This window comes from Watersipora subatra, chromosome 3 (genome assembly GCF_963576615.1).
Source record: "Watersipora subatra chromosome 3, tzWatSuba1.1, whole genome shotgun sequence".
Taxonomy (NCBI): Eukaryota; Metazoa; Bryozoa; class Gymnolaemata; order Cheilostomatida; family Watersiporidae; genus Watersipora; species Watersipora subatra.
The window spans coordinates 23402851-23547029 of record NC_088710.1 but is presented as its reverse complement, the minus strand read 5'-3'; the positions used below and the strand labels follow the sequence as shown (position 1 = coordinate 23547029).

Sequence of the window (144179 nt, the reverse complement as noted above, 5' to 3'; positions counted from 1 at the left end):
GGTGACCCGCTTTCGTTGAGAAAGAAAGTTTTCACCCATTTAATAGAATTTGAAATAAACTTTAGCTGTTTCAGCTTATATAACAGAGTTTGGTGATCAAGGGTATCAAAGGCTTTACTAAAATTAAGATAGACTCCAAGTACGGATTTCCCATCATTAAATGCTTTTAAAATTTGATTTGTGAATTGAGTAAGAGCTAGTGTAGTGTTTTTTATTTTTCCGAAATCCAAACTGGTTTTCATGAATCAAATTATTACTTTCTAAATATTGCATCATTTGTGTGTTCACGATCTTTTCCAGTATTTTGCATATGACAGGCAGTATGGAAATAGGCTGATAATTTGAACAAAGCTTTACTGAGCCTTTTTTTAAATAAAGGTTGTACTTTAGCTATTTTAAGAGCTTTTGGGATTTGGCCACTTTTTAAAGATTCATTAATTAATTCTGTCAAAGGATTGCAAATGGAGGAACAAGCAAGCTTTAATAGCTTTGCTGGAATATTATCTAAGCCGGTAGCTTTTTTTATATTTAAATCTTGCAAATATGCTTGCACCTTGGTGCTATCAACTTTTTTAAATTGAAACTCTGGACTTGACAGATTACTGTGCAATAGTATTTTTTCTTCTTGAAAGGTATTACCAAACGCTTTAGCTAAGTTGGGTCCAATATTTACAAAATAGCTGTTGAAATGGTCGGCAATATCTTTTTCATCTTCTAAAACCTGGTTTCGATAGTCAATAATTAATTTAGGCACCGGTGATGTTACAGTGCTTTTTCCTAATTCCTGATTAACAATATTCAATAAGTGTTTAGCATTAGAGGCAGCCTTAAGCTTCTCTTCAAAATATTTGGATTTAGAAAGCCGTAGAGCTGTTGTTAGGTTGTTTCTAATTTTTTTTGTATTTATTTATTAATTTCATGTTTAACGGAGAATTTAATGTTCTGCGATATAGATAATTTTTTTCTTTTTATCAAGTCTAAAACCTCTGTTGTAATCCAAGCTTTTCTCTTTTGGTGTTTCGCCTGTGACTGCGAGTTAAAAGATTTATTGGGTGCATGAGTATTACAAACATGTAACAAACTTTGTAAGAAGGTGTCATATTTTTCATCTAGTGTTAATTGGTTGTTTAACAAATGGTTCCAGTCAAGGTCTGCCAAATCTCTCAAAAACGAGTTCTCATAAAATTTTTTGTTATCCAGGAATGAAAAGCTTGCGCTGTCAAAAACATTCAAAAAACGTGAATGGCTATCAATGTTAATGAAAGTCGGTAGATGATCACTTAATGGTGTGTACAACGTGCCTGACACACTAATGTGGTTATGAAAATTAATGTTTATATGGTCCAGACACGTATTTATTCTTGTAGGAATATTTATCACGCTTACAAACGTATAGTTGGAAAGAATATTTAAATATTCTGAAGAGGTATGACTTTCTTCAAGAGTATTAATGTTGATATCTCCTACCATAATATGATTAGATGAAGGTGATATAGATTGAAGATAGTTGAACAGGTCATGCAAAAAGTCACCAATACTAGCACTGGGCTGCCTGTAAACTACCGTCATGGTAAGACCAGTCTGAAACATGCCACCAACCCCACCTCTGACAGTGAAAGTGACAGCCTTTGTTCCAGCCAACTCAACCGCAACACCAGCCACCCCACCAGCAATGCCACTGCGCAGGTAGACTCCGGCACCACCACTTCTTGTCTTACGTTGAACGCCTAAAAATATATAACCATCCAGGTGATAGAAAGATATTTCATGATCATATATAAAAGTTTCAGTAAGACATATTATATCAATTGGTTTACTAGTGCTGTACACAATAGATTCAAGATGAGAAAAATTCCTCGGCAAACTTCTAATATTAGCGTTCAAAATAGTCAAAGAGTTAGGTGAAAAAGTATCAAGTTTATCAAGATCATAATCAGTGCATGTTATGTACATATTCATAAATCTACATTTCTGTGCTTATATTATAAACCAAAATTTTTATTAGTTTCAGTTTGTCTAAGTCCTGTTCAGATGAAACTTTGATAGCATCGGAATCCGGAGTCTTCCTTAAGTAAATATTTTGCTTAAATGTCCATATAAACCTATAAATATGTTCCTTTTTAAAGTTTCTAGTTTTCCAGGAGAGTTCATTTTGTGATCGGCTAAGAACTTTGTTGATATAAATCTTTGTTTTATCTGAAAATCTAAGAGAAGACGTATCCTGAATGTTCTTGCAAAAATCGATGGAAAACTTGTCTCTTTTGCTGGTGTGTAGAAAACGAATTATCACTCATGATGTCTGGCGTATACGGTGCATGTTGTCAATGTCTAACATTGGGTTTATGTAGTCTAATTTGAGATTTTTTAGAATCTTTTTGAAGCCTTCAAGTAAATTCTCATCTTTAGAATGTGGAATTCCATTTAATTCAATGCATTTGCCACGAGATGCCTGCTCGCTAGCATCTACCTTCCCGCTTAAACTATCGAAAGAGTCAAGCTTTTTCTCCACATTGGCTTTAGATTGTTTTAACTCTTTAACTTCAGCTCTTAGGTCACTAATTTCTTTACCGAAGTATTCGAACGTGTCTTCAAACTCTGCTGTTTTGCGTTCAACCAATGTAGTTCTTACATTGAATTCACCGAGTTGAGAGATAATGATATCTAGCTTTGAATCCAGTTTCTTAAATTTCTCATCATCCTCGATAATCGCTGGTCATGCAGACGATTTACTTTCTTTCAGTGGCATGTTCTGTATATATTATCAGATCTCTTTAGTTGCTTCTTGATGAGAGATGTATACTTCTTTCAGTATGCTTGTGTTCATCAAAGCTATGTTGCTGAATAATTATCAGATTAGGAGAGAGCTTGTAAATACACAACCTTCTCATCCGACTGCTACAGCTGAGGTGTTAAGGTATTGCTGGTAACATGAGAGGTATCAGTCTTCTCAACTTGGTATCCTCATAGCATACATTATTTGTCAACCAATGGTGAAAGTTTGCAAACTTCAATGACTGTTCTACTGAGTGTCTTGAGCCAGTGCTGGTCCCGACAACCAATAACTTGTTGTGCTGCTTTCAACCTTGGTTTCAAAATTGCTGCTTTTTCTGTGACTTCTTCAGTGGGTACATAAAACACTTCAACCCCAGCAATATTTTTCCTAGCATATTTGTACAGTTGCTCAGCACTGAGCAGTCGTTCTTTCCCTGATTTAACTAACTGATCGAAGTGATGGGTGGCCAGTCTCTTGACTACCCTGCAATCACATTGCACGGACATTTTCCACGGGATGGGCAAATAAGCTCCAAGGTGCTGTAAGATTGAAATCAAGCTCATGGTGACATAAGTTGGCAAGGTTTTTGTAATTCTTGTATTGGGCTCCAGATCAATCACTGAAATAATTCACAGGGGGTCACTTGATTTAGGTTTTCTCTGATGAATCTGATGATCGTTTTTGGGAACTCACAAAATTGGCGACCGTAGTTTAATAATTCAGCACTTTAACCACGAAACAACAAAAGCTCATGCGAAGGCTTACTATTACTACATAGAGTAAAGATCTTTTCCATTTTAACACAAAAATGACGTACACTGCATTAATTTAAACTTTATGAGCTCTTTTAGCTCTATGAAATGCGATGCCTTTTGCAAGCTCGCCGTATTAGGGGTAATTTGTTTTCGGCAAATCAATAGCAACAATAGACTCTCTTGAAATTAAAATTTTCCAATTAACCTAATTGACTCTATGAAACACAATGCCTTTTTGCGCTTTTGTTAACTTCAATTTCTGGCTTTTAGTAAGGTTTTTTAGCTAAAATATGGTCAAGGTTAATACTTTTCATGCTGAAAATTGTATTATGCCGATTAGAGAGGCACTTAGATATTCTCACAGTTTAGTCAGACAGAAACACTACAATATCTAATTTTGCATATTGTCAGACCAGTATTGTGGTATTCAGAGTTTTGATGGATAGCTGCTGGTAGAACGGTAACTTTTTACACACACACTTCTATGCAAAGGATTGTTATTATTAGTTCAGTACATTCAGGGTTTTTATTTTGTTTTGTCAGTTTGTAATTATTGTATCATCACCAAATCAAATCTTATTGTAATCGTAGCAAACAGGCTCAATTTAGCTATTACTTGCTATTATTTCATTTTTACATCTAAACCGTTTCATTTTTTAAAATTTATTTGACTTACACGGAAAATTTTCCTTTTGATATGAGGAAATGTGAGTTTAAAAGTTATTTGTTTAGGTTTGAAAACCTTCACAGTAGTTTTGATTTTATTATCAAATTTTTTTATCTAACACTTCTCATGATATATAGTTTGAACGATAGAATGCCATATTGTGGTACAATGTATATGATAAATAAAAATCTATTTTCTAACCATATACTTTTTTATTACCCAAACAATGCCAAACAGCGCAGCTAGTCAACTAACATAATGATACCATTTATCTCATTCACAACCGACTAGCTTTCATGTGGTCTACCTTAAATGCCGATGATTTCTAATAGAAATGCAATAATTTAACTCACTACTACAAGAAACTGAATTGAGATATGTTATCCATTCAAATTTCAAAACAACCAGCTAAGTCTCTTCTTTTAAATGGTGCAGTATTCAGGTAAATACTTCATATTAATCACATGTCGAAATGTGTCTCAACGAAGGTGGTATTAGAAAATTTCCTGATTTTCTTAAACCTATATTTGCTGAAACAGAGTTAGAATTTCACAATAAAAATGTGTGGTGGATCATGTCCCTTTACGTTTAGCAAAGCCAAGCCGAGCCGAGCCGAGCCGAGCCCAACCCAAGCCAAGCCCGACCCAAGTCAAGCCCAAGCCCAAGCCCAAGCCCAAGCCCAAGCCCAAGCCCAAGCCCAAGCCCAAGCCCAAGCCCAAGCCCAAGCCCAGCCCAGCCCAGCCCAGCCCAGCCCAGCCCAGCCAAGCCAAGCCAAGCCAAGCCAAGCCAAACCCAAGCCAAGCCAGAGCCAAAGCCAGAGCCAGAGCCAGAGCCAGAGCCGTGTCGAGTCAAGACCGAGTCAAGACCGAGCCGAGCCGGGCCAAGCCATGCCGGGTCCTGCCAAGGAGAACTGAGGCGGAGCTTACTAGCTTTATAAGCTCGAACATTGGTGTAGAAGAGCAGAGCTGTTCTGAGCCTATTCATTGCCTGTTACTTGAGCATTATTGTACAAGTTACGAACTAAGCAGAAAAATATATGTATAAACTCATGCACCAAATCTTGTACTAGTGGAGGAAAACGACGGTCGCACAAAACCTTTACAAATGGTAAAAATATAAATAATTCAGCTGAAATTATTGTTTTACTACATACGAAACCAAGCTATAACTGATATTTTCATATAACAGTTAGTCTTGAATGAAATAAACCTTGAGCTTCAATTTTCAACTCTCCCTCGCGAGTATCATCTTTCAGATCAAAACATAGCAAATCTGCATGCCAATATAATTCAAACAAACTGTTACAAACATGTTTAAACAAACAAAGATATGTTTATCAACTCTGCTCATGACTTTTCATTCTTCATAGACAGTGTTGAAAATCAATATGATTTGATGGAAGGTGAATGATAACTTTAATCTGACTTCGACTGACTACATAAAAAGTGTATTCTAATTCGAGTATAACGATTCAAATCGGCAAAGTTATAAAGTGATAAAAACGTGGAACAATAAAAGCTAATGTTTGCTTCATGCAATATTTCCTTGTTTTACCACTTCAGAATCTGCATATTTTCTTCTTGAGTTAAAAGAAAGTTAATTGAGATAGAAATATTTTTATGTCGCCGTGAGGATTTCAAAATTAGTCAATTGGTTGCGAATGAGTTAATCCGCACCTGTTGATGAGTACAGATATCTCAGAAGCTTTACTTAAGCATGCATTAATCTATATATATAATTTGAAGTGCTTGTTAGTTGGTTTGTTTATCTATTGTGTGTCCAACGTTAGCAATAAAAATAGGCACGTTTGCAGCGCTTGCTAGAGTGTGAAACAAAAAAAATTTCAAACTAAAATTAAACTTTCAAAGACACTTAAACAGAACTTTTGCAGACAAACATGACAACCAAAGTGCCACGTGACCATCATGTTCCTCTAAGGAATAATTGTGAACATACTTCTAACACCTGCCAATCTTTAATGCTTTACTGTCAGTCTACTAGAAGAAAACTGCTTCAAGACTTCAACAAATGAATGCAAGTATATGTATATATAATAAAAAATTGTTTAAACGTGTAGCACCAACATAAATAAAGAATATCATTTTTTATAGGCTAGTAAATGTAGTATATGTTGATTTTATAGAAGTATTGGAGCAAAAAACCTTTTTTATTACTCATTTAACATTGAACATTGATCTTGCAAAATATACTTACAATTTTGAGCAAACTTTTGATATATATGTGACAAGGTTGTTTGTAGAAAGTGGCTATTAACAGTTTGATAAACCAAGCTTCATGAGTGGGAGACCTGATTGATGTGTATGCTTCAATACATAGTAAGTTAAAAAAATACCATCAGCAACCTTCTATGGCATATTGTCATTGTCACCCTATGTAATCTAATGTTAAATGTTTTACTAGTATTTTTAATAGTTACCAAAGAAATAGATAAAACAAAAATAGCATGTATTTCATTAAAATGTCGTAAACGCTTTCTAAATATTTATTAAAAATTAATGAAAGCTTTTTGATCACAGTTCTATTATACCGTTGCCCTCCCTCTCTCTCTAGAATATTAAAATGAAGTGCTATACTGCTTGTTATTTGCTTCCTTACTAATAGAAAAAAACAATGTATTGCAAAAATCGATGATCCAAAATGGTTTGTTTCCATAAAGAAAACTTATGTTTTTGCACGGTGTTTTAGTCTAGTGCTACCGCAATGCTAAATAGCTTTACCTCCAATTTTTTTTGTCTAAGCACCATCATTATTTAATTTAAAGGGTTGCTACTATAGATATTTGTCTTTAATATGATATGCGCATGTATATACGTATTTTTATTTGTTAGTTAATCTTACGCTTTTTAATCGCTCCACATAAGGTTGGTTTTATATTGGTATTACGTCATACCATTTAGTATTAATTTATTGTAGCTTTTCAAACTGTCTTTACGTTATCTTACTACTACTAGCAGCAAAGTAGAATGACAAGTAATTATGCAACATCAACTAGAACTCACACAGTGTCACTTTTTGGCAGCCAACCTTTTTTTGTATTTGGGAATGCCTAGTTTGCCAAAAGGTCTCTCAAAACAAATAGTATTGGTCTGATTTGGTTGTCAAAAAGATTTTAACGATATATGGTTAACTTATGCTGAATAAAGCAAGTAAAATCATAGCCAAAAAATAATCTCACTGTTGTGACTTAAAACATTTGTGGCACAAAGGCAATGGGTGAAATGAGTAATGCATCAGTAAAATGAATAAATATGAAGCCAGGTAAATGTGAGATACTGCAGTCTAAGGCATGACACCTTAGCAAAGTTTTCAGTAATAAAGGCAAGCCACCAAATATAAAATATTCTTGGCTGCTTTGGGTCTGGCCCATTTTCCAGGGACTCATGCACAATTATTTTTAGGAACTATAAAAACACTGTCATTCCTGCATCGCTGGCTTTACTATTATGGCTCGGCAACTCTACTAACTTGTCAGCAAGAGAGGAATCACAGAGTTGAAGCAAGGCTAAAAAGATAGCTTTATAAAGCCTAAAGGGGCGTTTCTCCTCTGCATCCATTTGTGAATGACATGACCTGAGTCAGAGATATATTTTTGATACAGATGTATGTAATTGGATGTAATATAAGAGTGTACCAACCCAGATGCCGGTTAGATCAAAGGGAGTTAATGCCTGTTTTAGTAGGACAAAGAAACTGTTAGAAATAATTTATTGAATCACTCGCAAAAGACTGCTGACTGTGTTCAATGCCATCCAGCGATTCTAGCTGTAGTTGAATGATCTAAGGTTTTAGCTGCTGAGAAGTCCGGCATCATTTTGCTGAATGTACTGCAATAAAAACCGATGATCTGGTAGACCGGTGGCTCACTTTTTTGACAATTAAAATATGAGCACCTGCCCACTGGCAAATTTCCTTCATTCTAGAGCAACAAACTCGATAGGAATATGGTGATGTAGGTTGATTAAGCGGACAGACCTTTGAGTACATCCAACAATGTAAATTGTATGAATTATGAAATGGCTGCCTTATTTTGCCAGGAAATGGTCATTAGACCACCGCCTAACAGAAAGAGCGAAAAGAAGACTGAAGTCTGGGTCACAGATTACAAGGGCTATGACTATGATAGCCGGAATTCTTGGTCAAACATTTGTTTTACAACTACCAGATAAATGAGTGGATCAAAACTCTCCAAGGCCAATTTAGCTTCTTTTGACGTGGCCTAGGTGGTAATTTAATATTTCGGAGAAACAAATTAGCAGAGCTGCAGCCAGCCGGCCAAAGACTAGAGGCAAAAATGTGTCAGACACTCTCCAATGGCAAAGATTTGACTCTGGGCTAGCCTGATCTAGGGTCCCAAGCTCTGGAAGCTGCACAGAAGTAAGGAATTCCTCCAGAGAAGACCAAATGTTAAATTGCAGAGCATAGCCAATACATAAGTAACTATACTTTTGTGGTTGATTTACCATTTTGTTATAATTAGTTTATATATATGTACATTACGCATAACAAATCTTAATTTTTTGTAATAGAGGAGTGTCCGCATTAAATAATATCTATGGGTTCTTATTTGATCTTTGCAATATTTTCACTTGACGATCTTATCACCGGAAAAAAAATCAATGTCGTATTATGATGGTTCAGTGTATGGTCATTTTTTTACATCTACTGTGATAGGTATCCAACATTTCTGCTAGCCTTTCAAAATTATAACTGATTTGAACTGCTGCCATCCACCATTCAGCCACTTATGATGAAGTGGGGGCATAAAATATGAACCCACCTCCTCATTTGCCCTCTTTTTAAAAAGTCTGGATCACATTGTAAAGAATCTGCAGAAAACATTTCTTCACTTGGAACCTGCCACGTGTACAAGTAATACATGTAAGATAACATATTTTATTTATCATATTGATGCATATTTGAGCATGCATTAAGAATACAATTATCTACCTACTTTTGATCTGGTCATTCTTGGTTTTTGCTGATCTCTTATAGTGTCCTTCCATTTGCACCATTCCGAAAGCTGCCTGGCTTTGCTGATGCCGGTAGTGACTTTCCTGGCGGGGTCAGTATTTCCTCTTTTTAGATCAGTGAGACCATGCTGTCTTGATCTCTTGGTTCTGGAAAAACAAACTAACTTTTTGCCAGCTGAATAGAGGGAATTTCTTGGCTAAACTTTTTAGCTTCTGACCAAGACCCTGGTTGACCAATTTCTCTCACACCCTTCCCTCATTATAGGCCTGTTAAGGCATTAATATGCACCATTTTATGCCACCAGCTTTATCCAATAACTATATCGATGAGCTCCATGAGCTAATGTAGGCATTTTCTTTTTATTTGTAAGACTTCTCTGCCTTTTCAACACAAATTAAAGTCACGTGCAACATTGGCTGCCTCTGCCGAGAAGTTATGGTTCGTCAGGTGCTAGCTGGATTTTCTCTGTAGTCAGTCTCTAGGGATCTGGCTAGTGAGCCAGCGCACTAGGAGGCTTGCTAGTCAAATACACGCATTGGGTCTATGAGTCTTTCTGGTTCCTAAAGCACATATGTTCTGTCCTAAAATAGGGCCTTGGCTATTGGCAGAAACTTATTGGTTGCTAGCACAGTCTCAGTTCCAACAGGTATTTGTTTTTTTCTTGCTGTACTCCTCTACAGGCCGAGTTGAGTAGTGTGATAATTCCTTGTTGGCTTTTTCAGGTTACACCGCAAATGAGCCGACCAGCTCATTTTTCTTCAATCTGCCAAAGTTTTCATTTATTTATTCAGGTGTTAATTTTGATAGGGGTGAACCTGCTCAATCAGTTGCATTTAGCCCAAAGCTTTGTCTTTTGTGCAGTATAACGACCATTGGTTCAAATGCCGGACAAGTGTGACTCTGTGGAAACACATCCTTTTTCTTTTTAAACCAGTACTAACGTGGTTCTTTTGGCAGCATGGTTCTAGCATTGGCTGGCTAAAACCAGCCTGCATGTAATAAATTATTAACCTTACATTGTTGCAGAGAGTTCATACCCCCAACATCAGAAAGTTGTATATTGTGATTTCGATCATGTAGCACTGGCATAGCAGTAGCTAATGACAATAATTGAGTTCATTAAAGTGGAAATTCGTTTTGGAATCTTCTGACATCATTGTAACACTTCGCCTAGTAATTTTAAAACAGTTCGTACAATTTTTAGGTGCACCCAGTTTCCATAGCCTTTTGGTTTCTGAGTTGTTCTGGCTAGCTGGAAATTGTTCTGTACAATGACTGGTGTTGACTCTTCCAGGCTCACCAATTAGGCTGGTTTTTATTGAACTTCACAGCATAATTGGAATTGTTGCTTTTTTACCCGTGGATGCTCCTTATTGTAGCATTTGCTTCAAAAGGTTTCACCTGATTAGCTTGAGAAGTGTAAACTTCATCACCTTCTTCTGGCAAACTTCTCAAGTCTCTTTGAGCCAATCTGGATATCTTTATATGTGGGCCTTTCTTTAGCTCTACTGTAGTAGATTATGCTCTATCTGACTCTTTCGAGCAGAGATGGTAAGTCTTCCACTAGCCTTCACTGGGTAAAGATGACTGGGTTTTAAACTGTACCAGGTATGTGGGAATAGGCGAGGCTTTCACCTCTGAGTTTGGCCCAAAACAGTGGCTTGCAGCTAATAGTTTTTTTCTCACAGTTTTTTATAGTTTGCCATCTCAACATAGTAACCATGGGCATAGCTTGTTGTTACTCTTTGTTCTTTGTAAGACTTATCTGTGCTTGGCAAATGACTCTGTGCAACCCTTCCAGTTGTTTTCCTTTGAATTTCTACTATATATTCATGTGTCGGGCAGATATTCGTGGGATCGGTTTGGCATTACGGCTGATCTGAAAGTCGTAGTTTTTGCCCTAGTATGAATGTGTTTTTCAAGTGTTCTGTGTTGAGCGTAGCTTGCCCCTATACACTTTCAATATCATGTAAGCAAAAGTTACAATATGTTTAGCCTCAGTTTGTTCAATGTGCCCTGAGCAAAATTTACAGTTTTGTATTATTACGCTCAAATATTATGTTTTCCTGGTAGTGATATAAGATGTGCAACCTTTCTACACATTAAGGTTAGCACAGCTCTGCCAGTACTTGGCTTCTAAACTATGTCTTCTGTGTGGATCTGTTCAGGCAAACACATGTGACAGAACCTATATTTACCTAGGGAGCCATTTACTACCAGTACAATGGCTTTCAGAAAGGACATCACATTTTGCTATTGAGTGTAGCGGTCTGTCATCACAAGGGTTCATATACTGACTTTAAGTGTTTTAGTATGAGGTCTGCTAGGTCTACTGTTTCTTTCTCATCAATTAGTAGAAATATAATATTAAGCAAAATGAGGATATTGCTATATTATTGATTAGATTAAAATAAAATAAATAAAAGCTTAGTTCTGACTTGTTAAGGCATGATGAGGTTAACATGTGCGATAGCATGACAGCTATTCAAGACTAACCTCACAGGAGTAGACAGACTCAAATTGTCGGCCTAGATTAATCTAAGTTTAACAAAGGACTCTTAATGTTAACTCTGAAAAAGTAAATGCAGATATTTTATTTAGTTTATTAAAATACTGTTTCCTTGTTATGGTACTATAAGTCTGATTTTTTTTTACTAGAAGCAGTATAAATTATTGGTAAAGGTAAGTTGGTTTTAAAAATATATTGTTTCAGTGTGCATCTATTTTACTTTGTCATCAATTGAACACAGTTTTGAATGGGCTAACAGGAAAGTTTTATCCTGGTTTGGTTTATCAACAAGTAACACAACCAGCTGAACAAACAGAAACCAAGTTGAAGTCAATGGTGGTTTATCAAAGATTTTGTGCATTAGAAGTTTTTGGTGATATTAGTATTTTTGTAAATAACAAAATTGATTTTTCCCCGTAACTACAGACAGCAATTAATTGTAGAGGTAAAAAGCACCTTGTAAATTAGTTTCATAACACCTCTGGGTAAAAATTTAGAATATGTAGTAAGGAGGCTTGACCCAGATCGAATGCGCTTATTTAGATTTTTGATGTGTGTATTCCATACCAGGTATTTGTCTAAATGAATTTTTAAAAATTTGATTGAAAATCCATCTTTGAAATCCAAACCCAATTCTGCTCCATTTATTTCAGGGGGCTCATATGTAAGGCGAGAACAGCTTACCAAAGAAAAATAAAAGAATGATCTATGGGTTTTGAAATTTTGAGCAATCTTCATATTTGGAGACTTCAGTTGTTCCAGCAAAAGCTATTAAACTTTAAAAATGAAGTATTCGTTTCATCCTTAATTTGTTATCGGAACTTCTCATTTACCAGGCAAATGTTTTACCACTTAAGCTACATATTTATACGTATATTTATAAATATTTATTTATTTATTCATAAAGAATTTTTGCTACCTTCTGTGAAAAGGGGGTTAAAGTATTTGCAAGTATTCACTTTTAAAACCAGCAATTTTCCATTTATGAAATAATATACTGTGTTCAATCCAGTCAATTTTTTCCGGAATTTCAAAAAGCTGAACAAATTTGTCCATTCTTTGTATTTAAATCTCAACAGTCTGAATTCAGTTTATGAACATGATCAGCACATGAATGATATTTCCTGATACCAAACCAATAAGTATGTAAAATATCACTTTTGGACAAATGAGAGTAGATGTGGATATTTATGTGCTTTACAAAAACTTCAGTGAAAATATGAAGTTCCAAGATTGGGTGAAATTTTTATGAGGTATTATTTTCTCTTTTTTGGAAAGAAAAGGGACTAATCTGTGTATGCTTTCATGCCAAAGTTGGCTATGTAGTTCAGTTAACGTTACAGCTTCTTTATTAATACAAAATATATATACTCCAGTTAGGTGGAAACTTGGCGGATTGCTGTTATCTTTTTTTTTGGAAAAACGGACTAATCTGTGCATGCTTACATGCCAAAGTTGGCTATGTAGGCCAATTAATGTTACAGGTTCTTTATCCATACAAAGTAGTTATACTCTCTTTGGCGGCTATAGCACCTTAACATTAATTATCCTTTAAACACCTAAACCAAAATGTGTGCAATTTCTAAACTTGGTCATTATTTAAAATTGTTAATTTCCTAATTTAATGGCATATGATACATGAAGTTGAGTTCAAATCCCAGTCAACTTTATTAAGGAAAACTAAAAATTCTGCAAGGTACTAAATAAAGCTCATGAAACATGATATTTGTTGTAAAACACTCAAAGGTAGTATATGTTAGTATAATCAGACTAGTAGCACCTTAACCAGTTTGGTAATACTTTACCTTATTCCAGAATGAGGAACAAGTTCTTTTTAGTAAGTATCATCTTGGTGGTAGACCTGCTAGGAACGTAGCATCTAGAATAAGGTACATTCTGATAATGACTCTGGCTAGGAAATATATAAGCGCTGGTCTTGTATTCTGCTTCATATATGTAATTACTTTGGTCACCTGCTAGATATGAGTTATACTCTGGCATATTATTAATGTGAATCTGATTTTTAATAAGCTTCACATTTAAAATATGCCAGAAGTTAATACTACTAACATATTAATACTTAAAAATAGAAGTATTAATATATTCTATAGTATAATGCAAGATATATAATATGTTGTATATATATTTACACACACATATATATATATATCTATATATATATATATAGATATATATATAGTATATATATACATGTATATATATATACATGTATATATATATATATATATATATATATATATATATATATATACATGTATATATACATATTATATATACATATTATTAATTATATATATATATACATGTATATATACATATATATATATATATATATGTATATATACATGTATATATATATATATAATTGTTTCTTCACCCCGGATACCCCGTATGGGTGGTAAATTCTGCTCCAACTCGGGTTTCCTACCAGAGACCTGGGAGTTTGAGCACTCGCCTCTAGATCTTAGCTGTTCCCAATAGCGCACTTTTCTGCAACTCACCTGAGTTGATTGTTGTTGGTATTTGGGCAAGCCACATTTTATGCGCCGGTGTTATTGCGCCCAGTGCCCCAATGACTACTGGCATTACAGTTGTTCTTACATTCCAGCATTTTTCAATTTCTTCTCCAAGAGGGAGATATTTTTCTACCTCTTCTTTTTCTTTGCTGGCTATATTGTAGTCATTGGGTACTGCTATATCTATTATAGTAGCCCTCTTGTTCTCCTTTTCTACCACCACTATTTCTGGTTGGTTTGCTAGGACATGCTTGTCAGTTTGGATGTAGAAGTCCCAGAGGATCTTAGCGCGGTCATTTTCATTCACCTTACCAGGAGCTTCCAACCAGTGTTGTGGTTTATTAAGGCCATACTCATCACATAGACTTCTATACACAATACCTGCGACATGATTATGCCGCTCAGTGTATGCGTTCCTTGCTAGCTGCCTGCATCCACTGATGATATGTTGGATGGTCTCAGCTGCATCTTTGCACAGTCTGCATCTAGGATCGTCTCTAGTGTGATAGATTTTCGTTTGAAGTTGCCTTGTTGGGAGCACTTGCTCCTGGGCTGCCATGATTAGCGACTCTGTATTGGTCGTTAGGTTTCCTTTGTTCAGCCACATATATGTCTGGTGAAGATCGCCAACCTTAGATATTTGTTGGTGGTAAGCACCATGAAAAGGTTTCGTGTGCCAGTCAATTTCCTCATCATCAGGGTGTAGGTCCGTTGTAAGAGCAGCCGATTGAAATTCAGCTAGCAACTTATCTGAGATGGCCATGGAGGCTGCATATGCTTTGATGCTTTGCTCCTCCTCTTTCACTGTCTGCTGTACACTTTTGAGTCCCCTACCGCCATCTTTCCTTCCAAGATACAATCTAGTAGTATCAGATTTTGGGTGGAGTGCTCCATGCATGGTCAGCAGTTTACGAGTTGCTATATCTGTTTCTTTGATGGCTTCCTCAGACCACTTTATTAATCCTGCTGGATATCTTATTACTGGCAGTTCGTAGGTATTTTTTGCCATGATTTGGTTCTTGGCATTGAGCTGGCTCCGTAAGACCTGCTGAAGGCGTTTGTTGTATTCGGTAATGTCTTTGTGATGTACCTCGGCTTCGTGGTTGATGTTGCTTTGCATAATCCCCAAGTACTTGTACCCTTATTCTATATCTTTGATGGTACCATTTGGCATTCTTAGGCCATCTGTGAAAAACAGATATAGATGATATATATAGATGTATTAATATATATATATATATATATATATATATATATATATATATACATGTATATATATATATGTGTGTGTGTGTAAATGTATACCCAATATATTATGAATCATGTATTATACTATTGAATATATTAATACTTCCATGCTTCTACACGGTAGCATATTGAGGATATACACTTGTACAGGTACACGCTTGACTGAAATGTTCGAAATTCTAGAAAAACATTGCTCTACATGTCATTTGAGATTTTAGGCAAATACATGACATGGGAAATTGTTGTTGACTCTTTCCCATCAAAGTATCTCAATGTTTGTAATTTCTAGTTTGTCTGGTCTGTCATTTGTGTGTCCAGTTATAGTGGTAAAGTTTTAGTACCAAAAAGTATGTTTGTACTAGATTTGATCGCTCTGCTAAAATTTGATGTACTTTTGGTTTTATGTTAAGACACATCCACTTACAGTACCAATCTGGCTTTCCGCATGTCTTAAGTGATCGATGATTGTGTCAAGTAAACGCTAAAGCTGGCTTTTATGCCCCCTAATTGTGCTGGTTGGGCCCGAATGCCAAGGTATTGTTCCTCTCTGCATTATCTTGTACAATTTGACTTATGGTTAACTGTTGGATTCATGGATACCTTTTTCACATTTTACTTTCATTCTTGGCTCCGGCCCTCGTTGTGTTAGAGAAAAAAATTTTGGATTGGGAAGTTTTGCCATTTTGCCTAGTCGAAACTTGTGCCTCTTCTTTTTCTTTCTTACCCCTTTCATCTTGAAATCATTTCAAGGCTCTACGGTGGCTTGAAGTCATATTTACTTTTCTGGGCAGGCACTTCAAGACTTCAATTCAAGACGGGCAATTATTATCTGGCCAATCTGCTAATGCTAATTATAATGCTAACAATCAAGCCTTTAGCTTAAGTTTGCTTCTCTCCATCACATGTTTATTATTCAGAGCCATGATACAGGGTGTAGAAGGGTGAATGCTCTCAGTCCTGCTGTTAGATCTGTATCTGCACCTGGAAGAAAGTTATGTGCAACTCCTCCAATCTTTTGAGTAACACCACATACCTTCATATGTTGGCTGACGCTTACTGAACATAAAGTGGTACGCCAGCTTGTCCAGCTAGTGCAGCTTTTGCCTGAACATAAGGTAGTTTGATGAACGGCCCAGTGGCTGACTGTGGTATATCGGAGTATGCATTCATCAGGTGGGAGACAACACACTCCATTAATTCTAGTCTCTGTTTAGTAGCAATGCTCTAAACGAGTCACCCAGTCATTGATTGTTGTGTTTCACTACTTTGTTTGTCTTAGGTGATATGGAATGATGCATGACTTTTCCACATGCCATAGTTTGTTTAGCTGAATCATCAATTGACTTTGGAACTATGCTCTTTGGCTCATGTTGACCTGCTCTCGCAAACCTTTGTATCAGATAATTTTTTCATCCAGGGCACTGGATACTACTAGCACTGTGGCTTCTAAAAGGGCCAAAGTACATTGCCATTGGGTGACGTAGTTGGTTAACTTTGGTATCTACTTATTAGCATTTAGGGTCAAAAGCACTAGCCCTACCAAATTAATTTCTACCTTTTGCCAAGGGCTTCCAGTGTACAGCCTCTTGTTTTCTTCAGCTGTATTTGTCCCACCATGCTTCGCAGTTCAGCACACCTCATAACTTTTGATCACATTCCTTCCAGTTGATATTGGTTCTGGCCAGTACCAAATTAGATGAAGGGAACTAGTCATTTTGCCCGCCCTGAATTTAGCCAAGGCATGTTTTTGGATATTGGTTGTTTCACAGAAAACCAGCGGGTAGACTACACAATATCTGGGCAGGTCTTGAGATGAAGTCATCGGTTCGAGCACTTCATTAGGCGACATTGGGACAATTTGCCAAATTTTGGACAATTGCTAGAGCTTCTGATTTCTCCAGCTCAATTTAATCTCTAGTCAGCTCTCTCCCTCAAAACAGAGCTTAGCACATGGTGCCGCCGACCCTCGGTCAGTGACCTGCTTTTGTGTCAGCTTTTTGCTAATGTCACCTCTGGTCTTTACCTGAGGTATTTCAAAGTCTTCTGGTGGTGTCAGCTAGCTTTGGGTAAACCTCTTGAGTGACCCTTTTAAAGGCAATGGAATGACTGAAATGGTCAATCTTCTTCAGAACAGCTATGGCCACCCCTTACACAGCGGTTGGGTTTCCCTAGCTGTTACACAACAAACATAGCTTTTCTCCATAAGCGCCTTTGGTGGGTTCACCATCGTTCAGCTCTATGAGCTTGTGCTGTAGTCAGTCTTTACAAATCTGTCAGATCAGTCCATGAAAATTCCTGTAGAATAACCTGGCTTAGTGTTCTATCATACATCAGAACAATGTCTGTACCTTTAACAATGGTGCCACCTGTTTTGACAGTTATTTTCTCCTGCACAACAAAAAAAGTTAGGCATGTTTGATTCAAATTAAGAACCATATGCAAAAATATGAACAGTTAATGGTGCTTTACAGTTTTAACCACGGCCAACAAAGTCATTGATGTGACACAAGACTTGCTTTCAACATGTGCCAGAGTTATGTTGAAGAAAGCCCTTTCTGCTCTGTCATGAACTTGAAACCACACTGTCTATAGCCCATAGCTGCATTTACTCATTCAGATCTGTGATCACATTTAGCCATTTGTGGTCAACACAGATGCCATTTCTAATAGATATACCCCTTTCTGACCCACACTATAGAAAAACTCTAAGCTCAATGAAAACTTTGCCAAAAATATACTGCTTTTGGTGTTCAACCCAGACCTCCTTTTTCAGTCAAAGCTGATGGGTAAGTTGACATATAAGCTGAGTTTCCCTCCTCCCTAGAATGAACTACTACAATTTGGCGGTCTAATCTAAGCATAATTGTTGGATTTGCACGTAAGTTTGTATCGTATTAGCAGTCAGGCCAAACAAGTATCTGGTCTTAGCTCTTTGAAGTTCTATTCTGCTGATGGCTCTCAGCAAGCATGAAACTATTACTTAGGAATGAAGTGTTTTATTTAAAGTTAAAGTCTGTTTTACTGATTTCATATATATTCATGTAAATATATATCTCCTAAAATGAAAGTTCATGTCCATCAATAATTACTAACTTGCTCTCTGGTTGGCTCTCCTTAAGGTCATCAATTCAGTCATATCCAGTTGTAGTGTATTTAATCAGCTATGTTTAATGCCTATGAGGCATCAAAATAGTTTCTATTCAATCAAATTCATTACATATTCAGCTTTTTACTTGAGCCTTTTTGTGAGATGAATTGCGAATGTCCCAGCTGTCCAACAGATGGCATTAGCAGTTTCTTTGAAGTGGCTAATGAGAAATTCAGCATAACCAGTAAAGTTGAGCTGCTTGTCTTTGAATTGGTATATCTAGTTGAAAACCAAATGCACTGTCACCAGCCAGTCCAAAACTTTAACCAGAAAGTATCTGAGTCCTTGAAAAAGTTAGAAATATGAACAATGGCTGCTTTATGTTTTCGAGAAACTCTGTGTTTGACTGGCAAAACTAGGTTCTCATATATAACTATTTTAAATCTTTCTGGTGGTACGTCTTCTAAAAAGTTAGGGGCTCCACCAGCACAAATCCAAGTCCTTAGTTTTTAGTTTTGTGAGGGCTAAATTTCCTGATTAGTCAAGCTTTGGGCCTACCCAATTCCCTTCCATGAAATCAAGGTCCCTACCCTTCCTGAACTAACCAAGATTTTGCCACTTTAGGCAGTCATTTTATGTTCGCCATTTTAGGTTTCCTCCTAGCTGTTACTTCTAAAACAAAATAAGAAGGTTTTTCTAAAGCACCAGTCAATGTAATGTACAAGCAAAATTAATCATCTCTTCACTACAACCAGTGTAAAGGAACTATATTCATACTAGTCACTGATATGATTCAATCGTAAATATAAGTGCTTTACGCATGTTCAACCATTCTATTTGTATTTGCTCCAAAAATAAGAGGTAGCAGTCATTTGTCAAATATTTTTAGAAAAGAAAAAAGATAAATAAGTGTCCAAATAAGCTTCATTATGGTTATGTGTTTAAAGCAAGGACTGCCTTACAGACAAAAGTTAATGTGTTAAACTCTGCCCTTTCCCCTCTTGACTGTCTGATGTCTTTATTGAAAGGCATGTTGAGGTCAAATTTCATAAGTCTATAGCTAGCAATGCTGATTTGGCAATTTTCACCATGCTTTGTTCACTCATTTTTAATGGTTTAGGTTACAACTTCGGAGAATTTTAACATACTTTATTCTGAAAACTAACATATTTATTTAAATAACTATGTTTATATACATTAGCTTTAATTTTATACAATGGTTTTTACCATGATAATGCAGTTCACTAATTACCCATGTTCAAATTGTTTAGATTTGTACAAAAATAATCAGATTGCTTGTGATGAAAATTCAACTAAAACATGTTAATTTTTTATTGTAGTGAGCGATCAAAGTAAATTAAAAATGAGATATAAAACAAAACTAGTTTTGAAAAACACTTTAGAGATACAAAAAAAAATTTGACATTTATATGAGGCGCAGTGGAACATGTTTTTCGGAATTATTTAGAAATGCAACAGCAATAATAAAGCCGTTGTTCGAGTAAAAACTCTTTCAAATAGATAGTTAGAAAATTTTGACATGGCAAATTCATTGTTAAAGGTAGCATGAACACTTTTTATGTGTACAGTAACAATCATGCCGCTTTACATCTTTCTGTTAGTTTGAATATTTGGTTTAATACAAATGTTGGTAAGGAGAGATTGCTTTATGATTTGTTGTTTTATTATATTTATAGAAAGCTGCCGTACAGCACAAATTAATAGTTTCTCTTACCTAAATAATGCACAGAGCTAAAATTATTCAATTAGAATTTTAGCCTAATAAAGAAACTGCAAAATAACATGATGCTCCTTCAATTCTGAAAATTTATGTACAAGTTCTACTATAAGTCTATGGTATATTGAATTTAAGGGTTCTTGTCATAATATAAACAGGACTTGCTTTGACTGTTTGGTCAGTTTTTCCTAAAAAAACGATGTAATAATTATATAAAATTTAAACAAAGAGCCAAATTTGTCTGAAGTTATACCTATTTACGTGATATAATATCATTAGCAACACTTAAGATCAATTGCTAAAATATGGCAACGGCAAAAAAATTATTTACCCAAAATCTATGATTCCTCTTTAAGTAAGTAATTGTTCAATATTGACTTGCTCCTCTCTACTTTAATATTTATAAAAATCCTCTAAACTATTTGTTCGAGTTTATAGCCCAACTTATTGTATAAGATGGTCAGTTATTTCTTTTTAAATTGTTCTAAAATGGAATATTGTTTGTTAATATAATTAGTATTATTTGCATTTAATAAAGTTAATATTTCTGTTTTCACCTTTGTTACAACCAACCAACTCTAACTAATTAATTTTGTTGAAAGTCAATTGAAATTGGGTGAATATTAATTGGAAAGTATTGATTCTTATGTTGTTATTTGCATGTAACAGTAGATTGTACATAAATTATAGTCCATTCACTTACTTTTTTATGATATCTAAATTTAACTACAGATCTACTGCTTAAATAATAAGTAAAAATTGCATGATTGCCAACTACGTATAAAAACTCAAATAGCAGTCATGGAAAAGCAATCGAAATATAATTCTATTCAACTATCAGTTATATTTTAGTCAGCACCTGACATATGACAACTCATTTCAACTTCTACTTGTATTTCAAAATGTCAATAAGAACTATAAGCTGTGAGCTCTACACCTAAATGTGTTACCAGCAATATATTTAAGGTTTTAAATTAGATAAAGGGGATAAGAGGTAACAATTTATTCATTGAAAACCCAATAATTTCTGACCAACGAGAAGGCTCAGTAGAAATCTGTTGCTGGCTATTGATAATAACAATAGGTTACTAGCATCTGTGCGTCTATAATATTTAATACAAAGAACCGAACAAGTATATTAATAGCTGCAATCAAAACCTGAACCATTATCCTTCGTAATGCGAGGCACGTAAAATAAATCTCAAAGAGTTAATAGAAAACGAATTAGGTCAATAGCGCTTTAGCTGAGCAAAGTGTGTTACACATAGTATGTAAGCAGTAGTCGCTAGTGAGTCCTAACAACCATCACCTACTGCGTATGTCAACTGTCCGGTGATAAACTAAGGTCAATTAATATGGACACTGATCACCTCCATCAACCCTGTTATATGAGTAAGTATATTTTACATATTTAACAAAGAGCTTTGCTTCTCGTGTTCAATTAGATATTAAAGCTAAATTGAGCGTTCATCCTTTTTCTGTTGTTGTTAATAATTTAGTCAATAACTTGTATAAGGAGCAACATAAAACAGACTATATTGTTCATATATCTTTACTGGTAACATAACTGATCAGAGTTTTGAGCAATAACAGCACAAAACAGTGCAAATGAATAGGCTTACTCACATGACAACTAAAGTGTCAAGCCCAGGTTTTGGGGAGTGCAGTCAGTGGTCGACCAAATGGCCCAATTGTGTCCTTTAGCTCCCTTTTGTGTTCACACCATAAATTTTGAAGTTCTTTTGGCAGTAGTTAGTTCTGGGTCAACACAGTGGTAATGCAACCACCTTTTGCCACTTCTTTGGTAAAATATTTTAAGAAAAGATTGATTGTTTGATTATTTGGTTAAAGTTCATAATCATTAAGAAGACTAACATTATGTGCTTTATGACCATATCCTGCCCTTGCTATTTATTATTGCCTAAAAGTGTAGAAGTGGAAAAATAAATTGATAATAATTGACAATGGAGAGAGTAAATGTAAAATCATTGCTGAAATATATTTTGGAGCATTCAAGTCTATACAACACTTAGACTATGCAAAGATGTACATGGTTATGTCTGCGATTTTAAGTTTAGCAGCTATATCTCTTTGTATTCATGTCTGTATAATATCAACCAGAAGTTGAACGTAAAAGCGGGAACATTTACATGTGTATGCTTGAAAGTCGTATTAAAGAAAACCGGATCACCTCAAGTTTGCTTAAAATATAGTTTCGGGCTAAATAGCAGAAAAATTGATATTTATTTATATAAGCTAGACAAAATTGCTCAGCTTTGTGTGGTTAATAGAATATTGAACTAATGAATCTGAGGAAATTGCCTGGCAAGCTAGATCTTTACTAAAATCTTTACAAAGCCAATACCTGCGTTTTGAGTCCGTCTAACCATTGTTATGCATAATTGGCTTTAGTTCAAGTTAATAACTCCTAGCCAGTGCTTTAAGCATGAGTATATTAACCAATGGAATGAATATTTGCCTGTTTGACTAATTTGTATACCTAGTGCTAAACCTATTTGCTTAACCTAGGGGTTAAGTTTGCTGCCTCTAGATCAAGAGGTTCTGAGATCAAATCCAGTGTCCGGTGCAAATTCGTTCCTGAATTTTATATCTATAACTGGACAGATTGTTTAATAAAAATACAAAAAATGATGTATACAGATAGTAAGGTAGAAAACTATTCATTTAAAGAAAGTATATGTTTGTCATATACGTATATATGTACATATATATAGATATAAAGATATATATATCTATATAGATATGTATATATATAGCCGAAAAAGCCGAATCAAAAGCCGAAACAGTACTATCTGTAGCATGAATATACATATATATATATATATAATATATATATATTATATATATATGTACATAGGCTATATACAATGTATATAAATACTAGCTGGGCCACCCGTCATTGCCCGTGTAATATAAGAATATTTGGACAGAAAATTGATTTGTATTTAACATATTACAACATTTGCCATTCTAACTTTCAAACTACATAGCATGAGCAAAGATTATTGTTGTATAAACAATGAGAAGAAGTGAGCAATTTGCTATTAGCCAGTTTAATAATGTGAGCCGCGTCATAGCATTTAGGTATCGCTCTGATATATTGACTTATATTGCTAAGCAAGCAATTCGACTTCCGCAGTCTAGTGGGCTAGACGTAAGACTGGTGAACGGCTTGGCCCGAGATTGAATTCCTCTTCCGTATGGAATATTTATTCCAAGATTTTAAGATCTACAACCGGATTTCCGACATACATACTTTGAGAAAAATATAGATATATATAAGGTATCCTCTTCTACACCCTGTTAATAATATACACAATTACATATGAGGCACATTGGTGTACAGGCTGTGTGTATTATACAGTTTTGTAAGCTACCTACATCCTAGATTTGTGTGTGCTGACCATTTTTATACCTCCTAACCTAAACATGAATATTATACATTTTGTAAATGTAGTTTTCGCCCCTAATGATACGCACCATAAATTTTCACTGTCGGAATGGCGCCAGTGAAACACACAACATAAGTAAAGTACTACCTGTATTAAATAACACGACAGATGCATTTTGGCAAAGAGCCAAAAGCTCTCAATGTCGCAATACTCGCTGTATTGTGTGAAGAATTTCATGACATTTAGCTACTTTGCTTGAATAGTGTAATTTCTAAAGGGTGATGGTTTGCAAATTAGTAACAGCTTTAACCAAGCTTTGAATATCAATAGAGTTCTATTAAATAAGTGTTGTTGCTACAAGTGCATCCTTAGGTCCAATATCTATGGCATTATTTTTGCACATCAGCAACACTTATAGCAGAACTCCATTTTCATTAAAGTTCTACTGTGTTAGTTTTGTTGTCATTTGATCATTAGTTTAGAGGTTTATTGACTAATATTTAAAATGGTTTACACTGTTCTAAATGCTTCAAAAACTAATACTTTAGTTTATCACACTTTCATAAAATTTGTCATAAATGAAAGGAAAATATGTCATTAGTTTAATATACAATACTTCAAACATGCTTTTGCTTTTTACCTAAAGTCGTGCAGTTTTATAAAGATGATAAATCTTTTGTTTGTATCTGCAAGATGCACTAAAGCAAACTGGTCACTTGCCAAGAAAATGTTTGATAGAATAGTTAAAAAGCAAAGGAGGTAAAAACACTATAGTTTCAACTTTGCAAATAATTGCGCTAGGGCTCCACCAACTAAATGAACAAAGGCTTTTCTGTTTTCAACCAGCTGAAACAAATGAAAGCTTTCTTTTACTTTAGAGAATTTCAATAGGTTACTGACGTAAATCTACGAATAGAATCTATTACAAAACACTAAGCTTGCATCTCAATTGCCCAAACCAATACTTGAACTATTATGTTTTTGATGTCTGTGCCCACCAAATCAGGGTTCAATTAACTGAATAAACAGCTTATGTTTGGTAGATAATTGTTAGACCAGCTGAACTAAGAGTTTTATACACACTGTGTAAGCATTAGATGCTGGAGGGTGCTGGCAATCAGCACTTGCCTACTATGTAAACCGTGTGACTTTACCCTACACAAAAATGATAAGTTTTATAAGGTAAGAATGGTGCTAGCATGAAATGCCTCCAAAATTATACAATTTAATGTGTAATTAGTTACTCAAGACTATTGCTTAACTTGATGAATGTGAGCAGTATAGCTGTGATTTTTGTTTCTGAAACCTTTGAAAAGCAGGACTGCATAATAAATGACACATTTTGCAATAAAAGATGAGCTAAACATCAAGCAATCAAATTAATTGAAAGCTTACTTTATTGTGATTAAGTAATTATGGCATGCAAAATAGCATACATCAAGTGAGAGAAATTTTCATGAATGTTACATGCATTTGGTATTTCCACATGCTTGCGCGCACACACATAGGCACAGTGTTTTATGTACAAATGCGTGCACACCCAGGCACCTGCCTGAACACACATGCAGTTATTAACAGAAATAACTAGTGAGTGAGCATGGATTTTCTGTTTTATTTTTCAGTGGTAATTAATTTGGAAAACACACGCTAGGCTCCTCTCAGGCTGTGATTATGCTTTTCGATTTCACATTTTTTTAAATAACAATATTCTGGCTGCAATCTATTTAAATATTGCGACATATTCTATTGATGCATTCCACATGATGACTCTTTCCACGCGGTTGGTTTTTTCTCCTTTTGGCTTGGTGGAGCAGAACTGCCCTCATTTGTTAGCCTGGTAAAACCTAAAAGGGAGATTTTTGGCCCAGACTGTCCAACCCAGAAGCACAAGCTGTCGGGTGCATTGATTTGCCGTCATAGCATGGCAAAGCCAAACGATGTTTTTTTGCTGGCTGCTTAGAGCTGAGACAAGTTGGGCAGTCAAATGTCTAATTGAGATATCAGTCCGCAAGTTTTCTTTGCAATAGGTTTCAATAAGCTAAATGGTAAATATTATTAATTTCTGACATTTGTTTTTGATAAAATTTCACAAATAACTGATTAACTTATTTGATTTGTGGTTTACATTTGATTGGGAGGCTGTTAGTTATTGTCTTTCATATACTTAGCTTGAATGAAAATTACTTGGATAGCTAATTCAAATTTTCTCATCATTGGAAAAAAATTTAATTAAAATCTTCTCCTAAACTTGCGCTGCATTATTTTGAGTTGTGATGAATACATTTTTTATTCGCTAAATAAAATTTCCTATAAATAAAATTTAGCTATTTAGCTACTATGATTCCCACAGTAGAGCTTAACAAAGCGCTTGCGCACTGCCAAGAGGGGCCTGATGGATTTAGTAGGGTTTGTACTAAATATTACTGATCATGATTGGTTAGTAAAAACTCCACCATATTTGAAGCCTATTAAAATGCCAACACTGACTCTCTGATATGCATGTTTTTCTACCCACATGTACAATTACGTATGAAACATATTCATTTGCAGACTGTGTACAATATACTTTGTTGCAAGTTGCAATCCAACTACACTTGCCGGTGAAGTAAATTATTATACACGCTGAGTTTAATCTTGAGTATCACAAACACGGTCTACTCTTATACATATTGCTCATAGTGATACATAATTTTAACATCTTTTTTATTGGAATTTCAATTGTGAAACAATGTGAGCCAAGCAGTACTTGTATTAAACAGTATTTACATGTACATTCAAGTTAGCAAGCCAACATCTATGCAAACAAAAATCAAAAACCTTTTACGAAAGCAAAAGTATTATATGAGGCATCCTCTTCTACACCCTGCCCATAAAGTACACAATGAAAGATGAGGCATATTAGTTTACAAACTGTGTGTATTATACATTCTTGTAAGCACATACTTCTTAGACTTGGAGTGCAGACCATATTTATACCTCCTAACCTAAACATTGATATTATACAATTTGTAAACACTTATAATGTGCACTGTTGGAATGTCACTAGTGAAATACACAACACAAGCAACGTACTACATGTATGAAATGACATGATAGATGCAATTTGACAGAGAGCCAAAAGCTTTACTCGCTGTATAATCTGAAGACTTTCATGACATCTAGCGATTGTGCTCGAATAGTCTAAGTTCTAAAGAGTGATTGTTTACAAAATAGAAACAGCTTTAACCAAGCTTTGAATATCAATAGAGCTCTACTAAATCAAAGTCACTGATATAAGTATATAATTAGGTCCAATATCCATAGAGTTCTATTATATTAGGGTTGTTGGTCCAATATTTATGGCGTTATTTTTGCACATCAGCAACTCTTGTAGCAGAACTCCAGTTTTATCACTAATCTACTGAGTTAGTTTTGTTGTCATTTGATCATTAGTTTTGAGGTCTATAATTGACTAATATTTGTTTGCACTCTTCTAAATGCCTCCAAATACACAACTATAGTTTATCACACATTCGTATAAAATACTTCATAAATGAAAGGGAAAAATTTCACTAGTTTAAAATACCATACTTTATACCATACACGCTATTGCGTTTTACCTAAAATTGAGCAGTTTTTTAAAGACGAGAAATCTTATGTTTTTATCTGAATGCGAGATGCACTAAAGCAAACTGGTCACTTGCCAATGAAATGCTCTAATGGAATAGTTAGAAAGCAATATGAGGTAAAAACATTATAGTTTCAACTTCGCGTCAATTATTTTTAACACAGCGAATTATCGCATGAAGGATCCACCAGTCACATCAGCAAAGGCTTTTCCGTTTTCAACCGGCTGAAGCAAATGAAAGCTTTCTTTTATTTAGAGAAATTCAATAGGTTACTAGTGTAAATCTATGAATAGGGTCTATTACAATAGACTGAGCCCGCATCTCAATGGATCAAATCAATACCTCAACTATTATGTTTTTGCAGGTTGAAGCTGGTGAATGTAGCTTCAAACGATTGAATAAACAACTTGAGTGATCAATAATTGTTTGACCCGTTGCACAGCGAGCTTTATACACATTCCTTAAGCATTACTTTCTAGAGGTTCCTGGCAACCAGCCCTGACTAGCACGCTAACTGTGTAGTTTCAATATAGGTATTTTATGTTTCATTTGGTAAGAATGTTGCTAGTATGAAATTCTTTAACACATTGGCCATCGTAAACATATAAAATTTCAAGAGGTTATTGACATAGATCTATGAATAGAGTCTATTGCAAAATACAGAGTCTCAATTGCGCGAAAGAATACCTGAACTATTATGTTTATTCAGTCAGTGGCCAGTAAATCCGGCTTCAAGTAACTAAATAAACAACTTGAATTTGGTCCATAATTATTGTTAGACCAGCTGAACTGAGAGCTTTATACAGCTTGTGTAAGCAATAGTTGCTAGATGTTGATAGCAATGAGCATTTGCCTAAGATGCTAAATGTGGGGCTTTACCCCACACAAAAGTAATAATATTACTTTTGTGTGGGGTAAAGCCCCACATTGAGCATACAGAACATATTATGTTTTGTATGGTAAGAATGCTGCTAGCATGAAACGGTATCCCTTTAAAACTATTTCATGTGTAAATATTTATCAAAGAACATTGCTTACTTTCATGAGTGTGAGCAGTATACTTGCTTGTGCACTGTCAAGCGAGGTATGATGGACTTAGTAGGTTTTGTACAAAATATTACTGATCATGATTGGTTAGTAAAAACTCCACCATCTTTGAAGCCTGTTAAAACTACGACACTGACTCTCTGATATAACAAATGTGTTAAAATTGTATCATTAATTATGGTAGCCAATAACCTTTTTGTAAGTGTTTCAAGTGTGTGTATTTCATTTTCAACCTGTGTAATGAGTATGATTACAATTAAATAAAGTTAGTATTTCTGTTTTGACCTCTTTTACAACCAACCACCTCTAACTAATTTATTTTCTTGAAAGTAAATTAAAATTGGGTGAATATTTATTTGAAAGTGTTGATTATTATGTTGTTATTGGCATGTAACAGTAGATTGTTCATAGGGGTAACCGGCGCACCACGGGCCTAAAATCAAAAGATTTCATTCCAACGCAGCAGTTTTTCAGACAAAGCCCTCAAACTTTGGTATATCATTCTTTGATTTGTGGGATGCACTATGAATCCACTAAAAACGCTGTCAAATGGTAACACAAGCCATGGGATACTTTCTCTGCAACTTCTACAAGTGGTCCACGGTACCCCAGCTCAAGGGTACCGTGGACGGCATCCCGGGGTACCGTGGACATAAACATCAAACTACTGCCATGAAAACACTTTAGACCATTTATTGCAATAATTTGGAAAAACTTACAATATGTATAATACGAAACCATGTAAAAACATATATTTCTAAAAATTTCTGTGATGGAGTATTCAAAATCTAAGAAACAGTTCTGACACAGTCTGGCAAAAAAATTGCTTATTAAAGCAGAAGGGACAAGTCAATATCAAAGCAAAATTGCTTGCACGGTCTTTGGGTATCAACAATAACAGAATGGTTTGAAAGCAACATCACACCGTCGTTTATGTCAGCCGACATAACTCTATGAATAGAGTATGTTATGTAAGACTAACCTTGCATCTCAATTGCCCAAACCAATACTTGAACTATTATGTTTTTGAAATCGGTGCCCACCAAATCAGGGTTCAATTAATTGAATAAACAACTTGTGTTTGGTCAATAATTGTTAGACCAGCTGAACTATGAACTTCTTACAGATTCCATAAGCAATAGATGTGGAGGGTCTAATCGCATGCCTAGTATGTAAACCGTGTGACTTTACCCTACACAAAAGTAAAATGTTTTATATGGTAAGAGTAGTGCTAGCATGAAATGCCCTCACTTTTATACTATTTAGTGTGTAAGTCTGTATCCAAGAGAAATGTTTACCTTGATGAGTGTAAGCAGTATTGCTGTGATCGTTGTCTCTGAAACCTTTCAAAAGCACAACTGCATAATGAATGACATATTTTGCAATAAAGGATGAGTTAAACATCAAGCAATCAACTTAATTGAAAGCAAACTTCATTGTGATTAAGTAATTACGGCATGCAGAACAACATACATCAAGTGAGAAAAATTTACATGAATGTTACATGCATTTGGTATTTCTACATGCTTGTGCACAGACATACATAGGCACAATTTTTCAAGTACACATGCGTGCACACCCAGCACCTGCCCGAACACACACGCAGTTATTAACAGAAATAACTAGTAGTGAGCATATATCTTCTGTTTTCTTTTTCAGTGGTAATTAATTTGGAAAACACACGCTAGGCTACTCTCATGCTGTGATTATGCCTTGTGATTTCACCTTTTTTAAAATAACAATATTCTGGCTGCAATCAATTTAAAGATCGCGACATATTCTATTGATGCATACCACATGACGACTCTTTCCACGTGGTTGGTTTTTCTCTTTTTGGCATTGTGGAGCAGAACTGCCTTCATTTTTTAGTCTGGTAAATCCTAAAAGGGAGATTTTTGGCCCAGACTATCTAACCCAGAAGCACAAGCTGTCGGGTGCATTGATTAGCCGTCTTAGCATGGCAAAGCCAATCCATGTTTTTTTGCTGGCTGCTTAGAGCTGAGACCAGTTAGGCCGTCCAATGTCTAATTGACATATCAGTCTGCAAGTTTTCTTTGCAATAGGTTTCAATAGGCTAAATGGTATATATTATTAATTTCATATATTTGTTTTTGATAGAATTTCACAAAGAACCGATAAACTCATTGAAGTTGTAGTTTACAATTGATTATGAGATTGTTAGTTATTATCTTTCATATACTTAGCTTGAATGAAAATTACTTGGATACATAATTCAAAATTCCCCATTATTGCAAAAAAAATTAATTAATATCTTCTCCTAAACTTGTGCTGCATTATTTTGAGTTGTGATGAATACATTTTTAGTCACTAAATAAAATTTCCTTTAGCTATTTAGCTATTATGAGTCCCGCAGTAGAGCTTGACAAAGCACTTGTGCACTGCCAAGAGGGGCATAACGGATTTAGTAGGTTTTGTACAAAATATTATTGATCATGATTGATTAGTAAAAACTCCACCATCTTTGAAGCCTATTGAAATGCCAACACTGACTCTTTGATATGCATGTTTTTCTACCCACATGTACAATTACGTACGGAGCATATTCATTTGCAGACTGTGTACAATATACTTTGTTGCAAGTTGCAATCCAACTACACTTGCCGGTGAAGTAAAGTCTTATACACACCGAGTTTAATCTTGAGTATCATGAACACGGTCTACTCTTGTACATATTGCGCATAGTGATACATAATTCTAACATCCTTTTTAGTGGAATTACATTTGTGAAACAATGTGAGCCAAGCAGTACTTGTATTAAACAGTATGTACATGTACATTTAAGTTAGCAAGCCAACATCTATGCAAACAAAAATAAAAAACCTTTTACGAAAGCAAAAGTATTATATGAGGCATCCTCTTCTACACCCTGCCCATAATGTACACAATGAAAGATGAGGCATATTGGTTTACAAACTGTGTGTATTATACATTCTTGTAAGCACATACTTCTTAGACTTGGAGTGCAGACCATATTTATACCTCCTAACCTAAACATTGATATTATACATTTTGTAAACACTTATAATGTGCAGTTAGAATGTCACTAGTGAAATACACAACACAAGCAACGTACTACATGTATGAAATGACATGATAGATGCAATTTGACAGAGAGCCAAAAGCTTTACTCGCTGTATTGTCTGAAGAATTTCAAGACATCTAGCGATTTTGCTCGAATAGTCTAAGTTCTAAAGAGTGATTGTTGGCAAAATAGAAACTGCTTTAACCAAGCTTTGAATATCAATAGAGATCTACTAAATCAGAGTCGCTGATATAAGTATATTCTTAGGTCCAATATTTATGGTGTTATTTTTGCACATCAACAACTCTTGTAGCAGAACTCCAGTTTTATCGTAAATCTACTAAGTTAGTTTTGTTGTCATTTGATCATTAGTTTTGAGGTCTATAATTGACTAATATTTGTTTGCACTCTTCTAAGTGCCTCCGAATACACAACTATAGTTTATCACACATTCGTAAAAAAATATTTCATAAATGAAAGGGAAAAATATCACTAGTTTAAAATACCATACTTCATACATGCTATTGCGTTTTACCTAAAATTGAGCAGTTTTTTTAAAGATGAAAAATCCTATATTTTCATCTGAATGCGAGATGCACTAAAGCAAACTGGTCACTTGCCAATGAAATGCTGTAATGGAATAGTTAGAAAACAATATGAGGTAAAAACATTATAGTTTCAACTTCGCGTCAATTATTTTTAACACAGCGATTTATCGCATGAGGGATCAACCAGTCACATCAAAAAAGGCTTTTCTATTCTCAACCGGCTGAAGCAAATGAAAGCTTTATTTTATTTAGAGAATTTCAATAGGTTGCTAGCGTAAATCTATGAATAGGGTCTATTACAATAGACTGAGTCTGCATCTCAATAGATCAAATCAATACCTCAACTATAATGCTTTTGCAGCCTGAAGCTGGTGAATGTTGCTTCAAAGGATTGAATAAACAATTTGAATGGTCAATAATTGTTTGACCCGCTGAACTGAGAGCTTTATACACATTGCCTAAACATTAGTTGCTAGAGGTTCCTGGCAACCAGCCCTGACTAGCGCGCTAACTGTGTAGTTTCAATTTATGTCAAGGTATTTTATGCTTCATATGGTAAGAATGTTGCTCGTATGAAATTCTTTCACATTTCAGCCAGCGTAAACGTAGAAAATTTCAATAGGTTATTGACATAAGTCTATGAATAGGGTCTATTACAAAATACTGAGTCTCAATTGCCCGAAAGAATACCTAAACTATTATGTTTATGCAATCAGTGGCCAGTAAATCAGGCTTCAATTAACTGAATAAACAACTTGAATTTGGTCAATATTTGTTGGACCACCTGAACTGAGAGCTTTATACAGCTCGTGTAAGCAATATTTGCTAGATGTTGATAGCAATGAGCATTTGCCTAGCATGCTGAATGTGGGGCTTTACCCCACACAAAAGTAATATGTTTTGTATGGTAAGAATGCTGCTAGCATGAAACGGCCTCCCTTTTAAACTATTTCATGTGTGAATATTTATCAAAGAACATTGCTAATCTTCCTGAGTGTTAGCAGTATAGCTGTGATTGTGGTTTCTAAAACATTTCAAAAGCAGAACTGCATAGTGAATGACAAGTCTTGCAATAAATGATGCGCTAAACTTCAAACTATCAAATTAATTGAAAGCCTACTTCATTGTAATTAGGTAATTACAGCATGTGGTATATACATCAAGTGAGAGAAATTCACATGAATGTTACATGCATTTGCTATAGACACATGCACACACCGACACACAAATGCGTGCACACGCGTGCGCGCACACGCACACACACACATCGATACATTATTTTGGGTACACACGCATACACACAAATGCGCCCACTCGCACACAGATGTGGCTAGTAACAGATTATGTTATCTCATTTATTTTCAGTAACTAATCTGTTATCTAATTTCTGCTTTCTTTTTCAGTGGTCATTAATTTGAAAAACACGCAATAGGCTACCCTCAGGCTGTGATTAGGCATTGTGATTTCACCTTTTTTTAAATGACCATATTCTGGCTACAGTCTATTTCCAAAAAATGTCACATATTTTATTGATGCACACCGCATGATGACTCTTTCCACCAGGTTGGTCCTTCCTCATTCCTTTTGGCTTGGTGGAGCAGAACTATCTTCATATTTTGGTTCGGTTAGACCTAAAAGGGAGGTTTGTTGCCCAGCCTGTCAAACTCAGCAGCTCAAGCTTGCTGTTGCATTAATCTGCCGTCAATTAGCATGGCAGAGCTAACCCATTTTCTTGATTACTGATTAGGGCTGAGACCAGATGGGCCATCATTTGTCTAATCAAGATATATCCGCCAGTGTTCTTCTCAATAGCTCTCAATAAGCTAAATTGTATATATTATTAGTTTCAGATATTCCATTTTTGGTAAAAGCTAACAAAGAACTGATAAACTCTATGGAGTTGTGAATTACATGTAAACTTTATTGCGAAACTTAGATTTTATCGTTTATATGCTTAGCTTGATATAATTACTTAGATAAAGAATTCAAAATTCTTCATTATTGTAAAAACTGTTAATTAATATCTCCTCTTAGCTTGTACTGCATTACTCAGAGTTTTATTGAATACATTTTTTAGATCTCTTAAATTTTTCTTTAGCTATTTAGCTACCATGATTCCCACAATAGAGCTTGACAAAGCGCTTGTGCACTGTCAAGCGAGGTATGATGGATTTAGTAGGTTTTGTACAAAATATTACTGATCGTGATTGGTTCGTAAAAACTCCACCATCTTTGAAGCCTGTTAAAACGCCGTCACTGACTCTCTGATATAACAAATGTATTAAAGTTGTATCTTAAATTATGGTAGCCAATAGCCTTTTTGTAAGTGTTTCAAGTGTGTGTATTTCATTTTCAACCTGTGTGATGAGTATGATTACACTTTAATAAAGTTAATATTTCTGGTTTGACCTTTTTTACAACCAACCAACTCTAACTAATTAATTTTCTTGAAATTAAAATAAAATTAGGTGAATATTAATTCGAAAGTGTTGATTATTATGTTGTTATTGGCATGTAACAGTAGATTGTTTATAGGGGTAACCGGCGCACCACGGGCCTAAAATCACAAGGTTTCATGCCCAAACGCAACAGTTTTCCAGATAAAGCCCTCAAACTTTGGTATATCATACTTTGATTTGTGGGATGCACTATGAATTCACTAAAAACACTGTCAAATGGTAACACAAGCGATGGGATACTTTCTCTGCAACTTCTACAAGTGGTCCACGGTACCCTGGCTCCAGGGTACTGTAGACCGCACCCCGGGGTACCGTGGACATAAACATCAAACTACTGCCACGAAAACGCTTTAGACCATTCATTGCAATAATTTGGAAAGCTTACAATATGTATAATACAAAACTTTGTAAAAACATATATTTCTAAAAATTTCGGTAATGGAGTATTCAAAATCTAAAAAATAGTTCTGACACAGTCTGGCAAAAAAAATTGCTTAGGGGACAAGTCAATATCAAAGGAAAATTGTTTGCACAGTCTTTGGGTATCACCAATAACAGAAGGGTTTGGAAGCAACATCACAACGTCGTTTAAGTCAGCTGACATAAATCTGTGAATAGAATCTGTTATGAAAGACTGAGCTTGCATCTCAATTGCCCAAACCAATACTTGAACTATTATGTTTTTGAAATCGGTGTCCACCAAATCAGGGTTCAATTACCTGGATAAACAACTTGTGTTTGATCGATAATTGTTAGACCAGCTGAACTAAAAGCTGTATACACATTGTGTAAGCATTAGATGCTGGAAGGTGCTGACAACCAGCACTTACCTAGTATGTAAACCGTGTGACTTTACCCTACACAAAATTGATACGGTTTATATTGTAAGAATGCTGCTAGCATGATTTGCCCTCACATTTATACTATTTCATGTGTAAATATTTATCAAAGAGGAATGTTTACCTTGAGGAGTGTAAGCAGTATAGATGTGATAGTTGTTTCTGTAACCTTTCAAAAGCAGGACTGCATAATAAATTACACATTTTGCAATAGAAGATGAGCTAAAAATCAAGAAATACATTTAATTGAGAGCTTACTTCATTGTGAATAAGTAATTACAGTATGCAGAGTAGCATACATCAAGTGAGAGAAATTTACATGAATACTACATCCCTTTGGTTTTTTCTGATGCTCGTGCACAGACACACATAGGCACAATGTTTTAAGTACACATGCGTGCACACCCAGGCACCCGCCAGAACATACATGCAGTTAGTAACAGAAACAACTAGTAATTGAGCATGGGACTTCTGCTTTCTGTTTCAGTAGTAAATAATTTGGAAAACAAATGTTAGACTATTCTCAGGCTGTGATTATGCCATGTGATTTTACTTTATTTTAAATAACAATATTCTGGCTGCAATCTAATTAAAAAAATGTGACATATTCTGTTGATGCACACCACATGACAACTCTTTCCACAGGGTTGGTTTTTTCTCCTTTTGGTTTGGTGGAGCACAACTGCCTTAATTTTTAAGCCTGGTGAAACCTAAACGTGAGATTCTTTTGCCCAGTCTGCCCAACCCACAAGCTCGAGCTGTCGGGTGCGTTGATTTGCCATCTTAGCAAGGCAGAGCCAACCCATGTTTTTGCTGGCTGGTTATAGCTGAGACCAGTTAGGCCGTCAAATGCCTAATTGAGATATCAGCCTGCAAGTTTTCTTTGCAATAGGTTTCAATAGGCTAAATTGTATATACTATTAATTTCAGATATTTGTTTTTGATATAAATTCACTTAAAAACTGATAAACTCACTTGAATTGTGGTTTACATTTGATTGGGAGATTGTTAGTTGTATCATTTATATACTTAGCTTGAGTGATAATTACTTGGATACATAATTCAATACTCCTCATCATTAGAAAGATATTTAATTAGTATGTTCTTCTTAACTTGTGCTGCATTATTTTGAGTTGTAGTGTATACATTTTTTTGTCTCTAAATAAACTTTCCTTTAGCTATTTAGCTATTATGAGTCCCACAGTAGAGCTTGACAAAGGACCTGCGCACTGCCAAGATGGGCATGATGAATTTAGTAGGTTTGGTACAAAATATTACTGATCATGATTGGTTAGTAAAATCTCCACCACCTTTGGAGCTTATTAAAATGTGGAACACTGACTCTCTGACATGCATGTTTTTCTACCCACATGTACAATTACGTATGAAGCATATTTATTTGCAGACTGTGTACAATATACTTAGTTGCAAGTTGCAATCCAACTACACTTACCGGTGAAGTAAAGTCTTATACACGCTGAGTTTAATCTTGAGTATCATGAACACGATCTACTCTTTTACATATTGCGCATAGTGATACATAAGTTAACATTTTTCGTTGAACGACATTTGTGAAACAATGTGAGCCAAGCAGTACTTGTATTAAACAATATGTACTTGTACATTCAAGTTAGCAGGCCAACATCCATGCAAACAAAAATCAAAAACCTTTTACAAAAGCAAAAATCTTACATGAGGCATCCTCTTCTAAACCCCGCCCATAATGTACACAATTACATATGAGGCATATTGGCTTACAGACTGTGTGTATTAAACATTTTTGTAAGCTACAAACTTCCTAGACTTGTGAGTGCAGACCATATTTATACCTCCTAACCTTATCATGGATTTTATACATTTTGTAAACACTTATAATATGCACTGTTGGAATGTCACTAGTGAAATACACAACACAAGCAACGTACTACATGCATGAAATGACATGATAGATGCATTTTGAGAGAGAGCCGAAAGCTTTACTTGCTGTATTGTCTGAAGACTTTCATGACCTTTAGCAACTTTGCTCGAATAGTCAAATTTCTAAAGAGTGATTGTTTGCAAATTAAAGACAATTTTAACCAAGCCTTGAATATCAGTAGAGTTCTAATAAATGAGAGTTGTTGCTACGAGTTTATCCACAGGTCCAATATCTATGGAGTGATTTTTGCATATCAGCAACACTTGTAGTTGAACTCCATTTTCATTACAAATCTACTAAGTTAGTTTCATTGTCATTTGGTCATTAGTTTTGAGGTCTATAATTGACTAATATTTGTTTGCACTCTTCTAAATGCCTCCAAATACCCCGCTATAATTTATCACACATTCCTTAAAAATATTTCATAAATGAAAGGGAAAAATATCATTAGTTTAATATACAATACTTCATACATGCTATTGCGTTTTACTTAATGTCGAGCAGTTGTTAAAAGATGATAAATCATATGTTTGTATCTGAATGCAAGATGCACTAAAGCAAACTGGTCACTTGCTAATGAAATGCTGTAATCAAATAGTTAGAAAGCATTATGAGGTAAAAACATTATAGTTTCAACTTCGCATCAACTATTTTCAACAAAACGAATAATGGCACGAGGTATCCACTAATCCCATCAACAAAGGTTTTTCCGTTTTCAACCGGCTGAACCAAATGAAAGCTTTTCTTACTGTATAGATTATCAATAGGTTACTGGCATAAATCTATGAATAGGGTCTATTACATTAGACTGAGCCTTCATCTTAATAGATCAGATCAATACCTCAACAATAATGCTTTTTCAGCCTGAAGCTGGTGAATGTAGTTTCAAACGATTGAATAAACACTTTGAATGGTGAATAATTGTTTGACCCGCTGAACTGAGAGCTTTATACACGTTGCGTAAACATTAGTTGCTAGAGGTTCCTGGCAACCAGCCCTGACAAGCACGCTAACAGTCTAATTTCAATTTATGTCAAGGTATTTTATGCTTCATATGGTTAGAATGTTGCTAGTATGAAATTCTTTCAAATTTCAGCCATGGTAAACATAGAGAATTTCAATAGGTTATTGACACAAACTATTAAAAAACAGAACTGCATAGTAAATGACCAATTTTTGCAATAAAAGATGCGCTAAACTTCAAACTATTAAATTAATTGAAAGCCTACTTCATTGTGATTAGGTAATTACAGCATGCGGTATATACATCAAGTGAGAGAAATTCACATGAATGTTACATGCATTCGGTGATGGAGTATTCAAAATCTAAAAAATAGTTCTGACACAGTCTGGCAAGAAAAATTGCTTAGGGGACAAGTCAATATCAAAGGAAAATTGTTTGCACAGTCTTTGGGTATCACCAATAACAGAAGGGTTTGGAAGCAACATCACAACGTCGTTTAAGTCAGCTGACATAAATCTGTGAATAGAATCTGTTATGAAAGACTGAGCTTGCATCTCAATTGCCCAAACCAATACTTGAACTATTATGTTTTTGAAATCGGTGTCCACCAAATCAGGGTTCAATTACCTGAATAAACAACTTGTGTTTGATCGATAATTGTTAGACCAGCTGAACTAAAAGCTGTATACACATTGTGTAAGCATTAGATGCTGGAGGGTGCTGACAACCAGCACTTACCTAGTATGTAAACCGTGTGACTTTACCCAACACAAAATTGAATTGGTTTATATGGTAAGAATGGTGCTAACATGAAACACCCTCACATTTATACTACTTCATGTGTAAATATGTATCAAAGAGGAATGTTTACCTTGAGGAGTGTAAGCAGTATAGATGTGATTTTTGTTTCTGTAACCTTTCAAAAGCCGGACTGCATAATAAATTACACATTTTGCAATAAAAGATGAGCTGAAAATCTAGAAATACATTTAATTGAGAGGATACTTCATTGTGAATAAGTAATTACAGTATGGGAACCGCATACTTCGAGTAAGATAAATTCACATGAATGTTACCTGCATTTGGTATTTCCACATGCTTGCGCACAGACACACATAGGCACATTTTTTTAAGTACACATGCGTGCACACCGAGGCACCTGCCTGAACTCACACGCAGTTATTAACAGAAACAACTAGTAAGTGAACATGGATCTTCTGTTTTCCTTTTCAGTAGTAGTTAATTTTGAAAACACACACAAAGCTACTCTCAGGCTCTGATTATGCAATGTGATTTTACCTTTTTTAAATAACAAAATTCTGGCTGCAATCTATTTAAAAAATGTGACATATTCTGTTGATGCACACCACATGACGACTCCTTCCGCGGGGTTGGTTTTTTCTCCTTTTGGCTTGGTGGAGCCGAACTGCCTTCATTTTTTAGCCTGTTAAAACCTGAAAGAAAGATTTTTTTGGCCAGTCTGCCCAACTCAGAAGCTCAAGCTGTCTGGTGCATTGATTTGCCGTTTTAGCATGGCAGAGACATCCCATGTTTTTTGTTGGCTGGTTAGAACTGAAACCAGTTGGGCTGTGAAACGTCTAATTGAGTTATCAGTCTGCAAGTTTCCTTTGCAATAGCTTTCAATAGACTAAATCGTATATATTATTAATTTCAGATATTCGTTTTTGATAGAAATTTACAAAGAACTGAGAAACTTTTTTGAGTTGTGGATTACATGTACATTTGATGGAGAGATTGTTAGTTCATATCTTTTATATACTTAGCTTGATTGAAAATTATTTGGATACATAATTCAAAATTCCTCATTATTGTAAAAAAAATTAATTTATATCTCCTCCCAAACTCGTGCTGCATTATTTTGAGTTTTAATGAATACATTTTTTATTCTCTAAATAAAATTTCCTTTAGCTATTTAGCTACTATGAGTCCCACCATAGAGCTTGGCAAAGGACCTGCGCACTACCAAACAAGGCATTATGTTTTTAGTAGATTTTGTACAAAATATTGCTGATCATGATTGGTTAGTAAAAACACTCTCATCTTTAAAGCCTATTAAATTGCCGACACTGACTCTCTGATATAACAAATGTATTAAAAATTGTATCTTAAGTTGTGGTAGCCGATAACCTTTTTTCAAGTGCTTCAAGTGTGTGTATTTCATTTTCAACCTGTGTGATGAGTATGATTACAATTTAATAAAGTTTATATTTATATTTTGACCTTTTTTACAACCACCCAACTCTAACTAATTATTTTTCTTGAAAGTAACTTAAAATTGAATGAATGTTAATTCAAAAGTATTGATTATTATGTTGTTATTGGCATGTAGCAGAAGATTGTACATGTATTATAGTCCAGTTACTTACGTTTTTGGTGTCTAAATTTAATCACACAGGTAAACTGCTTAAAAAGAAAAAAAATATGGTGGTTGATAACTATAAAAATTCAATAACAGTAATGGAAAAGCAACCACAAAAGAATTCCATGCAACAACAAGTTCTATTTTAGCGAACAACTGACAACTCATTTCGACTTATGCTTGTATTTAAAAATATCGATAAGAAGTATCAGCTTTAAGCTCGACACCTAAATGTGTTAGCAGCAATATACTTAAGCTACTAAAGTAGATAAAAGGGGTTAAGATGTAACAATTTATTCATTGAAAGCCCTATAATTTCTGACCGACTTGAAGGCTCAGTAACGAACTGCCGCTGGCTATTCATAATAACAATAGGTTGCTAGCGTCTGTGCGTCTATAATATTTATTACAAAGAACCAAACAAGTATATTAATAGCTGCAATCAAAGCCTGGACCATTATCCTTCATAATGCAAGGCATGTAAAATAAGTCTCAAAGAGTTAACAAAAACAAATTAGGTCATTAGCGCTTTACCTGAACAAAGTGTGTTACACATAGTATGTAAGCAGTAGTTGCTAGTGAGTCCTAACAACCATCACCTGCTGTGTATGTCAACTGTCTGGTTATAAACTAAGGTCAATTAATATGGACACTGATCCCCACCATCAACCCTGTTATATGAGTAAGTATATTTTACATATTTAACAAAGAGCGTTGCTTCTTGTGTTCAATTTGGTATACAAACTAAACTGAGTGTTCATCCTTTTTCTGTTGTTGTTAATAATTTAGTCAATAACTTGTATAAGGAGCAACATAAAACAGACTACAAGGTGTTGATGAATATTGTTCATATATCTTTACTGGTAACATGAACTGATCAGAGTTTTGAGCAATAACAGCAGCAAAACTGAGCAAATGAATAGGCCTACTCACATGACAACTAAAGCGTCAAGCCCAGGTTTTGGGGAGTGCAGTCAGTTGTTGAGCAAATTGCCCAGTTGTGTCCTTTAGCTCCCTTTTGTGTTCACAGCATAAATTTTGAAGCTCTTTTGGCAGTAGTTAGTTCTGGGTCAACGCAGTTGTAATGCAACACCTTTTGCCACTTCTTCAGTAAAATATTTTCAGAAAAGATTGATTGTTTGATTATTTGGTTAAAAGTTCATAATCATTAAGAAGACTAAACTTATGTTTTTCATGAACATCTCCTGACCTTGCTATTTATTACTGCCTAAAAGTGTAGAAGTGGAAAAATAAATCGGTAATAATTGACAATGGATAGTGTAAATGTAAAATCATTGCTGAAATATATTTTTGGAGCATTCAAGTCTATACAACACTTCGACTATGCAAATATGTACATGGTTATGTCTGCGATTTTAAGTTTAGCAGCTATATCTTTTGTATTCATGTCTGTATAATATAACCAGAAGTAGAACTTAGAAGCGGAACATATACATGTACATGTATACTTTAAAGTCGTATTAGAGAAAACCGGATCACCTCAAGGCTGCTTAAAATATAGTTTCGGGCTAAATAGCAGAGAAGTTGATATTTATATATGTAAGCTAGATAAATGCCCAGCTTTGTGTGGATAATAGAATATTGAACTAATGAATCTGAATAAATTACCTGGAAAGCTAGATCTTTACTAAAATCTTTACAAAGCCAATTCCCGTGTTTTGAGTCCATCTAACCATTATTATGCATAGTTGTCTATGGTGCTAGTTACTAACTCCAAGCCAGTGCTTTAAGCACGAGTATATTAAACTACATGTATGTAATGAGTATTTGCCCATTTGAATTATTTGTATAAACCTATTTGCTTAACCTAGTGGTTAAGTTTGTTGCCTCTAGATCAAGAGGTCCTGAGATCAAATCAGGTGTCCGGTGCATATTCTTTCCTGAATTTAATCGCCATAACTGGACAGATTGTTTAATAAAAATACAAAAATGATGTATACAGATAGTAAGGTAGAAAACTATTTATTTAGAGAAAGTATATGTTTGTCATATACATATATATGTACATATATATAGGTATACAGATATATATATATATCTATATAGATATGTATATATATAGCCGAAAAAGCCGAATCAGTACTGTCTGTAGCATGAGCATACATATAAATATAAACATATATATATATATATATATATATATATATATATCTTGTGCCTGCTAACTGTAATGGAGTTGAGTGTACATGCAGACATGATGGCGGTGAATATGTACACTAACATAAACACATGTACATACTCACACGCTAGGTATCAATAATACACATAGTAATACACATGAATGAAATATGTTGTTGGAAAGTGCAATAACATGCACTTCTTTGCACATGCATTGTTAGAATGCAGTAGAATGCGTGTAAAAACATTCAGTACTAGAACATAGTGTGCAAAGAGCTAAATGGTGCAGCCAAGATATGCAGTGTAAACTGATTGATTGCATTTATCAATTTTGCTTCATTAGCTTTTTACTTTTAGCCATAGCTTTATTAAATTACCAAAACATGATTGTTGGTGAATAATTAATACTAGCTTTTAAATGGTTGGCAAACACTTGGCAGCAGCCAGCAGCATTTTAGCAAAGATTACACTGGCACCAACCAGCATATTAATTAACCAGACATAGTTTTTAAGACTAGGTTACATGTAAATAGAGCTCACTTTAGTTTAAAGCTCAATTATATATCCAACTGCGTTTATTAAAATGTGTTATGATAGGCCAAATGTTTAAAACTTCCCCTCTCAAGCAGTATTTTTAAAGCTAAAGCTTGTGTTGGTTGTTAACCCTTCCACAGCAATTCATAAAGAACTGCAATTCTATGCAGAAAAATTCAACCTATTTATATTTAGTGCATAAATAAAGCTATGTGAAGTTACGATCGCTGCGAAGCTAAAACGATCTCCTACAATGCCTCTTACTCTTACAAAACTAGTACTTGCACAACTATCAGGGTCAGTGCTGCTACTTTAATTATCTGTGTAATTACTAAAATCTGAATATAAACCGGCTATAACATCAACAACATGAGTAATTTGCTATTTTCTAACCCAGGAGGTACTTACAGAAGCCATTATAACACTAAATAGTTCTAATGTCAGAAAGGACAAATGTTGTTTTTTAATAGAAAACTTCCCAAAAAAAATTTATGGTAATTTAGGTTAATTTTACATAGAAGTATTTGGATAACACTGCCAATACCATTAAGTTTTTTAAGATCACTAGTTATGTTGTCAACGAATAATAATATTACGCTACTACGCGAAGGCTGGAGAAGTTGCTAAAATGGGTCTACGGCAGTCGGCTATAGATTACGGATAAATGCGTCTATGGCAGTCGGCTATAGATTACAGATAAATGCGTCCAGGGCAGTCGGCTATAGATTACAGATAAAGGCGTCTACAGCAAAAAAAGGGTTAAATTGTCTTGTGATTGATTTTGGGTCGTCGACAAACCAAAAGTTTCCTTAAAGGTAATTACCTAAATGGAGTTTAGCGTGTCGAAGCTTATGGCTAGAAGAAACAAAGTGATTTGATATGAATGCTAACATTAATATTGTTCTCACTTGTGTTTTATTAGAACAGAAGTCGTCTTGTGCTCTGTGTAGTTGTTTTGTTTTTTGCCAGCAAGTGTTCTTTGCAACTAATAGATCTAAAAAGTGATTGCTCTGATTTTAATTCTAATCATATAATTAGGCTTTTACACATGAGCATGTAAAAAAATAATGTTTTGACGTGAATTGGTAAAGGCAAAGTGTTCAAATCAGTTGTGGAACAATTCACAGATACTGTTAACTGATGTGAAGTTGTCTCAACCTTTGAAATTGAAGTAATATATTTACAGCTGTGATAAGGTAAAATTGACCATTAGGATTACTGTTAAATCTATATACACATTTATCAAAGTATTTATCGATGTAGATTCAAGTGTCATTCCGGAAGAAGCTATTAAAATATGATATAGAAATCTTGCACTATAATGGATTTAAACTCATGACAAAAACCCCGAACGCATCAACAAGTTTCTCATCCGGTTGCTCTACCACTGAGCTAGAACGGCATAGACATAAAATATGTTTTCATATATCGCACACACCATGCGCGTGCTAAATATTTTAGCTTTGCGTTCACGAGCTACAATGCTCCTGTTCAGAAATATTTTGGAACCTAAATATATGCAACGCAACACTCCATCGTTTTTTTTTTTCGTTAGGGCCATGGTATCGAATATACTTCATCTCAAACTTGAAATTTGGCGACTTATGTACAGATTATGTACAATGGAATCTCGGTTCTTGAACTCTTCAGCTCTCAACCAACTCAGTCTGTGATTAATTGTTTTGAGATTTGTTCATCTCGGATATCGAACATAAATTTGGTTTTCGACCAAACCGGAACATGCGCATTAAAATTGGAACAGCCCCAGAACAGCAAGAAAACATTTGTTAACAAACGAAGAAGCATTTTACGCTTCATAAATTTTTTACAAAAAATGAGGAACCACCTGGGACAAAGTTTATTTTATCGAAGAGGTTTTCTTCAAATTATCTACCAGTCGTAGCTACCTTAAAATGTTTTGGAAGGATTCTCTTACAAAGATGCGAAGTAAACGCTGAATTGCTGTTAACATTTTCTTGTTCCAATGATTTTGTATGTAACTGATCTGTTGAATTTTTTGCTGTTTCCTTATTAACTTTTGCAATTTTTGTTATTGTATCTTGACTTTTGTCGTTTCAGATAATTTAAGAGCAAAACATACAAAATGTTTACTTTTGTTTTCCTTTCCTATAATCTTAAATAGAAAACCTCTTATTAAAATTAGAAAAAATCTACACTATACATACTCGTTTTTTATTAGTAGTATACATTATACAATACAGTTTATGGCATTAAATATAAAATACTTTACCAAAATTCTTTTCTTGATTTGGAATGGATTAAAATTTACAGCTCTGTTGTCATGGAAAAGATGTTTAAGATATGGAACAACTCGGTTTTTGAACAACTATCTGGAATTGAGTATGTTTAAAAACTGAGGTTCCACTCTACGTTATTAAATATATACATATACATTGCTGAAAGTAATGGAACTTTAAATTTTCAGTGGTTTAAAATTCTTTACAGCTGTTTTATTTATTTTTAATTTAGTTGTCCTGCACATAGCTATTTCTTCATGATATGAAGTTTGAAAGTTACAGTTGTTTGACAAAGTTTAAAAACCTTTACAGCTGCTTCCACACAACTAACAACTACACAAAACACTTCTCTCATGGGATGTAGTTTGAAAGTTAAAATGGGAAATGCTGTCATATGTTAAAAAAAACAATCTTCTGTCTCAATACTTTTTTATTACTTGGGCCACGTTGGGTAGCACAGCTAATAGTGTTATATAACAAATTACGCGCTTGCACTGCGGGGTTAGCTCTTGCTAAAATTTGTAACTGTAAACTATAACCTACATTGGAAATTAAATTGATGAATATATGCTATTATATATATATATAGACTATAAAATTATACTAACTTAAAACTAGCTAATTTAAGCTACGTCATCAATCAGTGGGAGCGAGACAAGTTTTTATAGAACCCTGTATTTTCATATGACATCTTCAATATTCATCTCTGTAATCAAGCTATTTTATCAATGTGTTTATGTTTGATAGCATCTCTGTTTGCACACTTGTATGTTTTATTTGAATAATGAATAGTTTTCTTAATCTTGTATATTTTAGTGTATCTAGCTGTTTTAGCAATTTGCTATAGCAAAATTATTTCCAAAAAGTTTAATTTTGCAATAAAATAAATGGCATAGCAACATGAGGATGGTAATGTTAGTAGCCATTTTATTTTAATTAGCAAAATTTAGTTTTATATATGTTATTGATTTGAGGCAGCTTTCAGAAAATTTGTAGGTAAACTGAAAAACATATCAGTGTATGTCTGTTTAGTCATAACACAACATCTACAAATGGTAAGCCATAATCAATGGATATATGTAAATCTATTTGTTCTTTTACTTATTTAAGTTATCTTTAGCAATTTAGAAAATGCATAGCTTACTATCTCCAGCACATCAATATGATCTCTCACACAAAAAACATAGCCAAAATGCCAGTTTTTTTTCAAATGAGTAAGGGAAAAGAAGGATATACTGTATGGGCATAGAGGATGCATAGGCCACCATTATTATTATGAATTGTGTATTCTATTTTTCTATCGCTTGAATAATATTTTCTAATTAATAAGTAGGTCACTGCTGCTATCTTAGTTTCTGTCAAAGTGAATTGACAAGAGTGGAGGTAAGTTGGCTTTCATTAGTAACATTTTCTAAATTTACGTAATATTTTTTCAGATTTAACATGCAGTAAATGAATGATGACTCAAATTTATCTTCTTAATGTAAATAAACATATTTTAGCAGATTTAAAATCAATTTTAAAGTAAATCTGTAAATAAATTGAGAGTTATGGCATTTTGCCAAATTTATAAGCTGGGATACATGGGGCATTTAAGATGATAATAGTTTTGCCAGTGGTCCCAACTATCCTACTGCAATGCAAGCACATAAAATGATAAATAGGTTAACTGCTTTTAGACAATGTCACAAATTTAGAAAAAAAGCAATGTGAAAAATGATGTTTCGATGGGTGCTACAGATAAGGTAATAAATGAAAAGCAGTCAGTAATATGTGTAGCTAAAAATCATGAGATTTGACCTTATGTGCAAGTACCCTCAAGTGGTAGCCCATGAATTCTTCAAGCTTACCCCTGTATCTTTTTTCAAGGGTAAATGGACTTTTGACTTCACAATTATTTGAATGCAGTTAGGGTACATAAGTAAAAATATGTTCACAGATACACTTAACCCAGATTCACAAGCATACAAAATTACTTGTATAAACAAAACAATTCAAAACTACATTGGTTATTTTACAATAGAGGATTTTAGTGCTTTGCTGGCCCAAATATTCTACTTTTCCCCTATCTCAGTGATCATGTTTTATGTAATCAAAATTAATTTTGAACATAGCTAGTAAAGTATAGTTGCTGTAGAAATTATTAGTTACCATTCAACTCTAGCAACTTACAATTACCAGTAATGTCTACTACTTTAACGACCAAGGATTAATGCAGCTTAGCTAAGTGCGATAACACTTATGCTATAAAGTGACTAGCTAATTTGCAAACATCAATGGGTTTTGTAGTAAAGATGATGGTTGAGCAGACACATAAAATGCAAGTTCCTAGATATATTTAAATAGCTTGTAATAACAAAGTAACTAAACTTTTCACTATATGAATGTAAACAAGTAAAACATGCACTGTTCCTAACCATCAAGCACACTAACACACACAGTAAGCTTTGGTAATGACAAGCAATAATTGATTTTGGTTAAATTCTAGATATGCATGACCAGATAATTATTTTTGGTTCCCTGACTGTTAGACTGAGACAAACCTTTTTTGCTGGTTCAGGTTTCTGGCTAGGTCGAAGGTCAGTTCGGTTTACTTGTATTACGGCTAGGTGAGGCCTTTCCGAGTCTTTGCCTGTTTAGACAGGCCAACCCGCTCTCCTGGCTTCCGCACATCCAACCGATTGTCACGCCTTTCATTGGCTTTTGGCTCGGCCGCAGAATTGGCCTAAACATTCCTTATTTGCTCAGTCAGTTAAATAACATTGTCTAATCTAGTGTGCTTCAGAGATGTATTTATTTTCAATATTTCATTTGTACCCTTGCATCAGTATTAAGGCATATCAGTATCATCGTGTAAAAAGCTTTGATGGATAGCTGCTTCCACAAAATCAAACATTTATATATGCACACTTCTATGTACTCGTTGTTAATATTGTTTCAACATGTTTAAGAGTTTTAGTTTGTCTTTTTTCTGTTGGCATTAGTCAATCAGTATATAATCATTTTTCATAGTAATCATTGTAGTAAAAAAGACGATGTCTAATCATTAGTTACTAAATGGTTTACATTTAAACACCTTTGATGTTGCTTTATTTTTTCTCTAAAGTTACTGGAATTGCGCAAAAGACTTCAAAATATGTTTTAGAGCATTCATATTTTATTTTCATATAATGAACTTTGTGTACAGCAAACAAATCCTTCAGATATTACACATTACGCAAACTTTTCATAGTTGATATATGTACTGGATTGGAGCTGATATGGTTAGGTTAGCAACAGTCTTTATATTTGTGACACTGTACTCTGTAAGCAATAAAGCAAGAAGAGTAATAAAAGTTAGTTATAACAATCTATAAATGAAAACATACAAACATTCATACTAAAACTGGCAATAACTTATCATCTCGATTATCAAAAGAAACTAAACTGTCATGATTACACGACAATCAGGAGAAAAATTAAACTGTTTTACAGAATGTGTTTACTTACAATAAAGTTCCCAATTGCTCTCGCACCAGTATGTTAGAAGAGTCGAAGTTTATAATACAGTCATGCTGGTTAAAAGTAAAATATAACGCTGTGCAGCACAACTTGCTTGCTGTATGTCTTACATTCAGCTGCCATACCGTAATTAACGCAAAGCTTGCTATGGCTAACACCCAAAGGCTAAAATATTTTAAAATATTGCTATATTCTTGGTAACAAGTGAAATAAAGATAAACCCGTAATAGAAATGCCTATTATATACAAATACACCGGAGGGCTAGACTTTACCAAGATATAGCAAAAACCCAGGTAGCAAGATGCCGGTTGCATGCCGCTTGACCCGACCTGAATCAATGGAAATAAAGCCCATGTCAGACATGTCAGTCAAATATGCAATAAACAGGAGCTTGTCCAGTCTAGTTCGAGAAAAAAAGGGTTAATCACATGCAAACGTTAGGGATAACTACACATCAGTACTTGACGTTTGGACTTATACGCTTAGCTAACGATACTTCTATGACTCATCTATGGGAACCACTAAGGCTGTCTTGTGTACACCTTTCGTTATTGTCACACTACTCGCTCCTTTGTACTCATTTACTTTCTCGACAACTCTGAAATTCTTATAAGTCCACTCTGCCTTCCTCGCCCTTCCATCTCGTCCACGAAAAGCGGTCTTCACCTGAGCCACATAATACATTACTCTAAGTGAGTTGCTATCTGCAACCACTACCGCATCTCCTTCCCTGAAGTCTCTACAACCCTTCTGCCATTTAGGCTGAAAGACCATTGTAGGAACATGCAAATCACTCCAATGCTTCCAAAAAGTCTGAGGCACATGTTATATAAGGTGAAGGGTTTGCTTTGTAGTCTGAGATTGTTCTATGAGCTTGTGCTTCTTTTTAATGGGCAGTAAAGGCTTTGAATCTTCATTCAACCATTGCTTGGCCCACTTGTTACTGCTGAACCAGGCCTCAACGTCGTCATCCGCTTTTCGCTTCTTTTTACATCGACTTTCTCCATATTTTAGTAATGAGCGAGCAAATCCCACATCAGACTTCTCATAGTAACCTTCAACTTCAATCACAGACTCTGTTCCACAACTCTTTACTGACCGAGCTGCATTTTCAGCTTTGGTAGCCTTTGCCTGCTGCTTGGCTTTTAAAGCTTCCTTCCGCCGCTTTTTCTGATAGACTAACTGACTTCATTTTGCAAGTTTAGTCGTCTTCTTGTTAGTGAGCTTAACACCACTGACTTTACTTTTTTACAAGTGATCTTTCCCATTTTTTACAAGCTGTTATGGATGATCTTTCGAATAGCATATAAGAAACAGTAGGCGCAAACCTGAAGAAGCTCTGCACTCTATTTCCTCTACCACTAACTACACCAAGCAAAGTGTTGCGAATGGTCTTTTCCCTGAGCAAATGATGTGAACCCTGGAGACACATACCAAACTCACCTTCCATAATGCTTAAATTAGTTCCTGCTTTAGCAACCGCTCTCTTACAATGGAATCCAAAATAATAATTTCCTAGTAAAATGTCTACTGTCTCAATTTCTTGTCTCGATAGTGCCAGTGAGTTGTAATAGGGGAATAGCCTTTGTATAATTCGCGAGTCTAACTTAGACATATCTCCAGTTATGTCGTTCATGCCGAAGGCGATTATTTTCACAATCTCTCCATTCGAACTGAGTAAAGATACTTCATACTTGCATGTCTGGTATTGGCTTTCAATATTTCCCATGGATGTAACTTCCAACGTCATGTTAAAGAGCCGCCTTGCCTTCAATTTTTTTGCAGCTTTATGAGTTATATAAAACGTGTTGGACCCACCATAAAAAATAGAGAAGTTTTGCAAGGTGATTCTCCAGGGGCTTCAACGGTCATAATAGGTAGCAAAGCTACACTACTGTCTTGATTTGAATGGTAGCCTCTTGTGGTGGCAGATTTTGTCTTGTCACGCTTGTTTTTTTCTGGATTCGTAGAGCAAATTAGTTCATGATGCTCATTTCCACAAAATCTACATACATCTGTCTTTTTACATTGACCATGCAAATGACTGCTAAGGCAAGCAAGACAATGTTTGTTTTTCTAAGATTTTTAATTTTCTTTTCTAAAGGAATGATCAAAAATATTCTACAATCTTCGGTTTTATGTTTCACCCCATTTCTAGTGTGAATAACACAATTGCTAGGTTGCGATGCATAATCGCTTGATCCAGCATCAGTACTTGAGTAAAACACTGTCTTCCTAACATTACCATCTGCTTTTTGAGTTGATTGTCGCTCAGCTAAACGCATAGCCACAGATCTTTCTTGTTCTAGAAAGGACATGAAACTTGAGAATGGATGAACCTGATCCTCAATAGAAAGTTTACTGTAAGTGTGCATCCGTTGCTTTCTTGTTTGAATTGGAAGAAAATCAGTCATGTTGTCTATGTGGGCAATTTTAATAGCCTTCAACTGCCTTACTTCTCCCAATTGGCTATAACACCGCTCAATTTCATTCACAAACTGTACAAGTCCTCTAAAATCATCATCTTTTACTCTAGGGAGCTTGTTTAGTTCACTTTAGACTGACTGTACTGATAAGCTTACGTTACAGTAAACACTCTCCAAACGTTCCCACATCCGAGCATAAACATTGAGCTGTGTGACTATTATACCTCGAACACATTCCAATGGTCTACCTCTCAAACTTTCTTTAAGGGCCCAAACTCTCTCTTCATCACTTGAATACTCCTGCTGTCCGTATTTCTTCCAAATAGCTCTGAACTCCGCCCACTTTTTCCTATCACCATCAAAAATAAAGGGCAACGTTTTTTAAACCTAGTTCTGTAAGAATTCGAACCAGAGGTTGGGTCTACGTTGCTAGTAAGGGTGGTGTTATGAGCATGCTCATGAGCGTCGTCAGAGTATGCAGCCACTATTGACGTGTCAAGACGTGTACTGTTACTGGTCGGCATTAATGTAGACACTCTAGTATTCCAAGATTCGCGTGAACGGGCGTCACTAGTATTGGAATAATATTGATTGGAAGAAGCAGAAAGAGGTATGGACAAAACAGTTTCAGAATTTGTAGGGTCAGTCATAAGGGAATTGCCATTAGGTTTGTCGAAGGTGTTTGTTTGGTTTGGTATGTCATTAGAAAAGGGCTGAATTACTGGCATCCTACTAGCCTTTACAATACTATGCTGCAATCTAGTCACCCTAATCTCTATTTCATTAACTAGAGAGACAGAAAAAGAAAATTTAGATAATTGAGCTAACACAAATTTGCTATTTGCAAAAAAGCTGTCTCTTTTTGTAGCATCAGCTTCAAAATCATTTAACACAAAAGTATTTGACTCAATAGCGCTAATTAGCTCACTCACATAGGTGTCAATATTTTTCATCAGCTGAGCTCCTTGGTTCATCGATGTGTCTTTTTCGGAACTCCCTCACTTTATCTGTGATAGATGTATAGACCTCATCTGTCTCCTCTAAGTATTCATCTAAGTCCTTGCCTTCCCCGTCTTATGCTTGTCATATGTAGTATCAGTGTTGACCAGCTCTGTATACATTACATGTTGGGCCGACAACTCTGTCCATTGTTCATTGAGATGATCTACCAACTTATTTGTACTGATATGATCTTCATCTCTGATAGAGTTTTTTATCTTCTTTACTGAAGAAGTAATGTCAGCTTTGCTCTGAGATCTTGCCTTCTTCAATGACTTAATTTCTTCTTCTAAGCCAGGCTCCATGTCTGCCAAACTTTACTAGTACTGTACTGGATTGGAGCTGATATGGTTAGGTTAGCAACAGTCTTTATATTTGTGACACTGTACTCTGTAAGCAATAAAGCAAGAAGAGTAATAAAAGTTAGTTATAACAATCTAGAAATGAAAACATACAAACATTCATGCTAAAACTGGCAATAACTTATCATCTTGATTATCAAAAGAAACTAAACTGTCATGATTACACCGCAATCAGGAGAAAAAATAAACTGTTTTACAGTATGTGTTTACTTACAATAAAGTTCCCAATTGCTCTCACACCAATATATTAGAAGAGTTGAAGTTTATAATACAGTCATGCTGGTTAAAAGTAAAATATAACGCTGTGCAGCACAACTTGCTTGCTGTATGTCTTACATTCAACTGCCATACCGTAATTAACGCAAAGCTTGCTACGGCTAACACCCACAAGCTAAAAGATTATAAAAATATTGCTATATTCTTGGTAACAAGTGAAATAAAGATAAACCCACAATTGAAATGTCTATTATATACTAATACAATATACCTGCAGAGAATAACAGCACCCTAAAGATAGGCAATGCCCTAACTGTCTATTTTCTAGGTGGTGAAATATCAAAGTCAAATATATAAATGAAACGAAAGAAGTGAGAAACACTTCATTATAATTATTTAGACTAAGTTACTCAAGTACTTTAATAATCATTCAATATATTCATTAAGGTCAGTAGCTTTAAATTCCTGAACACTACACACATCAGGTGATGAATGTTATACAGCACTAGTCAATTATCAACCATTGATCTTTCATCTTCTAATTGTTTTAACAGCACTTCCACTACCCATACAGTAACTTTATGACAGAACTTAGCTTAGAAACTCTTTTCTGAAAGAAGGAAAATGGACAAAGATTTTGGTCAGAAAACTGGAGCTTCTTGTAGCAAGACTAATGCCCTCAGTGAAAAAGGGACAAAGAGTATTTATTATGAGAAGCATGCGGATATCAGGAAACCTGGTGAGTAGAGTAGTTGCTTTTTACTGTTTTTTAAAGAAATGAAAACAGAAACCTAGAGTATGTGTTTATCATTTAACACATTAGAAAGTTAAATCAAATGACTGACATACTAATTTGAAATTACAAATAATTAAATATTGCTAGAATTACCAGAAGAGTTAAATGGTCAAATGCAATCTCAGTTTATTATTTTATCAATGAGTAGTTCGTAAATGGATGTCTATTGTTAGTATATAATGGGTGTTTCTTTTATGAAAGCTAGGCTAGATTTTCATAATTTGATCAAGTTAGCTCAACTCAATGTTCACCTCATCTTATAAAAATATAGAGTGCTCCTTCAGGATACGATTACCCGATTTACAATTTTTTCACCTTTCAAAGTGAAACATGATGATTTTTTCACATTACCATACAAATTTTGTTTCATCATACAAATGCAACATAATTTTTGCGTTCAATTTTGGCAGTCGGTGTGCTTATCGTGTACATCAAAATATCAAATTCACCGAAATGCTGTTCGACGTAAATATTTTCACAATGCTTGAAAGAGACACGAAGACCGATTTCTCTCAGTTCAGCAATTCTCGTGTGTAAAACGGTAATATGTTGTCTTCAAAGCCAGTAGCAAAGTTGAATATGCGTATTTCTTCAAAGAGGTCAGTGATCAGGCAACATCTTTTAATCTTCTCAAAAAAGTTCGCTTCATTACGAAAACAACATTGGGTGGGTAGGTGTGCGTGCGTGTGTGCTTGCGTGCGGGTTTAGTAATCAAAATTTATTTGAGGTGAATTCAAAGTTTATGTTATACGCGCGTCTGTCTTAAAGGCAGGAACTCTCTATGGTGCATTATAATGTTAAATTTTATTGCAGATCATAACCGCTACATACTTTAAATACAATAAGGTTACTGGAGGTAACTATAGTTACTAAGGTTAACATACTATTTTTTTTACTAATTTTCAATATATACAGTACATATATAATATTTGGAGGATTTTTACCAGGGATGTTTGCATTATATAATTACTGTGGTTTCTATAATCCTACATATCATATTTCACCATATGATACCAACCCTGAAATGGATCAAAATCGCATCCTGTGGGTGCACTGCACTCTCCATTAAAAGTTTCCTAAAAATATTGTTAGGCGATAAAAACATAGTCGAGTGACTTTTAATTGAATTGCGATTATTCATGAAATATGTTCAAGGATTGAGCTCATTTGCCAATTAAGTCTCTGAAATCAAAATTTTCCAAGTAAATTGGCAAATTAGAAATTTATCTGTTCTCATCCGAACACAAAACAACGTCAATTTACAAAAAAATCAATTAACCCACTGATTCTGGCAACCGGTTAATTAAGCCATTCTTGCACCTGGTTGTCAGTATATGTTGTGGACTCTCCTGTTTTCACTTAGTAGTGTGGAGCATAGAATATTTTGACTAGCTCTTAATATTTCCTTCATTAGAATTGAGTCCAGCTATGCAAAATTAACTGTCATTACAGCCCTGATTATACTTAATAAATCTATCTACCAGACAAGGTTTTTCACTGGTACCAACGGAGCTAAGATGTGTTCAATATGATCTGCCAATTCAATTTTGCATTATCTTTAACATAATTATTTTGTTATTTAATTTTTCCAAACAAAAAGAGGCTCATCTCAACAAAAAGTTATCACTAAAAACATTCATCCAAGTTGTAGCCATTCATATAGTTTCAGCTCATATAATAGAAAAAATTACTGTACTGCAGTCAATTTAAACACTGTATGTATCGTATCTGTATATTCCTTTTCATCTTTGGTCCTAGAATATGTAGCTCCCACTAGTTGTATACACAGGTTGGTAGTGATCACCACTCTGGTCTTGTAAGTTCTTCGGCAAAGGTCAAAAATACAAATGATTTGTTGGTACATGAATTCCTCTGTTGTAACATACCATGTTGTACATTCGATGTTCCATCAGCCTTTCATGTGGTTTGAGGCTCCCCGCATCAGGATACTTGGGAATTACAAAATATTAAACGTTCATTACACTCTGATAACTGTTTGAATGTTGCTTGGAAGTGATATGACATCTAGTGAAATTAGCGGAAACAAACATTTAATTAGCTACCAAACTTATTATGGAAGCGTCAGTACTTTTAATATGTCACTTTTAATGGACTTTGTTTTATAAGGTCTGCAACCTCTTGCTCTTCTGCAACACACTAAAGTTCAGTCTGAGAAACATAATGCCACAAATCATAATTGCTGCAGCACACATTCATGTCTCTCTTTCCTCATGCTTCCCAGATTCCACACTGACACCTCTGCTCTACTGGTGAAGTCAAATAAACATTCTGTAATCAATACAATGAATGTGATGAGTACATGTCATTTATATAGATATGTCGTTCTATAAGTTTAACTACAAAGTAAAAAAAATTTTAACAAAAGCATGCCAAGCCCACATTTTGAAGCTTTTTGGGTGGGAGTTGAAGGTTAGTATTGATCAATCTATTTTCCTCACTTTTTACCAGTGAAAAGTAAACATAAATTCTAATCAGGAATCTGATTTACTAGCCAAAACTGCTATAGAAAATTTGATGCAAATAATATTATAGCGAGGTGAGACATTCAAAAATTTATGAAACAATGATTGGTGATAGCAAAAAGGTATAATTTTGTTAATTAGTGAATGTATCCATGACTAGTAAAGTTATTACTTTTAGTTTAGTGTATATATACAATAGACTCAAAGTTCAAGGTAGACTTACCGCCATTCTCCTAGCTTCCTCTGCAGCATAATTCTGCTGATGCCTGTCAGCTGTAACTATAGGCTGTCTGCCCCAATCTTTAACAACCTGATGCTCGGGAAAGTCTGAGTCTTTTTCGCTGAAAACTTGAAACATTGTAAAAATTATGTTGTTCGTCAATTAATCATGTCGATTCAACGTGCGTGATTCAGTAAATTGATACATTTCCTAACGATGAAAATCTTCAAAATCACAGACAACGAGTTTGCTAGCAATAACATTTATTATGACCTTGAAATTTTTATGCTGGTGATTGGCTAAAAAAGATCGTATATTTTAATGACTTTTTTGGTGCAATCACATCTTTAAACATATTTTATTTATAATTGCTTTTTTTATCATTTTCAGCAACCAAACTGGGCTACAGACACTCTGGGGAGCCGGAATGGAATGGTGAGCTTACAGACCTCGTGTGTAAACATAGAAATGATGAGCAAGAAATTAAAACAGATATTGGAGAGCATCATATAACTCACCTAACAATTGATGGAGATTGCCACCTGTCACTAGTTGAAATTACCCCTCATGTGACGCATTTACGTTTGCAAAACACTTCTGCAGTAGGAAGGTAGGATCTGGGAGTTGTGCAATAAAAGGTATTTATACATTTTGGTATAGCTTATTCTCACAGTGTTTTCACAGGTTTAAATGGCTGTTTGGAATGTATTTTAGTCTGGAAACATTCACCAGCCTCAAGAAGTTAGAACTTTGCCGGATTGACCTCTCGCTAGAATGGCCAGGCTTGCTTGCAAATTCTCTTGATGAGCTTCGTGTGATTGACTGCAATATGAAAACTCTTCCCAGCTGGTAATTCAGTTAATTTGTTTAATATGATTCCACTACAATGCATTAGTTACGGAATAATGGTTACAATATAACAGAATAAATATACATACAGAATAGCATACATAATAAATAGTTACAGAAACATTGCATTATTATATTTTAAGAATGTTTTTTTACTAAAAGTTTGAAATTAGTCAGATGCTACCAGAAGGTTGTGGCATATGTGAGCTTACCTTATCATAGGTAATCCTTGCTACAATAAGAACTGTGCTTTTCAGTTTGTCTGTCTGAAGTCACACCAAGAGTGTTAGAGAAAGTATTGGACTGAACATGATATGATCTCTATTTAAACTTCATAAATGATAGCCTTATTTGTAGACCTAATTAATATACCTAAATATATTACCTAATATTATTATATTATATATATACCTAATATTACCTAAATCAATTGTTCTCTAGATTCTTTATTCACATTATAATAATGTTGCATTAGAATTGTTAACTAAATAGTAATTACCATATTACAAATTTTTACTAGTTGTTTGACCAAAGATCTAACGGTTCGTAAGTTGCTTAAATGAGATTTTTAACTGGAAACAAAGTCGCTCTCGATTTAGTTATAACGTAATTTTTAACTCTGGTATGTAAATGCATGTAATTAATTTATGGAACAGCTATGCTCACAATTAAAGATTGAAAAATATTGTTTGATTGTGATTCATGTTTTTTCAAGTGACTGACAGCAAAAATATTGTTAATATATAGGATGGTGTGCAAAAATGGAATCTGAAGGTTGTTAATTCACATCAAAACTTGTGTGCGCTTCAAAAGTTGTTTGAACAGCACTTAGCTTTTTCACAATTTAGGAACTCACCAGCTTCACGTAATTTTATCGTGTAAAACAGGGAACATGATGCAGTTTGTGGAAACACCATGAATAAAAAATAGTCTCACTATTGATACCTGCACTAAAAAGGTAGTGTTCTTACATATTCTATAACAAACAAATAGATTGGATGATTTGTATATTTTCTAATTGCGGAATGAAAATACAGAAACAGTTTGTCGTCATTTTAACACCTCACACCAATGTCACTGATTTGAACTGGCTAGACTGTGATATGATAGAAATAACATGGAAGTATTTGTTTATAATATAATATATAGATGAATAGGTGACTAGAACTAAATATTTTAACAGAGGTTGAAACAATAAATATTTTATATTTTCGAATGTAATGAATGTAGCGTAGCGACTGCAATAGAGTTTCTTAAAAAGTGATCCATTGCATAAAGCAGATCGGATGACAAATCTATCAGTCAAGTCTTCACTTGGTGCAGCAGCCAATTGCTCTGAGGTGTTTTATGAGAAAATATACCAGAAATCAAGTCTGTATAGTAGAGTGAATAGATGATTTATTGAACTACTTTTCAATATATTCCTATTATTTATATCATCTGATTTCAGGTTTGAAAAGCTAAAAAGGCTAAAGGCATTGAGGATATCATGCTCTGAAGAACATTATAGATCCCTTCAATCTATTCCTGAGGTAGTGATCAAACTCACTTCATTGGAAGTACTTGGTTTGTCTAACAATGGCGTGAGACAAATCCCAGACAGGTATCGAATACATATGAAATTTGCTTCAATATTTGATACGCTTACCCTATCAATGCCTTACCGCATTTGACTGTTGCAAATTTAGCTACATCCAAAATATTCATACAATGTATTTTGATATTTCACCTCATAATGATAATGGCTGGTTATATATTATAATAAAGTTTATCAGTAGAGCTGCCCTGATTTTGGTATCGGAAACGGTAACTTACTGAGTTATCAAGTGAACTATATTGTTATTACTGTTACGTGGAATGTTGTCAAAGCTTGAGAGAATCTTTTTTTTCTTCAGACCATTAGATGAACCGAGACAAATTATTGTATGCTTTTGCCTAATTTTGCTTGTAAAGTTATTCAATATTGTTTTAGATTCAGTTATTCTTTATTGTCTCAGAATAAGTAAGCATCCGATTGTGAGGAGTTCTTTGGTACCCTAGGACACCTATGTATTCGCGTCACCTAACGTTCGCATTTTCGCGGAGTCATCCTCTCGCGAAAACTTCATGAGCAAAACTAAACTATCATAACAAGCGAGCAAAAACGTGAAGTTAAGTGGCTTTAATCATTGATATCCACAATAAAATAGTCATAATAAAAATGCAGGTAATTGTCGTGTGTGGTTGGAATCAATGGGAAATTTCTGGTAAACTCATAGCTAATACACCGACTGAGCAGCATAGCGAAGCAAATTAAGATGATATCAGTTTAGTCACCGAATTTGTAACTGATGAAAATGAAAGTCTGGTAGGTGAAGTCATAAAATTGAATAATAATTTTTGTAGTGATGAATTTTATTACCAACCAAAAACAATAACAACCCTCATCAGATCCAACCACGTTATACGTTTTGGTTGTTATCTATTTTCTTCTTCTTGGGACTTGAGTGTGAAAGAAATGTGAAATTCACGGCAGAAGGGACCTAGACCAGTATCGTATAGTTTCACATTCAACATGTGAAACTATACGGCTCTGACCTAGACGTCATTGATAGTCCAAGATACACTTGGCAGCAAGTGATCAAATTGAATTATCGATCTCACCCACTCATTTCAATCTGCGGTTTACAAATACGAGCTAGTCCCTAATTGATTTTTTTTCTTATTAGCAAACTGGACCTGAGGAATGTAATCTGTGTTTTCCACTGCATTTATTTTCACATCACTATATTTTCGCACTCATCAGAGCCACGAAATTAAGTTGCAGCGAACTTTTACTCTGTGTGCTACTCACAAAACTAATTACTAGCAAAATAAAAGTGTCCTCGGGTAAGTAATTCATGTGCAAAATATTTTAGCATGGGTGATCGTTAGTTTTAATATAATGAGAGCTGTGTCAAGTGAGCTGTCGCCTCACTAAACAATTTAAAAAGAAGGTTTGCATCGCACAGGGAAGAAACCTGAATATTTAGATTCCGGCTAAACATGATACCATCTGCACCACTCAAACACCTTCCCACATCTAAGAAAACTTGTATAAATACTTATTACATGTAACAATATCTTAGGTACTGGTACTGTCAGTGTACTAGCATTAATATACTTCTGATACATCACTTTTATTTTATGGTTCACATGCCAATTTAATTCAGATTCCTTTAGTAATCAGAGATAACTTCATCAGAATAATTCAGCATCCTTCAGTGCTAAAACACAGTTTTAAATTAAGGCAAAATGTTGGAAACCTTTTATGGTTATAACTTTTTGGTAGACATTTGTAGCACGTTTTTATGATATTTTAAATAGAAAGTTGATGATAAAGAGTTGATAGGTTAAAGAAAGGATCTTATTGTATAGCTGTGTATTACTGCTGTGTTTAGAGCAAACTTGTACCTTTCAGCAAATTTAATACAACTAAGGCTAAAGATCCGGGCCGTATCCTCCTATACTGTAGCTACTGCCATAGCAGTACCATTTTTTGAGGCTCAAAATTCAAGAATTCATGTCATTTGTGCTTGATTTTAACACTTTGGCCAGGGAAATGATCAAAATGTCGTTTATCGGTTGCTTGGGGAAACGACACTCATGTCGCTTTCGGTAGACATTTATAAAGCTGCCATCTCATAACGTTAAACAAAGGATATGAATGTTAGTAAGTTTTAAATATCATCAACAAGATATTAGCCGATAAATTCAGATATGAAACGATTATCCGAAAGGCGTTGCTTAGTGCTAAAGAAATCGTGCCTCCTTGAAAAGAATAAATGCAGGAAATACCAGTCAACATCAGCTCGACTCTCAAAACAGTAAAATAAAACATTATTTGAACCGTCGATCGTAAGTGATTTTTGGTGTGATTAGAATAACAATAATTCAGGTGATAGAAGTGATGTAAACTTTTTAAACTTTTATTATACTTGAAATATACAGAAAAAAACGATCGTTATGGTAGCTCGCATGGCAACGTTATAGCGTCGGTCTCTACCAAAAGGAATGCTTCCAAGCATTTCGTACAGAGACAATTGTACATGGTCGTATTTTTTGTAGTAGTAGATATGTAAATGAATATTTATGTACAAAAGATTGTGTTCATAGAAATAAATTTAAGTTTGAGCTATGCATGTAACATGCATAGCTCAAACTTGTATCTTCTACTACTTGCTCAGTATTATAGACTATAGTATAAGTGCATTATTTTTAACATGGTGCTCTATTAATTTTACTTTTTAACTTTGCAATATTATTTAATAGAATTATTTCATAGGAGACTACTCCTCTCCTACACCATTCAGCATTGTACCCAGTGATAATTCTACCTCATGTTAGCTGTGGCCAACCCCTTTAGCAGTTCTTATTTACATTATATTTTTAATAAGCGTTGTTAAAGACAATCTCAATAAACAGTTTTATATTGGGGGTTCTTTTATATTTTGTGACGATTCTGACGACTCGACGATAGGGATATTTAAAAAGTGACAGACGAGATGACCATTTATCAATGTAGGTGATGAGGTGACGATGATTTTGTAAGTAGGATTACTAAAGGTGGGCTGCACATAACAAATTTTTCGTTGGTTCTGAGTTCTGGCCGAAATCATGAAAAACGCAGAATTAATCGGTTAAAATTCACAGAATTATTTAAGCTGTGCCTGCTCACAGAGTTTGTCGATGAAACGCTTTTAATTGATTAAAAAAATTATTAGCGAATACGATTCCACCAGCTTTAGCAATTACTATGGTCCAAGACATGTTTCGCGACACACAATAAAAATACGAAAGCATTTCAACATAGAACACACGATGTAACTGTTTAAGTCGTGCTATTGTTTGTTAGCGAGCACGACTCTAGCAAATTTTAAGATATATGTAGTCCGAGAACATAATGTGACACAAAAGAAAATATTACAGCAAGTTACCATAGTAAATACGATGCAACTGACTGGCTTGCGCTAGAGATGTCAACATGTTCTACCACAAAGCTTTTGCTGCTAAAAAGGAAATACAATTAAAAAATAAACAAATCGTAGCTATAGCGTCCAAACAATAAATACATTCAATAACGCAATCTAAGCAGTTGCATCGTGTGTACTATGTTGAATTGCACTTATACTTTTATTGTGTGTCATTATACGTTTCTTGGACTATACTAATTGCAAAAGCTGCTGGTATCATGCTTGCTAGCACGATTCCAGCAGCGCAGAATAATTCTGCGTGTTTCAATCATTTCGTGATTTTGGTTAGAACCAACGAAAATTTTGTTACATGTAGCCGTACCTTTACTAACTTATTATTTGTTCATAAATCACAATGGTGAACCGAAACTTCACTAGTTTTGATTTGAAGCATCTAGCTCAGCATTTTTAGACTGCCAAGCAATTAAAGCGATGAAATGGCACGACATTGACAGCAAATCCGTTTCCAAGTCTGTGACTGACAGTGATTATTGAAGACAATCTCGGTCTATTTTCAGTACAAGAAATATAGCCATAAAAACTTAAGACGGCTGTTACTCTTCGCGGAGTAATCAGCAACGCTCCCAAACATCACTAATATGTTTGTAAAGGTCGCTGGTTGAGCCATGCTTTTGGGTTAGCGGAAGTTTAAACTGAGCGAGTTTCATATTTTCAACGCAACCCAGTGCCACCAGAATAGATATTTGTATTAACATAGTGAATGTGAAAAAAGAGGTTGTTTTTGTTACCAACTTGAAAAAGGTGACAGTGATTTTAAAAGTGACGACAGTGATTTTAAAAGTGACTATTCTGACGACAGCTTTGTGTGGTAGGACCCTCTATATTTAGAAAACTGGATTATAATGTCAAATTTGCTGTTAGAACATTAGGAGCCCCATCAGGAGCCAAGTGTGCTAGATTTGCACCAGTTTAACTAGTTATACTAAAAGAATTTCTGGGGGGAAACCCCCGAACACCTCTCTCCCCCACCGAGAGGGCGCTAGGCACTTCTCTTGGACTCTTGCTGCAGTATCATTTTCAAACAGGTGGATACTGCCCTGCTAAAGATATGAACATTTCATGAGAGAAAAATCGGTTTAATATAATTCATTTGCAGCTTGGGCTCTCTGAAATCGCTGAAAAAGTTGGATCTCAATAGAAATCCTATTGAAGTGCTTCCTGAGTCTATCACTGCATTGGGTTCATTACAAGAGCTGAACCTGTCGCGTTGCAAGATAAGCCAACTCCCAGAGAGGTAAATATACACATAGTTTGTATGAACTCATTCTATGAACAACTTTTACTACTTATTGATGAGCAGCCATGTTAACTTGTTGGTGATTAAATATTGAAGTTTATAAGTGGGTGACTTTACCTTAAAACTGTTAAAATATGATTAAAGTGTAGTAATTATCAACGAAATTTATGAAGTTTTATTTTTTTTGTCATGAGCACATTTCTTAATCTAAAATATTGTATTATTACTATTATTAATCTTAAGTATTAGTATTGTTATTGCTGTATTATTGGGATTACTTAAACCTCAAGTAGTCTAAACCAATTTTAACCTGCACTGAGTTTTCATCGAAGCCGCTGTTAGTGATTAAAGATGGACTTCTCTAAACTTATCAAACTGTAACTGGCAGCCACATGAGAGTGCTAAATTTTTTTAACAAGGTTTAATTCTTGTTAGTTAATAATATTAAATATATTAATGCTCACCGTAAAACTTTATGATAGCAATTTACAGACCAAAATTTGTTTACTTTCCTACAGCAGTGGTCCAACCTTTTTCTAAATTTCTGACAGCAATATTTAAAGTTCTTCCAAACCTATCACACAACTGAGTTCTTTATACATACTAAAGATAGAGTGGACCAACATTACTCATTATTATTAATAATGAAATTGTTTGCCAACCTTCAAGGAAGCTAGAAAATTGATAGGGATAGGAAATGGTAAAAGAATTTGATGATAGAGTTCATTCAAACTACAATTTTGATGGATTAATAAATCTGAACACTTAATGTGAATTTTTCTGTTAGAATTCTGGCAAACTCTAAGCACGCTGTTATCTCTATATGTTGTCTGTTTTCGAAACAGCAAAAAAATTACATTTTATGCCCAGTGCATGCTGAAATTAAAATCTTTTTGAACTATTCACTTTTCAAATTACTTGAATGTTAGTTGGGAGGACTAATAATACCTTGTCATTCATTCAAAAAATAATGTGTAAATAACTGGACAATTATTTTAAACATTTCCATGTAGGCGCTAAACAATAATTTTCTGTATTGTATTTACATATACTGATATATAATACATATACTTTTATATGTAGAATATATTTACTTTCAGCTGACCTGAAAAAACAAAAATTTCATTATCAAAACACAGCTGTCTGTCAGCTAGAACACTTTTAGCTTGAAGGTAAATTATATCACACTACGCTTATGTTACATGTGTTTATCCAATAATTTTCAAAAGTTGACCGGAAAGAATTTAATGGTGGTTCTTCAACTTTTCAAATGTTTGTTGGCCTTTTTTCAGTTAAAGAAATTATTTGTGCTATTTCATTCTGTATGTATTATCTGTGAAATCATATAAAACAATATTTTTATTTCACTCCAAACTAATGATGTGCAGTAGCTTCTGTACATATTAAAGTCAATGCATAGTATGTCGGAGTGCCCTGTATAATCTTATGTTATCTTATCATCTCATGAAGTAAATGCACCATACAGCTTCACTAATGTTTAATTTTTAATACCGCCTAAATTTAGTCAAGCAACCGTAATAAAATATGAATCAGATTTAATTTACAAATGTCGAATGGAAATAGGATTTCGGTTGGCACAGAGTATGATTTCAATTTTAGTTCACTTAAAACTAGTATTTTTGTGATAGTTCAAACCATAGAAATGCTGAAGCTCAGTTCTTAACTAAATTTTCAGCACCCATATTTAATAATGACTCTACTTGTATACTGTTAGATCACTGAGTACTCTTGTCTCAACATTTGAATAAATCATATTAAACTGGTAGATACATGGTATTTTACACAAAATATTGTTTTAAAATTGAATTTTCTAAGCTTCAAGAAGTATCACAGTATTTAAAATAGAAAAAATAATGTAAAAAACTGTCAGAAAATTATAGTATGAAAGAGCAACAAAAAATATATAAGTTCTATTATTTCAAATGTTGTGTAGCTTATTCTAGAGTAACTTATAATATGCCTTTCTACTGCCTCTATCAGAGAGATACTTATTTACCTCTAAATCTCCATTTATTTTGTTATATGCTTTCAATGGTTCTTTTAGCTAATGTGTGATAATTTTTGAACATACATTAAAGTTATTTATGAAGAAATTTACATGAACCAACAAAAATATAAATATTACTGTGTATTTCCTAAAACTTACGTAACTCAATGTGATGATTTTAACACCTTGTGTTCAAGTAGCTTATTTGTATCAGTGACTACTGTACCTCAGGAGTTTTTGGGACTTAAACCTTTGATTTATTTGTACTCATATCTCTCCTGAGTTTAGCAAATTTAATAAAATTAAGGCTAAGGATATGAACATTTAATGTAAGAAAAATCTGTTTAATATAATTCATTTGCAGCTTGGGCTCTCTGACATCGCTGAAAAAGTTGGATCTATCTAGTAATCCTATTGAAGTGCTCCCTGAGTCTATCACTGCATTGAGTTCAATAGAAGAGCTGGACCTGACATATTGCAAGATAAGCCAACTCCCAGAGAGGTAAATATACACATAGTTTGTACGAACTGCAATGAAGTTTTTATGAGCAGCCATGATAAATTTGCTGCTGATTAAATATTGACTATTAAAAGTTGGTTACTTTACCCTAAAAATGTATTAAAATAGAATCAAAGTGTAGGAATTATCCAAAACTTTCATGAAGTTTTATTATTTTTCTAATACGCACCTTTCTTAATCTAACATAGTAGATTACAATTACTATTATCAATCTAAAGTATTATTATTGTTATTGCTGTATTATTCAGATTACTTAAACCTTGAGTAGTCTGAGCCAATTTTAACCCGCATCGAGTCTTGACCAAAACCGCTGTTATTTATTAAATATGGACTTCTCTAAACTGATTAGACTATAACTGGCAGCCACATAAAAGTGCTAAATTTTATTTCAAAGATTTAATTTTGGTTAGTTATGAACATTAAATATGTTACTGCTCACCATAAAACTTTCTGATAGCAACAGACCAAAAGATGTTTACTTTCCTACAGCGGTGGTCCAACCTTTTTCTAAACTTCTGACAGCAATATTTAATCTCCTTCCAAACCTATCACACAGCTGAGTTCTCTCTATACACTAAAGATGGAGTGGACCAACAGAACCTATTAATATTATTAATGAAATTGTGGGCCAACTTTTAAGGAAGTTAAAAAAATGATAAGGATAGGAAATGAGAGAAAATTTGATTAAAAAGCTTATTAAAACTACAATTTCAATGGTTGTATAAATATGAACGATAATTGTGAAATTACCTGTTAGAATTCTGGAAAAATCTAAGCACGCTGATATCTCTATATGCTGTTGGTTTTCAAAACCGCTAGATACTCAACACTTTATGACCAGTGCATGCTGAAATTGAAATCTTGTTGAACTATTTACTTTTTTAAATTTCTTGAATGTTGGATGGGAGGGCTGATAATACCTTGCAATTCATGCAAAAAATTATATGTAAATAAATAGATACTTATTTTAAACATTTTAATGGAGGAGCTAATCAATAATTGCCTGTATTGTATTTACATATACTAATACATAATACATATACCTTTATATGTTGAATGTATTTACTTTTGGCTGACCTGAAAAAAACAAAAAACTCGTTATCAAAAATACAGCTGCGTGTCAGTTAGCACCCTTTTAGCTTAAATGTAAATTATGACACACTACGCGTACGTTACATGTATTTATTCAATGATTTTCAAAATATGAACGAATGGAATTTAAACGTGGTTCTTAGCTTTTCAAATGTTTTTTGGCTATTCTTCAGTTCAAAACACTATTTGTGCTACTTTGCTTTGTAAATATTATCTTTTAAATCATATAAAACAGTATTTTTATTTCACTCCAAACTAATGATGTGCAGTAGCCTATGTAAGCATTGAAATCAATGCATAGTATTTTGGACTGCACTGTATAATCCTATGTTATCTTATCATCTCATGAAGTAAATGCACCATACAGTTTCACTAATGTTTAATTTTTACCACCACCTAAATTTAGTCAAGCAATCATAATAAAATATGGATCACTTTTAATATAAATGTTGAAAGGAGTTAGGACATCGGTCAAGACAGTATATGATTTCATTTGTAGTTCACTTAAAACTATGGTTTTTGTGATAGTTCAAACCATAGAAATGTTGAAGTTCAGATCTTAACTAAAATTTCAGCAACCATATTTAATAATGACTCTACTTGTATACTGTTAGATCACTGAATACTCTTGTCTCATCATTTGAATTTGACCAATAAATCATATTAAACTGGTAGATGCATGTTATTTTACATACAATACTATTTTGAAATTTAACTTTTTAAGCATTGAGAAGTATCAAAGTGTTTAAAATGAAAATAATAATGTAAGAAATGGTAAGAAAAATATTGTATGAAAGACCAACAAATGATGTCTAAGCTCTAGTAGTTCATATGTTGTGTATTTTATCCTAGAGTATATCGTAACATGCCTTTATTATGCCTCTACACAGAGAGATACTGATTTACCTCTACATATCCATGCATTTATTGTATACTTTCAATGGGTCCTTTAGCTTATGCATGATGATTTTTAATCGTATCTTTCCTGAGTTTCCAATATTTGTAATCAATTGAAGATTCCCATATAGTAGTGAACAAGTAATTGTGTTCTTCACACCAGTAATAAAGTTTTTGGATACATAGATTATTATATGATGTATTCAATATATCATATTTGTAATATAAAAACACAAAGATAGGATTTGGGCTGTTTTTTGGCAGTAACACAACCTGTTTTACAAATTGGAATGGTTAATTATTACGTTGCTAAACAAAACTAATAATAAATGTAAGTATATTGTGGAGAGTTTTGCCAAATAAAAAAAATGTGGACCAAAAATAAATGGGTATTAAGCTCAATATTTTTCATACAATTCACAAACTTTGCATTCTAAAGATGGTCATCAAGACTCACTATATTATTATGAAAGGGTTCTGGCACTTGTCTATATCTATATTTAAGACAACACAGCTTGACTTCTTCTACAGGTATTCAACTGCGAACTTGAACGAGTTCGTTGATCCATTCTTTAAAATGAATTGACTTCAAATAATGGAGTTAATAAATAGTAGTTGTTTATTTATGGGATCTTACATATCTAACTGACTCTACTACCTACTCTGTCTTCATCTAAAATGTAGGCTTCCTTATACTGTAAATGATAAAGGCGGCAAATGCCAGCCGAGATTCGCACTAGCCGACCGGTGTAGCCAGTGCGGTTGATATGATGATTTGGTATTTGATATGATTTGACTGGTACTGATGTTTTGGTGACTCAGCAGATATTAGAGAGGCCTAAAATAAGTATCATAACATTTACTGAATATTAATTAACAAATAGGAAGCCTATTTAAAACACTAAAAGAACTGCTTGTACCAAAATCCTTGACAGCTGTGCTAAATATTTGTTAAGCGAAAATGATGGTTGATACCTTATTATATAGAAGAAATTTGGCACAATATTACTTAGGTTTTAAACTGTATGTAAAAGTAAGCTCTATTGATTGAAATTTATTGCAGTAAAACAAATTCTTGTTCTCAATACATAAAATACAATCTTTGTAACTTTTCTGTGTATGTATTTTTAGAAAACCTTAATTTGCTTTAGTTTATTGGATCGTAAACTTTGTTTAACTTTTGCGTGTCAAAAACTAATATAGCTTTTTGGTTGAGAATGTTGTATATAAACTATTACATTGTTTATATAAAAAATATTTGACAAATAAGTTGAATGTTACATTTGCTAATACAAAAAACCTTGCTACATAATATTTAGGCTACTGTTTGACACATGTATACAAATAAATTATACTGATTAAAAACAGTGGCAATAAATTAAACTCTTTGCCTCAATGCATGAGAGTTAATCCTTGTAAGTTTTCTATTGATCTATTTCTACTAAAAAATTACAGCCAAAACCAACCCAAAAACAGAAAAGGGAAAATATTTAGCCTGTGACAAATTTGAAGTTTGGTTGAGTGAAATACATTCTAAAACTTGGCTTCAAGTGTTTATTTACTAAGCTAAAGTCATTTAAGCTACATGTATATTCAACGTGTATGTTATATGTCTATCTCAAAGATAGAAGCTTTCTGCTGCATGTAGTGTGTGTAGTACATTGTAATGTTTCAATTTATTACAGATCCTAACCACTGAATACACTAAATTTACTGTAGGTAACTATAATTATTAAGGTTACCGCATTGCTTGTTGCTTATTTTAATATGTACAGAACAAATATAAAAAATTGATGATTTTTACTCGGGTGTTTTTGCATTCAATAATTACATATGCTATAGGTTGCTATACCGCTCTATGCGACCTTGTCGCCTTACAGTGCCAACACAAAACAAATTAAAAACATGATACGAAACAAAACTTTATACAAAACCATTTTTCATTGTTATCGAAGCAAACCAGACATTATTTGGCTAATAATAGTTAACTAATTCACAGTTACATTTAATTTTTAAACACTTTTACACTTGTTTCATTTTTTCTTTTAATTTGTCTCAACTGCACGGAACACTTTGTTCATGATATGAAAATTAAAAGTTACAATGATAACTATTTTTGTGTGTTAACCTACGTAAGATAACTTTTCTGTGCAGAGACTTTTTTGACTTTTTGAGCAACATCGGTCATTCACCTAGGCGTGAATGACCCGAAAATCAAACAAAAGGCTTTTTCGTGAACAAGAACAAATTATTTTGGACTATATTGCTCTTATAGAGGAACCAACTTGTTGCGAGCCCAAAAGCTTTAAAAACTTTTAGAGGACTATAAAGCTTAATTTGGATATACAAAAGAAAGACGTCTTATTTGACAAGTACAGAGCTTACTCATTTAGTCCTAAATTAAAAAAGAACTACATACAAGCTAAAAATAAAGTTTCATCAGCTATCAAAGAAGCAAAAGCTGATTAGTATTCTCATGAAATACGAAAAAATTTAGGACCCCCCAGAAAGCTTTGAAATATAATAAATAATCATTGTGGACGAAACCAAGATAAAACCCAAGAATTTACTGAGCTTTTAGACTCTAACTCTAAAGATATAACTGATGACAAACAAATAGCTGCATAAATTAACATTTATTTTATAGAAATTTGAACCAGACTTGTGTAAGCTTGTTCTAATACAAATATAAAGCATCAAGTGTCAAGGATAAATACATTCCAAGATTAATTTCGTAGACGTTCATGAGTGTATTGTTCAGAGCATTATTGCAAATCTAAATGAACACAAAGAATAAGGCATAAATGGAATGTAACATGGCATTAAACAATGGCATAAAACAATGTGTTTTCCTACAAAAATGAAATGTGCTAAAGTTTTACCCATATTTAAAACCGGAGGGAATAAGCTGTTATCTATCAACTACTAGCTGTGATACCCGGCGTTGCCCGGGTAATAAAAAAGTCTTTGGACAGAAAATTGATGTGTATTTAACATTAATTTAACAACATTTGCCACTCTAACCTTCAAACTACATATCATGAGAAAAGTGTTTTGTGTAATTGAAATGAATTAAGAGAGAAAATAAAAACGACTGTAAAGGTTTTTAAACTTTTTCTAGATGCATCCTCATCTACATGTAGATCAAACCCTGCACTTTACACGGTGTTTGCAATTGTTGACCTTGCAAAACCAGATGGTTGATTAGTGCAGGTGTTACCCTGCCGGTCTACTAATGTGAATGTCACAAATTGGAGTATCGTCAAAAGTTGTTTTGATCTTAACCTTATCCTGGGATACAGAGAGACAATGAACTGGTAGAGGCAATTATTTTTTTATAATAAAAATCTTGTTCTGCTTTCTCGTAGATGCCTACAATATCTGTTATTAGTTTTACTTTATAGAATAGACTTCGCTGTTTAGCAGCAATTGGCAAATCTTTGTGAATGTACATTGAAGGTCTACGCTCCCAATCAACTTATTGTAAAAGTACCTCAATCATGGTCTATAAAACCAGTGAAGTTATTGAGAAAATTTTTTGCTGCAAACCAATAATACTGCAGTTGTGGGACAGCTTACCAATTAAAAACTAAAGTTCCATCGATTGTTTTTTTTACTACCAAAACAGAGAGTTTGGCCGTACCTGTATTTTACTGTTCTTATAAAACAAAATCTTTACTTTCCTGGAATAGACGATTTATCTCATAAGAGTCTACTGTATACTTAAATGTCTAGTATTTTGTAAAAATACTTTCCTTAAAGTTTTGAGTTTATAGTGGTTTCAAATAGAAGTTAGGCGTGCCGGTAACACCTATGGAAAGCATATTAACTCAAAGGCATTTCTATTTTAAGTCTTAATTATCTCTATTGACCCTTTCACACTTAGTGGTCATTTCACCTGAGTAATCTTACCACATAACTGTCAGAAGCAACATTGTCATTTTTAGATGCTGAGTCTTTATAATCCATAAACTGGAGTAAATAAATTTCTACATTCGGCATATAAATTATTATGATCCTTAGGTCAAACCTCTAATGTTTGCCTACTTGTCATTGTTAGTTTTCATAAATTTGCAACGTGAGTTTGTGAAAGAGTTTTTTATTTATTTGAGTCGATTGAGTTAGCAATGCAAGAATATGTGTATATGTGGAATAGCAAAGCTTATTAGCTGCTATTAAACTAATACAATAATTTCATGATTAAAACAGGAATATTTGTCAAAACATTAGCACTTTTGTTCTTGTTCGGTTTATGTAAATTTATCACTATTTTTTATGATGTGATAATAGTCAGAAAACTTCGGTAAAAATTTAAAAATTTGTAATGTGAGTTGGTGAAAGTTTTTAATTATTTGAGTTGATTGAGTTAGCAACATAGAAATATGTGTATATGTGGAATAGCAAAGCTTATTGGTTGCTATTAAACTAATACAATAATTTCATGATCAAAACAGGAATATTTGTCAAAACCTTAGCACTTTTGTTCTTTTTCTGTTTATGTAAATCTATCAAGATTTTTCATGATGTTGATAATAGTGAGAGAGCTTCGGTGAAAATTTAAGCACTGTGACAAACAATCAAACTGTAAATATATTACTCACATGTTTTCTTTTTGAAAACCTTTGGGGTTTTATAAAGCAATGTTGAGACTTTCTGAATTATCAAATAGAACGTATCATTTTTTTTGTTATACAGAATGTTTTCATAGCTTGAGATAAAGATCATGTTTTGTTCAGACTATTAAAGGAACTAACAGCAAGTATTTACATAACAACTAATTAAAACTACTTATTTTAGGCTTTGGTATAATTTTGTCTGTAAAGTTTATCAATAGGGTCATTGGATGCAGTTATTCTTTTATTATCTCAGAATAAATGGGTAAACGATTGTGAGGAGTTATTTGCAGAGTATTTCTTGTGCAAAATTTTTTAGCATAGGTGATCTTTAGCTGTAATATAATAAGAGGTGTTTCGGTCGCCTGGCTAAAAGCTTTAGGAAGAAGGTTTGCCCCGCACAGGAATCAAATCTGAATATTTAGATTCCAGCTAAGCATGATAACATCTGCAACACTCCACTGCCTTTCCATATATACGACTATTTGTAGGAATTGTTATTATCCATGACAACCTGTCAAGGTACAAGGGACTGCCGGTGTAATAAGATTTATAATTCTCCAACATCACTTTGTTTTCATGGTTCACAAGCTAATATAATTCAGCATTTGTTAGTGCTCAAACACAATGAGCAAGTAAAGCATGTCTAAAACCTTGTAAGGTTATTACTTTTTGGTAGACATTTGTAGCTCATTTATATGATGTTTTAAATAGAAAAATTAATTAAGAATTGATAGACTTAAAAATGTTTCTTACTGCATTGTGAGAAACCAAAGATAAGGATGTGAACATTTCGTGAGAGATAAATCTGTTTATTATATTTTATTTGCAGCTTGGGCTCTCTGACATTGCTGAGAGAGTTGGCTATTTCTATGAATCCAATTGAGGTGCTCCCTGAGCCTATCACTGCATTGAGTTTACTAGAAGAGCTGAACCCGTCACATTGCTACATAAGGCAACTCCCAGAGAGGTAAATATACACATAGTTTGTATGAACTCCTTCCAAGAACAACTTTTACTACCTATTGATGAGCAGTCATATTAAATTGCTAGTTATTCATCATTGAGTTTTATAAGCTGTTGACTTTACCTGAAAACTGTTAAAATAGAATTAAAGAGCACTTTGATAACACTTTGACAACAAAAACCAATTAATGTCAAAGTGATGATCAAATAAAGTTGGTGTTCAATAAAATAATTGAGCTGTATTTTTAGTTCTTGTCTTATAGTAGCCTTCCAATAGTTCAGAATAACTAAATTTCTTTTTCATTAATTTACACCTAATTCATCCCAAGTTAAAGCATAAACATAGAGTGCACAAACTTAAATATCACAGTAATTTTATAGTAGGTGGAGTGGCTAGCTACCCTGATAATTTGATAGAATGTGATTAATTAGATATTATGCATTTCTGAGCTCTAAATTAAACTCCTATTTTTGGCTTTGGGTTGACATGAATTATCAGTTGAAACAGATTTGTGTCAATTAAATTCACTTATATTATCTTATTTAGTTTTATACAACTTCAAAAGCTAAAGGTTCTGAGGATCACTTGCTATTCCAAACCTTCAGACAACATGTTTCCAAATATATTCAATTTTTCTGGCCATCAAACTGTTCCTGAGGTGATCACCAAATTGAATTCATTAGAAGAACTTGATTTGTCCAACGATCAGATCAATGAACTCCCTGACAGGTGAGAAATAACAGTTACTCTCCGGTTTTGTGGTAGCTGTTTCCTTGTATCAATGTTATTATGTTTATTTAAGTACAAAGACTTAACATACATTTATATAAAATACGTTACACTTCTCACAATCCAGATTCTCAATTCTTTACTGGTTTGTTATGAAGACCTTTGCCATGTTTTAATACTGTTTTTTATTGGTGGTAACTAGAATAAGCCATTAAATTTTAATACTACAATTTTACGGCAAAATGCTCTGACAAGATTAAAACATTTGGTCGTTTTTGTGGAATTGAAATACAGTTAGTCATTTTTTTCTAAATTTTTAATTTTCTCTATGTAACTTTTTAAAATTGGATGTTGCAAAATTTTTTAAACTGATTTTCAACCAGATAAGTTTAATGTTTAATCCAGTAAAATAATTTATTCCTTAAGAGAAGTCCAAAAGGTTTCATGCGTTGTTTCTGAAGGTAACACTGCTATTCGTTATCAAACTCTAGTTGGTGGTGTAAAGTAAGAATAAAATATCATATCCTTGTTTATGAAGAGTAAATCTACTCTAAATGCATTTAATTTTGCAACTACATTTATAGCCTGAAACATAATTAATGACATTTCCTTACACACTTCAACTTGTCACTATACTGTTTAAAGTGGTGTGATAGTTAGTAGAAGTCTGGTGTCAAGTTGTGTAAATTTCAATTTCATTTATAATTGAACTCATATATTGTAATCATGTTTTCTATTATTGGATAATTGGACTTTTTGCACTCTGCTGGGAATCTGAATCAATGTGTGTTTCAAAATTAACCTGAGTTAACAAAATGATTTTACTTTGTGTTGGTTTTCAGCTCTTTATAAAATTGAATTACATAATTGTTGTTACAAACGTTCCCTTTTAATGGTAATTCCCTGAGCTGCTAAAAGTGTCCAAGTTTCCGGATCTTTTAAATTTCTTCAAAAATAAGAAATGAAAAGATGATGGTCATCAAAACTGTTCATGTTTAATTATTATGTTCCTAAAAAAGCTTGTAATAAATGTAAGTTTATTGTAAAGAGTTTTGGCTGACAAAAAAAATTGTGGATCAAACAAAAGCAGTGTAAATTGTCTAATTTATAAAGCATGGTATCTTTTGACGTCTCAGAAGATTTCCAGGTATTTTAGAACATTGCTTAAATAATAAAATCATTTTAGTTTCCTTGTTGCCAGCTATTTATAGATTGCATACAAAATGATATTTGGAGAATTTTGAATTTTTGAATTTCTTGACTACATAAAAATTAGTTACCGACATTAAAAATGTCAATGTTCTGAAAACTAAAACACTTTGCATGATGTTAACTTGCTTTAAACCACCTCTTCACGAGTCTGACATATCAGAAGTGAGGCAGCAAAACCTTTTGTTTTTATTGAAAATATTATCAAAGAAAATATAAAAGTCAAAGTGGTAAAGGATATTTTCACCTTTTGCTGACCTGGAATAAATCAATGATAAAATTGCCAGAACCATTACCATTGTCGGCTAGAGCTCTTTTAACTTCAAACACTTTCTATCATATTTTACTTATACTACTGTACTTCATAAAATGATAAGATGATTACCTATTTTACTCTAAAATAATATGCCTTAACCAAATCGCCTGCAGTTTGTACTGTTCATCATCACTGTAGAGTAAAATAAAAAGATTCTATGCATTTACAACCAATAATATTTATATATAGAATAACACAAAAATTTTGTTTCAAGTTTTAAAAAAATAACCAGGAAAAATTCAAAAAATGGTGTAATAACCTTTATGTTCCTTACAGTTTATTATTGGAAAATCATGAAGTAATTACATATACATGTATGTAGTATATGTAACTTTATGTTGGTATGAAATAGGTATAAAAATATTGAACTTGATGTCCATTTTAAAGTCAACAACATAAAATAGGGCTGAAATTATATTATTGACAACATTTAGGCAATGTAAGTGATATTAAAAAGTTAACATTAGTAAAACTGTGTTGGGGCATTTACAGTGGTGTGCATAAACTTGGAATCACATTGTTTTGTTCACTCTATATCGAATGGATCTTCCATTTGCTTTCTATTTTCCCGCCAATTATGATGCCATGCCAGATATTATATATCAATCTGATCAGCAGAAGATGTGCTTTCAAACAAAGCATTGATTAATTTAACACAATCATTTCTGAGTGATTTATATTAATCCTTGGCATCACATCATCACTCCTGAAGAGCCCAGAAAGTTGGTAAACAGCATGCCTCGACGGTGTCAGATGGTGATCAAGAACAAGGGCTGGCCAATAAAATACTAATGCTCAGCTCAAGACACCTTACCAGTCCTTCTGAAGACCAACAATAACCCAACCGCCCTTTTCAGGGCCACCAATTTGTATAAAAGAGTTTGTTTGTATCCTATATTTTCAATTTTCACTAACAACATTCATAGCCTGCAATAACTCTGCCTTTCGGTAGATCCACCCCCAGCGATAAAAATCTGAGAATATTTTCGAATATTGGGCATAATCTTGTTCTTCAGAATTTTCCCTTTCAAATGATATATACTGTACATGAGGGTGAAAATTATTAATCTTATCAATACGTTTTGTCAAATGAGTAGTACTGCTTTTTCCTGTATATGCGGATGACCGTTTCCAGAATTTATTTAACAATAAACAAAGCAAACCATCTAACATAGAATATTTACCAAAATAACTTTTGTTTGCAGTGATCATCAGGTGAAAAGTACCACACAGTTATATTCACAATGGTCCACAAGCATTGACAACAAATTTTATGTTAGTTACACAGTTCTTTCATTATTAAATAAAGGTTCAGATTTGATAAAATGATTTGAATATCACTTTAACATAAGTCCATTCTGAAGCTGTTGTTGAATATATCATTATCAATTTATTGTATAAATATAGATTATGCTATTTATTATCCAACAAATTTCCTACACTCCACTTTAAAAGAAGATTCAACTTTAAAAGAAAGCATAAAACACAGAAAATAGAAACATATGAAGGAATCATATGGGGCTGAAAAATTTAAAATATTTTTGAAGTTGAATACTGTTAAAATTTACTGTGATGATAGCTCACTCTACCAGTATTTGTAAGGTGGGAATCGAAATTGAATATGAAAGCTTTCATTAATCCTTAACAAAAATTTGAATTTTTTTTTATGTCGTGATAAAACTTTATTAGCTACAGTTTCCCACTAGTTGTGTGCAAAAAACTAATGTCATACTTTATGGAGTTCCTATCTGGAAGATGTATCATGTTAAAACTACTGAGTTAATAGGAAGCCTATTCATAACACTAGAAGAGCTGACTTTACTAAAATTTTGGACAGCAGTTCTAACAAATGTTAAGCAAAAATGATTGTTGATACCTTAGCACATACAAAATCTGACACTGTAATAATTAAGTTTTGAACTATGTATAAAAGTTAAATCTATTGATTGAAATTTATAACAATAAAACAAACTATTGCTCTCAATACATAAAATTTAATCCTTGTAACTTTTATGTTGCTTTTTTCTAGAAAACTTTCATTTGTATTTGTTTATTGACTCATCAAGTTGAGTTGACTCATCAGGGAGTTACGTTGGGTGCATTGTCAGGGCAGGCTGAAAAATTTGTGCTCTCTCTGTTGCTTTTTTAATTTTGAAATAATTCTGAAAAGCAATGAGTATTAAGTCAAAAAAGAGGGGAAAACCATCTTCTGAAACTAATAAAGAAGGGCAGATAGACGTACTGGACAGTCAGAATTCTGAAGAAAAAGCAAGTGAAGTATCGAAACCCAATCAGCTGCCATACATGTGGTCCAGGATCAAATCTCTTCACAAGAAAATCGAACATGCCGAAAAGACTAAAACTACCTGCAACATTATCGGTAAACCTGAAACCCCACACAGACAGTAATAAATTGTACTGCTGCCAGTTATGAGGTTTTCAGACATAGTTTCGTGGTTCACCTATCATCTACATGTAACTATAAAGTGGAATCGATCAAGGAGAATGTAGACCATTCTGGTCTAGTAGTGCACTCGAGTGTTTCGGCCTTGTATACTGTAAATTTGTACAACACTATGAGTAAAGTACTTATGAACAAGCTTACAAATCTTGACATCTTTGTTGCCCACTATGAACAGATATTTACCACCTTCACAGAAGATCAATAGAAGGCTCTTAATGTGCAAATAAAAACAAAGTGCATTGATGAGCTTTCAACGCTGTCTTCATCTAATTCTCCATCATATATTCAATCAGTACTTTTGGGTCTGTCTACAATTAATCATGAAGCCTCAACAAGTGCTTCATACACTGCCTCCGAAAAAAACTACGGAAACATGTAACAACTGCTCAAAATTGAGTACTCCGGTAGAATTCTTAATTACCAGAGTTGCGGCTTTGAAAACAAAACTTTTACAAGTTACTATCAACGTCTATTTCTACAGAAATTCTTAAGGATGAATTCATCAGCTATTCATCATGGTCATCAAATCAGTTTGATAACAAACTTTTAGCTATGCAAAAATCATTATCTGTTGAGCTCAAGGAACAACATAGTTCTTATGCTGAGACAACAAAGCGAAATATTTCTTTTCAAGATCAACCACTAAGAAAACATTCAGCTAATGCTACGGTGTGTACAAACCCAGAAATTAAATTGTTCAACAAACAAAATATGCGGTCTACTTCAAATCTTACCATAATGGATTTTGATCGGTGTATTCCAACAACAGCTGTCAAGCAACCAGCTCAATAGAAGACCGCTTTCGTTGGAAACAGCAACATTGTTGTTGCAATTTGACCAAACTCTTCTCTCCATAAATCATTTAATCAAGACACGGTACAGAAAGCTATAAACAGTCATTACGGGCCAGCCATCATTGAACTTATTACTCGTTACAACTTCAAATCAAACAATCTTAGAACTATGATTCAGTTTTGATCCCGGGACATCGCTAAAGGAGTTACAGATTGCTGGAAATCTGATCTGTTTGATGGATCATCTTGCAGACTGTCCATCGATCCAGATTCTTTTCAAGAGAATGTAGTTATTGGTAAAGTGTCCAACTCGATGCAGATGACAACAAAATACATCAAGATATCAAAGATACTGACACTGATGCCTTCGTAGAAAGATTGTTCAAAAATGATAAAATATTGAGGTCCTTGAAGATTAAATTCTCGTCCTCCCTATTTTACCAGAATGCCATCTCATATAGAATAAGTATACCATCAACTCATTGTTTATGTCATGCTGAACCTCTTAAATGGTTGATCTCTCTAAAGGATGTTCCATTGCCCATTTACATGTAAATATAAGAGGTTTATCTTCCAAGATGGATTAAGTTAAGTATTTGATATTTAAGTATAAATTTAATGTTATTTTTTGTTCCGAGACATTTCTTGGAGCTAGACATGGTAATGATTACTTTAAAATTTCTGGTTACAATATGATAAGAAATGATACGTAGGAAATATAACCAGGGTGGTGGCTTGTTATGCTATATTCACCACTTCATTTATTTCAAGCGTTTGGATTTTGCTATTAACGAATTTGCTGCTGGTAGTCTTTCCATTAAAGTCATTCCAGTGATTTCGAGACCTTACATAGTGCCTTTTGTTTATAGACCTCCAAAGTCTACAGTAGATTGGATAAAAAAATTTTCAGATTTTGTGAAAGAGTGTTACAGCAACACTGAAGAAATTTTGGTATTTGGTGATTTCAATAATAATTTGTTGAACACAAAAGAAAGTTCCAATTGGAAAAGAAAAATATGTAATCCACTGTCTTTAAAACAGCTGATTGGCAAACCCACAAGAGTAACTGAAAACTCATCGACATTAATACATCATGTGTATACAATTTTTTCTTGTCATGCCAAGTTTTCTGGAGTACTTTAATTGTCTATGAGTCATCATAATTTAGTATTTATTGTAGGAAAAATTGGTGTTGCACATAAATCATTTCTTTGGAAAACCACTTATAAAGATTACTCCAAATTCATTTCTGACAATATTTTAAATAAGTTTTCTTTCATCAGCTGGAATGATATTTTGATTAAAAAGAACACTAATGACATGATTAACCTATTTAATCAAAGGTTTTCTATGGCTGTCAATGAGTTAGCACCTCTTAAAACTACATAAGTCAAGTCAGAATCTTTACCTATCTGGCTTGACAAAGAACTACAGCAAAATATAAAGTTGAGAGAAAAACTGAAAAACTGCAAAGATTGGACTGCTTAACAAAAAACAGCGCAATTTCGTCACAAATCTCATTAAAATGAAAATTTATCAACAAACTTTTTAAAAAGTCAAACCTTGGTGATATGTGTAAGCTTTGGCAAGCTTTGAATGTGAAAAATAAGAAACCTCAGAGCTGTGACACTTGTTTGTCAGCTTCAGAACTTAACTCACATTTTGTATCTACCGCAAGTAAACTTTCAAATTCAACTTTACCGTCATCTAATCCTTATTTGTTTTGTCAAAACACTCATTTATTCAAAAATGATATTTTACATCCTAATCAATGTAGTTTCAGAAAAAGTCATTCATGCACTGATGTTGTTCATAAACTAATCTCAGAATGTTTGGATTTAAAAACCAGAAGTGAGAAGATTTGCTTGATGTTTTTGGATTTCAGCAAAGTTTTAGACTGTGTCAATCACAAAATATTATATCATAAACTAGAAATTGCTGGTTTTAAAAATAAATCGTTGCAAATAATTCAATCCTATATTTACAAAAAGGGCCAAAAGGTTGTCATGAATGACAAGGAATCATTGACACAAGAAATAGATGTTGGTGTTCCGCAGTGGTCACTTATTGCGCAAGTATTATTTTAAATATATGTAAATAATCTTCGTAGACTTATTCCAAAATACTTTGCCTACGCTGATGATACTCTTTTTGTAAGTTATCAAAAAGATGTGCAACTTCTTGAGGTAAACTGCAATCTCATCATGCAAATTCTCAGCAACTGGTTTACCTCAAATCATATGACAATCAATTTACAAAAATCACACTTTCTTCTTTATAATACTGATGAAAACCTTCGAAACTTTACTCTTAAGTTTAACAGCCAATCCATCACTTGTAGACATAACACAAAATTGCTAGGATTTGTTTTGATAGATCGACTCTCTTGGAACAATTTTGTCGACAATATTTGTAGTAAGATCACGAAGTCATTGACTCTGCTCCAGTTTTGCAGGCCATACATGAACTCAAAATCCGCTATTGCATTTATTATCAGTGTATATTTTGCCATAATATTTACGGTATCCATATTTATTATAATCTAGCTCCAAGATATGTCACTAAGGATTTATTTTTGTTGCGAAAAAGAGCATTTCGACTCATTGCAAATTTGCATCATAATCCTGCATATATTATTCCAACTAATGATCTTTCCAAATCTCTGCATCTTCTTACTCTGCCTATGCTAAATATTTATTTTACTTCAATTCAATGTTTCAAGATTTTTATGGTTTGTGTCCTCGTTTTTACATGACTATTACATGTTCTCAACTCATTTCAACTTATGTGATGTGAACAAATTGCATACAACCACTAACAATCCTTTTGAAAATTTCATTGTCAGCTGCTTTAACAATCTTCAACCAAATATCCGTTCTCTTAGCAGAGAAAGGCATTTTAAACACTATTTGTCAGACTATTTATTCAATTTTATTGGCTAACTTGTGCTTTTTTCCCCTTTTTTGTTTTGGTTTTACTATTGTTGTATTGCCTAATTTGAAAAACATTTCTATTTGTGCAATGAAATTATTGCCATTAAAGAAATTTATATATATCAACTTTGTTTAAATATAAAATGGCAAAACTAATATAGATTTTTGGTTCAAATTTTTTTATAAATTACAACATCAATTATATTTCACAAAAGTTTATCATTGACAATTTTTTTTACATAAGTTATAACATAGCACCTGGCAATTAATCTTTGTAGTTTTTTTTATTCATTTCTAGAAAACCTTTATTTGAATTAGTTTATGGAATGAACAATAAAAGGCATAAATGGAATTCCCGCAAAATTAGTGAAAGCTCATTCTCATGATCTATCAAATTATTTGGCTTGCATATTCAACATGAGCATAAAACAACGCGCTTTTACAAACAAAAAATGAAATGCGCTAAAGTTTTGCCCATATTTAAAAACGGAGGCAATAAGCTGTTATCTAACAACTATAGACCTGTTTTTATTCTGCCGGTTTTTTCGCAAGTTTCTGAGCATCTCAATAACCAACAAATGCGTAATTACGCAATTAAAGAAATAAATATTACAAAAACTCAAATTGGATTTCAGATTTTGTTTCAGTAGTACTCATTGACTTCTCAAAGTCTTTTGATACGATAGATCTCTCTATTTTGAATAATAAACTTGATCAAATATATTTTTCTAATTCAAGTTTAGAACTAATTTAAAATTATCTTTCAAATCGTATTCAAATTGTTATAATAACACAGAAAATATCTTAACCTCTATTAATTACATGTGGCATAACAGGAGGATCCATCATTGAACCAACATGACTTTTTTATGTATAATTGATCATGTAAAAAGTACTGATACAGTTAAAACTAGTTTATTTGCCAATAATACAAAATCATTTTATACCGCTAAAAATTTGAATCAGGATAGAGCAATAGTTAACAAAAAATTTAATCTGATAATAAAATAGTGTTACTAAAACAAACTAACGTTGAATGTTGACAAGAAAAAACTTCATAGTTATTCATAATTCACAAATTAAATTTTAATTTACAAAAAAAAACATTTCGAACTGGACAATTCATACAAACGACGAACAGTATAACATTTTTAGCTGTTGCAATGGATAGTGCCCTGAACTGGTCACAACACATGGAACTACTGAAAAAACAACTATGACAAAGCTCAGGGCTCATTTACCAGGTCTCATTGATTTTTACAGAAATGCCTCTTTTACTTTTATATAATACTCTAACTAATAGTATATTAGTCTATTGCTTGGAATCATGGCGAAATTCTCTGATGAGCTACTTAAAGAAAATTTTGATCATCCAGAATCGATTGCTTAGAATAACGTATCCTGAAAACTCTTATTTTCCAACAACTCATTTGTTAAAAATTTTTCATGTTTTGCCTACACAACAACTATATCAACTAAGAATATGTCTTTTAGCCTTCACACAATTTAAATATCAATTAATTTGTCAACACATTACAACACTCGTCATTCCTTATTTGTTTTATCTTTTTCACCCTCTTCTACTGGTTGCCATAGACAGGTCACCTATTGTGCGTCATAGCATGGAGTTCCTTGCCAATTCACTTGTGGAAAATGATAGTCATGACAATTTTAGGTCTGTTTTGAAGCGGTACATGCTGGACTCTCTGGAATAGATTGGTTCTGACTTAGTTTGCTTAGACACACGCGTTTTCTTTATTAACAATTTCATCTGTAAACGCAGGCTCTGCACCTCGAATTGCCCTGCTACTGTGCATATTGGCCTTCATTGCACCTTAATTTTTCTATCATTTTTATTTTATTTATTTAATGTAAATAAAACAAACTGCAAAATATTACCGGGTAAACATGAGCGTTATTTAAAGCAACAGATAAATCTGATGAGAAAGAGAATCTTCATATAAGGATATTTTTATATAATATTTTTTATATGTCCTATCGTACAAATAATCTACAAAATATAACTAAACGAAAACAGGTGATTTTTGAAAATAGCTCATATGGTTTTAAAAATTTGCAAAAGTTTTTTGAAATATTATGCGCGCTAACTTGAATTACTTTATTTTGCACTTTTGTACTTAAAGACATTATCAACAGATGTGTAGTAAAGTTTTTGCAATTATCGCACCAGTTCAAATAAGTTAATATTTAGTGCTAGGCAATGAAAAATAAACAAATATTTTATATTTTCTCACATTATTATCCGAGCTATCTTTAAAGATGTGATTGCGTCAAAGTTGAGTTGATTTTAAAAGAAAGTATTTATTTTGTTTATCAGAAGATATGTTGTTTGTTGTGTTAGGTAATCTCATTGTCCAGATATCTGAAGATTAAAACCGAAAAAACTGATTGCGGTGAAAACGCTCAGGCTAAAAAACATGCCCAGACTTGTCCAAATGATGTCTCCATCTCTCAAATTTGCATCAGTTAATGCAATAAAAGTCTAGTCCTACGGGTCTCTATTGGCATAAATTTTATTATTTATTTGCTCAAGTTGGCTAGAATAAAATTTCAAATCCAGCTACAGATACATTATTATGAATGTTTCAAACGCCTCAAATAAGGGAAATTAAAAACTTGCCATATTAACTTCCTTTAATTGCTGTGTAAACATTTGAGTACTGACTACCAATTCTACCAGTCTAAGGTATTTAGGTCATCGAGTTAGCTTATTTCATTACGGGCTTTGTATCAGCTAAGTTCTCAGTTGTTACACGCACACCGGAAACTAGCTACTAAATAAAATAGGCACGCCGCCGCCATCCTTGGAAGAAATATATGTTCAAATGTGTGGCGAAACCAACTACATCTCAAAAAGTCATTTATAGTCAACGTTATGTAGTCATTAATTCTGGCAAATGGTTAATAAAACCATTATTGCACCCGGTTGGCGGTTTGTGGACTAAGCTGCTTTCATAATTTTTTGCGCAATGACTTTTTTATTACTTGGGCAACGCCGGATACAGGTACAGCTTATGGTGTAAAATAGCAACTACAAGTACAAGCTTACTAAGTACAGCTTAGGGTGTAAAATTTTGAAAAAGTACTTAACCAAAGATTTTTTGCCTTGGATCGGATTAAAATTTGCATAATTTTATTTTAATGGGAAAAAATATTTCAGATCTTGAACAACTCGGTTTTTGAACTACCTCCTGGAACTGATTATGTTCAAGAACCGAGGTTCCAATATACGTTATCAAAAGATATAGGTCGCTGAAAGTTAGGAAATTTTAAATTTACATTGGTTTGAACACCTTTACAGTTGTTTTATTTTCTCTCTTAACTTATTTCAACTCCACAAAACCCTTCTCGCATGATATGTTGTTTGAAAGTTAGAATGGTAAATGTTGTTATATGTTAAATACAAATAAATTTTCTGTGCAAAGACGTTTTTTTGCTACCCGAGCAATGCCGGGTAGCACAGCTAGTGGTAACTATTTTTGAGTGTTAACCTAAGATAACTTTTCTGTGCAAGGACTATTTTATTATTCGAGCAACATCGGTCATTCACCTAGGTTTGAATGATACAAAAATGAAACAAAAGGTTTTTTCGTAAACAATAACCAAATATTTTTGACCAAATTGCTCCTATAGAGGAACCGACTTGTTGCAAGCCCAAAAGCTTTAAAAACCTTTGAAGGACTAAAAAACTTTATTCGGATATACAAAAGAAAAACGTCTTATTAGACAAGTACAGAGCTTAATCATTTAGTCCTAAATTAAAAAAGAACTATGTAAAAGCAAAAAATAAAGTTTAATCCCATATCAAAGAAGCAAAAGATGATTACTATTCTCATGAAATACAAAAAATTAATGACCCTTGAAATTTAATAAATAATCATTGTTGACGAAACCAAGGTAAAACCCAAAAATTTACTGAGCTTTTAGACTCTAACTCTAAAGATATAACTGGTGACAAACAAATAGCTGCATAATTTAACACTCATTTTACAGAAATATGAACCAGACTTGCGTAAGCTTTTTCTAATAAAAATATAAAGCATAAGGTGTCAGGGATAAATAAATTTCAATATTAATTTTGTAGCCGTTCATGAGTGTATTGTTCAGAGAGTTATTGTGGCTCTATATGAACACAAAGCAGAAGGCATGAATCGAATTTCCTTAAAATTAGTGAAAGCCTGTTCACATGGGCTATCAAAATTATTTGGCCTACATATTCAACATGAGCATAAAACAATGTGTTTTCCCACAAAAATGAAAAGTGCTAAAGTTTTACCCATATTTAAAACCGAAGGGAATAAGCTGTTATTTAACAACTACTAGCTGTACTACCCGGAGTTGCCCGGGTAATAAAAAGTCTTTGGACAGAAAATTGATTTTTATTTAACATATAACAACATTTGCCACTCTAACTTATAAATTACATATCGTGAAAGAATTTTGTGAAATTGAAATAAATTAAGAGAGAAAATAAAAACAACTGTAAAATTTTTCAAACTTTTTTCAAACAGCTGTAATTTTCAAACTTCATATCATGAGAATAAGGTTTTTAAACCAATGTTAATTTAAAAGTTCATAATTTTGTCAACGTATAGCTTTTAATAACCTACAGTAGAACCTGTTCTAGCGGAACTGTTTTGGCGTTGCTAACCGAGTTTTTCGAGATCAAAAACAATTTTTTCCAATGAAATAAAATTATGTAGATTTTATTTTGTTTCCAGATCAAAAGAACCTGGGTAAATTTGGAATATACTTCAGTAAAGTATTACTTTCAACATTGTATACCATAAGCTGTACTGTATACTGCATAATACAAATAGAAACGGGTATATACAGATTGTGTTTAATTTTAATAAATGTTTTATATTTATTATAACGGAAAAAGAAAGCAAAAGTAAACATTTCATATGTTTGACTTTTAAAACATCCGAAGCATTAAAGGTTAAAATACAATACTAAAATCATAGAAATAGATAATTAAACATCAAAAAACGCAACAGAGAATTACATCAAAAAAATGAAGCAAAAACAAAATATAAACAGCAAAGGCCTGTTTACTTTCCATCTTTAAAGGAGACTCATCCTCTAAACCAATTTAAGGTAACTCGACTGGAACTGCTTTCTCCCTAGCAAATTTATTTGGTGGAGGAGGCGTCATTCCACATGGTTTTCCTTTGTCCTAAAAAACTTATGACGCATAAAATGCTAATCCATTTCCAAGCGTTTCTGGAGCTTTGCTAATTGCAATGCGCATGCTCCAGTTTAGCCAAGATTCGAGTTTATGTTCAAGCTCCAAAGCAAACAAGGTTCAAAATCTTTGGGGAAAAACCTAAGGCTAAAATAATTAGCGCGCATGCTGTATATTTTATATGAAAACTTATCTGATCACTATGGCGTTCTAGCTCAGTGGTTGAGCATTCGCATAAAACACTCGCCGATGCGAAAATTGTCGTGAGTCCAAATCCATCGGAATGAGGAATATCAAGACCTTAAGATCTATAGCCGGAAAACCGACAGGTATACGATACACAACACACGGATATACTTTGAGAATTATATATATATAGAAAGATATATTTATGTTTTCCTATCTATCAATTTTCATTCGATGTTCCATTGGTTAGTCCTGGCGGTTGTATGATCAATTATTTGGGTACATTATACATGTAACAGGAACCATAGCCACCACTACAGCAACAAAAAAATTGTTATTGTTATTGATGTAATTGAGTCAATATTAATACTGTTTTGTGAACACTGATCACTTATTATTATCGGTTAATAAATACCAATTAACGTCAAAGTGATAATCAAATAGAGGTGGTGTTCAATAAAAGGATTGATCTGTATGTTTCAATTATTGTCTTATAATGGCCTTCCAATAGTTTAAAGTAATTAAATTTATCTTTCATTCCTTTACACTTAATCTATCCGAAGTTAAAGCACAACATAAAGTGTAGAACCTTGAATGTAGCAGTAATTTGTATAGTTAGTGAAGCGGCTAACTACCCTGAAATTTGATAGAACGTGGTTAATTAGATATTATGCAATTCTCAGCTCTAAATTAAACTCCTGTTTTTGGCTTTGGGTTGGCATGGATGATCAGTTGAAACAGGTTTCTGTTATTTAAATTTACTCATGTTTTTCTATTTTAGTTTTATACAACTTCAAAAGCTAAAGGTTCTGAGGATCACTGGCGTTTCTAAGCTATCAATACCTCATGGCCTTCAAACTTTTCCTGAGGTGGTGACCAAATTGACGTCATTAGAAGAACTTGATTTGTCCAATCACCAGATCAATGAACTCCCTGACAGGTGACAAATAACAGCTGCTCTCCGGTTCCATGGTAGCTTTTTCCTTGTTTCAAAGGGATGATTTATATTTAAGTTCAAAAGTTTAACATAAGATTATATAAAATACATTACACTTCACCCAATTCAGATTCACAACAATTCATTACTGGTTTGTTAGGAAGAATTTTGCCATGTTTAATACTGTTTCTTATTGGTGGTAACTAGAGTAAGCCACTAAATTAAAACTTAAAGTTTAAAGTTAATTTTAGTTTAAAGTAGGAATAAAGTATTATACCCTTGTTCATGAAGAGAAAATCCACTAAAACTGCATATAACTTTGCAATTAAATTTATAGCCTAAAACATAATTAATGACATTTCCTTACACACTTCAACTTGCCACTATATTGTTTAGAGTGCTGTCATGGTTTGTTGGAGTTTAGTATCTAGTTGTATGGATTTCAGTTTCATGTATAATTGAACTTATATATTGTAATTATGTTCTCTATTATTGGATAATTTGACCTTTTGCGCTTTGCTGGGTATCTGAATCGATTTTTTTTTTCAAAGTTAGCCTGAAATAACAAAGATATTTTACTTTGTGTTGGTTTTCAGCCCTTTATAAATTTGAAATACATAAACGTTGCTACAAATGTGCCCTTTTAATTTTAATTCCCTGAACTGCTAAAAGTGTCCAAGTTTCCAGTTCTTTTAAATCTGTTCAAAAATCAGAAATGACAAGATGCTGGTCAAAACTGTTCATGTTTAATTATTATGTTCCTGAAAAAAAAATTGTAATAAATGTAAGCTTATTGTAAAGAGTTTTGTCTAATAAAAAAAATTGTGGATCGAATAGAAACCGTGTAAATTGTCTCATTTAGTGAGCATTCTCTGATAACCAGATTTCATGTTTAATGGTATCTTTGGATGTCTCAGAAGATTTTCAAGTATTTTAGAACATTGCTTAAATAGTAAAATAATTTTAGTTTCTTTGTTGCCAGCAATTTATAGATTGCACACAAAATGATATTCTAAGATTTTTGAAATTTTCGACTACATGAAAAATGGTTAGTGACATTAAAAATGGTTCTCTGTCAATGGCGATGTTCGAAAAACTAAAATAATTTGCATCATTTATCTTTCAATTATTATAATTATATTAATAATTAAAAGATTAAATAATTATACAATCTTTCAACTATTATCATATAAATAAAAAATTATAACATAGTACCTGGCAATTAATCTTTGTAGCTTTTTTGATTCATTTCTAGAAAACCTTCATTCGCATTAGTTTATTGAATGAACGATAAAAGACATAAATGGAATTCCCAAGACCTCAGTGAAAGCTCATTCGCATGAGCTATCAAAATATTTGGCCTACGTATTCAACATAAGCATAAAACCATGTGTTTTTCCACCAAAAATGATATGTGCTAAGGTTTTGCCCATATTTAAAACAGAAACAATAAGCTGTTATCTAATAAATATAGACCTGTTTTTATTGTGTCAGTTTTTTTACAAGTTTCTGAGCAACTCATTTACCAACAAATGCATAATTACGCAATTAAAGAAATAAATATTACAAAAACTCAAATTGGATTTCAGAAAGGGAAAGGAACTCACAAAGCATCAATAGAGTTTACAATTGATGCTCTTGCTGCTTTAAACAATATTCTTTTTGTTTCAGTTGTACTCATTGACTTCTCAAAGTCTTTTGATACGATAGATCTCTCTATTTTGAATAATAAACTTGATCAAATATATTTTTCTAATTCAAGTTTAGAACTAATTTAAAATTATCTTTCAAATTGTATTCAAATTGTTATAATAACACAGAAAATATCCTAACCTCTATTAATTAATTGTGGAGTATCTCTAGGATCCATTGTTGAACCAATATGATTTTTGTTATATATTATTATATAACATATAAACATATAATATTGTCATATTATTATTTTTATATTAATAATTGAAATATGAATTAATTATATAATAATAATCTTAAAATTATTATCATATAATTAAAAAAATATAGCATCATACCTGGCAGTTAATCTTTGTACCTTTTTTGATTCATTTCTAGAAAACCTTCATTCGCATTAGTTTATTGAATGAACAATAAAAGGCATAAATGGAATTCCCAAGACCTTAGTGAAAGCTCATTCGCATGAGCTATCAAAATATTTGGCCTATGTATTCAACATAAGCATAAAACCATGTGTTTTTTCACAAAAAATGATATGTGCTAAGGTTTTGCCCATATTTAAAACAGAAACAATAAGCTGTTATCTAATAAATATAGACCTGTTTTTATTGTGTCAGTTTTTTTATAAGTTTCTGAGCAACTCATTTACCAACAAATGCATAATTACACTATTAAAGAAGTATATATTACAAAAACTCTGTTATATATATTTGATGATGTAAAGAGTACTGATAAATTTAAAACTATGTTTTGCCGATAATACAAAGTTATTTTTTACCGCTAAAAACTTGAATAAATATAGAGCAATAATTTACAAAGAGTTAAATGTGATAAAAAATTAGTGTGACCAAAACAAACTAAAATTGAATGTTGACAGGAAAAAATTCTTAACTATTCATAATCCACAAAGTAAATTCCGATTTTCAAAAACATTTCGAACTGGACAAATCATACAAATGACGAATATTATAACATTTTTAGCCGCTATAGTTGATAGTGCCCTAAACTGGTCAAGACACATGGAACTATTGAGAAAACAAATACGACAAAGCTAGGGCTAATTTACCAGGTCTCGTTGATTTTTACAGAAATGCCTCTTTTACTTTTATATAATACTCTAATTAATAGTAAATTAGTCTATTACTTGAAATCATGGCCAAATGCTCTGATGAGCTACTTAAACAAAGTGTTGGTTATCTAAATTTGATTGCTTAGAATAACATATCAGAAAACTCTTATTTTTCATCAACTCATTTGTTAAATAATCTCATGTTTTGTCTACACAACAACTATATCAACTAAGAATATGTATTTTAGCCTTTACACAATTTAAATATCAACTAATTTGTCAACATATTACAACGCTCGTCCTTCCTTACTTGCTTTATTTGCTTTATTCAACCACAACTCCACATCTAGAAATATTTGTAGAAATAGTTATTACACATATTTTATCGTTTGAGTGGGTGAGTCCCAAAAATAATTTTAGTTACGTTCCATTATTCATTTATTCGTTCAAAATAATGTTAATCAATTGAAATGTGGAAGAATGCACCACAGATATATCTAAAAAGGTTGATCATATTTCAAAAGAAACTATTGCGTATAATTAACCTTAAGCCTTTCGGGTTTCCAACAAAAGACCTATTTGTCAATTTAGATATCTTAACTGTAAATAAACTTTATAAGCATATATTAGTCATTCAAGCTCATAAATTGTTTCACACTAGTAGCTTTGTATCACTATCACATTACCGTACTCGTCATCAATTACTATCACTTCCTGTTCCCAAACATCTAACATCTGCTGGTCAAAGATCCTATAATTTTGCTACACCTGTGCTGTGGAATAAGCTGCCGATTGTTTTAAGGCAAAAAAATAAAATCGTTAGAAAAAATTAAGGTTGAGCTGAGGCTCTATCTTCACTCTGTCGGATGATCGTTGTTATCTTGCTTTGTGCTGCTGACTCGGGCTCGCGTACTGCTGGCTTTGACATTTCGCAATAGGCCCCATCATCATATTTTTGGATTATCTCTTTTTTACACACCTGACTATATGTTTTCTACTCTTTATCATTATAACCTAAAACTGTGTATATGTTTTGTCTGCTTGATGAAATAAACACGCACGCACGCACGCACACACACACACGCACACACATATTACAGCTCTTACGTCTACTTACGTTACAGTCTACTAGCTTTAATATATTTCTGAGACATCACTTATGTTGCATGGTTCACATGCTAATTTTAAACAGCTTTCTTTAGTGCTCAAACACATGTAAAAATTAAAGCAAAATGCTGAAAACCTTTGATAGTTTAGCAAGTGGTAGCAATACCATACCATGAAAATACCATATCGCTATGTATAATGAAAATATGGCAATTTTCACTGGAAGTCATTCACACACATTTTAGGGATAAACTTGATGGAATTTTTTTAATCAAGCATGGATCATAAATGGATTGCATCCATGAGATTATTTCAATAGAAATGACAACAAACAAATTGCAGAAATACTGTGAAGAAGTACTAACCATTGCCACAGATGCATTACTTGAGAAATTCACATCAACATCTTCTGCTAAGTAGCAGACATACTCATAAGCACTTGCTGTGGCAGCTGTCGCTGTTTGGCGTGATGTTAGAGGCTTCTAATTTTTTTTAGATATATACACTAAATTTGAACAACCTAGCAGCACTGTGCTTGACAATATTGCTTTGAATTCAATCATTGAAAAGCATCATTCAACATTGAAAAATAAAACTTTAAATGACTGGGCGGTGTGAACAGTGTGGGCACAGCATCTGGTTTCAGTCAAACATTTTGACCTGTTCTGTCAAAACATGGATCATTGAAATGTTTGTTGCAGATAAGTGCCCAAGGACCAAGCTTATTCACTCTTCAGCGGTTGTGATGCCACTGTAAATAACAAGAGTTCTCAGTTATTTTGTTTGAAAATCTTAAAATTAAAATAAAACTGTAGTAGTTAGATAGCAACAGTAGTAATAACAATAGTATTATTACTTTTATCTCCTTACTGCTAGCTACATTTATATCCATGTACAACAATAAATAATATTATAGGCACCGCAAACATGTTTTTCAAATATTTATTCAGAAATAACGTGATGGTTCGTAGTTCCCAAATATTAATATAATAAAAATTTCAAATTTAACTAATCAAACAACTTTCATTCTGAAGAAAGAAAATTTTCACTCACGTGCTAATAAATTTAACTAATCACCGACAACATACAGTCAACCTCGTCCACTCAGTAGTGACACTGACCGACTCTCACTCACTTAGTGACTAGTGTAGTAGAACCAACTAGTGGCAGTACTAACTAGTAGTAGCAAACTAGTAGTAGCCGTAGACTTTCGCAATAGTGATAGAACTAGTAGTACAAGTGACTAGAGTTGCCCCGATTCTAATATCGGAATCGGTATCGGTGCCGATATGGGTGTTAAGTATCTGAATCGGTATCGGCCGATCTTGTTTTAAAATATCGGAAACTTCAGATACTTTTTACATATCAACTATTTAACAGAAAACCGTATTTTAGCCTGCTACTTTTAATAAAAATAAATTATCAGCTGCAAGTTCCTTACTTTTACCTAATGAATTCCGGGCCTGTCACGCAATCTATTTCATGTCTATAGCCTAATAAACATCCACACAGCTGAGCAATCTTTTGGCTTTAGTCAGGACGTAATCACAAAGTGCGGTATTTTTCAATTACAGCGATATGATTTGTTGCAGCCAATCACGAACAAAAGAACAAAGAGAGAAACAAGAATGCGGTGTAATATTTCTATTTACTTGCATTGCGAAAGTAATTTGAGCAGTCGATGCAAAAAGTTATTTGTCTCTCTCTTGATCCTGACGATATGATGTATCGGTTGTATTGCATAAAATAAACTCTGTGGCTTATTGGTGTTCAGCCTGTTCTCCATAATCTGCAGCAAGCGAGTCCTTTTTTAGTACGACTAGCTAAGCTACATCGATAGTGATAGAAGATAGAGACGTCTCATCGAGATAATTGAATCACTAACGGTAATTAAAGACGCATTTATTTGCTCTAGACTTGTACCGGTGCAGCAGTTCATTCAACAGTAGAAGAGAGACTTCATTATCACAGAGAAAGCTGTGCTACTAACAGTAATTACCATCATTATTAACATACATTGAGAAACATGAACTGTTTTGTTATTAGATGCACGGTGTGTCAGTATGTGAATATATATACATGTATATCTTTTTTCATAAATACAAACAAATGAATACATCAATATTTAAATTTTCTTTACATAATATTTATATTTGCATAATAAAATTACCAATAATCTATGCAACACCAAAGAATCTGAATCGGATTATTTTTCAATAAGAATCGGTATATCGAATCGGTATTTGAATCGGCTGGTGAAATTAGAATCGGGGCATCTCTACAAGTGACTCACTTGTGAAATTTCATGCCCTTTCCTTTGTAAGTCCATTCTTGCAGTTTTTGCTGTTCATGGAATAGCAATAGCACTGTGCACCTACATGTACACCTTTCTGTCTCCTACATAAATTAGCAGTAGCAATCTCAGTAGGCTGTTCATTTGATTTAGCAGTGTATTCGTGATCTTTCATAGCTGCTAAATCTTAAACTAGATTTATTTCTCACATTGAACACAATGAAATTTACTCAAACGCTAACTTAACATGGCGTCGATCGGATTTCCGTACTCGCGAATGACCTTTGCCATTTCACGGCTTTTGAGTTCAATGTCGGCAATATTAGTCAATGCAAGGTCAAAAACTAGTCCCATGAACTAACAGGACAGACGGAGGTCGAAATATTTCGATGTCAGTCATGTGGAGAGGGCAACTCCAATCGAAATAATTTGATGTCACTCTTAAAAGTGTTAATAAATATTTAGTATTTAGTGCCTCATAGAGTGATTAAGTTTTAGTCATTAACTATTAGTCTACCAAGTTTTATTGAGACTAATTACTAGCTGCATTAGTAGCTGTATTTCTTATTGTAAGAATTCATTTTTTGCAAATTAGACAATCGCTTTTGTTTTTGTTTTTTTTGTTTAAATTTACCAAGAACTTTCTTGATATCATGGAGGGCAGACAACTTCTGTAAAAAATTAGGTTCAGTGATAAACTGTCAAAGTAGAAATATTTTATTTATATGTTTTCTCTGTAAAGATTTTTGTCTTTTTCTAATGCAATGTTGAAACTTACTGAATTATCAAGTAAACTGTACTGTTATTCTTGTTGCATGGAATGTTGTCATAACTTAAACCATAACTGTCAGGTACAACTTTTATCATATTTTCTATTGAAACCAGACACGCTGATTTCGATTTTGTACACAAAATAAATATTGGTCCACTAACCTTCAAAGTCATGAAGACTTTTCTAAAATGCTTCAATATCCGTCTCGAAAACTACACGATCGGCATAATAAGCTCTGCCCATAAATATTTGACGTAGCCTAGCTTTTTAGGAACAAAAGTTAGAGATGTTTAGTCCGATTTAGAATGATAGAGATGGGTGTCTTAAAACCCATTATTATCTAAATTCTGCCTATAAAATAATTTCAGTCATTTTTTTGAAAGGTAGATAAGCTATTTAAAATTAAAGCAAACACATAATTTTAAGAATGTTTTATATGATTGATAATGCATGATACTATGTTATTTGAATGAGAAAACAAAATTTTAGCAGATATTTCTACTAGTTTAGCATGTTCAAAGTTGAAAATATATTTTGGTGCATTTACCTTGGGACATCACTTATTCTCAATTCAGCCGTTTCCGGTAACTTAATCCTTAGTGAGATGACGTCAATTGCATTTGAATTATTTTGTTTAGTCACAATCAGTTAGTTACAATGAGTAGCGTCTTTTTGCTAGTAGCAAATCTGACACTAGAAATCGTGGCATAACTTCTTTTAGAGTGACTGTATCTGTCTCAAGATTTAGCAAAATTGTGGCTGACTAAGGCAAAGCGTGCGAATTTAAATTTTCACGGACTACCTGCTAGTGCGGTCGTGTGCATTAGGCACTTCCATGAGAGCCATCTTTATTCTGAAAATTTGGGACAACCACAAGATTAAGGGTAAAAAAGAGAGAAGTTCCCTTCCCTAATGGTGCTTTACCATACAGCAAGAGGGCATCATCGAACAGGAAAACCTCAACTGTAAGTAGTTTATAAATAATTGTAAATAAATATGAATAATTAATATAGTAGCTTTATAATATAAATTAATAAATATAATAATTAAAAATATTTAGTTCTGTACATGCGTACAATGCAATGATTTAATATGACTGGGTGACAATGAGACTCACAGGCTGAGTTTCATACGCTTGATTTTAACCGGATTCACTTGAATTGACTTGGCTAACTTAGTAAAAGTTAGTCAGGGAATATAAATCTTTGTTTGATCTGGATTGTCAAAAATGCCCTAATTGTTCGTAAAATACATGACTAATATAATCATAAAATTTTGGAATGCATTACTATTTTCATATTTATGCTACCATTACTAATATAGGCTCTAAAGATCGCTTGAAATGATTAGCCTATACTTATAACCAGGTATAACTATTTAACTATGTGTAGTGTTAGTGTGTGTGTTGGTGATGATTGTAGATAGCGGTTGTGGTGATATTGTTTGTGGTAGTCGTGGTGACACTGTAGGTAATGGTTTAGAAGCAATTCAAACATATTAACTTTAGTGGTATTTATTTGTATTTTCTGATAGGATGTATGGCATTGGACCAAAAATCGGGCCAAAAATCTGACTAGAGCATGTGTGCGCAAAGATCAAAAAGAGTTGCTCCCTTGGATAAAGAAAATAAAGAACCATGTGTGGTATTCTGCGATTCAATGTAAAGGTGATGCTGAGCTATTGGTTGAGATGGTACTTAGCATAAGATACCATGTTGCTAATATTCATATGAGCTTTCCAGGACACGAAAGTTCTACCACTGCTCTCATGAACCAATTGATCCGTGAGGGATGAAAAAATATTTATTTGCACCCAATGTTGGCATGAAAGCTGTATGTTGAATCTAATTATATATTCAGAAATAACAAAGCACAAGAAAATGTGTAATATAATTTTTATATATCACTTACATGTAATATGCTAGAATATGTAGTCATTTATTGCATAATACTAAACAGAGATTGTACAAATGGTAAATATTCTGCTGCTGGTTGACATTTGAACAAACAGAAACTTTGCAGATTTATGATATATTGAAAAATAATAACGAATAATTTGATATGTTTACAGAGAAATGGAAGATAAGGTGAAATTGTTAATTTCAGTAAGTGCAGGGCACAAAGTCTGAAGCTGGGCAAGCGAGACTGCTAAACACATGCATCTGTTGAACCATGCTCAACACACTGGTGCTTTAGAAAACCTCCACAGCCTCATATAAAATTATGCACCAAAGCGAATAGACTTTGATCCCCAAGGATATTTTACGAGAATCAAACTAGCAGTGAAAGATCACGACACAAATGTGGGAAGAGAAGTTCTAACTGTTAAGCGGTATCTACAATAAAATTAGATATGGATTATATTACTTTTCAGCAGAGATACAACTTTTACAGTTTAAACAACATCAAGATAAATTTAGGAAGAAATTATATTAACACAATTGATAACTGGCATTAAATTTTAATTATTATAAATTATTTACTAAAGATAGCGATGGGAAACTGAAGATTACAGTATATTACTCTAAAGAAGCTAAAGGCTTTTGCCCAAGAAATGTATATGCTGGGAAGACGTTTGAATTTCGAATAGAGCTTTTAAAGATTATCTGTGAGAAATCAAAGGGATCAACTCCAAAATTACCTGCAGTAATTCATACCTAAACTGCAATGTATTAAAAGAACATTTTTGCGTCAAAATTTTGGTTCAATTAGTCACTGTCACATAGTCTGCAGAACAATGCGTGAACATACAGGCACCAAGCAGTCTTAAAATACTCAAATACTGTACTGTGCGACATTCTGAAATACATGTACATGTAAGTATGATGATGGTGTAACACACACAAAATTTCAACCAGTTTGTTATATGTTTAATTGCTCTATATGTAGATAATAGTTATATTGCGAATAAATATAAATATATGAATGGCAGAACAGAGCAGCTCCACTTTCAAAATATCTTACAAAACCAAATAGTAGAGCAGCAATAGAAATGCACAGGTCAAAATTCACATGAGAGTTGTACCCAATCCTTAGTTTTATATGAGGTATCGTTTTGATAAAATTAATATAACAAGCTATTCATATTATAGATATTATGCTGTTCTTTGTATAACACGATTTAGATTTATGTAACATAAGCTGTTAAAAGTGGTGTTTTATGTCATGACGCAATTAAAATGATTGAAATATATTTAATCATCAAACTATACATTATGTTTGTATTATTTTATTAAAATCACTTATTCGCTGTACAAGACATGAACATCAGCTAAGTAAAGGTGCTGTCAGATTCAGTTAGCATATTTCTAAAAACTATATTTTTCTCAATTCACAACTGAACTTACATTAATTTTTTTTATTCATAATAAAAAGCTTCACTTCATCTGCATCAATCTGATCACCATCTTCTGATTCTAAATTTTTGAAGCCTGCATAACTCCCATTTAGATCAGGCAACATTATGTAGGGAAGAACACATGAAGTAATAACTTTTCGGTTTTTTCTTCCAACGTACCCGTAGATGAGAGAGGAGTAGTTGTTTTAACAGTGAGTCGTTTAACCTTCGTAATGTGAACGTAATAAAAAGAAGGATAGCAATAAATTATAGTTGAAATTTTGAATGATGATCATAAAATATGTTCTATATGTGCACTTGTTTCCGGTTTGACGCAATTGCGGGGGAAGAGTGGTCTTCTTCGCAGATAAAAATGAATCGACTCAAACGCTATGCTTTGCATGATTGGATGATTGATTGAGAATCAGTGTTCCTAGTGGCGAGTACATTCACACACATTTTTGCAATGGCGTATTTATCCGATTTTTTGCAAAATATGCAGTTGAAAAAAGTCTCTGTACTCAGTTATATCTGAATGCACAAGCATTTTTTGTTGTTAAAATATTATTCTGAGTATGATATTTATCTGTTGCAAGAAATAATTTATATTTTGTTAAATGTTGTAAGTTTCACAAAACAAATAGAGTAATAGTTGGTCTTCATCAGTAAACTTTGTTCAGTTTCCCTTTAAAATTGCTCGTAGCTTTTTACACAATGTTTAATAGGCTGCACGCCAAGAAAAATGAGCTCAAAAAAGCGTAGTTTAATCACAAGCTAGCGTTGTTTTCCGAGCTCATTTTTAAATACGTAGTATTAAACAGCTTATCTTCTGTTTAAAACAAAGATTGAAATTTATTTGAAGGCTGAATTTAGATAATATTAGGTTTTAAGACACTCATCTCTATCATTCTAAATCGGACTAAACATCCCTAACTTCCGTTCCTAAAAAGCTAGGCTACGTCAAATATTTATGGGCAGAGCTTGTTATGCCGATTGTGTTGTTTTCAACACCGGTGTTAAAACGCTGTAGAAACCTCTTCATTACTCTGAAAGTTAGTGGACAAATTTTTATTTGGAGTACAAAATCAGAATCAGAGTGTTTGATTTACCTAGAAAATGGAATAAAGGTTTTACGTGACAGTTTTGGTTTCGTGACAGTTTTGGTTTAAGAAAGAAAAGTTTTTGTTCAGACTATTAGAGGAACCAAGACAATTTAATGTTAATGTTAATGATATAAACAAGAGAAACATTTGTTTAATATAATTCGTTTGCAGCTTGGGCTCTCTGAAATCGCTGAAAAAGTTGAATCTCTTTGGTAATCCTTTTGAAGTGCTTCCTGAATCTATCACTTCATTGAGTTCACTAGAAGAGCTGGACCTGTCAAGGTGCAAGATAAGCCAACTCCCAGAAAGGTAAATATACACATAGTTTGTATGACCGCCTTCTATGAACAACTTTTACTACTTATTGATGAGCAGCCATGATAAAGTTGCTGGTGATTAAATATTGAATATTATAAGTGGTTACTTTGCCCTAAAACTGTGTTAAAATAGAATTAAAGTTTAGTAATTATCAACAAGTTTTATGAAGATTTATTATTTTTCTCATGAGCACCTTTCTTAATCTAACGCATTATATTATTACTATTATTAACCTAAAGTATTATTATTGTTATTGCTGTATTATTCACATAACTTAAACCTTAAGTAGTCTGAACCAATTTTAATCTGCACTGGGTTGTCATCAAAATCACTGTTAGTGGTTAAAGATGGACTTCTCTAAACTCATCAAACTGTAACTCGTAGCCACAAAAAAGCGCAAAATTTTATTTTGATGATTTAATTATTTGTTAGTTAATAATATTAAATATGTTAATGCTCACTATAAAACCTTCTGATAGCAGCAGATCAAAATATGTTTACTTTCCTACAGCAGTGATCCAACCTTTTTCTAAATTTCTGACAGCAATATTTAAAGTTCTTCCAAACCTATCCCACAGCTGAGTTCTTTATACATACTAAAATAGAGTGGACCAACATAAAATAAATATACAATTATCTTAAACATTTTCATAGAGGAGCTAAGCAATAATTGCTTGTATTGTATTGACATATATATAATATGAAATACAAATACAAATACCTTCATATGTAGAAGATATTTATTTTCGACTGACCTGAATAAACAAAAACTTCATTCTCAAAAACAGCTGTCTGTCAGCAAGAAGGCATTTAGCTCGAAAGTAAATTATATCACACTACGCTTATGTTACATGTATTTATCCAATGATTTTCAAAAGATGGCCGGATGGAATTTAAACGTGGTTCTTCAACTTTTCAAATGTTTTTTCGTTCATTTCTCGGTTCAAGAAACGATTTAAGCTACTTTACTCTGTAGATATTATCTGTGAAATCATATAAAACAAAATTTTTATTTCACTCTAAACTAATGATGTGCAGTAGCCTCTGTAAGCATTGCAGTCAATGCATAGTATGTTGGAGTGCATCACATAATCTCATGTTATCTTATCATCTCATGAAGTAAATGCACCATACAGTTTCACTAATCTTTGCTTTTTAATACCATCTATATTTAGTCATGCAGCCATAATAAAGTATGAATCATTTTTATTATATATGTTGAATGTAAATAGGATCTTGGTCAGCACAGAGTATGATTTCAATTGTAGTTCACTTAAAACTACTGTTTTTGTGATAAGTCAGACCATAGAAATGTTGAAGCCCAGTTCTTAACTAAAGTTTCAGCAGCCATATTTAATAATGACTCTACTTGTATACTGCTAGATCACTGAATACTCTTGTCTCATCATTTGAATTTGACCAATAAATCATATTAAACTGGTATATACATGTTATTTTACGTACAAAATTCATTTAAAATTTACTGTTTAACCCTTAAGATGTATCACAGTATTCAAAATTAAAATAATAATGTAAAAACTGCCAGAAAGACATAGTATGAACAACCGACGAATCATGTATAAGCTCTAGTAGTTCAGATGTTGCTTAGCTTATGCTAGAGTATATTATAAGATGCCTATCCATCATCTTAATCAGTTAGATACTTATTTACTTCTACATATCCATGCATTTTCTTAAATAATACTGTTAACTGTTAGTGTTGCTGTTAACACTAACTGATTAACCTAACTGTTATTAGTGTTGTTGTTCCTTTTTTAATTACGTGACTAGCTGGAATACATCTTAAGACTTTGTTGAAGGTCCGTTGGACTTCAGGTTCAACAACTGCCAGCTGGTTTTTTGGGTGTGGTTGTAATTTCTCAACTGGATAAGTACCATTTAGTTAGCTTTGTATGAGTGTTCTCCACCTTTTGTTGATGTTGTGTTTTTTGATCTGTAGAAATGTTTCTATGTGCAAAGCAAACATTAGCTGCAAAACATGGTAAGATGTAGTGGCCTCTTTTGTTACTTGTAATATAACTGCAGATACCATACCAGTCTATCCGGTGTTTCAAGCCTACCACCATCTTTGCCACATTTTCTGTGATGAAGTCCTTAATGATCCGATTTGCCCTATCCTAACTGTTTTCTTGTATTGTGTAAACATCCATGTTTTTTATTCCCACTTGAAAATTTTGACCGATGGTATTTCGATTTTTGATCTCTCGAGGCTTGGGGTTGCACAGAAAGACATTGTAGGTTCTTACTCATTATGGCTGTTCTGACCTACATCAATCTTTTGCCTAAGAGACCGGGAAGCCATGCTTTCAAGGTAGTCAATTCCTTTTAAAGTGAGTGAGCACAAAGTTGTCCCAGCCTGTAATCCTTCCTTCTAGTTGAGCCTAGTTTTTAACTTCTAGCCAACGCAGCGGGAACAGATTTTTTCGACACGGCCAATCCTTCATGTTCCGACCAGTTTGTTAGCTCAAACTGTTCCAACAGGGCTCGCTTTAGAGAAAGTTTATGTCAGCCAACATAGTTCATTTTTTTATTTTTAGCTGCTACCTTATCTAGTAAGACATGCGTTCAAAGTTTTGATGTTGACATGGTTTGGCGCTGTGGTAGCGTTAGTATTAATGACAGCATGTTTAACTGATTTTGACAGTTTTTGTTTCCGACTGTGCTATTTTACATAGCACTAAAATCTAGATCTAAACTTGAGAGATACTCACGCTCATTTGAATCCATCATTACAGAATGTCTGATACTAAAGTGCATTTAATTTTAGGGATCGCTTAGCCCACCTGATACAATAGAAATATTTTCTTCCGAGTTTGCTTATGTTGTGCTTTATTTATACATTCGTTTTTATTTATGGCCATTTGCTAGCTATTTTGAAAACCATTTTTTTCAATGTGACCACATTAAAAAAAATCGCCCACATGAGTTTTTTTTCTGGTGAATCCTTCTCCAGTCTTTTACCGTTCTGCTGTGTTACACTATGACACGCTCACTCTTTATATCTATCAGTTTAGCAAGCTTTGGATTATGTGGCACAAGCTTTTCAACTGATTCATGCTGAAGTGAATCAGCTTAGAAGCCTGCTTGTTTAGACTAATTAGTCAAAGAGTTTTCCCTCTTCAGCTTGTTTATTGTTGGAGTTGTGTAACTCTCAACCTTTCCTTTTTGAAGGCTTTCTCACTTTACGCTTATGGGTTCGGTGTAAAGTCAATAAGATTTTAAATTTCGAATTTGAACGAAAACATATATTTGAGTACTTTACACTGTGCATATAGCAACAAAATGCCAAATGCTGACATATATAGCTAAAAATAAAACGTTTTTATATAAAAGACTATGATGGCATGAAATGCGTCAAAACATAAACTTTGCTAAATACAGCTAAGTACATGTATATGCAATGAGCACCATAGCCTAATAATACGTACTATCTTTCAGACACTTTGAATCACAAATGAATCTTAATAGCAGACTCACAATGAGATGGTTAATTTTAGGCATGGCTCATAGGAATGTGAAATATCAATGACGGTAAATATAAGTAAAACGGCAAAAATTGCATGGATTGTGTATATGATACTGTTTGAGATTGTTCTGTCACATGGTTATAAAAATATAATCATTGCTAAATAAAAGCTTGAATGGCAATGATTATTAGGCCTGTCCCATTCATTGCAACACAAATTTTTCATTCAAAACGAATCGTTTTTTTCTCTGATAGATTCTGGTATCTTACATCTTTTTAGCTATGTTGAGCCGACAGCTGGTATCCGTAGAGAGTCACTGATTGGGTGCGGTATTATTGCTGCTATGTTTTCATCTTTATAAGCAAGTTTCTGTTTAGCAGCCCTCCATATCAAAATTCGATCGCAATGAACCCTCACCATATAGTTTAATTCCTTCCAGTGCTGGTACCCCTATACTGGTGCACTATACAAAGATAAAAGTAATAAGTGCACCAGCTAACTTGACACCAAGACCCCTTGTATTCGAATGACACAATAATAGGTATGGCATAACGAATGACGTGACGTAACCACGTGGTAATAAACACAGAGACAGCAATCAATCAGACAGCAATATTTGTACACAGAAATGAGTAATAATATTACATGTACTATACAAGGGTAAATGATATAGGCTTATAAAATAATACATGCACGCATAGGTTACTATATATACTTAGACTACACCTCCCCCTGATCTCCAAGAGCAATTAAAACCAGCTACATAAAAGTCTGGAGGTTTCATAGCCCTAGCTGGTCTAGTGGCATTATTAGCTGCAGTTGAATAATTGTTGTGACTGTCTTTAGCAACAGGTGGAGTTTCAACGTTTACTAAACCCTCAGTTGACTCGTTAGTATTAGTATTAGCTATGTCTAACTCAAAGTCAAAAGTAGCTGGCTGTCTATCAACTCTAACAAAATCTTATGTCTCCTATATGGCGAGTCATGTCATCCACTTTAACCGCTGTGTTGGAGACCAAGGAAGTTACCTTGCCAGTTTTCCACACTGATGTGCACTTGGCATTACCTGGTTTTACATATACCTGGTCGCCCACTTTGTAAGGGTTGCAACTAATATCCCGTTTAGCCGATATTTTGGTAGTTTCTTGTTTCTGAGGATAGTAACTAAACAATCTCCTAAATGGCCCAACACCATCGGCATTTGGAGAATTGTTGTACCAATATAGCATGTCATTGACAGTACCACCGGAGCGGGCAAGCATGTGCCTAATAGTATGATGATTGCATTATATCACTATATTGTCAGACGTTCTATAAGCACAGCTGTAGATATGATTTACATCCCATTTGTCACAAAGAGGCTTGAATGATCTATAGCAAGGTCCATTATCTGACAATATTTTCACTGGAGGTCCGTGTTCACAAAATTTGCGGCCTAACTGTTCTATGACAGTGGGAGAAGTTTCGTTTCTTAACTTTCTCCGAATCGCAAACCTGCTTGGTTTATAGTCAATAACAGCCAAGTACGGGATTTCCCGGTAGTGTGTTATGTCAGTTGCTAAACGACCCAATTAGCTGGTGCGGGATCAACTCGTTTGCACGCATGACAGTGCTTCACTACTTCTTCAATGTCTTTATTTTTTACAGTAGGCCCTCACACTTCTGGGGCTAGATACCATGTACGATCAACAGGGTATGATCTTCATGTAGATCATGCAGTTTCACTTTTATACTGTCAGAAGTTGTTACATTGACAGCACATACTCGTTTCTCCAACCGTTTGCGGGGAACTCTAGTCAGTTCATCAGTTTTATTGTCTTCAGACTTTATGAGAGTTATTGGTAAGACCAACGAGTACTCACTGATTAGATCATTTAGTAAATTGATACGTCGTAAGAAGCAACAGCTAATTACTATTGCCATGAAATACTAAAAAATAATGACCCCAGAAAGCTTTGAAATTTAATAAATAATCATTGTTGATGAAACCAAGGTAAAACCCAAAAAATTACTGAGGTTTTAAACTCTAATTCCAAAGATATAACTGATGACAAACAAATAGCTACATCATTTAACACTTTTTTTACAGAAATATGAACCAGACTTGTGTAAGCTTTTTCTAATACAAATATAAAGCATCAATTGTCAGGGATAAATACATTCCAAGATTAATTTTGTAGACGTTCATGAGTGTATTGTTCAGAGCATTATTGCGAATCTAAATGAACACAAAGCAGAAGGCATGGATGGAATTTCTGTCAAATTAGTCAAAGTTTGTTCACATGAGGTATCAAAATATATGGCCTAGGTATTCAACATGAGCATAAAACAATGTGTTTTCCCAAAAAAATGAAATGTGCTAAAGTTTTACCCATGTTTAAAACCGGAGGGAATAAGCTGTTATCTAACAACTACTAGCTGTGTTACCCGGAGTTGTCAGGGTAATAAAAAAAGTATTTGAAAAGAAAATTGATTTGTATTTAATATATAAAAACATTTGCAACTCTAACTTTTAAAATACTTAACATGAGAAAAGGGCTTTGTGTAATTGAAACAACTTAAGAGAGAAAATAAAAAACAACTGTAAAAGTTTTCGAACTTTTTCAAACAGGTTTAGTTTTCAAACTTCATATCATGAGGAAAAGGTTTTCAAACCACTGTATATTTAAAAGTTCATAACTTTTTGCAACGAATAGCCTTTAATGACTTACAGTTGAACCTATATTCTAGCAGCACTGTTCTAGCGTTGCTAACCAAGTTCTTCGAGATCTGAAACAATTTTTCCCAACAAAATAAAATCATGTAGATTTTAAGCCGTTCCAAGATCAGAAAAACTTGGGTAAATTTGAAGTATACTTCGGTGAAGTATTTTTTTAAACATTTTATACCATAAGCTGTACTATATACTGCATAATATAATCAGAAACGGGTATATATAGATTGTGTTAAATTTTAATAAAATGTTTTATGTTTTGATGATGGAAAAAGAAAGCAAAAGTAAACATTTTGTATGTTTGGCTTTTAAAACATCCAAAGCGTTAAAGGTTAAAATACAATACTAAAAATTATAAAAATAGATAATGAAACAACAAAAAAGGCAACAGAGAATTACATCAAAAATCAAAGCAAAAAGAAAATATAAACAGCAAAGGCCTGTTTGCTTTACATCTTTAAATGGTACTCATTCTCCAAAACAATTTACGGTAACTCAACTGGAACCGTTGTCCCCTAGCAAATTTATTTGGTAGATGAGGCGTCGTTCCACATAGTTTCTCCATTTTCATAAATAATTTATGACACGTAAAATGCTAATCCTTTTCCAAATTTTCCCTTAGATTTTCTTATTGCAATGCGCATGCTCCAGTTTAGTCGATAACTGAATTTATTTTCAAGCTCCAAAGCAAACAAATTTCAAAATCTTTGGTGGAAAACCAAAGGCTAAAATAATTAGTGTGCATGCCGTATATTTTATATGAAAACGTATCTGATCACTATGATGTTCTAGCTCAGTGGTTGAGCATCTGGATAAAACACCCGTTGATGCGAAAATTGTCGTGAGTCAAAATCCATCAGAATGCACAATATCAAGATTTTAAGATCTATAGCCGGAAAATCGGCAGATGTACGATACGCGACAACACACGGACATACTTCGAGAAATATATATATAAAAATATATATTTCTATTTTTTCTCTCTATCGATTTCCATTCGATGTTTTGTTGGTTAGTTCTGTTGGCTGTACAATCAATCTTTTTGGGTACACTATCACAATTATCAGCTCTATATTGAACAACTGTTTTTTGCTTTGGGTTGGCATGGATGATCAGTTGAAACAGATTTCTATCATTAAAATTTAATCATGTTTTCCTATTTTAGTTTTATACAACTTCAGAAGCTAAAGGTTATGAGGATCACTGGCTATTTCGAGCTTTCGAAGATTTCAAGCGACACGTTTGGTAACTTCAAATTGCATGGCCTTCAAACTTTTCCTGAGGTGGTGACCAAACTGACTTCATTAGAAGAACTTGATTTGTCCAGCAACGGGATCAATGAACTCCCTGACAGGTGACAAATAACAGCTGCTCTCTAGTGCCATAGTAGTTGTTTTCTTGTATCAATGTAATGATTTCTATTTAAGTTCAAATGTTTAAAAGGCATTTATATAAAAGACATTACATTTCACACAGTTCAGATTCACAAAAATTGTTTACTGGTTTGTTATGAAGGTATTTGCCATGTTTAATACTGTTTCTTATTGGTGGTAACTAGAATAAGGCAATAAATTTAAACTTGATGTTTAGAGTTAAATTTAGTTTAAAGTAAGAATAAAATATCATATCCTTGTTTATGTAGAGAAAATCTAGTAAAACTGCATTTAATTTTGCTATTTAATTTATAGCCTGAAACATAATTAATGCCATTTCCTTACACACTTCAACTTGTCACTACACTGTTTAGAGTGATGTGATAGTTTGTAGAAGTCTGGTGTCAAGTTGTGTGAATTTCAATTTCTTGTATAAATGAACTTATATATTGTAATTATGTTTTCTATTATTGTGGAGTTTGTCTTTTTGCGCTCTGCTGGGTATCTGAATCGATTTGTTTTTTCAAAATTAGCCTGAAATAACAAAAAAGATTTTTGTGTTGGTTTTCAGCCCTGTATAAATTTGAAATACATAAACCTTGCTTTAAACTTTCCCTTTTAATTTTACTTCTCTGAACTGCTATAAGTTTTAAATCTTTTCAAAATCAGAAATGAAAAGATGATGGTCATCAAAACTGTTCATGTTTAATTATTATGTTCCTGAAAGAAAACCTTGTTATAAATGTATGTTTATTGTAAAGAGTTTTTTCTAATAAAGAAAAATTGTGGATTGAGTAGAAACCGTGTAAATTGTCTCATTTAGTGAGCATTCTCTGATACCCGAATTTCATGTTTTATGGTATTTTTGGACGTCTTAGAAGATTTCCAGGTATTTTAGAACATTGCTTAAATAGTAAAATCATTTTAGTTTCCTTGTTGCCAGCTATTTATAGATCGCAAACAAGATGATATTCAGAGATTTTTGATTTTTTTGACTACATGAAAATTAGTTACCGACATTAAAAATGGTTCTCTGTCAATGTCGATGTTCTGAAAACTAAAATAATTTGCATGTTAACTTGCTTTACACGTCTTCAAGAGTCTGACATACCAGAAGTGAGGCAGCAAAACTTTTTATATTTAATGAAAATATTATCGAAGAAAAGATAAAAATAAAAGTGACAAAAGATATTTTCACCTTTTGTTGACCTGTAATAAATCAATGATAAAATTGCCAAAACAATGACTATTGTCAGCTAGAGCTCTTCTAACTTCAAACACTTTCTATCATATATTACTTATACTATATGTAATTACTTCATGATTCTCCATTGAATAACGATAAGGAATCAAAATACTATTACACAACTTTTTGACGTTTTCTTTGTTTTTTTTAAAGAAACTTGAAAAAAATCCTTGTGTTATTCTATAGGTAAATATTATTTGTTGTAAATGCATAGAAATCAATGTGTTTAATTTACTTTACAGTGATGGTCAACAGTAAAAATTGCAAGCAATCAGGTTAAGGCATATTTTGTTTGAGTAAAATGGATAATCATCTTATCATTTTATGAAGTAAATGCCCCAACACAGTTTTACTAATGTTAACTTTTTATTATCACATACATTTTTAAATGTAGTTAATCTAATTCCAGCCGTATTTTATATTGTTGACTTTAAAATGGATATCAAGCTCAATATTTTTATACCTATTACATACCAACATAAACTTACATATACTACATACATTAAGGAGAAAATTATGAATCTTATCAATAAGTTTGGTCAAATAAGTAGCACCGCTTTGTCCTGTATATGTGGATGACTGTTTCCAGAATTTATCTAACCATAAACAATGCAAACATATAACATAGAAGATTCACCAAAATAATTTTTCTTTCCAGTGATCATCAGGTGAAAAGTACCAAACAGTTATATTCACAATGGTCCACATGCATTGACAACAACTTTTATGTTACATCAAACCTATTTTTTCATTATTGAATGAAGGTTCAGATTTGATAAAATGATTTGAATATTACTTTAGCATGAGTTCATTAAGAAGCTGTCGTTAAATATATCATTATCAATATAGTTTACATAATTTATATAATTTACAACATAATTTATCATTCACAAAGAATTATCTTTGAGCAATCTATTTACATAAATTATAACATAGTCTCTGGCAATTAATCTTTGTAGCTTTTTAGATTCATTTCTAGAAAAACTTCTTTTGCATTAGTTTATTGAATGAACAATAAAAGGCATAAATGCAATTCCCGCGAAATTAGTGAAAGATCGTTTGCATGAGCTATCAAAATATTTGGCTTACATATCCAACATAAACATAAAACAATGTGTTTTCCCACAACAAGTGAAATGTGCTAAAGTTTTACCCATATTTAATAATGGAGACCAAAAGCTGTTATCTAATAACTATCGACCTGTTTCTATTCTGCCGATTTTTCGCAAGTTTTTGAGCATCTCATTAACCAACAAATGCATAATTACATTATTAAAAACTAAATATTACCAAAACTCAAATTGAATTTCAGAAAGGGAAATGAACTCACAAAGCATTGATAGAGTTTACAATTGATGCTCTTGCTGCTTTAAACAATATTCCTATTGTTTCAGTTGTACTCATTGACTTCTAAGAGGCTTTTGATAACATAGATCTTTTATTAAATAATTAAGTTTTTCTTTCATTCCTTTACACTTAATCCGTCCGAAGTTAAAGCATAACATAAAGTGTAAACATTTGAATATAGCAGTAATTTCTGTAGTTAGTGGAGCAGCTAGCTATCCTTAAAGTGATAGAACATGGTCAACTAGGTATTATGCAATTCTGAGCTCCAAATTAAACTCCTGGTTTTGGCTTTGGGCTGGAATGAAGGATCAGTTGAATCAGATTTTTGTCAATTAAACTCCCTTATATCATGTCATTTTAGTTTTATACAACTTCAAAAGCTAAAGGTTCTGGGGATCACTGGCTGTTCCCAGCTCTCGGACGACATGTTTTCATATAGCTTCTTATTTCATGGCCTTCAAACTTTTCCTGAGGTGGTGACCAAACTGACTTCATTAGAAGAACTTGATTTGTCTGGCAACCGGATCAAGGAACTCCCTGACAGGTGACAAATAACGGCTGCTCTATGGTGTCGTGGTAGCTGTTTCCTTGTATCAATGTGATGATGTATATTTAAGTTGAAAGGTTTACAAGACATTTATATAAAATACATTACACTTCACACAGTTCAGATTCACAACAATTCTTTACTGGTTTGTTATGAAGGCTTTTGCCATGTTTTAATACTGTTTCTTATTGGTGGTAATTAAACTAAGCCATTAAATTTTAACTCTTCAATTTTACGACAAATTTCTCTGGCAAGATCAAAACATGATTTGGTTGTTTTTGTGTAATTGAAATACAGTTTGCCAGTTATTTTTTTAAATTTCTAAATTTTACTACGTAACTTTTATAAATTTGATGTTTCAAAGTTTTTTAACTGGTTTTTAACCAGATAAAATTAAGGTTTAATTCAGTAAAATAATTTATTCCTTAAGAGAAGTCCAAATGGTTTCATGTGTTGTTTCTGAAGGTAACATTACTATTTGTTATCAAAGTCTAGTTGGTAGTGTAAAGTAAGAATAAAATATCATATCCTTGTTTATGAAAAGTAAATCTACTCTAAATGCATTTAATTTTGCAAATAAATTTATAGCCTGAAACATAATTAATGACATTTCCGTACACAGTTCAACTTGTCACTGTACTGTTTAGAGTGAGCGATAGTTTGTAAAAGTCGGGTATCAAGTTGTGTGAATTTCAATTTCATCTGTCATTGAACTTATATATTGTATTTATGTTTTCTATTATTGGAGACTTGGACTTTTTGTACTCTGCTGGGTATCTGAATTGATGTGTGTTTCAAAACTTCTTTTGTGTTAGTTTGCAGCCCTTTATAAATTTGAATTACATAAACGTTGCTACAAATGTGCCCTTTTAATTGCAATTCCCTGAACTGCTAAAAGTGTCCAAGTTTGCGATTCTTTTAAATCTCTTTTAAAATCAGAAATGACAAGATCTTGTTCATTAAAACTGTTCATGTTTAATTATTATGATCCTGAAAAAAAAACTTGTAATAAAGGTAAGTTTATTGTGAGGAGTTTTGTCTAATAAATAAAAGTTGTGGATCGAATAGAAACCGTGTAAATTGTCTCATTTATGAAGCATGGTATCTTTTGACGTCTCAGAAGATTTCCAGGTATTTTAGAAAATTGCTTAAATAGTAAAATAATTTTAGTTTCCTTGTTGCCAGCTATTTATAGATCGCATACAAGATGATATGCAGAGATTGTTGAATTTATCGACTACATGAAAATTAGTTAGCGACATTAAAAATGGTTCTTTGTCAATGTAGATGTTCTGAAAACTAAAATAATTTGCGTAATTTATCTTTCAATTATTATTACTATAATAATAATTGAAAGATAAAATAATTATATAATAATAATCTTTCAATTATTATTATATAAATAAAAAATTATAACATAGTACCTGGTAATTAATCTTTGTAGCTTTTTTGATTCATTTCTAGAAAACCTTCATTTGCATTAGTTTATTGAATGAACAATAAAAGGCATAAATGCAATTCCCTCTAGTGAAAGCTCATTCGCATGAGCTATCAATTTATTTGGCCTACTTATTCAACATAAGTATAAAACAATGTGTTTTCCCACAAAAAATGAAATGCGCTAAAGTTTTGCCCGTATTTGAAAACGGAGGCAATAAGCTGTTATCTAATAACTATAGACAAGTTTCTATTCTGTCAGTGTTTTCACAAGTTTCTGAGCATTTCATTAACCAACAAATGCATATTTACGCTAAGTACATGTAAATATTACAAAAACTCGAATTGGATTTCAGAAAGGAAAAGGAACTCACAAAGCATTAATAGAGTTTACAATTGATGCTCTTGCTGCTTTAAACAATATTCTTTTTGTTTCAGGTGAACTCATTGACTTCTCAAAGTCTTTTGATACAATAGATCTCTCTATTTTAAATAATAAGCTTGAGCAAATAATTTTTTCTTGTTCAAGTTTAGAATTAATTCCAAATTATCTTTCAAATCGTTTTCAAAGTGTTATAATGACACATAAATTAACCTAACCTTTATTAACTAACTGTGCAGTACCACAAGGATCTATCCTTGGACCAACACGGGTTTTGTTATATATAATTGAGCATGTAAAGAGTACTGACAAATTTATAACTATTTTGTTAGCCAATAATACCAAGTTATTTTATACCAATAAAAACTTGAATAAATATAGAGCAATAACTACCAAAGAATTAAATGTGATAAAAATTAGTGTGACTAAAACAAACTAACATTGAATGTTGAGAAGAAAAATTTGATAGTTATTCATGCTGCACAAAATAATTTCCGATTTTAAACAAACATTTCGAACTGGACAAATCATACAAATGACAGATAGTATGAAATATTTGGCCGTTACAATGGATAGTGCCCTAAACTGGTCAAGACACATGGAACTATTGAGAAAACAACTATGACAAAGCTCAGGGCTAATTTACCAGGTCTCATTGAGTTTTACAGAAATGCCTCTTTTACTTTTATATAATACTCTAATTAATAGTAAATTAGTCTAATGCTTGGAATCATGGCGAAATGCTCTGATGAGCTACTTAAACAAAATTTTGGTCATCCAGAATCGATTGCTTAGAATAACGTATCCTGAAAACTCTTATTTTCCAACAACTCATTTGTTAAAAATTTTTCATGTTTTGCCTACACAACAACTATATCAACTAAGAATATGTCTTTTAGCTTTCACACAATTTAAATCTCAACTAATTTGTCAACACATTTCACAACTCATCATTCCGTATTTGTTTTTTTGCTTTATTCAACCACCTCTCCACATCTCAAAATATTTGTAGAAATAGTTATTACACATAACAATCTCTTATATCCTAAGGGACTGCAAGTCTACTAGCTTTAATATTATTCTCAGACATCACTTTTATTTCATGGTTCACATGCTAATTTAATTTAGCTTTACACACGGTTAAAAATTAAAGCAAAATGTTGAAAGCCTTTGATAGTTTAGCAATCGGTAGCAATATCAGACCATGTAAATACCCTATCGCTATGTAAAATGAAAATGTGGCAATTTTCACTGGAAGTCATTCACCCACATCTTGGGCATAAAGCTTAATGGAAATTTCTTAATCATGAATGGATCATAAATGAAATGCATCCATGATATTATTTCAATAGAAATGACAACAAACAAATTGCAGAAATACTGCGAAGAAGTACTAACCATTGCCACAGATGCATTACTAGAGAAATTCACATCAACATCTTCTGCTAAGCAGCAGACATATTCATAAGCACTTACTGTTAGAGAGCAACAGTAGTAATAACAATAGTATTATTACTTTTATCTCCTTACTGCTAACTATGTACAACAATACATAATATTATAGGCACTACAAACATTTTTTCAAATATTTATTCAGATAAAACGTGTTGGTTTGTAGTTCCTAAATAATAATATCATAACAATTTCAAATTTAACTGATAAAAAAAATTTCATTCTGAAGGAATAAAATTTTCACTCACTTGCTTATAAATTTATCCAATCACCGACAACATACAGTAAACTTGTACACTCAGTAGTGACACTGATCTACTGTCACTCACCCAGAGACTAGTGTAGTAGAACTAACTAGTGGCAGTACTAACTAGTAGTAGCACAACTAGTAGTAGCCGTAGACTTTAGCAATAGTAATAAAACAAGTAATACAAGTGACTCACTTGTGAAATGTAATGTCCTTTCCTTTGTAAGTCCATTTCTGCAGTTTTTGCCATTCATGGAATAGCAATAGCACTGTGCACCTACATGTACACCTTTCTGTCTCCTACATAAATTAGCAGTAGCAATCTCAGTAGGCTGTTCATTTGATTTAGCAGTGTATTCGTGATCTTCCATAGCTGCTAAATCTTAAACTAGATTTATTTCTCACATTGAACACAATGAAATTTACTCAAACGCTAACTTAACATGGCGTCGGTCGGATTTCCGTACTCGCGAATGACCTTTGCCATTTCAGGGCTTTTGAGTTCAGTGTTGGCAATATTAGTCAATGCAAGGTCAAGAACTAGTCTCATGAACTAACAGGACCGCGGTCGAATTATTTCGATGTCAGTCATGTGGAGAGGGCAACTCCAATCGAAATAATTTGATGTCACTCTTAAAAGTGTTAATAAATATTTTGTATTTAATGCCTCATAGTGATTAACTTTTAGTCATTAACTATTAGTCTACCAAGTTTTATTGAGACTAATTACTAGCTGCATTAGTAGCTGTATTTCTTATTGTAAGAATTAATTTTTTGCAAATTAGACAATCGCTTTTGTTTTTGTTTTATTTGTTTAAATTTATCAAGAACTTTCTTGATATCATGGAGGGCAAACAACTTCTGTAAAAAATTAGGCTCAGTGATAAACTGTCAAAGTAGAAATATTTTATTCATATGTTTTCTCTGTAAAGATTTTTGTCTTTTTCTAAAGCAATGTTGAAACTTACTGAATTATCAAGTAAACTGTACTGTTATTCTTGTTGCATGGAATGTTGTCATAACTTAAACCATAACTGTCAGGTACAACTTTTATCATATTTTCTATTGAAACCAGACACGCTGATTTCGATTTTGTACACAAAATAAATGTTGGTCCACTAACCTTCAAAGTCATGAAGACTTTTTTAAAACATTTCAATATCCGTCTAGAAAACAACACGATCAGCATAACAAGCACCGCCCATAAATATTTGACGTAGCCTGGCTTTTTAGGAAAGAGAGTTAGAGATGTTTAGTCCAATTTAGAATGATAGAGATGGGTGTCTTAAAACCCATTATTATCTACATTGAGCCTATAAAATAATTTCAGTCCTTTTTTGAAAGGTAGATAAGCTATTTAAAGTTAAAGCCAACACATAATTTTAAGAATGTTTTATATGATTGGTAATGCATGATACTATGTTATTTGAATGAGGAAACAAAATTTTAGCAGATATTTCTACTAATTTAGCATGTTCAAAATATGTTTTGGTGCATTTACCTTGGGACATAACTGATTCTCAATTCAGCCGTTTCCGGTAACTTATTCCTTAGTGAGATAACGTCAACTGCATTTGAATTTTTTTGTTTAGCCACAATCAACTAGTTACAATGAGTAGATGTCTCTGCTAGTTGCAAATCTGACACTAGAAATCATGGCATAACTTCTTTTATAGTGCCTGTGTCTCAGTCGCCAAATTTAGCAAAATTGTGGCTGTCTAAGGCAAAGCGTGCGGATTTAACTTTTTACGGACTACCTGCTAGTGCAGTCGAATGCATTAGGCACTCCCATGAGAGCCATCTTTATTCCAAAAATTTGGGACAACCACAAGATTAATGGTGAAAAAGAGAGAAGTGCCTTTCACTATTGGTGTTTTAACATACAGCAATAGGGCATCATCAAACAGGAAATTCTCAACTGTAAGTAATTTATAAATAATTTTAAATAAATGTGAATAATTAATATTGTAGCTTTATAATATAAATTAATAAATATAATAATTAGAAATATTTAGTACTGTGCATGAGTACAAAGCAATGATTTAATATGACTGGGTGACAATGAGACTCACAGGCTGAGTTTCATACGTTTGATTTTAACCGGATTCACTTGAATTAACTTGGCTAACTGAGTAAAAGTTAGTCAGGGAATATAAATCTTCTGTTCGATCTGGATTGTCAAAAACGCTCTAATTGTTCATAAAATACATGAATAATATAATCATAAAATTTTGGAATGCATTACTATTTTTGTATTCATGCTACCATTACTAATATGGGCTTTAAAGATTGCTTGAAGTGATTAGACTATAGGCTACTTATAATCAGTAATAACTATTTAACTATGTGTAGTGTTAGTGTGTGTTTGTGATGATTGTAGATAGCGGTTATGGTGATATTGTTTGTGGTAGTCGTGGTGACACTGTAGGTAATGGTTTAGAAGCAATTCAAACATATTAACTTTAGTGGTATTTATTTGTAATTTTTTGATAGGATGTATGGCATTGGACCAAAAATCTGACCAAAAATCTAACTAAAGCATGTGTGCGCAAGGATCAAAAAGAGTTCCTTCCATGGATAAAGAAAATAAAGAACCATGTGTGGTATTCTGCAATTCGATGTAAAGGCGATGCTGAGCTATTGGTTGAGATGGTACTTAGCATAAGATACCATGTCGCTAATATTCATAAGAGCTTTCCCGGACACGACAAGTTCATCCACTGCTCTCATGAACCAATTGATCTGTGAGTGATGAAAACATATTTATTTTCACCCAATGTTGGCATGAAAGCTGTATGTTGAATCTAATAATATATTCAGAAATAACAAAGCACAGGCAGGTGTGTAATGTAATATTTTATATATCACTTACAATGCTTTTGGTTTGTGATATAAGAATATGTAGTCATTTATTGCATAAAACTAAACAGAGATTGTACAAATGGGAGATATTCTGCAGCTGGCTGACATTTAAATAAACAGAAACTTTGTAGATTTATGAAATAACTACGAATAATTTGATGTTTACAGAGAAATGAAAAGAAAGGTGAAATGGTTAATACCAGGAAGTGCAGGGCACAAATTCTGAGGCTGGGCAAGCGAGACTGCTAAATACATTGCATCTGTTGAACCATGGTCAACACACTGGTGCTTTAGAAAACCTCCACAGCCTCATATAAAGTTATGCACCAAAGCGAATAGATTTTGATCCCCAAGGATATTTTACGAGAATCAAACTAGCAGTGACAGATCACGACACAAACGTGGGAAGAGAAGTACTGACTGTTAAGCTGTATGTACAATAAAATTATATATGGGTTATACTACTTTTCAGCAGGCATACCATTTTTACAGCTTGAACAACATTAAATATTAAATTTATGCAGGAATTGTATTAACACAATTGATGACTGGCATTAAATTTTAATTATTATAAATTATTTATTAAAGATAGCGATGGGAAACTGAAGATTACAGTATATTGCTCTAATGAAGCTAAAGGCTTTTGCACAAGAAATGTATATGCTAGAAAGACGTTTGAATTTCGAAGAGAGCTTTTAAAGATTATCTGTAAGAAATCTATGGGATCAACTCCAAAAGTACTTTCAGTAGGTCATACCTAAACTGTAATATATTAAAAGCACATTTTTGCGTCAAGATGTTGGTTCAGTTAGTCACTGTCACACAGTCTGTAGAATAATGCATGAACATTTAGGCACCATGCAGTCTTAAATTACCCTAACACTGTACTGTGGGACATTCTGAAATTAGTATGATGATGGTGTAACACGCAACAAATTTCAACCAGTTTGTTATACATTTAATTGCTCTACATGTAGATAATAGTTATATTGTGAATAAATATAAATATATTGAATTGCAGGACAGAGCAGCTCCACTTTCAAAATATCTTACAAAACCAGTTGGTAGAACAGCAATAGCAATGCACAGGTCAAGATTCACATGAGAGTTATACTAATATTACAGTTCAAATTCTTGTGTTCAATCCTTAGTTTTATATGAGGTATCGTTTTGATAAAAATTAATATAACAAGCTATGCGCTATTAATATAAGCTATTCAAATTATAAATATGCTGTTATTTGTGTAACACGATTTAGATTTATGTAACATAAGCTGTTAAATGTGGTGCTTTCATTTCATGACGCAATTCAAATGATTGAAATATAATTATTCATCAAACTATACATTATGATTGTATTATTTTATTAAAATCATTTATTCACTGTACAAGACATGAACATCAGCTAAGTAAAGATGCTGTCAGATTCAGTTAAAATATTTCTAAAAGTTATTTTTGCTCAAGTCACAACTAAACTTACACTAATTTTTTTCATCTATAATAAAAAGCTCCACTTCATCTGCGTCATTCTGATCACCCTTTTCTGAATCTACATTTTTGAAGACTGCATACCTCTCATTTGGATCAGGCAACATTATGTAGAAAACAACGCATGAAGTACCGTATATACTCAATTATAGGACGCACTTTTTTGACCTGAAAATCAGCCTACATTTCACCTGCGTCTTATAATCGCAACATACCACGAGGGGCCATGTGTTTCTATGAAGCAGCACCGATTATCAGGCCACTCCTATACCGTATACCATGTATACGAGAGGGGAATGGACACTCGGTAGACGAAAGACAATCGCTGCGATTTTAACTGCTTTTAACTGCACTTATTGCTCGCAAAAATGTCTTCAGTCAACAAACGTAAGATGATGCACCGATGAGAGAAAAGCGCCGATGATCGAAAAATCCTTCAAGAAATGTTCTATCAGTAACAACCTCGACGGAAAAGAAGACGACATCCTCTGGACAGATCAAGTGAACGACACCAATGAAGACACTGATGACGACAATGAAATCTATGACGATATACTCACCGAGGAACAAGCCAAGAAACTCCTTGAAGCTTCATCTGATGAAGAAGAATTCCACGGCTTTTGAAAATAAACATTTGTCACTTTATTATGTATACACTTACTTGTAAAAATTGCAATGAATTTCATATTTCTATGTCTGAGTGAGGTGATAAATAAATGGAATTATGTTTTTATTTCACGTTTTTGTAGCTTTTTATTATTGAGTCAAACGGACGCATTTATAAGGAAGATTAAGAATGATTGCTCACTTCCAAAATATAGTCACGTGACTGACAAGAAAATAACAACCAGATTCGTTTTCAAAAACTTTATTCATGACAAACAAAAACAACACAAAAAACAGCGCATGTGAAAAGATTTATTGATTCCAATTACGGTACAAAATTGATTGCCGGCAGACTTCAGTTGAATTCACTCCAGCGTTAAAACTTACACTGTAAAAAAAATCTATGCAGTATTCAATCACCTCAGATGGTCATTTTTCAATGCACCTGAAAAACTACACACTCGAAAATTATGCAATGTCCATGCGCTATTCATTCAATAAAAACACACTTCTATTCATCGTTTTATGCGATGTGCAACTAAAAATTAACGCACTGCTGATGGTCATTTTTCAAGGCAATTTCTATTCACACTGTGCATTAATCATAAAACCAAAATATGTACGCACTTAGCGTTTAAAAATTGCAGTTTTTAAACATTGACTGAGTTTTCTATACGAAGACGATTTTCACACGCTGAGTGCATTTAGCATTGCAACCTGGTTTTACACGCTTGGCGCATTATATTTTAGGGTCAAATTTGAACGCAGCAAGTGTTTACAAGTTTAATCACTTTACAAACAGCTCTGCGTTTTTTTCAGCCAAGGATATTTTTAAACAGCGAGTATATATAATTTATTATTAACATTTAATAAAAGCACTAAATAACTCGAAAAACACACACAGCATTTAATAAAAGCACTAAATAACTCGAAAAACACACACACCATTTAATAAAAGCACTAAATAACTCGAAAAACACACAGCATCTGTTTGATCAAGATCGATTTAGAATAATAATTAAAAAAAACTATCTACAATAATATAAAAGAGAGCACGATTCCATAAAATCCATTGAGTAAGCCCAAACCCCAAATCACGTAAATAATTCGCTCTAAAAGTGGTGTCACTTTGGCATACTGGATTGGAAAGGTTACTATTTCGTGTGAATTGTGTTCTATGAATTTTGTTGTTATGTTTTAGACTTATAGCGTTCCAGGCTTTGCCGGCACTTGCTTTTCTTCGCCTACTCATCGTCGGCTCGGCTTTCCTGCAAAAGAGAAAAAAAATGTTTCTATGATTTATGATAATTCCAACATGAAAAATAAACGTTAAAAATAAGACTAGGAAGACGGCAAAAAGCTCGACCAATGAGTTTAGGATATGAGTGTTCTCGGAAATTTTAGTTTCAATGATTTTACAACTGGTTGAAATCGTTTTTTGCGCCAAAAGTTACATTTTGGAGTTCTCTTCTCATGAATTATATGATAAATTGCTACCATAGAAATTCATTCGAATCCTACTTAGTTTTTCGACAGATATAAAACTAGCATAGCTGAGTCATTAGGTACTCACCCGCTTCATTTTTTCCATAAATTTGTCGACAGACAAATACTTGCTTCCCTTTCTCACGGTGCTGGAGCCCAAGAAGGTAAACTCCAGCAGCTGGCCAAACTTCTTGGCGTCGCCAAACTCGATGTCCCCAATGTAAAATACTGCCAGAAGTTTTAGCAGGACGAGAGGGTCCTCACTAACGCTTAACTTTTCCCCATCCACACAGAGTTTCCCAAATTTGAGGTGGGGAAGAGAATGGCTTACCTAAAACAGTAAAAAGTAAGTCAGATTGGAGCCGAAACCAGTCCAGCCAATTTATGACGTCAACAACATGCCTATAGAAACATCCTAATAACCTCTAACACGCTGAGTTGGAGTTGCGAACCCATAGCCGGGCTAATGTATGACGTCAACAACATTCCTATAGAAACATCCTAATAACCTCTAACACGCTGAGTTGGAGTTGCGAACCCATAGACGGGCTAATGTATGACGTTAACAACATTCCTATAGAAACATCCTAATAACCTCTAACACGCTAAGTTGGAGTTGCGAACCAATAGACGGGCTAATGTATGACGTTAACAACATTCCTATAGAAACATCCTAATAACCTCTAACACGCTAAGTTGGAGTTGCGAACCCATAGACGGGCTAATGTATGACGTTAACAACATTCCTATAGAAACATCCTAATAACCTCTAACACGCTAAGTTGGAGTTGCGAACCAATAGACGGGCTAATGTATGACGTTAACAACATTCCTATAGAAACATCCTAATAACCTCTAACACGCTGAGTTGGAGTTGCGAACCAATAGTCAGCCTAATTTATGACGTTAACAACATTCCTGTATAAACATCCTAATAACCTCTAACACGCTAAGTTGGAGTTGCGAACCAATAGTCAGCCTAATGTATGACGTTAATAAGTTACCGAACTAAGAAATCCACTCACTTTGTGTTCGGGTGTTTCGGCCAGCATCTTTTTGTCTCCAAGGCGCTTTCCAATCACGATCACCAGTTTCTCAAATCCAGAATCATTCGCTGCAAACAAAGTATTTTTGTTATATTTAAACTTTTTTTGACTACACACTACCAGGTAAGACCTCCAACAATAGAGACTAGTTCTTGTTTAAGCTGCTGCACATGTAAAGCATTGGAATGGAAAATAGGGTGAGACAAACTCCGTAGATTACTATTATCGTGAGGTAAAAAGCCAGTAATACTGACTAAAATCATGGGCACCCGACTCCGACTTATATCATTTTGGCGGTTGATATTATTTTGATAATTGAGCCGTTGCTAGCGCATAAAGTAACATATTGTTCTGCAAAGAAAGTACGTAAATTTGAAGATAATAAATACACTTACGATTAGTCTCTTTTGGACATGCAGCCATGAACAAATCCTCTGCTCGCTTTCCCAACGCGTCCAAATCCAAGTCCCGATTCAGAAGGAGCTCAAGCTCAGGTATAAGCTAACAAGCAATAAAAAAATAAGCAACTTCAAAATATCGACGCTAATTTGAAAGAAGAAGACATTTTAGCAAGCGAGAAATAAAGTACAAACATTTATCTTCAATATTCTTCCTGTAGCAAATCTATAGAATTCAAGAAATATCGACATTCAGTCGACTTGCCCGTAAATAAAAACTAGTTATGACCCTCAATGAACCACTTTACTGCTCTTACATGAAGTAATTCTAAGCCCTCAACGATATAGACCTTTAACAAACTTAATACGAGTTGACAATATTATTTATATAATCAAAAAACTTTGGTGGTGAATTTTTAAAAGCTGTGGTCAGATAGATGTCCAGTCAGAAACACATATCTGACCTGACCACAACGCCGAAATTTTTTTAGAAATTCAATTATGCTGAAGCCTACTTAGATAGTAATAATTACAATGTAAAAACCTAAACGCATAGGGTCAGATGAATGAAATCGAAGCTAGAAATGTGAGTTGTCTTATATGTGTAGTTTAAACGATGGATAACTAGCAGGCATGTGATTTCCAAAATTCATTTTAGCTTGCTGACGGAAGTCGTTGACAAAGTACTTTGAGCAAAAGCCCGAGGCAGCATTTCAATCATAAAATTATGAAATAAATGTGTTTATATACTGAAGTGGATAGATAAAAATACCACCTAAGGTATACTTAAATGGTGAAGGCAATGAATAGCGTACAGTAAGCCAGCGTTCGGAGCTAATACAAAATAGCTTAAAATAAACTTTTTAGCTTATGAATCACATCCCTGACTGTGATTTGCCATAATTTGCCTGTATAATGCTAGAGGTGCAGGATTATCTCTTTGCCGGAAAACACGGCAAGGCTGTCGTGTTTTCCGGCTAACCCTCTCCCTATTCCACCTTAGATTAAACACTGTCCTACCAGCAGGAATATGTTACAAGCCCAAACTACAATTTTATAGAAAACACATACTAACAATAATGGTTTATGCACATGGGCAAGTTGGAGTGGAATACATAATAGTAAAACAATACCTTACTCTTTCTTGAAATTTATTCCTTTGATTTTGGGCCCAAACATATTTATTTTTAAAAAATAGCCAACAAATCTAGACTTCATAACTTTTTGCTCATAAATTTTCAGAAATTGCTTATTACTAAGAAAACAGGCTAGGAATTCTGACTTAGAGAAGGTATGCCATACATTTTCAGTGAAAACATAGTTCAAAGTCTATGCCAAAGACATATTTGGGAGTAGAGTGCTGAAGATTTTTTAGAAGACCATAAAGTTATCCTCTGATTATGGAGAAGAAAACTCCTAATAGATAGGCAGTAAGTCTGCTCAGTGGTAGGATTACGTTCAATGCTGCGCCAGAATAGTGCTAAATAAAAACTTGGCAATCGTTTAATCCAGTGGCCAGATAGGACAGGCAACTGCCGAAATTGACCATAATCCGGCAAGTCATCCATCGTTTAAACTATAAATTACTGTGCACATATTATAAATTCCCTCCATAGAGACAAACTAACTGGAATTTTCCCCTTGCAATGAATTTCAGTTCAACTCGGTCTCCAATAATATATAACATTTAAAGTTTCAGTTAATCCCAAGACTAAGACATTATTCTTTGAGAAACTATAAAGAGTGACGAGTCTAGTCAAGTTTATTTAAAATTGTGCTTTGGAAGTAGGTAGCCATCTTCAGCTCATGCAAATTGGTATTCGGTGCAGGTTGTATTGCAAAGACTTCGCTTGTAGCTTTTTAATATCAATCCACTAAAACACTACGTGAGACCTGGGCTCAAAATAGGATACTGGGAGAATGGGCAAAATTTTGAAAGTTCATGTTATTTTGGAGAGTAATACTTACAAAAGCCTCCTGTCCATAAATTGGCCACTCAACAACCATGCCACTCCAACCATCTTTCATGTTCTTAAAAGCCTCTTTCCTAATAGACAATGATGGACGAAGCATCTCCTTTACCGCACTCTGCAATATGAAGACTGATTATAGAGTTCTTATAGTTTACTGTGGTTAAAGTTAGGGCATCATCAACGAAAACTACAAATTTTATTCAACTTGCTATAAAGGGTGAAAAGTTACCATAAAAATTTCAACAATAATCAAGTTTAGCCGTGCCATCAGGGAGTATATAACTGGTTACATAATAGATTGTTAGAAAAATGTCCACCTTTTCAAAGAAGTGGAACCCTAAAAGCCGTGACACTGACACTCCATGCCTCATTATAATATTATTCGAAATGCGACTGTCAGTGAATGCTGCCATTAGAAATATAAGCAAATCTTTAATTTAGAAGCGATTTTGGCGGCGACAAAGTGGAGCCCGATCATTAGCAACAATGATGTATAACAAGAATGGTAATACCACAACAAAAATTACTTGAAACATTTAGCGGATGAAACAAAAGGCGCTCGAAAGGCTGTTGCATAATCAAGACTCCCTCATATATTTTAAAAACACAATAAAGCAAGCTGCACACACCTAAGAGATCTACTGAAAGCAACACAAGATGTTGGTTATAAATTAGTACCACTAGCCTAGATCAAATTTGTGATCCTCATTGTCTGCGTTGGAGTTGCACCCACTATAAGCGGCTACTTCGATCTTATTTTATAGTGGGGGTAACTCCAACGCAGACAATGAGGATCACAAATTTTTATCTACCGCTAGCCCCTGATACTCTTATTGAGTAAACTATGCTACCTTACCTGTGGAATTGTGTCAAGATTTTGAACCCGCAAATTCCTCTTTTCCTTGCTCGGAGAAACCACTAGTGCCTCTGCCCTCACCACTATATCCCTGTAAGAAATTAAAAGATGAAAATTATGGCTACAGAAGACAAAGTGTTTGTCGCATTTTTATGAGTTATATGAGTAGAAATCTTATGAAACATTGAGATGTCTATTTGTCCTTGCAAAGGGAGGGGGATGTGCGGATAATAGATTACAATGATTCACTTCAAACAAAGATCAAAAGCATAACATACATAAAAAACATATTATAATGCTTATAACATACATAAACATACAATATTATAATGCTTATCATCAAAACCTAAGACGTCAATATAAATTGCGATTCTGATTGACTATTCATCTCAAACGGTAAATTTTAAATTATTTTTATGACGTCAACAATAAAGAGGAGAATTAACAAGTAAAATACGAACCCGGTGACCGAAGCAGCAGGTTCTTGATCGAGTTTTTGTTTTTTCGCATAGTAGCTTCTTTTGTTTCTTACGCTGCAAGATAACTGTCTTTTGAAAACCTTCTACAAGCAAAGAATGTAGATCCTGATAAACTATAGATGCGCAAAAAAATAGTATGATTACAAAACTAAAAAGGGAGTATAAAAATATCATATGTGTATAGATTAGCTAGCATGAAAACCAGAGAGAGTTGCTCAGTTCTAGTCCATCAGACAGAATATTTTCCAATCATCTTGAAACAAATTTAAAGTTTACCCAGCTTTGGACTCTTGCAATGGTGGTTATGCAAATCAACGCTAGATTACACTGGCTCATAGCGTTTACTATGATAGTAAAAAAATAAAGCTAACCCTTCATTCCTAATATAAAGCTGAAATGAAGCTATGCCTCCCCAAACAACAATTAGAAGCTCAATCATTTCAGTTTCAGTTGCATAAATATCAACGGAAGGGCTTACATTTTCTGGATCACTTATTACACTTCTCATAATAAATATGAAAATATCACTCAATAGCCCATATTAACATTCATAGTGAATGCATGAAAATAAATGACAGAGTAGACAACTCCGACAGGTATTTAACAAGCATTAGGTATCTCTCTCCCTCCCTGAGAGGGTCAAATGCTTAGAAAATTTCTACATACACGAAATAACCCTTGATGGATAACGGATATGATGTAAGTTTCTGTATAATAAATTGTGGAAAGCTGCACGCCAATGCCAAGTATTGCTAAATGAATCTGCAGGACAGTAGGCTACATGCCCGGTAGTAAGTAGACCTATTCACGATTATAAAAAAAACTCACGTAGCAATCCTTATCTTCGGTATAGCTAGCGTCTTTGAAGATGTCACTCTTATCTGGAAATTGCCTCAGGACTTTTAGTACCACACTATCGTAGTTGGGTCTGCTGTGACTATGGGACCAATTAGCTTCCCCAATCGCCTGTACAACCATTTTCCTGGTCTCTCGTCCAGTAAATTGAGGTACATTGAGCTCCTATAAAACAATAAAACTGAGTTCTTACTTACTATAGGGAAAAGCCATAGTGTATATTAACTTTTAAGGCAAATTACTTAATTAATTGCCTAAGGCGGAGTTTTTCTCATAGACAGAAAATACTGCAGTGTAAAATGCATAGTGTCTGCTCGAACGATAAAGTGTGACTACCAAGAGTTGCCCATTACAAGCGCTTTCAATCAAGGCTAACCTACTAAGATTCAACAATTCAAACAGCACCATACTTAGCAGGTCTAATGTACGTAAAAATTTACATTACAAATTTAAGTTGTGCAATCAATTCAACATTATCGACAGCCAAAGAACAGCCAACGAATTTAGACAGGTCGACAGGATTTATTTTCTCTAGCTAACCTCAATAAATATTAACAACAGCAACAACAACAACATAATTTACAGTATATTGCTGTTACTCACTCGCATAAACAATGGAGAGCTAGAGGGTGTTGAAACAGTCGCCTCAGCAGTGGCAGAGGCTGAAGCAATAGGTTCGGCGGCAGGTGATCCTGAAATAGCGGAAACAGCAGAGGAAGGTGTTGAAACCGCAGGTCTAGGTGTGGTAACCACAGGTCTAGGTGTGGTAACCACAGGTCTAGGTGTGGCCGGCATGGAAGCAGGTGGTGATGCGACCGCAGCGCCGAGTGTTGAAGCAGTTTCATTAGGTGTTGGTAGTGTAAGCGCAACAGAGGGGGCAGCACTTGGTAAGTTATTCTGAAAATGCAAAGACCAATAATAGAGGCGCCTCCGATATAAATGATATGCATAAAACTATTATACTCAACAATAATCAAGCTAAATTTTGCTAAAAGAAGAACGTAAAATTTACCTTTTGAACACTTTTGACAAGCTCTTTGAGTCTTCGTAGGTATTTCATACATTTCCCCAGAGAGCTATAAGGAAAGTTCACATACTTAACATAATGCCATAGTAATACTTACTAGTAAAGTTTACAGCATAGGTAAATGTAAATCCAAAACTGGCCATTTCAGAATGTCTTTTTGGATCCACATAAAAACGTAACGCAATGCAATCATAAGCAATTCTTAGCCAATTCTTAATTCTTCCTGTCATACAAGTTAAAATGGCGAACAAAAATGATTGACATTGCTAAAGCCTAAAACAAATTGCAAACCCTAGCTATCAACTAATCCATTTGGGGAGGTAATGTAGTTGATCTTTGTTCTTCGCCTAGACAGTATTTTTGTACTCCTTGGCAATAAGAACTCCTTGGCAAAAAGAAGCTGAGTTGCAAGTAGGCCTAATTTCTATTTGAACCACAGGCCGGCCAAGGTGTTTGGTAGCGCTCGGACGGTGGTGCTCGCCCGAGCACCACCGCCCGAGCGCTACCGAACACGTTGGCCGGCCTGTGATTTGAACAACCAACTGGCGGAGGTTATAACATAGACATGAATACCATGATCGCGTAGTCTATCAGACCAAACAAAGACAACTCACCCAACACCAAGCTGCTGAAGCTGCTCTGGTTGCAAGTCAGGTATCACTTCTTCATCAAGGATATCATTATCTAAAATGAATTCATAAAAAAATCAAACCATACCAGTCTTGTTGGAGGAAAATAATTCCTAGTGAGTTAACTTATATCCTTAATTAGAGAGAGCAGTAGCAGCAGCCCCCACAGACTCACAGAGTTAGAGTTGAATTCAAAGTTACAAAAAAATAGTGACAACCTAATCATTCCAACTTAATTCTAAATCATTGATTTGGGCACCAATGTTGAAGAACCTTTGAATACTCATTGTGGCTTCAATTAGCTCGTTAGAATATTCTTAGCCAATAGCGTATCTGGTAACAAATCTATGCTCATACAGTGAGTCAAGTATTTCATTTATTTGTATAACTTGACAACCATACAACCATACAACCATAAAGTGACACTAATGAGTAACTGAAGGTGCAACTTTTTTGTGATTACAGCTGTCAGAATTTAGTTGCCTTAGTTGGAGTAAAAGTTAAAAGTTAATGAAAGAAAATATTGAAATATAATTCCGACTTAGCAGCCTAGTACTACTAGGCTACTAAGTCTTAATTATATTTCAATCTTTTCTAGGCTAGTAGTAGTACCACAGCCACCCAGGCACAAATGGATGGTGGGGTGGGTGGCTGTGGCTGTGGCTAGTACTAGTAGTCAACAAGATAGTGTAAAAATTAATTATTCAAATGCTGGCTGGCTGCACCAAGGAGTTGGCTACACAAATGTATTTAAGGGTAAGAACACAAGATTTGAAACGAATGATGTTGGAAGTGTGGTGATTGTAAAGATTACTTCTTTCTTTGGCCTTCTTTCTATTCTCTGTTTAGTAGGCTTACATAGGCATTGTGTTTTATACCTTTGAAATTTTAACTACTCTATGGCCTAAACAAGAAATTTTAATTACTCTATAACCCAGGCTTGAATTGTGTCGGCAGTAATCTTTTCTCAATTGAAAACCTCTGAATGTTCTTACAAACAAAATTTCCTTCATGACTTCTATCAAAGACTAAAGAGTTGTATGTGGGATACATACAACTCCTTGCTCCTATCAATATGTCTGATGCGTTGCATAGGCCTGCATCAAGAACTCCCTGCATGCATATAGCTATCTATTTAATTATGATAAATAATATTCATTCATTGCATATAAATAGGTACGCTTTAGATCTTCTACTGTTCGGGTGACTGCTCTCAAACATACTACTTTATGTAGCGATTAGGCCTCTCTCACAAAAGTAAAAAATATTATTGTTTCATGTTTTCTATAAAAAGGGATTGTAAATTAAAAGAAAGTTGAAACTTGACTTAATAAAGCGAAGAGCCTTTTAATTTAGGTTGATTTCAAGGTCTGTGCCAATAGTGTCTGAATTTCCTGATAATGAGTTTATACTTACTGTTACGATGATGAGGAGATTGCGGATCTGGGTCTAAAACTGGCTCTACAACTGGTTCTAAAGGCATTGATTCAATATGAGTTTCAGTGTCCTTGTGTTTCCTACGAACGTGCCTTCTATAACTGAGATAGCTGTAAAACAAGCAACTACCATTCAGTGTATTTTAAATTGACAACCTATCAGGCAAATTGATTCCAATGGGGCTTTTACATTATGGTTAGCTCAATTTCAAAACAGAACCCTTATCATATGACATGACATTTATTAGCCAGATTTAAAAATACCAAATAGGACTTTAGGGCCAACTTCATATCATACCTTCCGTAACTCATGCCGCAGAAACATGTTATCCGAAACCTTGGATCATGTTTATGAACTCGGATGACATGGAGAGTGAAGACTTTATTTGAATTGTGAGAAAATCCACATATGGAACAGCTATAAAGCATTTCCTAAAATTGGAATATTAACAATTATTCAAAATACCAATGGCTCAATGAGAGCAAGTGTTACTAACATTTCAGAGGACACTTTGTTGAAATAACAAAATAATATCAAAATATCCCTATAGTCTGATCTGTTCAGAAAGAAAATTGGCATATTAGAACACTTATTACAAAAATCCAACATATATCCTATACAATTTCTTGCCTAAGTCGGAATTCGGTACAAGATAGGGCAGTTTGAAGTGAAAGTCCACTGGGCCTCCACAAGATCCAGGATTCGGGTTCGCAGAAATATATTCAACAGCAGTATCGTCAACAACATGTCCTAAAACAAGTTTTAAAATTGCAAAAGCAATCTACCATTTTTTATGGACTAATCTATAAACTCAGATAAAACTTATTATCAAGGGTTATCATAGGCAAGACAATAACAATGTGATTGGTTGCAATAGACCAATAGCAATGCAGTCATTGTTTAGGCTGAAAGCTTGTCCAATAAAATATAGTAGGCTTGGCTATGAAGAGAGAATACTATAATTTTGGTGTAGTTGGTTCATTTCAAGTCAGAATACTGTATCTGACTTGAAATGAACTGTTAATTGTTTCAGATGAGCAAACTGTTAGACCTCCTTCACTGGAGAAGAACTGTGCCAAATTTATGCTAAGTCTTGCAACAAGTAATATTCCCAATGTACACATTGAAAAGATTGGTTCCACTGTCACTGAGCTGTTGAATGAACAGAAACGATTGTTAACGGATACAGTGCAAAAAGAACATGGAATAGATGTTGGCGGTTTATTCCCCTGTCATGGATTCACGCGTCTAGCCACTCAACACACTAGAATGCGATACTTTAAAGAGAAGTTCAACCTAATTGTGAGTTCTTAATGTGTTTGTACTAAAAAAAGTCAAATTTTAGTTGACACACTGAATCAAAAAAATTATCTAGCTGTTTGCTGCCTATAATCTAAGAATACAAAGCAAATTCGGAAAAGATGCTGATCAAATCCTTAATATTTTTAAACTAAAGAGTATAATATAGGCCTATAATTCTTCTTGCGTTAACTCTTGGGAGTTTTTAAAAGATTACGATCACTCAGTGTTTCATTTTAGTTAACCCTTTCAGCCCTAATTATTTTCCAGTTGAGTGCCCCCCTGGCCTAATTAATTTTTCACACTCAATATTTAATAAAGTGAGGTGTGTTAGATTGAGCATAAATAAAGCTGCGTTCAAGATAAATGAAAGTAGTTTTTTGTAACTTGTTGGTAACATTCTTAGCTACATTTTGATACTAACATATACACATTAGGTTAATCTATATAGGATGTTATTGATAAGATTCAAATCAATACATTTTTTGGAAATCGAAAAGTCTAAGTTTGGCTGCTACTACAAGTCAGCTTTTTGGTTGATAACACTTCAGTAACATATTAGGATAACAAGAAAAGGTGTTATCATCAAGTTGCAAAAAAAAATTTGGAGTTCTAACCAATAGAACTGAAATTATGAGCCTATACGCAATATTATGGCATAATGTAGTTTCCGTTCCATTGTTCAATCAATTGGTATATAAGGTCTATATATCATATTTACATTCTATAAGGACAACATTTATTGCAGTTATGATAATAAACACGAGATGCAAACAACTGGAGTACAAAACTAATATAATGTATCGTTTTTATCAACTAAAATTGTGAAAAGATTTGTCAAATAAAATTTTTTTATTCGAAAAATTTAAAAGTTATAGCTATTTAGTAATTTTGATGTTGTGCAATTGAAACCCACTTTGTGCTACTAATAAACGGTCATAGTGTTGTTGTAGATCACTGTCACTGCTAAATTCTTCACCTGAACTAATTATTACGTTAGATTGTAAGATTTAGCCGTTGTCTTTCGGCAAACGCATTCAATATGGCGACCTCCAGAGTTGAAGTTTGAAATCTATCACAGGATTTGCCTAGTAAAATGCTTTTATCCAACCACATTTCTGGTATCAAAACAATCCTCAGACTGTTATCTTTCGAAATAAAGCTATAAAAAAACGATAAACACAAAAGGAGTATCAATAAAGTTACTCAGAAAGTGTCCCGAAAGTGTTGGCTTCAGGCCCAAGTGTGAACAACTTCTCCCGAAATAGTTGGCATCAGGGGTGAGAGGGTTAATGCTTTAGTGTCACAGAGTCCATGGACGTATATTAGCATCCATGAGTTACGAGTTTTCGTGTTGAAATCTCTAGTGTGATAATTGTAATGTAAACAAAAGAACAATGCTGTGACTGTGAATCATAATCATAGTAATAAAGGGTTATCTATGCAGTGAATTTAAAAATTAGCATGATATTTATGCCATAATATATATTAATTATGGCAAAATAGTGAGAATAAGGGCTCATTCTTGATCAATCTTTTCAAACTAGTGTGTTGAAAATTGCTGAATATAGCCCCTGTCACGGAGTGATAGCAAATATGTAATATAAAAAGTCAATGCAGTCCTGGGGCATATTAAAAAATATATTTGACCCACTAGTTATCCTGAATGATTGAGGCCGCGCAGCGGCTGAGGGAGCGCGCTGGCGGAGAGGGTCCGGGAGGGGCGCCCGAGCGCCCTTCCAGTGGGGGGTCCGGGGGTCACACCCGGAAAATTTTTTTCTAAAATGGTGAACATTTACAGCATTTCAGAGCGTTTTGCAAGATTCTACTGAGTCCACAAATAACCAAAATTCGAACATAATATATAATATAAAACAGTCAAAAGTTAAAAGCGAGTACGTATAAAACTACAAATGTATTTCGTATGGTCAAAAACTAGATTTTATATCAAGTTTTTAACCATACAAAACAGATTTGTAGTTGTATATGTACTCGCTTTTAACTTTTGACGATTTTATATTATTTTAGCTCCCAATACCTATATACTATATATCTATATGTCAGTGTATTATGATGGCGCTAGAGATTTAAACAAAACTAACTAATGTCGATTGGCTCAATGACAGCAACATGTTATCTCATAATCTCCTTTGTGATCTTTACTAGATTTAATCATGTTAAGGCAATACAAAGAGGTACTGTTATGTTATGCAATAATACATGATCTCACTAATGAGTTTTGGTTATTTGACCCACTAGTGAAATTTTCACTCACGAAAACTCGTAACTCGTGCCCTGTCAAATACGCCCCTGAATTGCAGTCAATTGACAATATTCACATTAGATCACTTGCCTTGGAACCATTGGGGTGTTTAGAGAAATAAAGATATGATAAAAGCCTGTTTGGAAATAAGCCTCTTTCGTTTGAATTTTCCTTAAAGTGTACACCAACCAATTAATTGTATCCTAACCTAAATGTCGTGTTGTGGCTTGTAGGAATCGACTCCAATTCGCTACAACAACACCGCTAGAAGACCATTTTACTATGTATCCGTACTATCAACTCTCCAGGTAAATACTTGTGCGCTTAATAACTGCAAACATGCAAGATAACTTCTGAGAGAAAATATATGAAAAAGGCTGTCAAATGTGCTGCGCTTGTCATAGTTCTGCGATTTCAATAAGAATTGATTCCTGCTAATTACCGTTAGTGAACTGGCTATGGACAAGTAATTTTTTCAGGATTAGCTCTTTAAATTTTTTTCAGTGACACAGCTAAGTTAGTGTAACAAGTTAGGTTCCCTAGGTTGATAGTTGGTCTACAGTTAGTGAGTTTATTTATAGTGACTTATTTTGCTAATTGGCTTGGCCATGTTCCCATTGTACTGAACATATCTTTATTTCAGACCATTTGTAAACCTAATTTGCTAATGATTATGTAAACAAAGAGCGCCTTAGCTGTTCCCATCAACAATATAGCAATGAACAATAAAGCACTTGTCACCCTGAAGAGTTGCTCTAATTTATCAGACAAATATAAACATCACACAATAGGGTTCCATGAGGAAATTGAGTCATCTTTGACTAGAAACACAACATTGTCGACCAACTATCATCACCTCATGGAACCTAACTAAATGCTAAAAGTACAACCAACATTTTGCTTTCAAAATTATGCAAAAAAGCTTTAGTCTATGTTCTCATGTATTCATTCATCTGTTTGCAGATAATGTTAGATAGTCCAGAAATCCGGAATGTAGTACAGTTTCCAATATTCTCTCCAGATGGGGCAATCAAAGACTGCATAGATGCTGATTATGCACAGAATTCTGACTTTTTTGCTGACGGGCAAAAGATAATGGTAGCAGCCTATTATGATGATATTGAAGTGGTATGTCAGCTCAAATAAAAGTGTGTTGATTTAAGGATCATAAAGCCCTTCAACTATGCTACACAAAACTTATTGGCGACTACTGCCTTCTCAAATTTAAGTGCTCATCTAACACAGAAGAATTGGGCATAATTCTGCGTAGGCCTATAAATAAATTTACCATTTATGTTTCGGTTGTGTCAACATGCAGATGTTCAGGTCCCATCACTGACCGTCGTACATGGCTTTTCAAATACTCAATAGTTTTCATTTTTGTTGATCCTTATCACATGCGTTGGTTTGAGGTCATATTCTTTTGATAATCGTCATATTTTTCTAGGTGAATCCAATTGGCTCCAAAAGAAAAAAGCACAAGATAGGTAAAGTGGAATTTTGCTGCATGTTTTCAGGAACAGAATTTCGTGGTTTTACAATATTTGTTTTTTTTTAAACAGCATATCTCACACTGTTGTGTTTTTCATGGTTAGCTCTTTTCTATTGGACGTTACTGAATGTCCCGCCTCAGCACAGATCCCAATTGAAATTCATACACCTGTTTGCTGTGGCATACTCTGCTGACGTTAAGGAATATGGAGTCCAAGCTATCCTTCTAAAGTTTGCCGAGGAAATTAATGTACTCAAGAAGGTAATCATAATATTCTTATAGTAATAGGTTAGCTTTGAAAACCGGAGCTAGAGCCTGGCAATGAATCTAAACTTCAAGTTATTTGACCTCTTTTCTGGCTAGTGAAAGAGTTTCTTTATGAAAAGTCTATGATCGAAAATGTATTTTATTCCATTGTTTGAAAAGGATAAAACAGTAAAGATTCTATGTCTTTTATTCAGGATGGTATTGAAGTTGTGAATCGGGACGGAAAGGACATCTATAAAGGATCTTTGCTTTTTTTTATTGGCGACACTCCAGCAGCCAATATGGTAGCAGGGTTTAAAGAAGGAGTGGGAGGGGCAGCCATGAAATGTCGGACGTGTTATGGTAGCTCACAAGAGATTATCCAACAGGTTTGTGTGTTATGGTATACAGTTTATTGCAGAAGTGTGCTTGTTGTGTTAACTTTTTTAGTTATGCACTTATCATAAGACTTTTATCTTGAATAGAAGCTATTCCGTGCGCTGAATCAGGGATTATGTTAATGCTGTCGCACGTCGCTACTAGTGTGTGGTTGCTAAGTTTCTGAATTTCTAGTTCTTTTCGTCAGTGTGATGCGAAACTTTGTATTGCTTTCTATTGCTTTTAAACATGCTACAGTTTAACCACACGGAGTTTAGACTGAGAGACATAGAGAGTCACCGTCGCCACTGTCTCCTTCTCGGTCCAGAGATGCCTGCTCGGCAGCGTGTAGAATACTCAAAGCGATACGGAATCAACTCGCTATCCATATTAGATAAGATCGATGGATTTGATGTTTGCCAATGCATTCCTGTTGACATTATGCATATTGTGTGCGAAGGAACTCTTCCTTATGCCATAAAGGGGTTCGTATCTAGGCTACTGGAAAACCGAATAATTTCTATATCGTCATTGAATGAACACATCAAAAACTTTCCATACAGAGGAGACGACAAGAAAAATGCACCCAGTAGCTTGGAAAGATCTTGCTTCAATGGACTAGACACCGGAAAAATTGGTCAATCTGGTTCGTATTCAGCCTACTGCAGTTGAATACGTTTTTGTTTGATTTCGACAGTCAATGAGGAATGCTAATGATCTAAATTCTAAACTGGTGATTTGTGGAGCGACTTTCCCAATCTAAACCACTACAATATTTTAGCATTTTTTTAAAGTCCTATTATGTTTGTTGCTTCGTGTAAGAAATAAGGTAAAATAGTTTTTCAAATTTTGATATATTTTTCCTTTTCACGCAACTTATGCTTTTTGTAGATCTAATCTATAACTCTTTTTTCAGCAACTCAAACTATCTGTTTGGGCTTTCTTCTACCTTTAATACTGGCTGGCCACAATATTGAAGAGATTCCAGAATACAGACTGCTGTTGATGATGGTTGAAATTACCTCCGTTCTGTTGGCATATTCGTTCAACAAAGACCAGATTACAACCGCCGCAACGCTAATAAAATTATACCTAGAAACCTGGGTGACCGTATATGGAGCTCACACCATTACTCCCAAGATGCATTACTTGGTACACATCCCCTACTACATAGTGAAGTGAGTTCTCAGGCAAAAACTCTATAATTTTATCAGGCCAGTATAAATATATATAGCATGATTCATGTCATTCCAATTTAATGGCAAGCGGTCCGCTGGCTGCGGTATGTCGGTTGGTTCAGCATCCCACTTTACAGTGATGTTTTTTTTAAAAGTATGTCTCAATCTCAAGCATTATTTTACTATGTAATTATCAGTTGTCACATAAAAACTTTAAACTTCATGTAACTTTATGTAACTGTTTACCAGATTTGGTCTTCCAAGAGGAACCTGGTGCTTAAGGATGGAGGCTAAACATGCGTTCTTCAAATCATTACGCATGAGAAACTTTAAGAATGTGCCGCTAAGTCTAAGTAACAGACACCAACTCGAGTTTTGCCATGATTGGGCAGATGCCAATGTGCATGGCGTATTGCATCACAACAATGCCAAAACCAAGGGCGCACGTAAGTATTGCAGTGGCTGATATCTCAATAGTGTTCGAGTAACGGAGTTGGTGCGTGCATGGAAATATGTTAGTTTACTGAACATTTCTAGAAATTGGGGTACTCTTTTGAGGTATTGTCTGAAGACTTTGGAGTCATTTTGTTATCAGAGTACTCCTCTATCGGAGTACTGGCTTTTCGGTCACCATGTGCAGTAGTCATAGGCTTTCCTGATAGTTCTCATGCATCGAGTTTTGAAATCGCTGCTTTACAGTAACGTGTTCTGAGGAATCATCCACTTGGTTTTTGTCACCTGAGACAGATAGCTGTTGTTAAATGCTATGGCTAATTTCTGCTCTAACTTATCGAACAGGCTTTGAGTAAGATAATTTTTTCTTGATAGGCACCGCTGAAGACAGTCCTGAACCACCTGAGCACATCCAGGAGAGTTTGGGAGATTGCACACAATGCTGCAACACCATCACAATATCTGGTAAGTAATGGGATACGCTGTAAGTAAGCTCTATTGAACTGTTATTGTTATTCAATCACTTATTTATAAACAAATCTTCAAAACACAAAGATTATTCTACACTGTCTTGCTTTGTAGGTTTTAGATATAGCATTGGGGACGCCTTTCGTCTAGCTAGCGATACCTATGGAGTAATTCTGCAAATAGTGGCTAACAATGACTATATTACAGTCTTTCTACTAGAAGAATATAAAGCAGAATGGTTTGAAGCTCGGCTCTTCGCTCACAAATTGCAATGTACCGGAAATTTTGTTTGGCGGCTGGTATCTAGTCTACCCCACCACCATCCATTATATGTATATAAACTGCCGCCATTTCAACCCGCTTGTTATATTCAGCCAAGGTATTTTTCTGATCCTGAATTTGTTGATACCGTATGATCCGGTTTTGAGCGCCCCTTTTCCTGTAGAGACGGATAATACTTTGAGCTGTGGTAAATTGTCTTGTTGAATGCTTTTAAGTTTTTATACATTTTGATTAGTGTTATAAAAATCTTTTGTAATTAATTTCCGTCGATTCTGGTAGGGAGGCCTACTGTTTTAAAGCCAGATGTCGTAGCTTTATATTTTTATTTTACCTAGTGGGCATGAGAGTATTGTCTAGGTTTTGGTTCAGCTTGAAATATATTATATTGACCTTGTCATTCACTTTACTTCCCAGAGATTTTCATGTTTCTATGTTGAAAGGTTCAGTTCAACGTACGGAAAACTTGTATGCCTACCCCATTCTGATACTTATCGTCAAAGAAAGACGCTCTCACCATGCTTGAGGAAACATGTTGAAGCGAAAAATACTGACCACAAAAGATCTAACAAAAGACCAGCTCAAACACTACATATTTTCAGACCCTGTTTTAACAATCTTGAGGCATCTTTAAAAGTAACTATCTAGGGTACATGATTGGGCAGTGCAAGTAGGCTGAATGTAGTGTGTGCACCTCATAACAGGACAGGGTATTTGAATTTCTAACAATGAACACAATAAGTTCCAAAATTCCCATTGTGGGAGAACAAAGGAACCCTCTTTGTTTAGTAGGCAAGGCAAGGGCAAGGCATATTTCTCCCTTAGGTCTTAGCCAATGTTGCCTAATGCCCTCTAAAATACATTTTGCCCTTTACTTTTCAGCTTGCTATTGAGTTCACAAAACTTTTGGCGCTCTTTTTTTCTAAACATCCTGAATCAAATTCGGTACACTTACTCTGCTGTAGCGGGCCGCAGTTGTTTTATATTAGCAGAGGATTGAAGATTTTAAGAAAGGTTCTTTAAATTGGGCTGTGGTGTGGCTAAAATTTGCATGGTCATTTCGTAGATAATGGGTAAGACCCCTTTCTGTGGGATACCCATGTCACAAGTATTTATGCCGACTTAGTGAACATTCTGGCCCATTGTGAAATCACACACTCTCACTTCACAACCAAGCGATTCGAAATGAGTCATTTTTATTTTTCTCCCCCCCCACCCACCCCTTCTGTGCAACTTATTGTATTCACTGTCAACAAATCAAGTTTGCTTCATACTATAGCCTATCCTACTAACACCCTAGCTGTGTGACTTTTCCATCATCCGTACTGCTGTGCTAATAACAACCCATCATATAGAGTAGTCGATTACGACCTGATGGTTGATTCACAGCACAGCCTGCTTTAGATTCCTATTTTCATGGGCGACTTCTTGTCCATATTTGAATGATACTTTTTGTATTATGACCCATGGCCTAAAAGGTATCTAAGAAATAGCCGATGGTCTAGCTATATTGCGATTGTGTCAAAGCTATGTAGAAAATGTCCGCAATGGAAAATGTCAGCAGCGGCTGCTGTGAGTGAAGGAAATTCTATGACCAAGATTGAACTGTTTTGGTTTAACATAATTTTATGGTCTTTTATATATACCTTTAGAAAGGGTTATGACTGAGTGGTTAATAGTTTAATCAGCAGGGTTAGGCATGAGGCAATACACAGCAATACACAGCAACATCAATACCCCGAGATATTTTCAAAGGAGATAAACTCGGCATAGGTGCATTCCCTGGCCCTGATTTGTAATCAGTTATTTGTGTTGTTCCTTTTTGTTGCTATTAGATCTTTCACAAAACATTTTACGACAAAGAGATCTGGATCATACAGTGATGTTTTCTATCTATTTTTATTGATATACATGTACAGTTCATTATTTTGCTGAAAAATTCTTGTAAAAATTGTAATTTGAGCTTTTTTGTACGCGTGTCGAAGTGGATTTTCCCACAGTGTTGGACGTGTACCCCTCCGCCTCGCAGTGTTTCCCCAAAAAAGTAAATCTGTTTCTAACACTGGTTATAATTATATTTATCACTGATGTATTCCAATCTTGATTATTTAAATTTAAGTCGTTTTTGGATGACATTCATCAACTACTATTTGGTTGAAAATATCTTTTCCAGCAAAGCAATGCCTTACAGACTAGCGGCTTTTTAGCTAACTCAAAATCCTATTCAATATGTTTCCCAGTCATTGTTAGCCTGGGTAGGCTCTTCAACAGAAGAGCCTACCCAGGCTAAGTCATTGTAGTTTAACTTTAAGTGACATAAACTGTTGGCACTTGGTGGTAGTGGCATTCCATTATCAACCACCCACCCAATGGAATGCCACTACAGCCAACTGCCAACAGTTTATGTCACTTAAACTACAGCCATTGGAGAGTTTATAATTTCTCTCAACTGTTATTATTATATCTATTGTTAACCTAGCTAGGCCATAAACAAATTATTAGTTGGTTAATACAGGCTAAGTGTTTTGTGGACCATTTATTCAGCAAAACCGTGCCGAAATACTTTCCATGTCTCTCGCCTTTAAGAAAGCTTCGTCAATAACTCCAACCTTGGCTTCAAATAAAGTTATGTCTCAGAAGTTCTCGAATACCCGACAACGCGAATAACTCATAAATAACTCACTTTAAATGTGGTGCCAGGTTAGCCATAATGATAATCCTATTACTCACTCTAAATTTTGTTGCCACTCAATATGGCTAGTATAATAGAAGAGATGGAGGTATAGAGCTCTACCTTAGCTTAGGACAATTAAAATAATCCTTTGAATGAAGACTTATGAATAGGATTTTTAATTGAATAAAATAACTTTGAAAGTTGTGACATCAGTTGTGCATGCCAATGCTGCACCGTTTTGTTTGAGAGGCTAACCCAGCACCTTGAAGTTCGAGCAAAGGTTTAAATTTCACAGGTTACACAAAAACTAAGTAGCCTATTTATGCTTTACTTGAATTTTATTTTTAATAGGTCTGATTACGCATGTAATTATAGTCAATTTACCAATTGGTAGACACATTTTACTGATAACCACAAATGGCTCTCCGAAAGCTCAAAGTCTAATAGACCTACTCCAGTCTCAGTGCTTTTATGAAGGCTACCGTGAAAAATACAAAAATATTTCCCAATAATCAAGTGGGGCATTATGTAAACAGCTTTTTGCTATTAATAATTGTTTCGACAAAATATTACTTTAGAATTTTCCTCAAAGTGGATGGTGAGGAATGAAAAGCGAAAAATGAAATTTGTCGCACCCATCACTTTGCTCGTTTCCTCAACGAATCTCCGTAGACTCATCAAGGAAGCTGCTCTACAATCTTGCATCGAAGAGAATATGAGGCTCATTATGAGGCGGGATTAAACCACTAATTAATAGTCCTATAATCATGCATCTAATTCTAAATTATGCCAATTGGTAATCCACATAGCAGCTTTTTTATATTACGGGAAAAGTGTTGGGAGCAGTTTTAATGATTATAATCTATCCCAACTTTGGTTACTCAGTTTTGGACTTTGGTTGGCGCCATAGCTGCCAAGTCTCCCTTTTTGAGAAGGATATTTCTGATATTTTGGGTAAATTTTCCTCTCCACACGCGATTAGCTATTTTTTTATTCAATAATATTAACAGAGTGTCATACACTATCAGAAAGAGGGCATGAGAGAAGTCCTTAGACACACATTCAAAGTTTTACAGGGTGTAGGGTATGAACCTCAGTCGTTTAAATCCAAAAAAGCTAAAAACCTCACTTTTTCAAATCACGGTTACTTGGCACCTATGGTTGGCGCTCATTCCTATTTTGTTGACAATATCTTTACTGACACTGTAAGGTCATTCATTCAATGTGCGTTTCCCACAGTTTCCCAGCCATTTGTGAGTTTATGATTTCCCTCAACTGTTATTATATCTATTGTTACCCTAGCTTGGCCATAAAAGGATTATGAGTTGGTTAATATAAGCCTTGGTGGGATCTATGAGTTGAAATCTCCTCAGACCACTGTTATTCAGCAAAACGGCACCAAACCATTTCATTATATAAAATCCATTAAGAAAGCTTCGTTCATAAAGCCAACCTTGGCGTCAAATAAAGTTAAATCTCAGAAGTTCTCGAATACCCGACGACGCGAATAACTCACTTTGAAAGTGGTTGATTGTCAAAGAAGCATTAAAATTTTCATCGGTAAAAGCCAGTTTGATGTCAGAAGGAGTGTTCTTTAAACATCGTCATTCCAAAGAGAAAATTAAAAATCAGACTTGGCGACCATTAAAACCCTCCACTTTTGGCTAATCGTGTCTCACTAAAATTTATTTTATTATACCAAAACACCTTATTTTTTCTTTTTATTTAATGGCCTTCAATAATCTCTGCAACTGCTGTATATAACCGAAATTCAAATAACATTTTTCTAAAAAGTAATACTCCAAAATCCAAATATTAAGTAATTTTAAAAATCTAATCTGAACTGCTTTCCCCTGCGGCTGTAATAAAGGCTAAATAATCTTGAGACATCAAAAATACAGGTTTTATAACTTTTTCAGTGAACCATCAGAGAGCAAATTTATGATCAATGGGCAAATAACACCTGTCTATGACATCGTAAGCCTACAGAGTTTTACAAGAACCCTAAAGAGTCAATGGAGCCGAAGAGCGAAAGGGTCTATTTGTAACGGTATGACTTGTCCCTTCTTAACAAACGTATTAGCTTGTTTTACACCAATAGTCAGGGCCAGTAAGATTATAGGTGTCTGTACTATTGAATAAGCAACACAGTGTAGGCTAGGAGGTATGATGGATCCAAAAAACTTTGACAAACCTTTTGTGTTAGCCTACACGCCCGTTGCAGTTAACCGGTTATTCTTCATGGGATAGCAATTCTGTTATTAATTATTTATATTATAAACCATATTATATCCCTCTAAACAGAGTTACCTAGCTATTTTTGGAGCAAGCAGTTAGGAGTACCTCCTAAATTTACCACTCGATATTTTTGTCCAGGCTAATTAATTCCAAATGACTTGCATTACCAACAGTGTTGCAGTTTGGGTAGGTAAGCCGACAGCTGATTGCCATTGAGAATATGGGAATGTTGCGGTGCTGACAGTATCAGAAAAAATATCGCATGCCAACATCAGAGATATAAGGCTGCAATATGTAATGTGTTTTCACCAGACTGACTTGCCACCGTCAGTTTTGGCTCCATTTGGATCTTACAAGCTAGAAAGTAATGTGGTTGTGCTGACAACTCCTTGATACTTTCAGTATTATACAAATTTCTATGCAGGTTGATTTCACTAAGGATAAAGCTATATACCATTGCGTCTCTTAGTTTGTGAACAGCACCGCTTTATTATTATAATTTTATGATTTTTATAATTTAAATATTTTGTTGAGAAAGCTATGCAATAAATTTAGCCTTAGTGGCAAAAAGCTGTCAACATCCAATCCAACGCCAAACTGCACAAATATAATAACCCTCTCTAAGATGCTCTGCGACAACCGTTTAGAATTATTTGCTGTTTCCAAACGAATAATGACTAAAAATTTTCTATCTTTCTGAAGAACATGAAAAAACACAGTGTTCACTTGAAGTTCCGATGAGATTAACCCTGTACTATATGTATACTAGTTAAAGCCACATTGTATGAGACGTGATATTTTTTCAGATTTCGCCAGGAAATGTGTGGCAGATAAGCTAAGTGGAGGATCAAGGATACCAACAGAAAACCTGTGATGCCGACAGTAAGCGCTTAGATAATCCTATTTTTTTTAACTCAAGAACATAGATTTATTATCTTTAGGCCTACATTGATATTTTTATGTAACTGAAACGACTTGAGCTTCTAACTGTGGTTTGGGAAGACATAGCTTTATTTTAGCTTTATATTAGGATTTGACTTTGAGGCTTATCAATCGTTATTGTAATATCATAGTACTCAATGACGCTCACGATTCAATGAGAGTTGCATGAAAACTCTGAGCTATCTTTACTCACATCAAATATATATTTTTAAATTAAAAAAAAACATTTCCACAGCAGTCAATGTTCTTCAATCCAATCATGAGCATGGGTCATTATTGTTGGTAATTCTTATACATTTACTTTGCTAGTGATAAATGCAATAAATGGCATACCGGTATGAATTTTCATGACATATTTTAAAATTAAAAATAACAATATCTTTGGTTAGGCAGACCACTCCCATTGCAATATCCTAGTTGTGATTAAAAACTTTAAAAAAAACTTAATTTTTATTAGATATTCTTGTATCTTACCCCTTTTTACAAGGGTAGATAATATTGAACCTCCAATTCTGTGCAAGGAGGCCGCATTTTCGTTGCCCGTAAATATATCAATTGACGCCAGTTATGGAAATTTTGTTCATGATATGACAGGTCACCGCTTGGATTCCCAACCCCGTGTGTTCGGATCAGCATGGTAATCATAACAAGGAAATAGAGATATACCAGAAGTTATCTTGGCATGTCGGTAGCGGTAGCAGGGCAGTATTTATAATATAATATCTACATCTACTCTGCACTTTGAATTAACCCACTTTATAGAATGTATCCGG

General features: G+C 33.8%; 3 protein-coding genes across 8 annotated transcripts; 2 read left to right on the top strand and 1 right to left on the bottom strand.

Annotated features, from left to right (window-relative positions):
- Positions 1–53586: 53586 nt before the first annotated feature.
- On the top strand, positions 53587–119329 carry LOC137390442 (leucine-rich repeat protein lrrA-like). Its single transcript, XM_068076775.1, has 13 exons — positions 53587–53701; positions 56852–57071; positions 57176–57310; positions 58761–58913; positions 63419–63556; positions 65932–66069; positions 73522–73659; positions 74203–74385; positions 88278–88436; positions 99977–100114; positions 107490–107678; positions 110652–110834; positions 119161–119329. Exons 1-13 carry the CDS (start codon positions 53587–53589, stop codon positions 119327–119329), a joined length of 2058 nt encoding a protein of 685 aa, XP_067932876.1.
- An 810-nt stretch (positions 119330–120139) lies between these two features.
- On the bottom strand, positions 120140–131850 carry LOC137390993 (uncharacterized). Of its 6 annotated transcripts, none has more exons than XM_068077307.1 (12): positions 131712–131850; positions 128045–128114; positions 127416–127479; positions 127007–127300; positions 126377–126568; positions 125531–125631; positions 125070–125160; positions 124209–124328; positions 122238–122343; positions 121822–121910; positions 120885–121127; positions 120140–120579 (listed from the first exon to the last, which is right to left on the bottom strand). In XM_068077307.1, exons 3-12 carry the CDS (start codon positions 127461–127463, stop codon positions 120556–120558), a joined length of 1308 nt encoding a protein of 435 aa, XP_067933408.1. In that variant the 5' UTR covers positions 127464–127479; positions 128045–128114; positions 131712–131850; the 3' UTR covers positions 120140–120555. The 6 variants fall into 6 exon arrangements, with proteins under 6 accessions (XP_067933408.1, XP_067933409.1, XP_067933410.1 ...); XM_068077308.1 differs by having other exon boundaries at positions 131775–131845; XM_068077309.1 differs by lacking the exon at positions 128045–128114 and having other exon boundaries at positions 131712–131812.
- Positions 130579–137952, top strand: LOC137390991 (uncharacterized). Its single transcript, XM_068077305.1, has 11 exons — positions 130579–130798; positions 133292–133366; positions 134022–134186; positions 134506–134545; positions 134654–134811; positions 135012–135185; positions 135433–135820; positions 136091–136352; positions 136602–136798; positions 137181–137270; positions 137388–137952. The coding sequence occupies exons 1-11, from the start codon at positions 130580–130582 to the stop codon at positions 137687–137689; spliced, it is 2070 nt and encodes a 689-aa protein (XP_067933406.1). The 5' UTR covers position 130579; the 3' UTR covers positions 137690–137952.
- Positions 137953–144179: the final 6227 nt, after the last annotated feature.

Excerpts from the sequence above, each read along its gene's own strand:
- LOC137390442 (XM_068076775.1), top strand. The coding sequence starts at position 53,587 with ATGGACAAAGATTTTGGTCAGAAAACTGGAGCTTCTTGTAGCAAGACT. Across the intron at positions 63,557-65,931 it reads ATAAGCCAACTCCCAGAGAG|CTTGGGCTCTCTGACATCGC; the intron begins GTAAATATACAC and ends ATTCATTTGCAG. Across the intron at positions 107,679-110,651 it reads ATCAATGAACTCCCTGACAG|TTTTATACAACTTCAAAAGC; the intron begins GTGACAAATAAC and ends ATGTCATTTTAG.
- LOC137390993 (XM_068077307.1), bottom strand. The coding sequence starts at position 127,463 with ATGAAATACCTACGAAGACTCAAAGAGCTTGTCAAAAGTGTTCAAAAG. Across the intron at positions 127,301-127,415 it reads TTGTCAAAAGTGTTCAAAAG|AATAACTTACCAAGTGCTGC; the intron begins GTAAATTTTACG and ends TTGCATTTTCAG. Across the intron at positions 121,911-122,237 it reads ATGTCCAAAAGAGACTAATC|CGAATGATTCTGGATTTGAG; the intron begins GTAAGTGTATTT and ends CTTTGTTTGCAG.
- LOC137390991 (XM_068077305.1), top strand. The coding sequence starts at position 130,580 with ATGCTAAGTCTTGCAACAAGTAATATTCCCAATGTACACATTGAAAAG. Across the intron at positions 134,546-134,653 it reads AAGAAAAAAGCACAAGATAG|CTCTTTTCTATTGGACGTTA; the intron begins GTAAAGTGGAAT and ends TTTCATGGTTAG. Across the intron at positions 136,799-137,180 it reads TGCCAAAACCAAGGGCGCAC|GCACCGCTGAAGACAGTCCT; the intron begins GTAAGTATTGCA and ends TTTTCTTGATAG.